At 36.8% G+C, this 144,179-nt stretch overlaps 1 protein-coding gene and 1 pseudogene across 1 annotated transcript; one reads left to right on the forward strand and one right to left on the reverse strand.

Moving 5' to 3' along the window:
* Positions 1 to 4,834: 4,834 nt before the first annotated feature.
* On the forward strand, positions 4,835 to 115,100 carry FRK (fyn related Src family tyrosine kinase). Its single transcript, XM_012460404.3, has 8 exons — positions 4,835 to 5,840; positions 61,066 to 61,187; positions 93,726 to 93,889; positions 94,794 to 94,962; positions 99,615 to 99,773; positions 109,539 to 109,720; positions 110,824 to 110,989; positions 111,378 to 115,100. Exons 1-8 carry the CDS (start codon positions 5,497 to 5,499, stop codon positions 111,587 to 111,589), a joined length of 1,518 nt encoding a protein of 505 aa, XP_012315827.1. The 5' UTR covers positions 4,835 to 5,496; the 3' UTR covers positions 111,590 to 115,100.
* Positions 25,617 to 26,404, reverse strand: LOC105722731 (triosephosphate isomerase-like; annotated as a pseudogene).
* Positions 115,101 to 144,179: the final 29,079 nt, after the last annotated feature.

Here is a 144,179-nt window from a genome sequence, read left to right on the forward strand (position 1 = left end):
ATAACAAAATTACATATAAACAGATATTAGACTACTTAAGATATTATAAACTATGTTCTAGATGAATGATAATCATTAATTTTCACTCAACATACATTTATTGAATGCCCATTATGTATGAGGCATTGTGTTAATACAGGAACAAAATAACACTACATTAAGTGCCTAAAGAGATTAGAATCAATTGATAAGACATGGAATAAATGATAAAAATGGGTATAGGGTATGTTGGGAGGACACACATGAGAGAGTGGTCAATTCTGTCCAATGAAGTAGTCAGGAAAGAATTAATAAAGACAGAAACATTTTCTCTGATTCTTGAAAGATAGACAAGAATCCATATTTATCTGGCAAGTAAGTTTGAAGGTGGTAAATGTAGGAAAAGAGAGAAGTTGGGGTTACCACATCAGGCAAAAGAAGGGGCTTGAGCAAAGGTCAACAGGTATGAAGAAGTGCATGTTTGTAGATTATACGGGTTCAGAGCAAGAGTTTGGAGGAAGACTGTGGTGGAGAGTTTTGTTTTTATTTTTTAATGGCTACCTAGAATATAATCCCCTTTTCTATGTGTGGGGGAATATGTCATTGAGTGAGTTGGGGAGACAGAGTCCAATTTTCCTTTATGATAGCCCTCTCCAAGCCCTAGTTCTGAGGCCTAGCAGGAGTTGGGCATCTTTAATTTGTCCTAGTATAAAACTGAATAGATGTGGGATTTTCTGTGGCAGTATTCAGCACTCCAGGTATGGTAGCATGGTTCAATTCATTTAATGTTGTGTATATTAGGAGTGGGGATTGTGGGAGGTAGAAAATTCAAGGAAGACAGAAGTGATTTTTGACTGGAATGGTTAAGGAAAGTCTAAGGAGGTGAGGGATTTTTATTCAGACCTTGAAATGCAGGCAGGAGTAAGTACACTTACTGGGAAGGAAAGTTAGCAGGGGAAGGAATACTGAGTAAAAGAATGGCAAAGAATGCAGGATCAGATGTGGGAACAGATGAGGCATATGGGAGATCTAATAAACCAGTTTATCTAACATAAAGCCATAATGGAGGGGGTGTTGAAAGGGTACATCTGATAATGTGGATAAAGTTCAAATTTCTTAGCCGTGAATTGCAAGTCATATCTTCCAGGCAATGAGGATCTGTTGAAGGTTATTGTGTAGGAGAGTGATTAAGATTAATGTGGTGGCAGTTTGCTATAAGGATGAGAAGAAAAGTGACTCCAGGCAGGAAAATTGGTTTAGGAGGTTGGCAAAGGAATCTAACATTCAGGAAACAGTAAGAGAGGAAAGGAAGGGACTGAGAAGCAATAGACAGAATGCATGCTCTTCTCTGTGCTCATGGCCCTTTTCACACCATGGAACTTTCACTCCCAATCATGAATATTCACTTAAAAATTTATCTTTCCCCAATGGCTTCTTCTCCCTCCCTCTCTCTATTCCCTTCCTGCTTTTATCTCTGTCTCTCCCACACTGTTTCTTTTTCTTTCTTTCTGTGTTAATTATTTAATTCATCATATACTTATTATTTACATAATGGATATTGTACAAGACACTAAAGGTTCAGAGAAGGGAATTCTATTCTCCTTGGAAAACAAATAGGGAACAAAGAAGGGCTCAACAACAAACCAAGTAGAAGTTTGTGCCAGAATTTAGGTGTGCACAGTGGCCTTTCATCTATTACGGCAGAGAACGTGATGCATGAACCCAACCTAGAAAAATGACGAGGAAGTCATCGGGAAGCAGGTAGAGGATGAGGATGCAGAGGTGCAGCAGGGAAGAGGGCCTCAGGAGCTGCTGGTCATTTGGCGAACTATATCATAGGACCTGTGTGCAGGAGTGATGAAGCATGATTGCAGAAGTTAGCAGGGCCTTATGTTTCATGCTGAAGAGGTAAGGTTTATTCCAAACATGTTGGAGGTTCTTTCAGAATTTTACATAGAAGAATAATATCAGATATTTTTAGAGTCAGCAAAACTGAGGCTTTACACTCTCGGGCTCTGGAGTCAGATTGAGAACAGAGTGTTACTCATGGTTAGCCACTTGGTGGCTGTGTGACCTTGGACAAATTATCTAATTGCTCAGCCTCAGTTTCTTCTCTAAAATACTTTTTTAAAAAATGCTACCTTTTTTGTAGGCATTGTTTATTATTTGGTGAGAATTAAATGATACATTATTTGTAACATTCTCATATTTTTACTGGATACTGACAAATTATTATTGTGTATTTTGTGGGGTATAAAGTAGTGCTGTGATACATGTATACAATGTAGAATGATTGAATCAAACTATTTAACATATCCATAGTCTTGAATTGAATACTTATCATTTATTCCTCCTGTCTAACTGAAACATTGTACCCCTTAATGAACATCTACCCATTCCTCCCATTCCCCAGCTGCTGGTAACCACCATTCTGCTCTCTGCTTCTATGTGTTTGATTTTTTTAGCTTCCACATGTAAGTCAGAACATGCAATATTTGCCTCTATGCCTGGTTTATTTCATTAGCATAAAGTTCTTTAGCTTCATTCATGTTGTCACAGATGACAAGATTTCCTTTTTCTTTGAGGCTGAATAGGACTCCAGTGTGTATATATGCCATATTTTCTTATCCATTCATTAGATGATGAACACTTAGATTGATTCCATAACTTGCCTATTGCGAATAGTGCTGCAATAAACATAGGCGTTCCATATCTCTCAGATAACCTGATTTCAAATCTTTTGGATATATACCCTGGAGTAGAATTCCTGGATCTTATTTCTAACATTCTTAGTACAGTGCCTGGCACATAGAAAGCTTTCCAAACAGATAGCTACTTTTACTAGTAATGATTAGGAATGACTTATCACCTCAGTCATTGTTACTATTATAAAACCTGCTCTATAAACTATTATAAATACCACTCATCGTGGTGTGCAAGATGTTCCAGAGATGGGAATAAGCTGGAGGAAGGGAGACCAGTTAGGAGGCCTCTGGTATAATCTAGGAAAGAATATTCTGTTTGTCTAGTGCCCAGCCGTCACTCAGAAAGAGTTTAAAAAAAAGTTTGTGGAATAAATGAAAAGGAAGACTGAGCAGAATTCAGTGATTGAGGAGCTCAAAGAAATCAGGGAGCAAATAAAAGATGACTGCAAGGCTTTGAGATTGGGTGACTGGAGAATTCTGGTAGTATCAACACAAAGAAACCCTCTCTCTTTCCACGCCTTGGCTCTGCGTTCTCAGGCCATTGCTCACCTGACATCTTTGGATGGTTGGCCGCTTTTTGAATTTCACTCACTTGCTCAATGACTGTGCTGTGCAGGTCTGCTGCTTTGTCTTTTTCCAGAATGCCTTGTCATAACTACAGTAAAGGCATATCTGAATTTAGAACCGCTACAATGTAAAATGTAAAACCCCACTTACAAATTAGGTTTGAATACATCTCTCTGGTTGCTTCCAAATCCTTTTTTTTTTCATTTTTATGTCATTAAGTCTCAGGAAAGACTTCAGCATCTGTGTGTCTGTTTAGGGGCATTAATAGAATCCTATGTTTTATATTCGTTAATGTATTTGGAACAAAATATCCTTTATGGACATTTGATATTATATATTTTCTGTTTTGTATATAATATGAAATTATATATACATTCTATTTTAGGTCTCATATCATTAAAAAAACAAAACAACAGGGACAACAAAAACGTAGCTCTGCTTTTGGCTTTTCTATTTCTGTCAAATTGTTATTTATACTCTGATTCCAAAGACAACTAGAGAAACCTGGGAGCATGACACAAGATTTTATTTTAACCAATTGCTCTATCCATTGCTATGGCCTGAATTTTGCACAAGGTAATAGCAGGTGGGGCTGATGCCATGGTTCTCTAATTTTCTTTCTTTATTTATTTTTCTTGAGTTTTACTATTCGCATTACTAAATGCCTTGCAATCTGACAAAGAACAGAAGTGATGAGATTCTACTAGGACTAGGTTAGTGAGGTTCAAGGATCTGACAACTTTTAGAAAGATTGTTTTTAAGAGAGAAATTTTAAAAAAGTCTTATAAAGTAATCAGTGACAATCATAATCAAGTTTGCAATGCTGTCTCCTAGTATAAATGACCATATATTGATCTACCCAAACTCATTGCCCAACTGTTTTTGTGATTCAGGGCAAATATTTGTGAGACAGCTGCCCTGAACTAGGGAAGGTCAAGCAAAACTCACTGCCTGTCTAGAGATGACTGTCCTGATGTCAGTCTCATTCGTTCCTGAGTTCTTGCCAAGGAAGTTAATAAGAATTAGTACAGATCTGGAGGTCAAAGTTTAACAGAAAGAGCCCCCACAGCAGCACGCAAAGAGCAGCTTTTCTACTCTACTCTTTTTTTCTCTACTGGATACCTAGTTGGGGTGTGTGTGTGTGTGTGTGTGTGTGTGTGTGTTTTCAAAACAGTACTTGAAGGATAGGAAATTAAATGTCTATGGGAAAAAGCAATATTCTTGTTTCTCAGCATTTTAGTCAGCTGCTTTCTTACTTTTCCAGACTGTGACTATTCTTTGAAGCTATTAAAATCTATTCCTGGTAATGAGAAAAGGGAGCAACTTGATGGTTCTTTTCCAATTCCTCTGTGTCTGACAAGAAATGCCTAAATATTTTAATTTGCCTTTTAAAATTTCCCTGGTGGTGGCAAAACAATTCTACTTATATTTATCGGGGGAAAAAGTCTCTGCTGTGAATTTCTGTGTCGGGAACATATTCAGACAAAAAGCTACCTGGGCTAGCCTGTTTCTCCATGATGAAACAAAAGGAATATAGATGTTGGTGCTGCTTTAACAGTTTATTAAAGGATCTGGTCTATCTTGGGTGTGGGAGAAGGGAGGGGTAAAGAGGTCAGAATCCCATTTAGATCACAGAAAGAAACCAGGAAGTAAGGGGAAATTATTACAGTCTGTTCATAGCTCAGAATGTTAAAGGCAACCACCTCTGCCGGTTGGTTATTCATTAGCAAAAAGGAGAGAGCCGTCCAGATCCAGACCAGTTGAAAGACAGGAGCAGACTTGAAACAGGGGGAGAGCTCCTGGTGAAAGCAAGGCGTGGAGGTTTTACCTGCGGTTAGTAGCTTCCTCTTGCTAACCTTTTATTGGAACAAAAGGCAAGATGGCACCAATCTGTTCTCAGATATTTGTCTAAATAAAGCCTTTTTAATTTAATTTAATTTTTGTTGTGGGATTCTTAAGCAGATGAGAAGAAAAAACATCTTCCTGCTGAGTAGCTGACCAGCTCCCGCTCAGTTTTTTTCCAGGTTAGCACCTCCGGCCACAGAAACAAACCGGTAAGTCTCTCCAGGTAGGACTTGCTGCAACCAAGCTGCTGGACTGATCTGAAATGGGACTTTGCATACTCTTCAAAGTGTGGTGAGTTGGTGCTGACTTCAAAGTTGCCTAGTAAAGAAAGAGAAGGTGGAGCTGCAGAGACTAAGGGGAGACGGAGAAGCCCTGCTCCTCTTCTCCCCACCAAGGCACAATGAGCAACATCTGTCAGAGGCTCTGGGAGTACTTAGAACCCTATCTCCCCTGCTTGTCCACGGAGGCAGACAAGCCAACGGTGATTGAAAACCCAGGGGCCCATTGCTCTCCACCGTCACAGAGGCATGGCCACTACTTTGTGGCTTTGTTTGATTACCAGGCTCGGACTGCTGAAGACCTGAGCTTCCGTGCAGGTGACAAACTTCAGGTTCTGGACACTTCGCATGAGGGCTGGTGGTTTGCCAGACACTTGGAGAAACGACAAGATGGCTCCAGCCAGCAACTACAGGGCTATATTCCTTCTAACTACGTGGCCGAGGACAGAAGCCTACAGGCTGAGCCGTGAGTAGTACAAACGTACCCTTCATTTCCAAACTCTCTGAGGGCTGGGTAACGAGTTTTTCTTTCTACTTCTCTACAACCCCCTCATGTCCAAAAAGCTGCCTAGAAAGTATGAGGAAGTACTGGTAAGAAACCACTAATTGAAACACACCTACCCCGCTAAGTGAGAATGAAACCTGTGGGTAATTGTTGTTGAGATGACTTCAATTACAGTGTGTACACCCACAGGCCCAGGGTGTATTTTCAATGTAAACAAATGATGTGTTTAATACTCTACCTTTTCTTTGGCTGTAAAATAACTCCTGCCTCACTTTAACAACAAGATTGCATTTTATTTGAAGGTAAATGATAGGACTTCCCTTAATGATATTTTCAAATCTAAACTTCAGATCCTTTTTTAAAAAAACTTTTGAAGCATTCCAGGGTAATACATCAACCCTAGCCCTAGCTCTAATCCTAATCCCCTTCATTCTGATGGGAATATACAGAGCTAACTAACATAGAAGATAGCATTTAGAAGATACTAATGTTCTCAGTGAAATCATGAGATATGCTACCCAAATTGTGATATATTTTGGTTTTTATTATGATTAGAAACTGGCCAGCTACAGACATTTAGTAAGTTTTGATAAGAAAAATAATGACATCTCTTTAGAAAAGGACATAAAGACTTTATCCTGGTATTTGAATGAAATATGAATTATAGTGGAACAAAAGAGGAAAGTTTTTATATGCTTATCCATCCATGCATCCACCTACCACCCCTCCAAGTGCCAGGCATAGACAGCAGTGGGCCTGGTGGTGAGTTGGGGAGGGTAAAGGAGGTTATTCTAGTGGTGGCTGAATACAAAGTGGATAAAGCATAGCCTTGACAATGAATACTTGGGGTCTGCTGGGTTGGGAAGCAAATGGAGACTCTTATTGGCCCTAATCTCATCCTGGATCCAGTGAAACCCAAGACTGGGACTGTCTCTCAGAAAATGGACTCATTTTATAGAATGGTTTCTTAATAGGGAAACCACTGGGGATTCTCTCATGTTCTCATGTGAGTGTTTCTTATCTTTATGTGAGCTGCACCATTCCTTACTGGTCCAGGGAATAAAATAATAAGAAATAGCCATGGAGCATTGTTGCTGCTTTCCAAACTGATATATCACATATGAAGGGAGGTTTGGTAATTTTGGGTTTTTGAGATTCTTTTCAACACCAAGAGCCTATAAATGTTTAAAAGAGTTTTAATTTATGCTTAAATAGAAATAATTGAAATGTACTTTTGATGAATAGAATTGATCATTTATCAAGCGGGTAAACCACATGTGTGAACATTTGCTTTCTGTGATAATCTACAGGAAGTATCTTTATACATTGAATAAACTTATGTGCATTTATATGTTTTCACTACTATATGATTTCCTTTTTTTTTTTGAGACGGAGTTTCACTCTTGTTACCCAGGCTGGAGTGCAATGGTGCAATCTCGGCTCACTGCAACCTCCACCTCCTGGGTTCAGGCAATTCTCCTGCCTCAGCCTCCTTACTATATGATTTCTATGTCCTGTATGGCATTATGCATATTTTACATTTGACATAACATGTATATAATTATAATAAATAATATATTAATGTTTCATGCCTTGAATTCATAATCTGTTAGTTTTAAATGCATTCAGCTATGTAACTACTTAGGACCTCAATTTCCTCATCTGCAAGGTCTCTGAGGTTGCCAATACCAATGGATTTCCTGACTATCTGTATGGGAACAGGAGCTCTTATGTTTCATATGTAGTAGTTCAGTTACATTCATGCTTGACTGTATTAGAAGCACTAAAGAAAACAAATTGACCGAAACAAGGCAAGCAATCCAAAGGTATCACATTTTGGGTAAAAGACTTGAGAACAGGGTTCTTATTAATTTAGATTTTCTTTGCCTACAAACACAAAATAAGGCAACTAAATTATTGTGGCTATTTTTTTATTCCCAGGGGCATTTGTAGGCAAGAATATTTTTTCCCTCTGCACATTACTAGTTCTTGATTTTTCTTCTTAGAATTGGTTCTCAGCAGCATTCCTACCTGTCACTACCATCCTAGATCTCTGTAGTTAGCTTTCTTTGGGATCTTCACATCCACTGGAATAAAAACATGATGCCCAGAAGATGCTGCTGCTCTGCCTCCTGGTTGGGACAAGCTGCTTGTTTTGTTTTAAGTATACACCATGGTCTTCACCTGTGAACCCAGCATACTTCTGAAGTTTCTTGTCACCATAAGGCAAAATTGCTTCAATATTCTTAGTACAAGTAGCTGTAGCTTCTAGAATTCCACTCCATCTCAAATAAAAGTGATTTTTTATCAAACAGCCTTCTGTGTGAGCTTGTCCAAGTGGCTCACACAGTACCTTAATACTTGAAGAATTATACAAAAACAACTTCTTTTAATATTTTTTCTTCAGTGAATTTTTTCAAAAGTATATTTTTTTCTCATAAATGCAGTGAAAATTAATGTAATTTTTTAAAGTATTGAGCTCAGTAAATAGATTTAAGGAAAGATTACTGTTTATATCCATATGTGTAGGATGAATAGGCAATAGGAAACCAATGAAAGCTGAGTCATCTAATTCCTAATTAGACCAGTTTAACGCAATGTGTGTTAGTATTTGTGTTTTTATGCCTTTATTCTTGACTTGCATCTATAAGAAAAAGGTGCAAATACTTCTGGAGTTATTAGTGCCAGAGAAAATTAGTTTAAGGTTTTAGTTTTCCATTTGTTTGTTTTATTTTATACTGGGAAGTAGAGATATTGAAAAACAAACTATTGTTTAAAAAACTCAATTTACTAATTCTTATTTCACTTGAAAATGCTTTTCACCTTTACTGAATATCTTACACTAAGTGATATAATAAACCAATTCTTGAAGATTTATTTTGTCTTTATGAAGAATCATTGGATATATTTTATCTTCGACTTGAATTTATTTCTAGCTCCTTTTAGAGATGAGTGATTTTCTTCAACATCTTCAATGTGAAATCCCTCGAAAACCTTACCCTTAGGGTCCTATTAATCAGAAGTTTTTAAAATATTTTATTCATGGTGTTTTTAAAGATATAAAGTTCACTCAGAAAATAATGATGTGGAAATTACATATAAATCTTAGAGCCAAAAATAATGGCTTTAAATTTTATTGCTTTAATTGTAAAAAATTCAAGTATTGCAAAATATTGATGAAAAGCAAAATGATCAGCAATAATAATATACTCAGTATCATTTATCTGCAAAGAGTTAAAAAAGTTTTTGCCTAGGGAGGATCGCCTGAGTCCAGGAGTTCAAGACCGGGCTAAGCAACATAGTGAGACAAGTCTCTACAAAAAATTAAAGAATTAACTAGTCTTGGTGGCACAAACCTGTAGTCCCAGCTACTGGAGAGTCTAAGGCTGAGGCAGGAGGATTGCTTGAACCCGGGAGGTTGAGGCTGCAGTGAGCTATAGTTGTGCCACTACACTCCAGCCTGAGTGACAGAGCAAGATCCTATCTCAAAAACACCCTTGCCCCCCAAAAAAAGAAAACCCAAATGAACAGTTGTTTGCTTAATTGTTTAAGTGTGCCTTAGGTGTCTAACATACTTTTGTGTTAAATTGAACTAGGATCAGAGATGAGGTCAGTTTAATTTCCCAGAAAGGGAATTGGTAGGAGAGGAATGGGGTAGAGATAACCACATAAGCCAGTAGCTGATGATTTCTGCTTCGCCAACTTGACCAAACAGGCTAAGGGCAGCAGTTGAGATAGCTGATTTCATTCCCTTTTTCATGTGTAAGTTTAAGTCATGATAACAACAATGAAATGTGGTGCTGAACTTCTGACTCCATAAGCTTCTCAAAGACATAAATGAAGTTTCTATTAAGAAAATTAGATTACTAGAATGATCTCTAAAGTTTGTTTTTTAATAAGCTCCACATTTTTCTAGGTCATATTCTTGTGTATATTCTTACTTGAGAATCAGTAATTTTGTCCTAAGTCCATTCCATAAGCCTGGTATGGTGCTAAGTGAATGACTCAGCAAAGTCAAAGGAATTAGTTTTGTTGCATATATAATTTAGTTATATGTTAGGAAATATTTCCACACTTATGTGTGAAACAATAAAGGCTATGAAGTTTCTTTCTGTATTCTAAATTAGAGGATAGCATAGCTTTGTGGGTAGAAGGGCTAGAGGAGCCACCCACACTGACCTACAGTGGTGTCTTTGTAACTCTTGTTAGCACCGCAGCAGGGGAAGAAGGAAAGTACTGGATTTTGTAGAAAGTTTTTCTTCTCCTCTTATTACCATGAAAGGTAGATAATTTCCAGTTCCTCATCTATTTATCATTTCAGGGGCTGCCTTGAAAAAGAAAGCAAGAATAAATATTTGTAACTTGTAGTTTTGTTGGTAGTTTATGATTATGGGATAAAAGTGTTAGAATGTTCTGAAGTATAAAAGTAATGAGATTTTTCTCCATGTATTTAGGCCATATTTTCTTACTTGTGTTCCTCTTTAGTGTGTCAGACTAGAGTTCTTTGAAGATTTTATCTAATCTAAGATGATTGCCATTTTAGGACTTGAAGAAAGCAGCATGGTGAAATAAAGTGTATATTCTTGGAAAGATTCTTATATCACCATTTTCAATAGAGTGAGGCTTTGCTATTTTGTGATTTGAATACTGTGGAATTTAATAATTATTGAATACAAATTGAACATAGTTTTCCTAATCATTTTCAACTTAATTGTTAGTAGACTGGGGTATGAAAAAAGCTTTTGAATCTTACCATAATTATAGGTACAGAAACAATATGGTTTAAAAATTAACATTACTCTCCATAAATTTTAAAGATCATCAGAATATTCATAATCCAATCTGACATAATAGATGTTATCTACTTTGAGAAGTTTGAATCATTAAAAATCACCTGTGTGCAATCAGTTTCACAATTGTTCTTTATCTAGATCATTTATTTTGTTCCCTTTGTGTAAGTTTTCAGGGAAGACTAAATGACCATGTGTAAAAATGAAAACAATGCCTGGTAATAAATGCCTGAAAATAATGCCTGGCATTTCTGGGTTCTTTCCTCTAAGACAAAGTATACTTACTATAATTTTAGAAACTAAATAGAGACGTATAGATATAAATAATAAGTAAAATACATTTTAAGTATACATATGATTGTGTATCAAATGTTTTGGATATATTCAAGATAAAAGTTTTAGCATGAATCATTGAAGTCAACTCAAAGTATATTTAGATGTCATGAGATTAATTAGGAAAGCGTATTATTAAATGACTGCATTACCTTTAGAATTATGATGTATTCTACTGTCCCCATCCTTTGAGTTATTTTTCATCATACATTATTTATGATGATGTAAAATAAGGATATGACAAATATGTTTTAAAATAATTTATCAAAAACTTTCATCTTAGGTATAATATATGACTTTTCATGTTAATATAATTGTACTGTTTATGTTAATATAACTCTAACTCAATTTGTTATATAATAAATTTTTACATAAATTGACACCATTTTTAAGAAAAATAATAATTAACTACTAAATTAGAATATATTTTATAAAACTAATAGCAAAATCATAAATGTGAGAAAAAAAGCAACCAATTCAACAATGTTGAAATCCCAGTTGAAGTTTAATTAACAGCAGTTTAAAGTAATTAATAGTAGTAAATATTGATTACATGTATCTCAAAATACTTTTGAGAACCAATGAAGTGACATAGTATGGCATCATTAAAATGAGCTAGGAGTCTTTTTTAGGAAAAGTAACATTGATAATACTTTGAAAGTTTCAACTGCAATAAAATATGTCATTCAGAATCACTCTCTCTTTAGTAAAAGTATTGACTTTCTTTTTGCTTTTCTGGTTTTCTACAAATTACTAACAATGGAAAAAATTTTACATGAGTGAAATAAATCATTAACTACTGAGCTACAGTCTTAAAGATTAGAACCTAAATTTTAACTTGATCAAATTTATTCTTTGAAAAGAAAATGTTCTATTGGATTCAAATTGGTTTACTTTTGTTCAAATGAATTAATTTAAATTCTTGGCTTATCTCTGCACATACATCCTAGTGTTGCTTTTTGATGAATAGAAGTCATGCATCTCACCAAACTGACATTGTCAAAGTAGACACAACTTTCTATACAGTAAAGTAGGACTGAATTCTTTTAGCAGCTACTATGTGCTGTGTACTTTCATTGCTCCTGAGGATACCAAGAGAGAAAAAACAAACAAAACTTTCCCTCAATTAACTCTTGTTGTCAGCTCAGAAAATTCCCTTCAGATTTTCTAACTACCAATGTGAGAGTGAGAATCTATATGGTCAGTGTAAATCAGAGCAGTCTTTGGATTCTTCTGGTGAATATTTCAACTAGGTCTGAACATTAGTGGTATAGAGTTTTATTGAAAGATAATGCTGGTTACCCTTTTTGACCTAGTCTATGGTATGTCTAAAAACATAAAACATGGGTTCAGATGATCTAGATTTGACTCTATAATGACTTAGCTGTGTGACCCTGAGCAAATTACTTGACCCCTCAGCCTCAGTTTCTCTTCTGTAAAATAGGAATCACAATGACATCTATCTTACAGGATTGTTATGTGACATAAATGAGACTGTGTAGAAAGGGGGCACTGTAGAGAACCTGACACATAGTAAGGGTTAATAAATACTATGTTTCATTTAGCTGGCAGCTTCTTCTTTACTTCTGCCTAAATGGACCATACTTTATATAGCCCCATTCTAGTCTGAGCTCACAATATTCTTCCCCTGTAACAGGTGCCTTGCACACTGAATCTCTTTCAGTCTTTGACAGTTCTTCACACTCCCTTACCTGCAGCCTTGGTCTTCAGATTCTCTATTCTCTCTGGCTGTAGACCTCTCCTTCCTCTTTTTTTCCTGACCAGCTTAACTTATCTATCAGGTCTCATCCTATTTGTTCCTCCCTCCCCAAGCCTTTCCTGACATTTTAGACTACATTAGGTGTTCCTGCCTAGAGTTGTTAGCACCCTTTGTCATTATTGCTAATTTATTTTCTGCAATACTATAAACCATAGATGTGGGTAGTGGAAAGGTAAGCTAGAGCTTAGTGTGATTCTTTGAATAATAAGCACTGATCGTGTAGATGAATAACTAAATGAATGATTACTTATCTACAAATCTCAGATCTTTTAAAGAGTAGCCCACAGAGCCACCGCTTCTTTAACTGTTCCTGTCTGAACTGCATTTTTACCTACCAGAAAAATCTACATTAAAGGAATAAGCTAGTTTTTATTTGTTTCTCAATGAAATTGTTCACGCCTTAATTTTGGGTTAGATCACAGTCATAAAAGCATAATTCCCAGGTTCTCAGAAATTAGTTGCTCTAATCCACCCCTGGTGAGAAAACACTTAAGGGTCATAGACTAATTCAAATATTCTTTGTAATGGAGACTGAATATCAAGTCAGGAGCAGGCTATAAATCTCATTGAAATGGCATCTAAAAATCACATATGCACATATTAAACCATGCTATGGTTAAAGTAGAGGATTTACTGGCCAGAGCTTTTAAATGGACAGCAAATCTAAATGTAATTTACAAAATTAATGTTGTGGGGCCAGACTTGTAATTTCAGTTTTTATGCTCAATATACATAATTTCTAATTATTATGTATATGAAATATTTTTTAGCTTACATAAGCTGAAAGTCTGACTCTTTACTGAATATTTATAGATTTTCACTGTATATTCTAATATTACCAAAAAACAATTTTGTCTTCTTTTTACTAGTTTTCTCACTAATTAACTACTAATTTCTTTGCAGCATTCTCTGACTTCCATTTTAAATATGGGTTCTTAGCTCTTCTTAGCCTTGAAAGGATTGGGCCAGTTTCCCTAGGGAAGGTAGTTATACAGATTAATAGCAGTTTTAATGATATTTCAGGACTCCTTACAGCTATTTTCCTAAAGCCTGCAACTTTAGTATTAGTTTATATGGCTGTTCCCTTGAAGATTAATGTAACAGAAGAAATTTGCTAAAATGCATAGATGCAAATGTAGATCATGTAATCTGGATCACCTACCTTATTGTTTATTTGGCTAAATTGAGACACTGTCATAGACTGTTCCTTGTGTAACATCTTTCCGTCATGGTGCCATTTTTTTCTACAGTTTTTTAGTTGGATGTTTTTCTGTTTACCAATTGAATTGATTGCATGTCAGATGCTTTAATGTTTTTAATGTCTTTTTAATTCAGATGGCACATTTTATGGTGCCTTTAAATTCAGACTACATTCTCAATGAAATATTTTTTCACGATTTTTATGCCTTTCTATGGGTAAAATAAAAATACAATTTAAGAAAGTAATAGGAACTTATGAACTTTATACTAGGTATTTTACTTGAAAGTCATTTAGAATACTATTTCACAATAAATATTCCCATTAATACAAATATTGCATAACACATTGGCAGTATGATTTGAATGATTCCGAAGAATCTCACTTTAAGGTTCTTCTGAAAGGTCAATATTATTGATAGATATGAGGTAACTATAATGAGATTTTGATCTTACATATATCTTTTTACCCTTTCTGAATAATAATTAATTACGACATACCAAAACACCGCCCTACAACTTCCAGCATTTCTCTGCCTGCAAAGTCACTGCTAGAGATTAATTTCTGGATACTGCCTGTTGCACTTCTGGGAAGCAGGATTCAGGACACTTTCTTCAATGTCTTTTCACCATTTCTGGTCATTGAAGAAAGTAGTTTCTATGAAATTCAGTGATTCATTCAACAAACTTTTCGTGTGTATTTACTCTATTAAAGACGCTGTCTTTGTATAGTAGGAGATAGGAAAATTAATAAGACAGTGCTCTTCTCCAGAGAATTTTACAATTTCAGGAGGTAAGATTAGTAAACTAAGAATGTTGTGACAATGTCCTTCATCAAAAATGCATTGGGAACACATCTGTAGTGTTTTATTATTCATTGCAGGGAAGGAGAATACACACCATGAAGAAGAGTAGAGCACCTCAGTAAGAGGGTGTTAGACAGGACCCACTACTAGATTGGGGATGTGACTTTGGGGAGAATTTAAGGAAGAAGGGCATTGCTCTGTATCAGATGCTGTTAAGAAATGGGGATAACTGTGTAATTAGGTATTTAATAAATCTTATTGAGAAAGATGGAAGACTAGTTTGGGAATAAAGCTAGAACTGGTCAAGAAACATCAGTGACTTAGGTTAGCCAAGATAAGTAGATGTTTAGTCATTTTTTAGGATGGACAATATCCATGTTTTTGTTGGTGTTGAGATGATTATGGAGTGATCTGATGTTGTTTTTGTCTAGATCCATCATGGTCACAGTGTGGCCTTGTCTGAAGTTGATGTTCTGTGAGATTTTATATGTTCAACAGAAGACAGCAAGGCCCAGTTGTAAGTGTCAGTCTGGGTCTGGGATGTCAAGAGCTAATTTTCGTTTCCTCAGTTAGCATAGACAGATGCTGATAAATGCTGTAAGAGTATAGCAAACTGTCTGGCATATGGTGTGCACATAAAAAAACAATGTTCAACTCATGAATGAAGACACAAATAGTTGGAAGAATGAGTGCAGAGATAGAAGAGATTAGTCCTGATTTGGGGAAAATCATACCTTCCTTTCAGGGTTCAGCTCATATGACCCTTTTCCTAAAAGTTTTTTAACCATCATAGAAAAAAATTCATAATTTGTTTTGTTTTCCCACTATTTTGTATTTATTGTTAGTAGAGCAATGGTCAGTGATAACTGACATTTATTGAGCGCTTACCATTGTGTTACCTACCATACAAATAACTTCACTTGCATTGTCTTATATCAGAATCCTATGAGACAGATGCTTTCATTACTCCCATTTGCAGATGAGGAGACTGAAGTTGAAAGAGTTTAAGTAAACTGCTAAAGTCTACACAACTAGTAAATGATGGAACTGAGGTTTATCTGTGTCCAGCTTGCTCTCAGAGCCTGTACTTTTATCATATGGCAGCTAGCTATAATACTTCTGTTTTATAAGGCTGTAAAGTCTTTGATTGCCTGGAAAACTATGCAAGAATGTTTCTGCCCCAGAGAATTTATAATCTTAGAAAGTGGAGACTATCTGTTTTCTCCTGAGACTGTAAATTTCCTGGAGCAGAAATACTGCCTTATTTAGTTTTACTCAATTCTTACTGAGCTGAACTTCTAAAAGCCTAGAGGGATGAACAATTCAGTACAACTCCTTGAATAATATACAGGATGGAAAGTAAAAGTGTATTCAGGGAATGGCAAGTTGTAGAGTTTAGTTGAAGCATTCATGGAGAAGAGCAATAGGAAGCAAATCTGGAAAGATAGCCAGGAACAAGTTCTGGAAAAGAACACGTATGATAATTTAAAGGGGGGTTTTATCTAATAGGAAATAGAAACAGAAAGTAGGGCTTTGAAAAGACTATGAGATAGCATGGGGAGAAATGCCACATATAGGTGAAGGGGAGGAAGGCAGCAAATCACACTGCTATATATGCACCTATGCAACAATCTTGCATGTTCTTCACATGTACCCAAAACCTAAAATGCAATTAAAAAAAAAGAAAAAGAAAAGACTATGAGGAGTAGGAATGGATTAGAGATGAGATAAGCTAAGTATAGAGAAGTACAGAGAAGTTGTTTCAAAGGTTCATGGCACGAGGTTATAAGGGCTTAATTTTAATTGGTAGTAGTGTTAAATAAAAAAGCAGTGTAGAGATGTGAACAATCCCATAAATGAAGAATTAAGAAGACTTAAGAGGAAGGAAAATAACATTTTTTAATACATTCAATGGGCTAAGCATACAAAACTCATTTAATCCTTCTAATACCTCTGCAAGGCAAGTTTTCTTATCACTATTTTTAGGGTAAGAAAATTAAAGCTGAAATTTAAATGAATTCATGTATTCATATTTGGTAAATAGTAGAAGTAAAACTACAAATTAGATGTAGAAGAGGAGAAAGAGACTGACATAAAAAATATGTAATTTGGGGGCTGAGCACAGTGGCTCATGTCTATCATCCCAGCACTTTTGGAGATTGAGGCGGGAAAATCACTTGAGCCCAGGAGTTTGAGACCAGTCTGGACAATGTGGTGAGACCCCATCTCTACAAAAAAATACAAAAATTACCTGGGCCTGGTGGTGCTCACCTGTAATCCCTGCTACTCAGGAGATTGAGGTGGGAGGATCACTTGAGCCAGGAGGTCAAAGCTACAGTGAGCTGGGATCACACCACTGTGCTCCAGCCTAGGTGACAGAGCAAGAACCCTGTTTCAAAACAACAATAACAACAACAAAAAATGTACCTTGGGACCAGGTGAAACATTGAGATAAATATATGTTTCATAGAGTAATTTTTATTGGCGCAGACAAGGAGGAGAATGGTTTCAACAGAGAGGAAGATAATACATTCAATTTTAGTTCATGTTGAATTTGAAGTTCTAGTAGAACATCTCAGTGAAAATGTCCAAAGGAAATTTATAAACATGTAAAAATGGATTTTGAAGTCATTCAGACAAAGGTATTATAGATGTCACAGTAACATAAGAACTATGGAATATTTTAGACTATACAAGGATTCTAAGAACCAAACAGTGAGAGTCTAACAGGAGCAATGAAGCAAAGATCAAATCTTTAGATTTACATAGCCATAGTGTTATAAGTAAAATTTCGACACCACAAAAGAAATAGCACTCAAAGATAAATCATCTCAGCAAGGCAATTTACTTCTATAGAAGGGTGTGGCTAATGGATGGATCAATGGTGGCTGCATGCTGGGACAAGGAGGGAAGGAGTACTTATGCCTGATGGGGGTTGTCCCTACTGCTGTGTCATTCTCCTATTGGCTACGATTAGACTGCACAAGCTAGACTAATCCTGATTAACTATTTTAAAGAGAGCAGGGGTCTGAGCTGTTATGGCAGGGTGTTTTGGCAAGAAGGATGGCTAAGGGTGGGTCAGAGCAGGTAGCCAGGGATGACCTCGGTTAAGGAAGGTGACTGGAGCAGGTGACTGGAGCAGGTGACCAGGATGAGTCAGGATGGAGCCAGGGGCTGGGGGAACAGATGTGAACTGCTGATTAGAACCAGTGGAGAAGGTTGTTTACTGGAATTACAAGGAAGTTAAACTTTAAAATAGAGAATTAAAGAATAAAAGAACTGAACCCATACTGACATAATGATTCTTTGAAGAGAAACATGTGGTTCACTATAACAATAGTTTAGGTGAATAATGTAAGGTTTCTTGCTGAGTTAAATGAGGAAACAGAGACCGGAGTAAGGAAATTAAAAGCCAATTTATGGTGGCTCAAGCCTGTAATCCCAGCACTTTGGGAGGCCAAGGCGGGTGGATCACGAGGTCAAGAGATCGAGACTATCCTGGTCAACATGGTGAAACCCCATCCCTACTAATACAAAAAATTAGTTGGGCATGGTGGCACGTGCCTGTAATCCCAGCTACTCAGGAGGCTGAGGCAGGAGAATTGCCTGAACCCAGGAGGCAGAGGTTGCGGTGAGCTGAGATCGCGCCATTGCACTCCAGCCTGGGTAACAAGCGAAACTCCATCTCAAAAAAAAAAAAAAAAGAAAAAAAAAGCCAATTTATTCAGCTCCTGGGTGAGGTTCTATGGTCCTGGAAAGGGGGCAAAGAAGTCACGCTTCTCTTCTTGGGGCATGGGGTTTTATAGGGAGTGGAGGTAGTTGATCAGCTGCAGGGGAAACAAAGCAGAGGTAGTCTCATTGGTTATGAAAGGACTGGGCACGGACGAGGTGAACAAAGCGGAGGTAGTCTCATTGGTTATGAAAGGACTGGGCGTGGACGAGGTGAGCCACCATTGGCAGCCAAGCTGGGCTACTGGCAAGTGGGCTGGTTGAGGACATATGGGGCAAGCTGCCATAGGGCAGGTCTTTGGCGGGATTTTTCAAAATTTCGGCGGGGCCGAGTGCATAGTTTGCTGATGAGTGCAGGACTGAGATTGGAATGCGGAAATGGGTGTGGGGAGCCCGCGTGGAGAGGCTAGATGCTGAGTAATGCGCTCAGAATGGTGACGTAGTTTTCAGGTGTGGAGAGAGAAGGGTGTGTCCATTTGGCTCCCAGTGAGGCAACTGGCCTTACAAATAAGTGGTGTATAAGTTGTAGTAATTGTCCCATCTTTGTGTGCTTCCTTGCATCTCCATTCTTGGGGTAGTCTCCTCCTGCACTCATTCTTGGTTTTGCCAAGTCACTTCCTTTAGCGAATGGGACAGTTGCAAATGTGACAAAAGTGGAGACTTAAAAAGCACTTGCACAGGTGAGCACAGTGGCTTACACCTGTAATCCCAGCACTTTGGGAGGCTGAGGCGGGTGGATCATGAGGTGAGGAGATCAAGACCATCCTGGCTAACATGGTGAAACCTTGTCTCTACTAAAAATACAAAAATATTAGCTGGGCATGGTGGCATGTGCCTGTAGTCCCAGCTACTTGGGAGGCTGAGGCAGGAGAATTGCTTGAACCCAGGAGGTGGTGGTTGCAGTTCATGCCATTGCACTTCAGCCTGGGCAACAGAGTGAGACTCTGTATATATAAAAAAAAAGCACTTGCACATTGGGTTTTCTTTCTTACTGCTCTTTGAGTCCTGTGACTACCATAAAAATCCCAAGCTAACCTCCAGGAGGATGAGGGACTGTGTGAAGAGATGCCCTACTGGTCCTAGCTGACTCACCAGCTGACTGACCAAGCCTAGCTAAGATAAGTAGAACCTATCCCAAAGTGCTAACCTTTAGACTGATGAGCTAATTAAATAGTTGTGATGGAGCAAAGCCTAACTAATACAGGGAAGAAAAAGGGCCACTGAAGGAAACAATGACGAAAAGTTCATGAAAGAAGCAAAACAAAGAGCATCTTTGTAGGAGAAAAGAATAAATAAAAGGTTCTTCTTCAAAGCTTTCCTCCTAGTTCATTATGAATAAACAACAGCTTCTTCAAAGGTTAATTTACTTTAAAGGTTTTGCTAATAATCTTAAAGTAGCTGTTAGTCATAATAAAGAAATAAGTGCATCTCGTGTTCTTAGTTCTTACACTTTAACCTAGATATTTGCCCTGACATGCCTGGACAAGCCCAGGCAAGTCTTAGGTCATAGCCTATTCCCCTTCCTTATTTGGAAATGTTATCTATCACTTCTCTAAACATTCCTCAAGTTACTTCCTCTTTTCCTTTGTTCTCCTCTGCCTTTACCTTTTTAGAAAATTTCCAAGTTTTTAGCCAATCGGGTCAGGCATCCTTGTGATGGATTATGTTTATAAACTTGCGTATGTTGAACTAGCCTTGCATCTGCAAGATGAAGCCTACTTGATCATGATGAATAAGCTTTTTGAATTGCTGTTGCATTCTGTTTGCCAGTATTTTATTGAAGATTTTTGCGTCAATGTTCATCATGGATATTTGCCTGAGGTTTTCTTTTTTTGTTGCACATCTGCCCAATTTTGGTATTAGGATGATGTTGGTCACATAAAATGAGTTGGAGAGGATTTCCTCTTTTTGTATTGTTTGGAATAGTTTCAGAAGGAATGGTACCAGCTCCTCTTTGTACGTCTGGTAGAATTCGGCTGTAAACTCTTCTGGACCTGGGCTTTTGTTAGTTGGTAGGCTATTAATTGCTGCCTCAACTTCAGCCTTTGTTATTGGTCTATTCAGGGTTTCAACTTCTTCCTGGTTTAGTCTTGGGAGTGTGCAAGTGTCCAGGAATTTATCCATTTCTTCCACATTTACTGGTTTTTCTGCATAGAGTTGTTTGTAGTACTCTCTGATGGTAGTTTGTATTTCTGTGGAATCGGTGGTGATGTCCCCTTTATCATTTTTTATTGCATCTATTCGATTCTTCTCTCTTTTCTTTTTTATTAGTCTGGCCAGTGGTCTATCTATTTTGTTGATCTTTTCAAAAAACCAGCTCCTGGATTTGTTGATTGTTTGAAGGCTTTTTGTGTCTCTATCTCCTTCAGTTCTGCTCTGATCTTAGTTATTTCTTGTCTTCTGCTTGCTTTTGAGTTTTTTTGATCTTGCTCCTCTAGCTCTTTCAATTTTGATGATAGGGTGTCGATTTTAGACATTTCCTTGCTCCTCATGTGGACATTTATTGCTATGAATTTCCCTCTAGACACTGCTTTAAATGTATCCCAGAGATTCTGGTGTGTTGTGTCTTCATTCTAATTGGTTTCGAAGAACATCTTTATTTCTGCCTTCGTTTCATTGTTTTTCCAGTCGACATTCAGGATGAACCACTTTTTGCCCAATCAGCCAGTGAGATTGGCCCTGCCTTCCCAATGGTGTCTCTCCTTCCCCAGCTGGATCTTCTTGGTTGGGGTCAAGCTGGTGTGTTTGCTGCCAAGCTCTCTAGCGAGGGCTTCAGTTTAAGTTCTATGGAGGTGGGGCCTTCCAGGCCTTATGGTCTGTTTCCCTGCTTTCAACTCTGCCTCCCTCTGTGGGAAGGTCCATCCTGCTGGCGTTTGTCCATCCATGTATCAACTTATTGCTCCTGGTGGGAACCACTGCTCAGATTTGCATCGACAACCCACGGCGTCTCGTGGACTGTGGGTTGTAGGAGGGATGAGGTAAGCGCGGGATCCTAATCAGAGCACCAAGGGGGTGAAGTCCCCCAACCTGCCAAGCCAGCTGTATGTTTCAGGTGGGGACGTGCCCCCCATCTTGATTTGCCCCCCCGGGTGGCTCTTGCCCTATGGCTTCTTCCCTGGGCTATTTTCAGTGCCCTATCAGTCCCACTGAAATGAACTCAGCACCTCGTTTGGAATCATGAAGTCCTCTAGCCCTCTATTCCTCTTATGGAAATCAAGGAATGAGGCCCTCTAGTCCTCTAGCCCTCTTATTCACTGGGAGCTGCCTTCCGGTGTTGCCTTCTCATGGCCATCTTGGCGCCCCCTACCATGCTTGTAATGTTTGCACATTGATTTTGTATCCTGAGATATTTTCTGATTTTGCTTATCAGCTTAAGGAGATTTCTGGCTAAGGCAATAAAGTTTTCTAACTATACAATCATGTCATCTGCAAACAAAGACGATTTGACTTCCTCTCTTCCTATTTGAATACCCCTTATTTCTTTCTCTTAACTGATTGCCCTGGCCAGAACTTCCAATACTATCTTGAATAGGAGTGGTGTGTAAGTTCATGAAGCTCTTGTGCTGTGTTTTTCAGCTCCATCAGGTCATTATGTTCTTCTGTAAACTGGTTATTCTAGTTAGCAATTCATCTAACCTATTTTCAAGGTTCTTAAATTCCTTGCATTGGGTTAGAACATGCTCCTTTAGCTCAAAGGAGTTTGTTATTACCCACCTTTTGAAGCTACTTCTGTCAATTCATCAAATTCATTCCAGTTGTGATCTTTTGGAGAAAAAGAGATGTTCTGGTTTTTGGAATTTGCAGCCTTTCTGCACTGTTTCTTTCTCATCTTCATGGATTTATCTACCTTTGGTCTTTGATGTTGGTGACCTTTGGATGGGGTTTCTGTGTGGACATCCTTTTGGTTGATGTTGACACTATTTCTTTCTGTTTGCTAGTTTTCCTTCTAACAGTCTGGCCCCTCTGCTGCAGATCTGCTGGAGTTTGCTGGAGGACGATTCTAGACCCTGTTTGCCTGGGTACCACCAGTGGAGGCTGTAGCTCAGCAAAGATTGCTGCCTGTTCCTTCCTTTGGAAGCTTTGTCCCAGGGGGGCACCCACCAGTTGCCAGCCAGAGCTCTCCTGTTTGAGGTGTTTGTCATCCCCTGCTGGGAGGTGTCTCCCAGTCAGGAGGCACAGGGTCAGGACTCACTTGAGGCAGTCTGTCCCTTAGCAGAGCTTGAGTGCTGTGTTGGGAGATCTACTGCTCTCTTCAGAGCCAGCAGGCAGGAAAGTTTAAGTCTGCTGAAGCTGTGCCCACAGCTTCACCTTCCCCCAGGTGTCCCAGGGAATGAAATTTTTGTTTATAAGTCCCTGACTGGAGTTGCTGCCTTTCTTTCAGAGATGCCCTGCCCAGAGAGAAGGAATCTAGAGAGGCAGTCTGGCTATGGTGGCTTTGCAGAGCTTTGGTAGGCTCCATGCAGTTTGAACTTCTCAGTGACTTTGTTTACACTGTGAGAGGAAAACTGCCTACTCAAGCTTCAGTAATGGTGAATGCCCCTCCCCTCAGCAAGCTCAAGTATCCCAGGTTGACTTCAGACTGCTGTGTTGGCAGCAAAAATTTCAAGCCAGTGGATCTTTGCTTGCTAGGCTCTGTGGGTGTGGGATCCACTTAGCTAGACCACTTGACTCCCTGGCTTCAGCCCCCTTTCCAGGGGAGTGAACATTTCTGTCTCACTGTCATTCCAGGTGCCACTGGGGTATGAAAAAAATTCCTGCAGCTAGCTGGGTGTCTGCCAAGATGGCCACCCAGTTTTGTGATTGAAACCCAGGGCCCTGGTGGTGTAGGCACTTGAGGGAATCTCCTGGTCTGCAGGTTTTGAAGACTGGGAAAAGCATAGTATTTGGGCTGGAGTGCACTGTCCCTCATGGGACAGTTTCTCTTGGTTTCCCTTGGCTGGCTAGGGGAGGGAGTTCCTCATCCCTTTGTACTTCCCAGGTGAGGCAATGCCTCATCCTGCTTCTGATCACCCTCTGTGGGCTGCACCCATTGTCTACCAGTCCCAGTGAGATGAGCCGGCTGGGTACCTCAGTTGGAAATACATCACCCACCTTCTGCGTTGATCTTGCTAGGAGCTGCAGACCAGAGCTGTTCATATATGGCCATCTTGCATGCTACTCAATCCAAGATGCTTCAAGGAATCTTTTATACACAAGGGCAACACATGATCCTCTTTGCACTTCTGTAGAAGACAGATGGGGAATGAATTAGGAAGCCCTGGTTTTCTTCTCTGGTATACAGTGGTTATAGAGTATTCCTCTGTTTAGCCTTAGGCTGTTATAATCCAGAGAATACAGTGACATTTCAGATAAAAACAATAAAAAAGCAACTCAATAACTTGTATTTGTGTTATGCAATAGTTTATAGCAAAACAAACAGGTACTGGTATTGAAGCTGGATATCTTTGAACTCTGTGCTATCTCTTATCAAAAGTAACTCAGGGAAGTGGTAGTTTAGGAAAATGGAAAGTCATGCTATTGATTTAGCAAGTCCTGGTAAATGATAGAAAACAAAATTGTTGCATTATAATTAGTGGAGACCGAAGACTCCCAGTAGATGATTTTTCGCTTTTGAAAATTTTGGTGTTTGAAGAAATTTCGGCTATTTTTTAAAGCATGAATCTCCATGATCCAATTTTTTTAGTATTATAAAATATTCTAGTTATCAATTTTAACTTAAAAACATATTTTATAAATAAAGCAAAATAATATATGTAACTTACAGATAGGTTCTAAAGCATAATAATTAAAGAACATCCATATAATCAGCTAGCCCAAGACTTAGACTATTACTAGTAATTGGCCTGTGAGCTCTTCCCCTGTTTCCATTGTCAGAGTAAAACCTTTTTCTCAGAAGATGTTGATAGCAACCTATATTTCTAATAGCAAAAGGGTAGAATATATTCAAATGTCTATTAATGGGTGAAGGATAATTTACAGCTTATTTATTGAATAAAATATTATACAAGATTAAAATAATGAATTGAGTGATCTGTAACAACATGGATGCAATTTGGAAGCATAATGTTGAGTGAAAAAAGTTTCAAGAGACTACATGTAACATGATTATATTTTTATAAAGTCCACAAATAAGGAAAACCACATAATATATTGTTTAGCAATGTATGTTAATAAACTATAAAATATACTAAGAAAATGATAAACAGATTGCTTTTAGATTTACTTGAGTATTACAGATTCTATACTTCTGTAGGACATTTAAAGAAATTATTAGAAGTCATTTATGCCATGAAAAGTAAAGGGTAGCTAGTATGCTGGCTGTAAGGTCAAATATAGACATTGTGACTGCACATATGTACTTCATGACTTTACCTTCCTTATACAATTATTTTTTACTAAATTATCCCTTAATATTATGCTCTTAACATAAATAAGAAAGATATGAAAACAGATTTTGCAGTTTCTGTTGTCATTATTCACTATGACTTTTAAGACATCCCCCATGTCCATTCTAATGACAAGAATCCTGAATATGTAGATCATGGACTCCTAGAGGTTCCAAGGATAGGCTTGAGACAGTTCATGAATCTCTGAAGATGTCTATAAAATTTCTGTGATTTTCTTTTCTTTCTTTCCTTCTTTTTTTTTTTTTTAGTGCCAAGTGTCTATTCCTTTACATGTGGGTGGTTCATATACACAGCACACACAGGCCTGAGGACCATGGGAGAGGGCAATATTCCTGGCTTCTCAGGGGAGGTGCTTGGCCTCATGGTGTAAGAAGGGACAGGATGGTTTCTCTCCTGCCCTCAATAGGGTCTAGGGGACCCAGGAACAGATTGCACCCCTTACACCTCTCAGCCAAGGAGAAGCCACCTTGGTAACGTTTAGTTTCAACCATTATAGTAAGTGGAGAAGGGATTGGCCAGGTCCCAACCATTACAGGGTGAAGATATAAACAGTAAAGGAAGGTTCAGTTTGGATGAGTCCACAAGAGGGGGTAGATGGCACCATCAGAAGCATGTGCAGGGGACGAGCAGTTACTGTGCTTCTGGGCTGCTTAGTCCCCTGGTTTGGCAGGAAGGGTAAGGAAGATGGATCGGGCTTATCGTTTGGCATTGATGATGTTCACGAATTTGGGCTTGAGGGAAGCACCACCTATGAGGAAGCCATCCACATCAGGCTGGCTGGCCAGCTCCTTGCAGATTGCCCCAGTCACACAGCTTCCATAAATGATACAGGTGCTCAGACTACTGCATCAGAGATGTCGGACTTAAGCCATCCTTGAGCTTCTCGTGTACTTCCTGGGCCTGTTGGGGTGTTGCAGTCTTGCTGGTACCAATGGCCCACACAGGCTCACAGGTCAGGATGACCTAGTTCCAGTCCTTCATGTTATCTGCAATGACCTTTGTCTGCTCGAAAGCAACCTTCTTAGTGATGCCAGCTTCCCTTTCATCTAGCTTCTCCGCAGTGCAGGCGATTACTCCAAGTCCCTCTGCCAGAGGATGGACCACTTTCTGCCCAATCAGCTCATCTGACTTCCCAAAGACATGCCTTCTCTCTGAGTGCCCCAGGACCACCCACGTGGCTCTGCAGTTTTTGATCATGCCAGGGCTGATCTCCCAGTAAAGGCCCCGTTAGTCACTTTGTAGCAGTTCCACACAGCCACAGCAATCTTGGGATGTAGCTTCTGCCGGGCAAAGTCGATATAGGCAATGGGGGGAACCCAAACCACTCGGTGTCAGCGGACACCTTGGCCGCGTTCAGAGGGCAGATGAGCTCTCCTAGACTCTTCTTCTGCCTGTTCATCTTCCAGTTCCCCACCCCGCTACCCCCGAAGAGCTTCCTGGAGGGTGCCATGGCATTGGAGCCGAGGTGCTGAAGGTCAGTGTCAGCCTTCTGTGATTTTCTAGGATGGGGATTATAGGTTTTATGATATTCTAAAAGGAATCATGTTAAAAAAATGTAAGAACCTGTGTTGTAAGATTAGTATGGGCAAAAGTTTAATGTTCATTTCTCTTGAAAAATGGATTTGCTTCCTCATAGCAGACACTAAAAATTTATTACACATCATGGTTTTCTTTGTTCTTAGCCACTAGAAAGCTCAGAGTCCAGCTAAGGCTTATTCATAATAACCATATTTGTCTTGAAGTCTGGCTTATTTTCTTCCTTCTCACAGTCTTTTTTTCATTCTTTTAAATTCTTATTCCATAGAACATATGTGGAGTTTTATAGGCATCTGCTATTTTAACTTCTAATACATGAATAATAATGATCAGTCTTGACTTGTTTTACATTTTAGAATCTTAAATTACAAAGATAAAAGAATTTTATATCTTAATCTATATAGTAATTAAAAAACATTTTCAAATTGTCTTTCTGAGCTTGGCTGAAGACTCACTGTAAAGCAAACATGACAGGCTATTTGATAGAATTATAATTAATGAATGTCAGCCAGAAACTTCCTCTAGCTACTTCCTCACCTGGCTCCCACTTTGCTTCCCTGGCTGTTACACTGGTTGGTACCTCTCCCCTGCCTCTCACCTTGTTCACTGCTTTTCAATTCTAACTGTGCACATACTCTTCTGCTGGAGAATTTGACACAAGCTCCCTGTGCTTTCCCTCATTCGTGGGTTTGTACACATGTGTAAACTTCATTCTGTTTTCCTCCAAATCCGCAAAGCAAGGCAGGAAAGTGCCTTCAGCCAGGCCTTTCTTCACTCAACCAGAATGAGACCCAAGTGCATGCAGTAGAGGAGAAATATGAGGTGTAGAGAAAACAATCAAGACAAAGAGAAGGAGGAGACAAGTTGGTTTAAAATGTGGGTAAAAAAGGCAGATGAATTTTTAATAAACATCAGAAAAGAAGATGTTTATTAAACAAATGACCCTATAAGCAAAAATAAAAGAAATAAGCTAATTGTTTAAGGAAAACAAGTAAAGTGAGAATGTGTGAGAAACTATAGAGAATAAGAAACGGGATTTACGAGTAGACAGGTAATACTATGCATTAGCTGAGGGAGGACTGTATATGGATATTATGCTCAGTATGGAAATAAGTCAGACAAATGTGGACATGCCAGAAAGTTAATGATTCTGTGCTTACATTATTTTAATTATATTTTTAAAATCGCTGGAGTTTTTGCATTCATATAAGATCACCAGATGCAACTTTTCAGCTTATACTTCACTATTGGGCCTGTAGTGAAGAAAATGAAATTCTAATCATGGTAATTGAAAGTGAATTTAGCCCATTTCGTCCCTCATTCGACTTTCTTTATACCAACAAAATTATCTCTTACACTTTGGTGTTGTTTATCTTTCTCAATGTAAAAAGAAAGAAACCCATAAAAATACAAATACCTATTATACAGACAGTGGAACCAAGTAAGAGACTTCAGGGATCTAAAATTGAATTTGATAAAGCAACTTAATAGTAATATTAAAAATCTTTTACATTTGCTAATGGGAAATTGGTTGTATAGGCATTTTATAGGTGGTAAAACCAAAGACTTCTGTAGGGAATCAGAGTAAGTTAATAGCTTTGCTTGACTGATTGATTAGAAAGTCTACAAAGAAAGCACTGATACATTTGGGGGTGCCTGACATTCTCTATTAGGACAAACCTGAAATATGTGTTATTTGCTGGTTTGATATTAAAAAAAAAATACTATGTCAACAATACTAAAAGCAACTTTTTTGCTGTTGGCATGCTCACATGTAGAATATGAAATTGCTTTTGGAGGAGTTAAAGGAACAAATAATTGGACTTGGATTAGAGAAAGTTTATATGTTTCTGAACAGAGAAGATTTATTTGTTTCTGAATAGAGAAGGTTTATGTGTTTCTGTGCTAATTTTCTCAAATGCAAGGGAAAACTATCTCCTGGGAATCTTTGCTCAACAGATGATATCCCAAAAGGGATTTTGTTTTACTATTTCTAATTGCATCCTTGTGCACTGACAGATCATTGAGCACACTTGGGTGATTCAATTTTGTACAGGGGATATTATGGGAAAAATGATCCCAAATTATTTTTCAAACTGATGTTTTTTGTTATCCACATGGTATTGTATTTTACCTTTCGTATGCTGTAATTTTCTACCACTGTACAAAAATAGGGGTATAAATAATGAATGTTTTAGTTTGATCCAGCAGTAAGTAAGTAGATTTGCTGAGGGCAACCCAAGTAATTGGCTCACTGCATTCCTGAAGCTTATCTTATCTAATAGATATCAGATACTGCTGAAAGAGTTGGGGAACTATCCCTGTTACTTGAGGATTTGTCATAGAAAGAGGCTTTGTCTAAGAAAAGAAGGAAATTCTGTAATTTCTTCTTAAGTTGTTGATCTAGTTTTAGAAACAAAGTATATTTGCTCAAACTTATTTTAAAAAAAGAGCAGACAGCTCTCCCACTGCTTATTCCTTTTCTGCTTGAACATTTTTCCTAGAATGGAAAACTGAAATCACTTTTAATGGAACTTAGAGGTAATGGTGGTTGAGAAAGAGATGAAGAAAAACAGATGAAGAGAAAGAAAATAGAGCATTATTGGATGGAGGAGAAGGATAAGAACAGGGAGAAGGCAATACTTAAATTTCTGTTATAAAAGGAAAGTAGGAAGTGTCAATCTCTGTGAAAGTTATTCTCTACTGTAAATAGAAATCATAGAAACAATCACCTGTTCACTATTTATTTGTGGGTAGTTGTTGCAACAACTGAGTACTTGTTAGCTTAGCCACTAATGTTGAAAAAAAATCAGTATAGTAGTGATTAAGGAAAATGTTTAATAATAGCTCTACTAATAAACCAATGAGTTGATAGTTTGATTTTAACGAATGGCTACAAAAAATGTATGACAATTTTCCTTTCTTCTTTTTTTGATTTGGTCTGAATTTACTAGCTATCATGCGCTAATACTTTGCTAGTGAATTATATTAGTAGATTATAACTTTGAAACAGAATTTTCATTCAATGTTATTATACATAGAATTTATGAATATATGTTTTTGATGGATATGTAGATGTGAGTAATGGTTGTAGTTATATTGGAAAAGAATAAGATTGTTAGAAAATTTATAATGTACATGATTCTTAAGCATCTGTGAGGTCAACCAAAATTGCATATTTGTGTATTGATTTCTTAGAATGATTAAGAAAAGTCACCACTATAACTTAAATTCTGATTAGTAAAGAATTAAATTATTTTTCAGAACTAAGTTCTTCTTGGAAGGCCAAGCAGCAGCAAACAAAATTATTATTCTTAACTCTTAAAAACAACTCTTGACTCTACTTCCCCTGTGATTACTGAACATGAATCTCCACTATACAGCAAAACTCTGAAAAAGTTCCCTGTACTCAGGGTCCTATTGTTTTCTTTTTTGCTCTCTGATCCCTCACACCTCAATTTTTAAATTTTTATTATAAAAATGTTCAAACTTTTAAAAAGGATAGAAAACAGTACCACCAGGTACCATCACTCAACTTCAACAATTCTCAACACACTGCAATCTTATCTCATCCTTATATTAATATTTCTCCTTCCCACCCAATCCCCACCCCACCATGGTATTATTTTGAAGCAAATCCTAGACATCGTATAATTCTATCTGTAAATCCTTTTGTAAGTATATCTAAAAGACATGAAATATTTTTAATCAGCAAACATAATTATAAAACAATCACTCCTAAAAAATAAAATAACCCTAATATTAACAGGTATCCAGTGTAAAAATTCCCACAGTTTTATAGTTTGTTTTTTATGGTTTGTTTATTTGAATCCAAAATTTTTGTGGGTATATCTTGTGGTTGCTTGTGAATCCACATAAAGTCTATTTGTTATAATTGGTTAATTTGTCTCTTTTAATTTCATTTAATATGGATCTTCTATCTGCTTTAGTTACCTTGCAATTTATTTCCTTTGCCTGTGGAGTTTCCCACAATCTGAATTTTGCTGACTCATTCTCTCTTGAACACACTGCAGTTAAGACTATTCTTACCACTCTGGGAAGCTGCTCTTATCAAAAGTCACCAAGGAAATTCCACATTGTAATACATGTTGGTCAGTTCTTAGTCCTCATTTTAGTTATCTTATCTACATTATTTTTTGATACACAATAATTATATATATTTATGGTGTGCATGTGATATTTTGATTCATGCACAAGTCAGGGTAATTGGGATATCCATCACCGCAAACATGGATCAATTCTCTGTGTTGGGAGTATTCTAAATTATCTCTTTTAGGTATTTTGAAATATATAGTTACTATTAAGTCATAGCACATCATACTGTGCTATTAAACCATAGAACTTATTCCTTCTTATAATCCCAGCACTTTGGGAGGCTGAGACGGGTGGATCACGAGGTCAAGAGATCAAGACCATCCTGGTCAACATGGTGAAACCCCGTCTCTACTAAAAATACAAAAATTAGCTGGGCATGGTGGTGCACGCCTGTAGTCCCAGCTACTCGGGAGGCTGAGGCAGGAGAATTGCTTGAACCCAGGAGACGGAGGTTGCGGTGAGCCGAGATCGTGCCATTGCACCCCAGCCTGGGTAACAAGAGCGAAACTCCATCTCAAAAAAAAAAAAAAAAGAACTTATTCCTTCTAACTGTATGTTTTTACCCAATAAGCAACCTCTCTTCATCCACTTCCCTGCTACTCTTCCCAGTCTCTGATAACCACTACCAACATTATTTAACACTTGATAACTCATCATCTTTAATAAACTTTCTTTAATTGATCTCCAGTACAGCTAATCTCTAGATTTCGTTCTATACCACTGGCTGAGATATTTTTTGCTGATTCTTTTTCTTACTCTTTTACTAAATGTCGGAGTACCCCAGAGCTCTTAACTCTGGTTCTTCTCGCTTTCTGCCTTCACTTTCTTGGTCATCTCATTCAATTTGAGACATGTATACTCAATGATCTACTTGACATTGCCATATACAAATGGAAGTTTCCAAATTCCAGACATTTCCAATAACTCAAACTGAGCTCCTGCATTCATCTCACGACCCTGTCCCACAGAGTTTTCCTCATCTCTGTCAACAGCAAGTATCCCTCCATTTGCTCAGGGCCAAATATCTTGGAATCATTCTGACTTTCATTTTCCTTTCATACCTCATTTCCAGGCACACTGCTTTGCCTCTTCCTTCAGCAGGTTCTGCAGATGAAGCATCTCTCACCAGCTCCTGTCCCTATCTGGTCCAACCCACCTTGAACTTTCAATCTGGCTTAGAGTGATAGTTTCTTAACTGGCCTCTGTTATGTAGCCCTTACCTTAAATACAGTCTGTGCTCAACCCAGTAGGCAGAGTGACCCTATTAAAATGCCAAAAAATTAAAATTTCTTCTCTGTTCAAAATCCTTCAGCAGTTTTCTATCTGACTTAGAGTTGACTTCTGAGTGTCCTTGCAGTGACACTTTCAAGGTCCTAATTATCTCTCATTTCCACCATTGCCTCTCTGACTTAATTCCTCATTTCTTTTTCCTTGGTTTCTTCCACTTCTGTCACAAGACTTTTATGGGGTAGAAAAGTAGACACCTAGTTGAAAAATCATTCTATAAAATTTATTTAGAGCCTAGACTTTGAACTTTATTATTCAATAAATTTGTATGAAATAAAGATAAAAATAACTGGCTCGATTAAAATTTAAAAGCTGAAGAACTGGTCTCATAGATGCAATAATACCTTGCTCTATCCTGAACCACGAATCTATGGGCTTAGGTCAAATTATCCCTAAGTAATTTATTTTTATATTAAAGGGAAAGTGTCTTTTTTGGTCCATGTATATGTACACTTATCCTGAAAATATTGGTGAACATAACCAGTTTCAGTCTATTGACACTGTGAGAATGACTATTATTCTCACTTAGATATTAAAATTGAAATGTGACCTTTTAATTAGTTTGTGCTGATGTTTCATCTCTATCTGGCAGTTCAAACTGATTCTTATTAATAAGTGGCTACCTGTGTTCCATCATACAGTCTGGAGAAATCAGTCTTTCTTGCTCAAGGATGCTGAGTGCAAGAAGGGACATTCTGAGAGGTGAAAATAGTGTCTAGTATTTCTAAAAATGGCAACAGAAGGCTATGTTATTAATAAACAGGTTTCTAGATTTCAGTGCTAGGCATTTCACAACCCTTGATTTCATTTGCTTTTCTCTTATTTACGTATTTTAAAAATTTTTATTTTTATTTTTTGCTTATCACAGGCATGAATTCCATTATGTCTGCAAATAAGATTTTTTTCAATAAATTTAACGCAATATATACACACCTAAAAAAAGTTGTAAACACAGAAAAACAATGTGAATCGATTCTGCAGTGCCATTACATAAAATTACTCTCTCCATCTCAAAGATGTTTCTCCTCCTTCAAGAAAGTAAACATAGCCATAAAATATAAATGAATATGTGTTTTCAGTAATGCTACTTGACATTTTAGTTGTAATTAACAGAACTTCCAATATTAGCCAACATTAATTAACAATGTAAAGTGTTTAAACATGGATCGTAATAACAATGCTGAGTGGATTATGCACATTCATCAGTACACCTCATGTTTATTAAAGATTTCTCTTCGAATTCTGTATTATTAAGCAAACTTGTTAAACCTACCATGTGAATCTTGATATTTCTTTTATACTTATTCTGTAATGACCACTCCTTCCTTAGGATATCCTGGTGTTGGAGATAGGCTGCATGTTTGCCCCTTTTTCTCTTAGATGTCAATCTTTTCTTATTTATATGTAAGAGGACATTGTAAAGAAAGCATCTCCTTTTTCTCGTGTTGCAGATAAAGGTTTTCAGTTTTAGCTTGCCTTTTAAGTTTTATTATGATATTTTTGCTACACAAACTTTTAAAAGTATTTTTATGATATTGTCTATTAGTCTTTTACTTTATGATTTTTACCTGTGTTGATTTTCCCAGAAAAAAATTATTGTTTTCCATGTGCTCCATATGTGGGTGAATCTGAGAAATGATACACAGGTCTTGACCCTGTAGACCTTAGAATTCAATGAGGGATTTTTTTTTTATTAGAAAGGCACCTTATTTTGGAAATTTTTCTGTAGCCTCCTCTTGTGTATATTTTGGATATGAATTCAGTTATAATTTCAGAATTATGGTGAAGATTTGTTAGAATGAAGTAATGATAAGTCACTGTAAGTCTGGGAAGAATGGAAAGATTGGCAAATTTGGGGAAGTTCAATTTACTACTTTGTTAGACTGACATCTTTTACTAGTGTGCCAGAAGCCACAGTGAAAATCTTTTAGGAATTTAAAAATATCTGAGAGTTTGGGACAGTTTTCATGTGAATGATCATGTTTCTTAAATCTTATTCCTAATCCATTATATAATATTTTGTAGATAAATTGGTTAAAGATAACCAAGTCATGGTGTATTTTTATAACATTTTTAACGAACAAATTGAAAGAAACTTAAACTGAATCTATTTGTAGCTGATCTTAATGTTATTTTGATGTCAGACTTGGAGGTCACATGGCTTTGTGGGAGTCCATGGACTCTAATTCTGATTGGCTTAGATGTACACAGATCCATTGAGTTGATTTTTTAATCACTCCAAATTGGGGTGATGTGGAGCTTGAAATATAAATTAAAAGTATTGTTCTGAATGTGTACTTGTTTCTCTGTCATCCAAATTGTTCAATGTCCAGTTTAAATCTAACTTCCTGAATTACATCTTTTCTCAAACATTAGACCTAGATGTGATTTTCTTCCTCTCTGAAATTCACGGAAGTATTTTTGGCACAAAGTAATATGTTGTGTTATAATGACATTTTTGAATGTTACTAAAAATTAGTTTTCAGGTGATATATATATATAAAACAAATTTATTATACAAAAGTAAAATATCTTAGTTTTCATGTTCACATGTCTTCTGCATGAAAGTAGTCAGTGTACATATTCTGCTTTTTCACTTCTATGCATTTTAAGGTGCTACCCAGTCTTCAGATTAATTTTTCTAATTTTCATATTTCTGTCAGTGAATGAATCACAATTTAACCCTCTTCTTAACAGTTAGCATTTAGATTTTCTTACACTTCTGATTTTTCTAATGTTTTGAATAACATAGCAACAAATTTCTTTCCACATAAAGATTTTTCCATGTTTTGCATGATTTTTTTTAAGGCTAGAGTTCAAGAATCTGAATTACTGAGCCAAAGGATGAATGATTTAAGGCTCTTACTGCTTATTGCCAAATATGTTTCTAAAGGATCTTACTGACCCCAGAAGTTAAGGGTTAAGTCCCACAAGACTGTCCTCTACTGCAGATACCAGCTGCAATTCCCAGGTTGTGACCTACGCATCTGACCAACTAGCTATAAATTGGGTGCTTCCCATGGCCCACTCTAGGGTTCGATTAGTTTGCTAGAGTGGCTCACAGAATTCAGGGAAACATGTTTACCAATGTATTACAAAGGATATTATAAAGGATACAGATGAACAGCCTGCTGAAAGAGATTCACAGGGTGAAGTATGGGGGAAGCAGTGGAGGGCTTCCATACCCTCTCCAAATACACTACCCACCAGACACATCCACATGTTCAGGGATTTTTTATAAAGGCTTTATCACATAGGTATGATCAATTATTAAATCTTCAGCTCTTCTTTCTTCATAGCTTGTTCTTTCTGGTGACCAGCCCCAATCTAGGAGCCCACCATGAGTCACCCCATTGGAACAAAAGATGCTCCTATTACCCAGGAAATGCCGAAGGATTAAGAGTTTTGTGTCAGGAGTTGGGTTCAAAGACCAAATATTAAAACAGAAGATGCTCCTAGCTTCCTATCACTCAGAAAATGATAAGAGTTTTAGGAGCTCTCTGCTAGGAACTGGGCCAGAGACCAACTATATATTTCTTATTACATCACAATATGACAGTTTCCAAGGCAGGGACTATGCAACATAAGATGAGAAGATTGTCTGCTAAGGCACAAAGACATTCAAGCCACAAGTTACTTGAATAAAAATTAATGGTACAGATATTGTGAGTGAACAGAATCCATGAACAGCACGACTTAGGAAATGATTTTGGCTGAGTTCTCGGATTCCCCAAAGTAAGTTGGCAATACCATGAGTGGTCAGGCACACTGGATCAAGGGAAATAGCATTTTATGGGACACCTGAGGAATCATTCTTTCCCCCTTACCCCGTCCTCCTCTAAGGATCAAAAAGAAATTATTTGAGAGGGACTGAACTGCGGAGTGGCTGGCTCATTATAATCTCAAACTCTGTTATACTATGAGGCCAGGAAAACACATGTTTCAGATACCAACTCTATACCACACAAATATGGATTATACCTTCTTTTGAGGGGTCTGTGATTCATAAATAAAAACTGATCATTGTAGGCCATGAAGAAATTCTATTTAAAAGAGTAAGATTTTATACAGTACTTTTTGAGATAGCTAGAAAATATTGTCTGGAATTAATAAAGTTAAACTAAAGCAAACAAAAATGCAAAATAATTCAAAAATAAAGTTTTCCTTAAAAATCAGGTTAAAAAAGGAATTAAGAAAACAATATCAGAATATTTTGATTTTTAGATAGATGGTGATGAAGGAAAGACTTTTTAGATAGCCAAAGGGGTGACTGATAGTTCTGGATTTGCATTCTAGCGCTGTGGCTTGCTACTTTGACCTCAGAAAAGGCTTAAAACATCTCAGTTTCCCTGTCTAGGAAGTGATTATAAGAGCGCTTCCCTTATAGCGTTGTTCTGTAGAATAGTTGAATAATTAATGTATATAATTTGCAAAGTGCCTGGCCGTTACCTTATGGAATAAAACAATACTGAATTAAATTGATGATTTAGGAACTTCTTATTCTGAAGAGCAAAGAGAATAAAAAATGAAAGTGAATTTGGTATGAATCACTACTACACAAGCAGTAACTAAATAGGTGCTCAATAAATGTGTATAAAATAAATAAGACAATATTGAACTTAAACCTTAACAGTGAAGTATCTCTCATAGCACTTAATCCATTGCATCATCATTATCTGAACGTGATTTTAGGCCCTGGGGATATAGCAGTGTACCAAACAGACAAAAATTGCTATCCTCAAGTTGTTTAATTCTAGTGGTGAGGCAGACAGTAAACAAAACAAAGTAAGTTATAGATTCTATTAGAAGATAAGAAGAATTTTTGAGAAAATTAGGAAGGAGAAATAGTATGAGATGAGTTGCATCACTATTTTAAATGGGATAGTTAGGCAAGACCTCATAGAGGTGGTGAATTAAAGGATCTAGTGAAGAGCATTCCAGGCAGAGGAAAGAAAAGGTGCAAAGTCCCTTTGGAGGAGGTTGCTGACTGAGCCCAGGAACATGAAGGAGCTTGGTGTGGCTGGAGCAGAGGGAGCAAAACAGAGTGGCAGGTCCCACATCTCAACTGTCTGCTTAGTGAGGGCAGAGACTGGACATTTCATCTCTCCTTCCAATGATTAGGATGAGGCTAAGCATTGTAGGAGTCATGACATAAGTATTCTCTGCCTAAATATATTGATAAGTGAATTACTGAATACTATGGGTTGAAGTATGTGCCCCTGAAGTCTTTTTATGTGGAAGTCCCCAACCACTTTTACCCCCAGTATGTGACCTAATTTAGAATAGAGACATTGCAGATCCTGTTAGGAGGAGACCATACGGGCATAGGATGAAGCCCTAATATGTACTTATAAAAAGAGAAAATTTGGAGACTCAGCCATACACCAGGAAGAACACCATGTGAATATGAGGCAGAGATTGTGTGATGCATCTACAAATTAAGGGATGCCAAAGACTGCCAACAAACCACCAGAAGCTAGGAGACAGCCAAGGAACAGATTCTTCCACACTGACCCCAGAAGGAGCCAACATGCTGACATGTTGACCTCAGACTTGTAACCTTGAGAGCTGTAGGAAGGTACCTTTCTGTTAAGCTAACCCATTTGTAATGCTTTGTTACAGCAGCACTAGCAAACTAATACACTGAATGAATGTTTTCTTTTGATGAAATCCACACCCTATGTTAAGAAAAAAAAAAAAAGTTCGGTTTTTAAATAATCAAAAGACTGAAATTTTATTAGATAAAAATGCAATTAGTCAAGGAACATATGTAGAAAATTTAAATTTGTTAGCATAGGCAATTTTAAAAAATAAATTGTGATTCCTGTCAGAAAAAAATAATGGCAGTGCTGAGTAGTGACAAGGGTTTTGTGACAATGTAATCAGTTAGCATCAGAACTGAGTTAAATTATAGAACACCCAGTTGATGTCTGCTGGTGAATTGCTTGGTGTGTGGGGAAAGCCTTCTATACATCCGGTATCAGAAGTGGTGTATGTTACTGAGTGTTGACTGTGCGGTAAAAGGAGTCAGTTTCTACCTACTATATAGGCACTTATTATGAGCATTTCAATGAATTTTAGTTTTCTTTTCCTGTAGATACTGGGCGGCTTTTCCTCTGAACCCTGACTTTGTCTCTGAACAGATCCTCACTTCCCTTTGGCCAGCATCTCTAACTGCCTGTCCACTTTTGTATATCGGCTTTTTTCCCTTAAACTCAAAGTTTGTGTTTCATTTTGCATTTTTCTTTTACTGTCTTTTATTATTATTATTATTATTATTATTATTATTATTGAGTTGGAGTCTTGCTTTTGTTGCCCAGGCTGGAGTGCAGTGGTGCGATCTCGGCTCACTATAACCTCTGCCTCCCAGGTTCAAGCGATTCTCCTGCCTTGGCCTCCTGAGTAGCTGGGATTACAGGTGCGTGCCACCACACTCGGCTATTTTTTTGTGCTTTTAGTAGAGATGGGGTTTCACACAGGTATGAGCCACCACGCCAGGCCTTTTATCTTAATCTTATGTTTAAATCTTTAATCCATCTGGAGTTAATTTTAGTGTAAGGTGTAAAGAAGGGGTCCAGTTTCAGCTTTCTGCACATGGCTAGCCAGTTTTCCGAGCACCATTTATTAAACAGGGAATCCTTTCCCCATTGCTTATTTTTGTCAGGTTTCTCAAAGATCAGATGGTTGTAGATGTGTGGCATTACTTCCGAGGCCTCTGTTCCATTCCATTGTTCTATATATTCATTTTGATACCAGTACCATGCTGTTGTGATTACTGTAGACTTCTAGTACAGTTTGAAGTCATGCCTCCAGCTTTGTTCTTTTTGCTTAGGATTGTCTTGGCTATGCAGGCTTTTTTTTGGTTCCATATGAAGTTTAAAATGTTTTTTTTCCAGTTCTGTGAAGAAGGTCAATGGTAGCTTGATGGGGATATTGTTGAATCTATAAAGTACTTTGGGCAGTATGGCCATTTTCACGATTTTGGTTTTTCCATCTCATTTGGTTCCATATGAAGTTTAAAGTGTTTTTTTTCCAGTTCTGTGAAGAAGGTCAATGGTAGCTTGATGGGGATATTGTTGAATCTATAAACTACTTTGGGCAGTATAGTCATTTTCATGATATTGATTTTTCCTAACCATGAACATGGAGTGTGTCCTCTCTTATTTCCTTGAGCAGTGATTTGTAGTTCTCCTTGAAGAGGTCCTTCAGATCTTTGTTAGTTGTATTCCTAGGTATTTTATTCTCTTTGTTGCAATTGTGAATGGGAGTTTGCTCATGATTTGGCTCTTTATTTGTCTGTTATTGGTGTATAGGAATGCTTGTGATTTCTGCACATTGACTTTGTATCCTGAGACTTTGCTGAAGTTGCTTATCTGCTTAAGGAGATTTTGGGCTGAGATGATGGGGTCTTCTAAATATACTGTCAAGTCCTCTGCAAATAGAGACAATTTGACTTCCTGTTTTCATAATTGAATACGCTTTATTTCTTTTTCTTGCCTAATTGCTCTGACTAGAACTTCCAATACTATATTGAATAGGAATGGTGAGAGAGGGCATCCTTGTCTAGTGCCATTTTTCAAAGGGAATGCTTCCAGTTTTTGCCTGTTCAGTATGATATTGGCTGTGGGTTTGTCATAAATAGCTTTCATTATTTTGAGATATGTTCCATCGATTCCTAGTTTATTGAGAGTTTTTAGCATAAAGGGTTGTTGAATTTTGTTAAAGGCCTTCTCTGAATCTATTGAGATAATCATGTGGTTTTTGTCTTTTGTTCTGTTTATGTGATGGATTACATTTATAGATTTGCATATGTTGAACCAGCCTTGCATCCCCAAGATGAAGCCTACTCGATCATGATGAATAAGCTTTTTGATTGCTGTTGCATTCTGTTTGCCAGTATTTTATTGAAGACTTTTGCATCAATGTTCATCATGGATATTGCCCTCTTTTTGTATTGTTCAGAATAGTTTCAGAAGGAATGATACCAGCTGCTCTTTGTACATCTGGTAGAATTCAGCTGTGAACCCATCTGGACCTGGACTTTTTGTGGTTAGTAGACTATTAATTGCTGCCTCAACTTCAGACCTTGCTATTGTTCTATTCAGGGATTCAACTTCTTCCTGGTTTAATCTTGGGAGTGTGTAAGTGTCCAGGAATTTATCCATTTCTTCTAGATTTACTGGTTTATGTGCATAGAATTGTTTGTTGTAATCTCTGATGGTAGTTTGTATTTCTGTGGAATTGGTGGTGATATCCCCTTTATCATTTTTTATTGCCTCTGTTTGATTCTTCTCTCTTTTCTTTTTTATTTGTCTGGATAACAGTGTGTCTATGTTGTTGATCTTTTCAAAAAACCAGCTCCTGGATTTATTGATTTTTTGAAGGGTCTTTTGTGTCTCTTATCTCCTTCAGGTTTGCTCTGGACTTAGTTATTTATTGTCTTCTGCTAGCTTTTAAATTTTTTTGATCTTGCTCCTCTAGCTCTTTTAATTTTGATGATAGGGTGTCGATTTTAGATCTTTCCTTGCTTCTCATGTGGGCATTTATTGCTGTAAGTTTCTCTCTAGACACTACTTTAAATGTGTTCCAGAGATTCTGATATGTTGTGTCTTCGAAGATCATCTTTATTTCTGCCTTCATTTCATTGTTTATCCAGTCATCATTCAGGAGCCAGTTGTTCAGTTTCCATATAGCAGTGTGGTTTTGAGTGAGTTTCTTAATCTTGAGCTCTAATTTGATTGTGCTGTGGTCTGAGAGACTGTTTGTTATGATTTCCATTCTTTTGCATTTGCTGAGGAGTGATTTACTTTCAATTATGTGGTCAATTTTAGAGTAGGTGAGATGCAGTGCTGAGAAGAATGTATATTCTGTGGATATGGGGTGGAGAGTTCTGTAGATGTCTATAAGGTCCGCTTGGTCCACATCTGAGTTCAAGTCCTGGATATTCTTGTTAATTTTCTGTCTTATCGATCTGTCTGATATTGACAGTGGAGTGTTGAAGTCTCCCACTATTATTTTGTAGGAGTCTAAGTCTCTTTGTAGGTCATTAAGAACTTGCTTTATATATCTGGGTGCTCCTGTATTGGGTGCATAATCCTTTTACCATTACATAATGCCCTTCTTTGTCTCTTTTGATCTTTGTTGGTTTAAAGTCCACTTTATCAGAGACTAGGATTGTAACTCCTGCTTTTTTTGCTTTCCATTAGCTTGGCAAATCTTCCTCCATCACTTTATTTTGAGTCTATGTGTGTCTTTGCACTTGAGATGGGTCTCCTGAATACAGCACACCAATGGGTCTTGACTTTTTATCCAGTTTGCCAGTCTGTGTCTTTCCACTGGGGCATTTAGGTCATTTACATTTAATGTTAATATTATTATGTGTGAATTTGATCCTGCCATTTTATTGCTGGCTGGTTGTTCTGCCCATTAGTTAACGCAGTTTCTTCATTGCGTCATTGGTCTTTACCATTTGGTACGTTTTTGCAGTGGCTGGTACTGGTTGTTCCTTTCCAGGATTAGTGCTTCCTTCGGGAGCTCTTTTAAGGCAAGTCTGGTGATGTTGACATCTCTCAGCAATTGCTTATCCATAAAGGATTTTATTCCTCCTTCACTTATGAAGCTTAGTTTGGCTGGATATGAAATTCTGGGTTGAGAGTTCTTTTCTTTAAGGATGTTGAATATTGGCCCCCACTCTCTTCTGGCTTTTAGGGTTTCTGCTGAGAGATCTGCTGTGAGTTTTATGGGCTTCCCTTTGTGGGTGATCTGATGTTTCTTTCTGGCTACGCTTAGCATTTTTTCCTTCATTTCAACCCTGGTGAATCTGATGATTATGTGCCTTGGGGTTGCTCTTCTTGAGGAATATCTCTTTGGTGTTCTCTATATTTCCTGGATTTGAATGTTGGACTGCCTCGCTAGGTTGGGGAAGTTCTCCTGGATAATCTCCTGAAGAGTGTTTTCCAGCTTGGATTCATTCTCTCCATCACATTCAGGTACACATACCAAGTGTAGATTAGGTTTTTTTTTTTTTTTTCCCACATAATCCCATATTTCTTGGAGGCTTTGTTCCTTTATTTTCACTCTTTTTTCTCTAATCTTGCCTTCTCATTTTATTTCATTGAGTTGATCTTCAATCTCTGATATCCTTTCTTCTGCTTGATTGATTCAGCTATTGAAACTTGTGTATGCTTTATGAAGTTCTCGTGCTGTGTTTTTCAGCTCCATCAAGTCATTTATATTCTTCTCCAAGCTGCTTATTTTAGTTAGCATTTCATCTAACCATTTTCCATGTTTTTAGTTTCTTTGCATTGGGTTAGAAAATGTTCCTTTAGCTCAGAGAAGTTTATTACCCACCTTCTGAAGCCTGCTTCTGTCAATTTGTCAAACTCATTCTCCATCTTGTTTTGTTCCCTTGCTGGTGAGGAGTTGTGATCCTTTGGAGGAGGAGAGGTGTTCTGGTCTTTGATGATTTTATCCTTTTTGCACTGGTTTCTTCCTACTTTTGTGGATTTATCTACCTGTGATCTTTGAAGTTGGTGATTTCAGATGGAATCTCTGAGTGGACATCCTTTTTGTTGATGTTGGAGCTATTTCTTTTTGTTCTTTAGTTTTCCTTCTGACAGTCAGGCCCCACTGCTGTCGGACTGCTGGAGGTCCACTCCAGACCTTGCTTGCCTGAAAATCACCTGCAGGGGCTGCAGAACAGCAAGGATTGCTGCCTGATCTCTGGTAGCTTCATCCCAGAAGGGTATCCCCCAGGTGTCAGCCAGAGCTCTCCTGTACGAAGTGTCTTTTTGGTTATACAGGGGTCAGGGAGCCGCTTAAGGAGCAATCTGTCCCTTGTCTGCCTGCAGAGGCACTGCTGGGCTGCCACGGGCTCAGTCCAGTTGCTGTGTAAGCTTCCTCTGGCTTTTGTTCACACAGGTAAGATTAGAACTGCCTCAGCAATGGCAGATGCCCTTCACCCCACAGAGCTCAGTCATCCTGGGTTGAAGTCTAACTGATTTGCTGGCTGCGAAATTCTACAGTGAGAGGTCTTCAGTTTGCTGGTCTTTGTGGGGGTGGGAACTGCCAAACCGTGTCACCTGTCTCCCTGCTTTCAGCTCCCCCTCTTTCTGGGGAGCGGGAAGCTCTGTCCCGAAGGTGATCTCTATGCTAGTCAAAACATCTGCTCAGATTTGTGCTGACAATCTGCAGCGCCAGCAAGAGCTGCCATTCTGATATGTTCTGGTAACTCGAGGTGCTTTTTAGTCTCGTGGGTATCTCCTGGTCGGTGGGTTGCAAAGGCCATGGGAGAAGCACAGTATCTGAACCGGAGTGCCGGAGGGGACAAGCCACCAATCCTCCAGCCAGTTGTACTTCCCAGGTGAGGCGGTGCCCCACCCTGCCTTGGTTGACACTCCTTGGGCTACACTCACTATCCAACCAGTCCCATTGAAATGAACCTGGTACCTCGGTTGGACATGCAGATATCCCTCACCTTCTGCATTGCTGTCGCTGGGAACTGCGCTCCAGAGCTGTTTCTATTTGGCCATCTTGGCCCAGCCCCCTGAACAGATTTCTTAAGCATCTTATTTTTATCAAGAGATTTAAAAATGACATGACCTTTGCTGTAAATTTAATATCAGATTACATACAATGGGCATGAAGACTGCAGGCAGCATAAAGAAATCATAAGGCAGAAAATCCTCGTTCTCTACTTTTCAAGCCAAACTCCTATTAATAGCACTGTAATTTGAAGGTGGAAGTATAGTTATGTATTCCAGGCAATTATACTGTATTGGTCTTTTTACTCATAACCTTTGCATGATCAGCCATTATATGTGAAATTTTGTCTGCACCATTGACATATTGATCATATATGTCAATTATGAAACATTTCCTCATGATATATTTCTGTTAAAATATATTTCTCCAATTATCTGACATCAAAATGATGTATGACATCGTTAGAAAGCTTATATTTTGTGACCCTTTTTTTCTTTTTATACTGCTCTATGTTTGTATTTTTCCAACTATAATGTAAACTTGTAAGCAAGCATGGTCTTTTTAAAAAATTCCTTCAGCTCATAGTAGGCCTCCATAAATATTTATTTATTTTCAATATATTTTTAAAATATTTCTCAGCATTTAAAATATTTATAATGTATCTTTTTAGTTTCTAAAGAACATTAAGAACTTGATTTAAAGAGTTAATGGATCATAAAAATGTTACATTTAAAAACTGACATGAAACCACTGAAATTTTATTAGTCCTTTTTTTTTTCGCTTTGATTTCCCAACTGAGGTTCAGAAACCAAAGCACAGTTTAGAAATCTGTATTCATGGCAAAAGTAAACCACAAGAAATAAGATTAGAAAAATGATAATTGTTGCAGCTGGATGTTGGGTAAAGTGATTATTCTGTCTTCTCCACTTTGGCATATATTTGAACAATTTTATAAGGCAAAGTAAAAAAATGCCTATTATGAGCACATGTATGGAAACTCAAGGAGTTGAAAAAATTGTGTCTTGTCACTGAGATTTCCTGTTTACAAAAATATTTCTGAACACAGTGAATCTAGAAGGCCTACAGAATATATAATTTGGAGAGGGAGCTCTCTTAAGGAAAAATATACAAAATGATATTTGAAAAATTTGTTAAGAAAAGGAATATTGGCCAGGTGCCATGGCTCATGTTCATAATCCCAATGCTTGGGGAGGCCAAGGTGGGTGGATCACCTGAGGTCAGAATTTCAAGACCAGCCTGGCCAAAATGGTGAAACCCTGTCTCTACTAAAAATACAAAATTAGCCAGATGTGGTGGTGTATGCCTGTAATCCCAGCTACTTGGGAGGCTGAGCCAGGAGGACCACTTTCACCTAGGAGGTGGAGGTTGCAGTGAGCCGAGATTGTACCACTGCACTTCAGCCTGGGCAACTGAGCAAAACTCCATCTAAAAAAAAGAAAAAAGGAATATTGATCTAGGATAAAAGAATAGATCACTCCAAATTATTTAGAGAATAATAAAATATTAGTGAACTGCCTTTTATAAATTTTTTTTCCTGTAGTCTTTGACTTCATTCTCTTTTGACTCTTCATGTTATAATGATCTTGTAATACTATTTTCTATAGATGGAATAAATAATAATTTGGTTTTACTTTGAAATGTTTGATCAGTTTTTTTGTTGTTGATAATTTAGAAAAGTTCATTTAAGCTCATAATTCATTATTGGTAATATCTGCAATTATAGAATTGCTTTACTTATTTAAATATGTATTTGAATCTCATTCTGCTTTCTATTTTCAAATTTTGATCCTTATGCAACATAGCCTGCCTCTAAATAACAAATAGGAATTAATGTTTAACTTCATAAACAGATATTTTGTTATTCTACAGGAACATTTTTAGAACCTAAAGTTTGGGTCTTAATAAGTCATAACTATTGGTTATTTCAGACCCACTCTGTAGAGTGGTATTATGATTTGAGGACAATTTCATACTTCCCACTTCATATTCTGAACAATATTAGAGAAGACGCATGTAACTACTTTGCATATCTGCTGGCACACTAGCTCTGCTTATTATCTCTGCAGGACAAATCATGCAATTTCTCTCATTTCTAGTTTCCTTCTCCACAAAGTGGGTATTTTGAAGCACTTGCTCTGACTATCCCCAGGAGTTGCCATGAGATTGAGTGCCATATTGTAGGTGATGACACTCAATTATAAAGTGGAGTCCAAATGTTATTCTTTTCGTGATTGTTGTAATTGTCATCTTTCTCATAGGATTGTGATAATCTGATTAGCTATGAGGTTATTCATCACTGGTAAAACTGGACTTGTTCTTTTACTCTCAGCACCAAACCTTCGGTATATTCTATGTTCTTGTCCTATGTGTTGAAATTATTTGGTCAGCTTTAACTTTCAAGTGTAAGAATCACATCCTCAAATAATCATCTGTTAATTCATTCAATAGGATGAATGCAAGTTTATTTAATACCAGGTGTTGTGCTAAGCTCTTGGAATTGCAGTGATAAGTAAAAGAAGGTTTCCACTCTCTTGAGCTTACATGTATAATGGCGAGTAGGAATGAATCAAATAACACCAAAAACAAAGTAAACTAAGGGAAGGTGTATGAAAGAAAGGAACAAGGTGCTCAGACTCATTTGATCTGGAGAGGAAGGCTTTCCTACCACAAGCCCCTTACCTTGCCTCCAAAGGATGCTTTGGAGCTAAGTTACAGGGGAGCTGGCTTATGTAATGAATCTATTATCATTCACCTTCACAGAAATATGCTCCTCAAGCTTCCTTGAGGTTCTAATTCTAAGGCTTTAGGATGTTCCTTTCCTGTGTCCTCTTTCCAACAGCAGGTCTTTTCAAATCTATAAGATTTTAAAATCCTTTCCTGGGTCACAATGAACAGGTGAGAGTTTATTATGCTGTGAGTATTTCAATGATTTAAAAAAATTACGCCAGGCAAAGAGCATGGTGGAAAAGTCTTTGTATCACTAAAATTCTGGAATGAAATCTTATTTAATTACAATATGTTTATTAGTAAGGCAGTGATTGAGGCAGGGAATATTTCGGTTTCACAAAATACATTTGTGTATAAATAGTTTACATGCTATTTACAAATAATATTTCCATCGTGTATTATTAGAGGATATCTTCTTATAAAAACACTTTGTAAGAGAGCAAACATTTTAGTCTAGTTCAAGACATTTACAATTTTAATAAACTGAATTATTTAAAACACAAGTATAACTGGAAGGACTCTGCCTTTCACCCTTGCCCCAGGGCATAGACTTGTTCTGGAAGCGAGAGGATGCATAATTCTGTTGCTACCCTCTGCTATGAATGGTGTGAGAGGCGCTTTGCCTAAGGATTTGATGTGCTAAAGAAAATTCTATTTTCAAAACTCTGGATATTTGTGCTGCTGAAAATAAAGACTTGGATTAGATGGGCCTTAATTGAGCAGAACAATTTAACAAGTGCTGGGGTACACAGAGGGAGACCCAGAGTCTGGTTTGGAGCAAGGGTTGGGTAGAAAACCAAACTGCTTTGCATATAGAAACATGGGGAATTTTGCTGTAAAATCCCTGGCACAGAGGAGTGAGGAAGAGGAGTGGATCCTCAGCAACCTGGCAGGGGGCCCTAGACATAAGGGAAAAAGTTTTGGGAAATTCCCTCTTCAGAGGAAAGGACATTGAATTTCAATGAACAGAAATCTCTGGTATCTGTTTGAACTTGTTTTCTACTCTGGATTGTACTTAAAGTTTTGCTTTTCACAAACTTTATACAACGTTTGGATTGAATTTGTAATGTTTTGGAAGGGTTGAAAATAAAGGAGTGTGTCCAGTGTGAGGCAGTGTGGGGCAGAGTGGACTGGAGAGAACAAAGTTGCAAGGTGGGCTATGGCAGGATGACTCAGGATTTAGGAGAAGTTGTTATGAGAAAATCCCCCTTTCCCAAAACAGCTGTGCTTTTCAAAATGCAGTACCTGGGTTACCTGCTTCTGAATTTCCTGAAGCACTTGGGAATCTACAGCATCCCGAGCTCTACCTCCGACCTTCTCAGAGAATTTGCCTTGTACACACTTCCTGGGACAATCTTCAGAAACTGGAGTTTGAGAACTGAGGCCCTAGAGAAAGTTAATCCTTAGATAGTGTTAAAAGAAAAACCTTAGACAAATTAAGCTTAGCAGAGTTTAACTGAGGAAAGAACTATTGGCGAATCAGGCAGTCTCCTGAGCCAGAGTGTGCTCAGAGAGAGTCCAGCTGGTGGAAAGGGAATTATGGGCAGAAAAAGGAAAATGATGTAGAAAAAATTAAAGAGAGGTACAGAAACAGCTGGATTACAGATCAGTGTTTGCCTTATTTTGAACAGGGTTTGAACAGTTGGCCACCTTTGAGTGCCCAAAACTTGGTAATTGGCACAAGAGCAGATTACAGTCTGTTTGCACATGCATTTAGTTTACAGTTCACTGTGTACAGAGAAACCTTTAGGCTGAACTTAAAATGTGTAAAAAGACAGCTTTCAGCTTGATTTAACAGTAACACTGGTGTGTGTTGGGAGGTAGGGAGGTGGGGGCTATTTCTTCTCTCAGTCTGCCTTTTTCCACAACAGTTCTGAGGAGTAAGCTTATAATATATTTGTGCCACTGCTTCTTCCTCTAATTCTAAGCAGGAGCAGCAGGAAACTAACTCAGATTTGAGAAAAGTCCACCACTGCAGGCAGAGCCTTCCTTTTGTTTCCTGACAAATGGTTTGTTGACACTGAAAACAAAAGGTGTGTTTTCTGGCACTGTTTCTGTCTCTTTTTGAGAACAAGCTGCTCTGTGGATGTGTTCAGTTTCTACTATTTCAAAGTCCAGTGGGTGGCATCTACATGGGTTTTAAACAACCTTCAGTTATTAACGTTGGTGTTATTATTGGTAATTATTCATGATAGTAATGCTTAGTGAGTAACTGGGTATACAGGACCAAAGTATTGAAAGAAAGAAAGAAAGAAAAGAAAGAAAGAAAGAAAGAAAGAAAGGAGAAAGGAAAGCAAAGAAAGAAAGAAAAGAGAAAGGAAAGCAAAGAAAGAAAGGAAAGAAAGAAAGAGGCAAAGAAAGAGACAAAGAAAAGAAAAGAAAAGAGAATGTGTGTGCCTGTTCTGATCTTTAGTAGATCAGACCTCACACCTTGACTCCCTGGGGGCACCTGCTTTATTTTAATCCCCCAAAAGCAGTGAAACTTGTATACATCTGTACATCCATGATGGTGTCTGCAGCTACACACACATACACACACACAAACACACACACACACATCCATCCACTCATTCACATATATGTATGTGTGTCTCTGTGTCATGTATGAATTAAGATTAGACATTACAGTTTTTAAAATTATTTTTTATTGGTACATAATAGATGTAAATATTCTCTGGGTATATGTGATAATTTGATATATTAATATAGTCTATAAGGATCAAATCAGTGGCATTAGAATATCCATTACCTTAAATATTTCTATTTTCTTTATGCTAGGAACATTCAAATTATTCTCTTCTAGCTATTTTGAAAGGAACAATAGATTAATGTTAACCATAGTCATCCTACTAGAAAGTAGAGATTGTACTTTGCATTATATGTTTGCCAAAAGTGAAAGATAATTTCATTTAAACATTTAGATTTTTATATGAATTTAAGAGATATCTATGAAAAATTCTACCTTAAACATTTCATAATTGAAAATATTATTTCTTTTTATATATAGCTATTTTTCATAAAACAGTACTCTATTAAAAAGATTCTTGCCATTACTTTGGCTAAAGAAACATAGCCCCACTGAGAAGATTCTTGGAGGATAGTTGTAGCTTCTGAGTGTTTTGTATTTTCATGAAATGAGTAAAGCTGATGGGCATTGCTCATTTCTTCATTAGAAATAATGCTAATTAGCAATAATTGCTACTAGATCTTGGGCAAACTGCAGCTGAGAAATCTACATGTTGGCTCCAATCCTAGAGTAGATTATGATCCTCACTCATCCAGTTTTTCTTTATAGCTCTATTCTGCTGTTTACTTTGACTTTAGAAACACATAGGAACACCCTCTGGAATTTCACCTGCTATATATTGCTGCCTACTAAGAGCAATTTGAATAATTCACTCTTTCTCCTCCTTACTTTGCTTTTTTTCCACATTGCACTTATTACCTTTAAACATACAGTTTATTCATTTATTTTGCCTGTCATCTGTCTTTCTTCATTAGTATGTGAACTCCACAAATAAAATACTATTTATTCATTCTATTTACTGTGCTGCTTTATTTCTAACAACTAGAACTGTGTCTGGCATATAGTAGGTGCTCAATCAGTGTCTGTTCTCACACTGCTATAAAGATACTGAGATTGGGTAATTCATATATGAGGTTTAATGGACTCACAGTTTTGCATGGCTAGGGAGGCCTCAGGAAACTTACAATCATGGCAGAAGGTGAAGGGGAGGCAAGGCACATCTTTCATGGCAGTAGGAGAGACAGAGAGGGTATAGGGGAAACCGCTGCTTTTAAACCCCCAGACCTCATGAGAACTCCCTCACTATCATGAGAACAACATGGGAGAAACTTCCCCCATGATGCAGTTATCTCCCATTAGGTCCCTCCCTTGACATGTGGGGATTATAATTTTAGATGAGATTTGGGTGGGATACAGAGCCAAACTTTATCGTTCTGCCATGGCACCTCCAAATTCTCATGTGCTTTTCACATTTCAAAACACAATCATGCCTTACCAACAGTCCCCCAAAGTCTTAACTCATTCCAACATTAACCCAAAAGTCCAAGTCGTAAATCTCATCTGATACAAGGCAAGTGCCTTCCACCTGTGAGCTTGTAAAATAAAAAATGAGTTAGTTACTTCCAAGATACAATGGAGATACAGGCACTGGATAAATGTTCCTGTTCTAAATGGGAGAAATTGGCCAAAACAAAGTGGCCACTGGCCCCATGCAAGTCCAATACTTGGCAGGGAAGTCATTAAACCTTAAAGCTCCAAAATCTCCTTTGACTCCACATCTCACAACTAGGGCACACTGATATAAGGGGGTATGTTTCCACATCCTGGGCAGCTCCACCCCTGTGGCTTTGCAGGGCACAGCCCCCATGGCTGGTTTCATGGGCTGGTGTTGAATGCTTGCAGCTTTTCTAGGCACATGGTACAAGCTGTCAGTAGAGCTACCATTCTGGGGTCTGGAGGATGGTGGCCCTCTTCTCACAGCTCCACTAAGCAGTGCCCCAGTGGGGACTCGGTGTCAAGCCTCCAGCCCCACATTTCCCTTCCACACTGACCTAACAGAGGTTCTCCATGAAGGCTTCACTCCTGCAGCACATTCCTTCCTGGACATCCATCCTCTGAAATCTAAGTGGAGGTTCCCAATTCTTGTCTTCTGTGCACCTGCAGGCCCAACACCATGTGGAAGCCACCAAGGCTTAGGGTTTTCACCCTCCGAGGCCATGGCCTGAGCTATACGTTGGCCCCTTTTAGCCATAGCTGGAGCTGAAGCAGCTGAGACATAAGCACCAAGTCCGGAAGCTGCACAGAGCAGCAGGACCCTGAGCCCAGGCCATGAGACCATTTTTCCCTTTTAGGCCTCTGGGCCTGTGATGGGTGGGGCTGCTGTGATGATCTCTGATGTGCCTTGGAGACATTTTCCCCATTGTCTTAGATATTAACATTTGGCCCCTGGTTACTTAAGTAAATTTCTGCAGCCAGTTTGAATTCCTCTCCAGAAAATGGGCTTTTCTTTTCTACCACATGATCAGCCTGTAAATTTTCCAAAGTGTTACGTTCTGTTTCCCTTTTAAATAAATGTTCCAGTTTCAGATAATCTCTTGGTGAATGCATATGACTGACTGCTTTCAGAATCAGCCAGGTCACATCTTGGATGCTTCACTGCTTAGGAATCTCTTCTGCTAGATACTCTAAATAATCTCTCTCAAGTACAGAGTTCCACAGATCATTAGAGCAGGGACAAAAATGCCACCAGTCTCTTTGCCAAAGCATAGCATGAGTGACATTTACTCTAGTTCCCAATAACTTCCTCATTTCCATCTGAGATCACCTCATTCTGGACTTCATTGTCCACATTACTATCAGCATTTTGATTGAAACTGTTCAAAAAGTGTCTAGGAAGTTCCAAGCTTTCCCACATATGCCTGTCTTTTTCTGAGCCCTCCAACTGTTCAAAATTTGCCTGTTACCTAGTTCCAAAGTTGCTTCCACATTTTCAGTTTTTCTTTATAGCAGTGCCCCACTCTAGTGTTATCAATTTTCTGAATTAGTCCATTGTCACACAGCTATAAATATATTACCTGAGACTGGATAGTTTATGAAGGAAAGATGTTTAGTTATCCCACAGATCTGGATGGCTGTGGAAGACTCAGGAAACCTACAATCATGGTGGAATGTGAAGGGGAGGCAAGGCACATCTTACATGGTGGCAGGAGAGAGAGAGGGTTCAAGGAAACTGCCACTTTTAAACCATCAGCTCTTGTGAGAACTCACTATCATGAGAAAACTACCCTCATGATCCAATCGTCTCCCACCAAGTCCCTTCCTCAACATATGGGGATTATAATTTGAGGTGAGATTTGGGTGGGGACACAGGGCCAAACCATATCAATAAGTAAATGTTGAATGAAAAATGAATGATAAATGATTTTTGTGGTTTATGGTTTTGGCCTTGGCACCAGCTCATGTAAATCCAGAAGAAACACTTAGCCTTATCGAAGTAGTTGGTTAGTTTCTTTCACAGAAATTTCTGAGAATTTGATAAAATAATGCATCATTTCCTCAGAAAAACACATGTACTCATTAAAATACTTTTGCCTATAGGTGCTTATGAAAAATTTTTTTCACCTCTAAAGTTTGGACCAAGTTTCTTTTTGGTTTCTGCTCATGGAAGAATTCCTCTTTGCTTTCACCCTTCACATCTCCATCTCATATTTGTTTGTGAAACAATTTTTAAAGAACAAGTTACATTTTTTCCCCTCACATTGCTGGTGAGCTCAGGGCTTAAAACTCCTTTTGTGTTAAATATTAAATGGAGTATCTTAAAACCCTCCTTTGTAGTTTGCAAATTCACCAAAGATCTACTTCTTCCATGGAGTTAGTTTCCACATGGAATTGTCTGTAAACATCAAAGACCTGTATTTCTTGTTCTTTCCTTTCCACTGCTGTTCATTAAACCAATCTGCTCACAAATACCTTTTTGGTTTCTTCACTTGTGCACATACCTTTGTCCTTCATTTTTTAAAAAATTCCTTTATCTCTTTCAAATCCTTCCAAAGTATAGTTTTTTAAAGAAGATTTCCATTCTTCTTACAGCCTACAGTTAATTTCCTACTACATAAAGTTGATGATTAAATAATTTTTAAATTTCTGTTTCATCACTTTCTTTTTTGATTTGTTACTTAAAGTGGTCTTTCATCTCTCCCTTAATACTCTAAGATTTTCAAAGGAAAAGTTACATACCCTTCTTTGGCTTTATCTTTTCTCCATATTGTTAGCATAAAATTAATGTTTCTAATGTATTTCAGCACATAAAAAATGATATAATTATACTACCTTGTAGGTAATGAGGTTAAGATAACCTCAAGATGTTTACAATATTTTATTTGCGATAAGAGGTTTAATGAAGCTCAGTGACGACATAGTGCATCACTAAGTGTTGATAAACATCAGGGCTGAAACTTAGGCATAAGCCTTTAGTTTTGCTGGTATCTTGTGTGTGGTATATTAGTCATAAAATAATTTGAATATCACTTCTAGAGTAGGAAAAGAGAAGACTCATGCTCCCTTTTTTTCACTTTTTGCAAGAGAAACCCGGATCCAGGAAAAACAGAGCAAGGTACATTTGACATTATTGACCCTTCTTGAATGGCTGTACACAATGACTACTAGCTGACTAAACTCCAATTTGGTCTTTGAATTGGGACTTGAGTGGAGTCTTTGGGACTGTCATTTCTGAAATTAGTGTCTCGTATAACCATATAGTGTCCCATATAAGAAGTATACTACCACCCCAAAGATTATTCATATAGAGAACAGCAATGAACATTTGTGATATTTTGTAAAATAAGGCATTTTTCAAGGTATCATAAGATCAATTGCATTTACTTTCTTTGGATGTGACATAGATAGAAATTAATGATTAATGCTTTCAACTCTAACCCATCCGTATTCTTCTAGTTTCTGGGACAAACATTATCACAAATGTTGTACAAAGTCAAAGCAGATGGGTTAAAATTTACATTTTTATTTCAGACTTGATGATTGGAAATGTCATTATATAGGCACACATTTTGTTTTTTATTTTAAAAGAGAAATCAATATTAGCTGTCATTTCCTTTTACCCAATTAGAGGATAGTTGTGAAACAAAAAAGTGCCCTGAGGTTGAATACTTATATGAACTTTGTTGTATTCTTTGTAAACTTCTTGTGAGGAATTACATACTTTTGATTACCAGACTCAGGGAAGTGGATTCAGACTATAACCAGATTCTTTTATAAATAGTTATGTCCCCCAGTGAGGAAAGCACAAATTAGTTCACCTTACTTCCTCTCTAAAGAACTTCCTTCAAAATTTCCCATTTATGATGACTACAAAGGTGAACAACAGCAACAATAAAGCTTTATCAAATGACCCAAGCAAAGGATTTCTATGTGACTGCAAGTCTTACCCCGATACTTAACTTGACATTGTCACTTTAGCACATATTTTTTTACATGTGTACAGTCTTGATATGCTTGTATTTTAAAGGACAGAAAAGTCAATTTCATTTTTGATCTTTATATTCATATGAATGTGTTCTCTTTGTGGGGAGAGAGAGGGGTCAGATTGGAATCTGTGATCTAAGGCCAATTAACATTAGAAATTGTGCTGTAACTGACCCACAGCAGATAAGCCTTCTCCCTTAAGCACTTTATACTGCAAGCTATATGGCAAGCTCAAATAAAAGGTTACGCAAAAACACAGGCATTATCTAAAGTTCAATGTTCAGTATAAACCAGAAGACTATATAAAATGCCCACATTGAAGTACAATGTATTAATGTTTCATCAACAAGTGTTTATTTAACAGCTCCACAGGGCATATGGCCAGTGATTCATGCCACAGATATGTGAAGTTATCATACTCTGTCCTTATGCTGGGGAGGTCTGTAGCCTCAAGTGTACACAAAGAATAATATAAAAAAGAATTTAAAATGCAGCACTAGCTCTTGTATGCGACATATCAAAACAGGAATAGTCGGTGTGAATTCATGAGTGCTGAATACTGTAGGAATTCTGAGCGGGCAAGTTTTAGTATTGCCAGTATAAGTAGTGATAGGAGTGTGAATTCAGCTAGAGCAGAGAGCTGATATAGGGAAGATAAAGTTGAAAAAGTGGCTTGTGTCCAGATGGTGGAAGGCCTGAATTTCCAGGTTAATAGGCATTTTATTCCATAAGCAAAATACCCTCATTTATGTGTATGTGATGAGACCATAAATCTAGTGGTGGTGGTGTAAGCAAGGGGGAGAGACTGAAATAAAGGCATGTAAAGCTTGTAGCAACAGTGCCTGCCTCCTTTTATGTGATCAGTAAATATACCTTAAGGTTAAAGAGAACAGGCAGTAAAATATTTCCATTATCCAAGAGGCGACATTGAATTAGATACGGGTTATGGTGAGGGAAATGGAAAGGAAGGAATGAATAACAAAATAATTGTGAACATTATTTTTTTCTCTGTTCTTATCGATTCCATGTGAGTGGAAAAGAGTGGCAGGGCTAACTTCCTGGGAGCCAAGGGGGATAATGAGTCAAAGGAGGTTTTGTGGAAAGGGAGGGAAATGATTACCTAGATAGGATGAACTCTCACAGAGATTTTCTTGGTAATGTTGTGGAAACACGGATAGATGCAGGTGAGTCATACAAAACCATAATAGTTCAAGAGGCCATGAATCAACCCTTTCATTTAGATACCATAAATGTGGTTATGAATGTTCCCTGCAAATTGAAGGTGTTTTGCAAATGTGGGTAACGCAGATGGCTGCCAAGTCATATTCGTGAGGGCAATAGGTGGATTTACCCATTATAATATGTGTAGCTCTGATGAAAACACTAAAGACATTGCTAACCCTGAGCTCCCACAGGGGAATCATCCTTGGTTACTTTCCCCATGACTGATTAGGCCAGGTTGGTCAACCCAGTTTCCTTTCTGCATTTTCTGGAAGGATGTATATTTTTATTCTGGAACTCATTTTAAGAGTTTATTTTTTTAGGATCTGTCTATAGTACTTGAAGTCTGACTGCCTTGGTTTTTAGGGAGACATTATAAAAAGAAGTCATATGTTAACTTTTGTAAACCCTAGCCAGCAGTTGCTGGGCATGAGTTTTCTCTTCAAAAAGTGAAAGAGAAAATTATCCTAATCTGATTAGAATAATGAGTTATCTAGTAACCTACTTTGTACATGTCACTGAGGCACAATAAGATTCTATTAGATGAAATGACAAAACATTAATGGAGGTACCACATCTATTTACATGTTAATTTCTCTAAATTTTGATTTATATTTAAGTTATTTATCTTATGTAAATGTTGATATTCACTTATACTGCAAAAATTCTTTTTTGTTTTTTGTTTTTTAAGACTCACTGCCTTTTTGATAAAATAAAGCCCATCCAGTTAATCACACCACAGCTGTCCTTTGCCTTTTTGGATTAAAAATGGCCTACTGCCACCTGGTGGCAGCACGTCCTAGTCAAGAACAACAGGCAGGACAGAAGAGTCGCTTCGGATAAAACTGTTAACACAAACAAAGGTCATGCTCACATATTCACTCGTGCCCCAGCATAACCTCAAATTCAACATGCCTAAAATTGATAATATCTGCCTTCAATTAATTGTCTTAAAATCTCTACTATTTATTGAGCATGAATGTGTTGAGATACCAAGCACTTTACGTGCATTATTCTTCTTAATCTCAAAATAAGGCTGTAAGAAAAGTATTATTATTCTCATTTACAAATGAGGAGAGTGAGGCATAGAGAGGTTAAATAACTTTCCTAATGAGATGCTGTCACTCTTAACTGTTATTATACTCTGCCTTCTGACATGTTGCAGGGCATATTGTCCTTTAGTCATTCAGATTTGAAATCCTGGTGTCACATCCTCTCTTCCATCTGTTTCACTGCTCATTCATAATCACTTGTTTCATATTCCTTTGGGATTTTTTCTGTATCTATCAATTCTAAGTGCCACAGTTTCTAGTTCAGACCTTTACAACATGTAAATTTTGTAGCATATTTCTGATTGACCTCTTTTAATTTTTTATATTTAAATATATTTTAAAGTAATCTACAAATACATCTTATTGTAAACATTCAAATTAGAGAGAAGAATGCAGAGTAAAAAGTGAAACTCCTCAGCTGGACGCGGTGGCTCTCGCCGGTAATCCCAGCACTTTGAGAGGCTGAGGTGGGTGGATCATGAGGTCAGGAGATCGAGACCATCCTGACCAGCATGGTGATACCCCGTCTTTACTAAAAATACAAAAATTAGCCGGGCATGGTGGCATGCACCTGTAATCCTAGCTACTCAGGAGGCTGAAGCAGGAGAATTGCTTGAACCCAGGAGGCAGAGGTTGCAGTGAGCTGAGATTGCGCCACTGCACTCCAGACTGGGGACAGAGTGAAACTCCATCTCAAAAAAAAAAAAAAAGTGAAACTCCTCTGTCACTACTTTCATCATCTCTCACTAATCTCCAGGAAAGTAAGCACATATAATTTTTAGTTTGTTGATTTTTAAAAATATAATAAACCTATAACACTCCTAGTACTTTGTAATCTATTCTATTTTATACAATAATGTCCTACAGATATTTCTGTATTAGTGTTACAGAATTTACATACAGTAGACACTTGGTAATATTTATATAATTAATTTTAGAATTGAATCACATACTCTTTTCATCTAAAACAGAAATTATATTTTTTTGGTTTGTTTTTATCTAATTGAAGCATTTATTTCTCCCAGAATTTCTTCTCACATCATGATTCTAATCTTCTTCTTGATTATTGTTAATAAACATATATTTCATGGCATGGTATGGTACAGCAATAAAGATTATTTTCTTTAAATATTGATAGACTGTGTGTGTATGGGTATGTGTGGTATTATTTTACTAGATACTTTTTCGCATGTAAGTGCGAAGATCAAACGTTCTCAGCTGCCTTGTACAAATTTCTAATTGGTTTATTATTTTTGTACATCAGTAGTTCTCAAACTTTAATGTGCATTAGATTTAGCTGGGGTGCTTAATAAATGCCAGATTGCTGGGACCCACCCCTAGAGTTTATGATTCAGTAGGTATGAAGTGAGACCCAAGATTTTCCATTTCTTTTCTTTTTTTTTTTTTTGAGGTGGAGTTTTGCTCTTGTTGCCCAGGTTGGAGTGCAATGGTGCGATCTCAGCTCACAGCAACCTCTGCCTCCCTGGTTCAAGCAATTCTCCTGCCTCAGCCTTCCAAGTAGCTGAGATTATAGATGCACGCCACCATGGCCGGCTAATTTTTGTATTATTAGTAGAGACGGGGTTTCTTCATGTTGGTCAGGCTAGTCTTGAATACTCTACCTCAGGTGATTCGTCCGCCTCAGCCTCCCAAAGTGCTGGGATTAGAGGTGTGAGCAACTGTGCCCGCCCAGAATTTCCATTTCTAACAAGTATTAGCCTAAAGCTGTCTCCTTGCATATTTTAAGTTCAGCTTAAAGGTTTCTCCATGCATAATAAACTGTAACCTTACTGGATGTATGAACAGACAGTAACCTATTCTTCTACCAATCATTGAGTTTTGGCCAATCAAAGGGGACCATCTCTTCAAACCTTGTTCAAAATAAGGCAAACACCAAGCTGTAACCAATCCAGCTGTTACTGTCCCTCACTTCTTTTTTTTGTTAGTCACTTTCCTTTTGCCATCCATAAATCTCCTTCCACCACGTGGCTGCACTGGACTCAGAGCATACTCTGGCTCGGGAGGCTGCTTAATTCGTGAATGATTCTTTGCTCAATTAAACTCTGTTACATTTAATTTGTCTAAGGTTTTTCTTTTAACACAAGTTTCTACGTGATGCGGATACTTCTGATCTAGGGACCACACTTGGAGGATCACTGATCCTTATAACTGTCTTGTGATGCTTTATACTCCTAGGATATCTTGATCCCTTCTCAGCACTCTCTGCTTACTGCACATAGAACTGTAACTTAAAGAGAGAGCTGAAAATGGCTATGGTGGACAACCAGGCCTGGGGTGTGTGTGCCCTTCCAGAACGGGGCCAGCAGAGGCTCTGAAAGGCAGACTTGACCAGAATGACAGTGCTGCCAACAATTCAGACATCAAATTAAGGAACAGTTTTCATATGTCTAAGGGGTGGAAGAAGCTATTGTTTGTCCATCAGTCTCCACAGCAGCACATGCTCTAGAGACTGCAGTCCACAGCAATTGCATCACCTTTGAGTATGAAGGATGATGTTATAAATGCCACTACATCTAGAAAACATTTTTTTATTTATATTCTTCACTTCTGATCAGAGCTCAGCTAAGTAAAATGCTAGGTATTACATGAATTGATGCATTCAGTCAAATATTATATTAATTTCATTGTTGCTATGGATTCAGTTCTAGTGTGATTTGTCCTGTAAAGTGATTGTACCACTCTATTATACAAAAGTCCAAAATTGTTGAAACAAAGAAGGATTAAAAAAATTTGCAGTAGGGTTTTTTCTACAAATGTGTTTAGTCCAATGTCTTCAGGAAGTTGTGAAGTTTGTCTTATACAGTAGGTCTTTATGTGAAATTATTGTGTATGTTATAGGTAGCATTAGTTTTTTCTCATGTGGATTATTAGTGTTATTTATTGAATAATTCACCCTTTCATCACTAATTTTTATTTAGGTCTGAGCTTTTTATTATGTTCACGAATTCTGTTGACTTATTTCTGCAATAGTCAAAAACATGCATTTCTGTTTTTCTTTGAATTCATTACATGGCCACTTTGGAATGTTTCCATGACTTCCATGGTTTCTATTGCATAAAAAATAGTCCATGGACATTGGTTTCGTTCTGATACTGACTCAATGCAGCAGTCATTAGTATGGTCTACCAAGTGTTTCCAGTTCTCTACCTTCTGGGAAATGGTGGGATTGGCTCTTTCTACTCTCTTTACATTTAGGTGTGACTATGAGACTTATTGCCAGTGGGTTCATTCCTGAGTAGAATCATTAAATAGAAGCTCTAGGAAGCAGCCTGTGATTCACCACATTTTCCAATCCTGACTCAGCAATCATGGAAGCATGGAGATAGAAACTCTCTAAGTGAGACAGACATCAAGCAGAGCTCCAGATGACCTTCAATACCTTAATAGACCCAGAGCTGAGTGAAACCAGTTGCCTTAAACCACTGAGATTTTTGGAGTTCTTCATTACTACAAGATAACCTGGCATATCCTGAAAGGTAGAGTTAATGTGCTGTAATTTACAATTTGATAATTGGTGAAATGATAAACGAATACCCTGCATTTGTTAGAAGGTAATATTTATATGTTAATGTCTCTCTTTTCAGTTACTTCCCCCAACTGCCTTTCAATTATTTCATTCTTAGGGCACTCATATTCTCTAATACCCATGACTCATCAATCAAATTCAAGTTAAATTTTGATAGCACACATTTTTTTTTCTCTCAGCCTGCATTTCTTCCCTTGGATTGTTTACATTTTTAAATAAGTTACCTGAAAAGATCAATGTTTTACTTAAAATCTCTAATGACAATGATCATCTTTATGGCCCTATGGTGAGGGATCATTTGTGAAAAGCAGGAATTCTCAGCTTCCTCTTATTAGATCACATTGGTTTCTACTAATGTGACATACATCTGACAGTGGCTCTGATATTAATGATTCATAATTCTTTGTTGATGATGATCGCATTCACAAACCCTTGTGTTCAGTATCTGACTCTTATATTTCTGGAGTGGTAAAGATAAGAGGGAAAAAGACAAGAAGTGGAAGTGGTACTAAAGGGATATTTATTTGGCAGAGGTACCTTTTTCAAATAATCTCTCCACTGCTTAAATGTTCCTTTTTATTAATAAATTCCTCCCATATGCAAAAGAATCTCATATTATGGCAGGGTTGGACAGTGGTAGAGGTGAAAAAAGAAAGAAACTAATGTCCAGAGAACTATATTTTTAATCTTTCATATTTTAACATAAAGTACATGAATCCTTTGATTGGCATATTTGCCTCCTAACAGCTAGGAGGTGTTAGGGGAGGCAGGGGATGGTTGAATGGGGATCATGAGTCATTTTAGAGTCTGGAACATGGCAGATATACATGGCAGGCAGACACTGGGGCTTTGGCTGTGATAGAGGGAAGGCTCAGGACCTCTCAGACAGAACACAGCTATGAAAAGGGATGTGGTCATGGGCATAATAAAATTCCTACTTTGTAATGAAAAAAAAATTTTGGTGTGGGTTACAGGCATTTTGAAAAATCATCTTAAGTATCAGAAGCTACCACTTATACCTGTAATAGTTTCACTAAAGAATACCAAACATTTTTTTATGCTAGAATACTATCTTGCCAGGCTTTTTCTTCCTTAAAAAATGAATGTTAATTGGTTAATTAACATTTATATATATCTCATTTTAGGTGGTTCTTTGGAGCAATCAAAAGAGCAGATGCAGAAAAACAACTACTATATTCAGAAAATCAGACGGGTGCCTTTCTAATCAGAGAAAGTGAAAGCCAAAAAGGAGAATTCTCTCTTTCAGGTATGGGCATTGTTTTGTGTGATTCATTCTGGACTTGAGAGTCTGTAGTCATGAGCTTTCTGTGTGGACACAATAATTTAAAATTTGCCTTATTTCTTATCTTTATAATAGCACCAAAATCACCACTAAACTAATCAAGAGTAATATAAAAATTAACCCAAGAGATACTAACTATGCCTAGAAGTGTCTATAAATAGTTTCAAATATATTTGCTCTAGATATGAAATGGAAAACATGGATCTGGTGACGTTTTCTAACTTTTCCATTACCTAGAATTCTTTTAGGGAAATGATAAGCAAGAGACAAAAACTACACTGTTGTCAAAATTGATCTTGTCACAATATAATATTTTTCTTCTTCTGGCATTTCAATTGTCTTTGCTTGGTAAACACAAAAGGAATTGAAATGATTAGTGCAAATAAATTTAATTAACCCCCTAATATGTAAAATTTGGTCAATGGTAGTTTTTCACCTAAGGATCAAGTACATGTTTACACTGCCCTACAAAAAAAGAAGCACAGGGGACCTGAAATTATACCCCGTAGTTACAGGTACCTAAATATATGTCTTTGCTTTGAAAAAGCCATGTTTTTAGTTATATTATCATGTTGCAGAATATCTTTTCTTTAAGACGCTACGCTAGGTCATCACTAAATGTGAGACTTTCTCTCTTCTTGCTCTGTTCTGTTCTCTGTATTGTCTAGGCCTTTCATTTGTGTAACCATCTCCTTTAAACATGTATTATTCTGTTTCTCTAATTAGATGTGAACCTTGTGGAGGGAGAGGATTTGCTTCCCCATATACCTGTTGCCCTGCAATAAATGCTGATTAAACATGATGCCCATTTGTCTCATTGTATCTGCCTCCTCACTGAGCTGAAAATCAGGGCAGCCGTCATGATGCCACATGAAAGCAGGCCATAATTCCACATGTACTGGGAACTTGGATCTGACCTGAACTCTGGCCAGTCTGTGTGTATTTGATACACATTATCCTTCTCCACACTTGGTGGTTCCAAATATCAGGGCAGATGGGTTGCAGCAGGAGAGAATCAAGGACAGTGGTTTTGAGGCAGGTGTTGCAGAGGGTCCATACTTCAGGTCCTGACTATGATGACACTGACTCAATATGGTACTCCAGAACCACATGGATTCAACTTTACTACTACCTAATTCCATGGATAAGAGGTTAGCAGATGCTGGTTCTGACACTTATTCTTGAAATGTGACTATGTGTGAAGTGTTACTTACCTTTTTTTTTTTTTTGAGATGAAGTCTCACTTTGTTGCCAGGCTTGAGTGCAGGGGCACAATCTTGGCTCACTGTAACCTCTGCCTCCCAGGTTCAAACGATTCTCCTGCCTCAGCCTCCTGAGTAGCTGGAACTACAGGCGTGTGCCACCACACCCAGCTAATTTTTGTATTTTTAGTAGAGACAAGATTTCACCATGTTGGCCAGGATGGTCTCAATTCCTTGACCTCGTGATCGGCCTGCCTCAGGGTCCCAAAGTGCTGGGATTACAGGTCTGAGCCACCACACCTGGCCTGTCACTTACCTTTTAAATGTTGTTTATACCCAAGGTGATAATCAGAATATCTAATGACTGATATGGGATGGGCACTAGTCACTCAGAACAGATGCTCCACCAGGCTGGGAATTCACACCAGTCCACATCTGTATATCCAAGTGATACAAGTGAATATTTCATATAACAATATTTTTTTCTAATCATGAAAGAAACATAAAAAACTTTTATGTAGGCAAACAGCTTAAAGAAGAAGAATCTAGAATATGATTTTCTAAAGATGCATTTTAAATATTAAAATACTTTTCCTGTCAAGATTCTAAAAAATTCTTGACCTATAAAGTATATTTTTTATGCACATATACATACATACTCATACCCCCATACACAGAAAACATAATTTTTGTTTTAAAAAACTGCTCTGAAAATAAGTTTTCAGAAGAGATTCTGCATCAAACATTAGCTTGTAAATAATGAAGTACGTGTGTGTGTGTGTGTGTGTGTGTGAGTTTTGTAAACAAAATGCAGCCTTCTGTGTAAAACAAATGTGCATTCAGAGAACAAAGGGAGGATTATGGTTTCATAGAAAAGTTACCACCCAGTTTCCCAGTCAGATTCTTTTATGCAAATGAGGGCCTCAAACTTGCTTAGTTCTGAGTTGAACCTTGACTGGTTGTTAAAGTTGAGTCCTGATTGATTGATACAGCTGAGTCCTGATTGGCCAAAGCCGGTAAGTTCTGAAAGTCCCAAAGTTAAAGAGGTGTGGATTTTCAGGAAACTCAGAGTATGTGTGTGACCTTTATCAGCAAATGACCCCTTAGTTCTATTTTAAATTCAGGACCAGTTTGCTACTTGGGATCCATCTTGAAGAACTGGCTCTTTTAGATTAACTTTTGTTAAAATAGTGTATAGCTCTATAAATCTGTGTACATAGATAAATATATATACACACATACACATGTATATACGTGTGTGTGTGCATGTATGTGCATAACATGGATTCAAGCTCCATTTTTCTCTTATTTCTGTCTTGCAGTACTTGTGAACATTTTTGCATGCCCTTTAACATTCTTCTACTCTATTACTTTTAGAAGTTGCATGAGTATATCATGATTTATTTGACTTATTTTATATTTTGTACATTTTAATTATTTTGCTGCTATAAAATATGATACAGTGGACATCCTTGCAGAAAAATATTTGAATATTTCCATAATAATATTATATTTGGAGGAAGAAAAATCTTTTTGAAATCTCTATGCTTAATAAGAAGAGTTATATGAAAATTCCTTGTTTAAATACATCCCTGTTTATTTGTCTTTGTCACTATTTACATATCAAATTAGGTGGCAGTTATTTAGTTGAAAGCTAGATCAAATGTTTTTAGATTAGCATTAAAAATATAGAAGAATGAGGCTTGGTGTGGTGACTCATACCTGTAATCCCAGCACTTTGGGAGGATGAGGTGGGTGGATCACTTGAGGCCAGGAGTTTGACACTATCCTGGCCAACATGGCAAAACCCTGTCTCTGCTAAAAATACAAAAATTAACAGGGTATTGTGGTACACACCTGTAATCACAGCTGCTAGGGAGGCTGAGGCATGAGAATCGTTTGAACCTGGGATGCGGAGATTGCAGTGAGCAGAGATCATGCCGTCGTACTCCAGCCTGGAGTGCAATGGAGGACAGAGTCCTTTGAGACTGTCTCAAAAAAAAAAAAAAGATATTTTCATGAGAAAAACAAACTAGAAGTAGAATTACCTGAATTATGTCTTTGAACAATGCCCAGGCAACAGTGACTGTTCAGAGTACTCTCTAAGTAAAATATTATGGAACAAAACAGCTTTACAGGCTTAAAACAAAATTACAAGGATATTGGCTGTTATGTACTGTGAATACTCTAGAGCCTGCTTATGGATTTAGGAAGCTCTGCAGACCTTGCTTAGAGACCAGCATATCATTATAGATTTCTTTTCAATGAAGTCAAACAATTTAGTCTTTTAAACAAATTATCTGATTGCTATGTATTCACTGGGGTACAAAGTAAATGCATACCATTATGTTCTACTGAAAGAAAATTTTTCTTATTAGCCGAAGGGAAGGCTATACAGGAGAAAAATGGAAAGAAAAAGGGCTCACATTAAAACAAACAACCCAATTGCTGGCTGTTGATTATCACTAAGGATCTTCAGATATACCACTCATAGATTTATTTCTTAGTGCAGTTGTCTTCTTAATCAGTCTGAATTGATGGTCTTCAATTTTGCTGACTGCTGTGCTAAAGGAAGCAAATAATATCCCTTTTCCATCTTTTTCTTTCCCACATGAGTTTTCCTTAGAAGTATTGTCTTTATTCCTTGAGCAACAATGGTTTGAAGCTGTCAGAGAAGAGCTTCATGAGGGAGCATGATTTATTGATGCTGAGTGTGCTGAGAAGTAGCAGCCCAAGGTTGGGTGGGTACTAATTGGGTTGTTGTGATCCCTGCATGGCTGTCTGCTCTTGTGAGGTCTGAGTAGATCTGAAAAGAGAGTTAGGGCCATGACACCTCTCATAACGGCAAGACACTAATTAGCTGTGAATCACAGCAGCGCTTTTGGATATTACATATTATATGTGGTAACCAGAGAATCTGTCTTCATTAGATGCATGACAGGTAGTTTTAGTGGCCCTACCCTTATTTGTCATTGGCAGTGAATTGTTTTTCTGATGAAAAATATCAAATTCTAACTGCATGTCAACTGGTTTGGCTATTTCTTGACTTCAATCAGTTACTTTAAAGGAAACTATTATTGTTATTACCATTAATATTAATTTGCTCGTTGGTGTCCTATAAGCATTAGTATTATTTATTGTTTAAAGTAAACTTTAAAGGAAATGTACTTTGGGGTCTAAAATTGAGCTCCAGCTGAGTTTTTCAGAAGAGACTCTGCATTGAATACTGTGATTTTACTTGAGGCAACTCTGCATGTAAAAGCCTACAGAGTAGTGGAGCTTTCAGATTTTTCCTCAGTGAAACCCATTCAGCATCAAATAATAATATATTGAAGATAGTTGAAAAATGACTAAATTGAGGACATAAGGCAAAAGAGCTCATCAATAATATTCAGGGTGATGCATCTAGGAGTTGACATTTACTTATACCTTTGTTTATTTCTTCAGCAGCATTCAGTATGCTCACTGTGTGCCAGACCTTCTAGTAAGTGAAAGGCAGCTAAGACCTGCAAGGCACAGTCCCTGAACTCAGTCTAGAGAAGAATTACAATACAGTTCTTTTGTTGTGAGACAAGAGAGGGCAGGGGCCGAGTCTCTGGGGGGAGTCAGGGAAGGTATCAATTTATGTTACAAGGTGTGTGTGTGTAAATAATCATTTCTGGCAAAGACAAATGCACAGAGTTGTGAGTTTATCTGGTGTTTTGTGGACTAGTAGGAAGGGTGGAGGATAGTGTAGGTGTGTGGGTGCATGTGGGGAGAGGATGAAGGAGAGGAAGAATGGTAGAAAATAAGTGTGGAAAGGAAAGTTGGAGGTAGACTGTTCCCGACCTTGTATATCATGCTGAGGAATTTGGACCTTGTTATACAGACTAAAGTTTTAGGCAGAAATAATTGGTGTAATCTGTCTGTTAGATGTTACCTTTGATGTCGAGAATGGATGAGAGATTTATAGGTAATAGCCTGGGGGGAAATGAGAGAAACACACACGGTGGCATCACTAGCTGTTGTTTGAAATTATAGGTGCAAGATGAGCAGAGTCCGTCAGCATTCTGCAGAGAGAAGCAACCGGCCCCAAGCTCAGCAGGCTGCACTGCCTCTGCTCTAGCACAGGACATCCCCAGAAGCATAGGGCCCCTCTGTTGCTGTTTCTTTTTTATGGGCTAGTATGGGAGTGGCCCAAGGACTGGGGATAAAGATTGCTTTGGTGCTAGATTGTCTGACTTTAGTTATCAGTTATTTGCAAGGTTGTTTGGAAAGCCCAGCACCTATGAGCTTCAGGTGCTGTGGGAAATGGCAGCTCCTGTTGCTGAGAAGAGGAAATCATTTGGCCTGTGGGAAGCTGAGTTCAGGTGCAGCCCCGCCTCTGGGGGTGACCGTGGGATAGGTCTAGTGTACCCTTTGCATTGAAATCCAGAAAGAGTTCCCAGGGTTCGTTTCTACATAGTCTCCTTTCTCTATAGATGAGAGCCTGAACCAGGACAGAGTTATGAGGAATGAAGAGAAAAGAATAGAGGTGAGAAATATCTAGAAGATAAAACTGACAAGAATTGGTGACTAATCAGAAATGGGACAAAATAAGGGAGAATGAGATTCTAGGTTGGATGTCAGATTTCTGACATGAGGGATTGGGGGATGGTGGTGGCTTTGGCCAAATGAGGTATTTAGGGGGAGATGATTTACAGAGAGAGGGGAGGGAACCAAGGGAAATAATCTCAGAGGTGCTTGAGGCACATATGAGTGAACATACAAGTAGCCTTTATCTTTTTTTTTTTGGTCAGGGAGACTTGTTTGTACTGATTTTGAACAGAATACTTTCTATGATAAAATTTCATTACAGTGGACTTGGAGTTTCTATGAAGTATGCAGGACTTTTATAATAGTAGTTTTTGATCACTGTGAAGTCACTTCTTGAGAATATAATAGGCCTCTCCAGTGACACAATTTAATTGAAAAATAAGCATATTCAAATTTTTAGAACCAAATAAATTGTTTTATCTTCAAAATAATTGACTACCATTGTTCAAAGTATTGAACAAATGGTAGAATTGCCTTTATAGAAAGAATATCACTTCATGTGATAATTATTTGATATGCTTTAGCTGGGGTAACTATTTGTTCATTAAGGGCAGCTTTGATACTTAGAAGTAGGTAGAATTATCCAAAGCAAATTTCTGAATAATATGGATGATTAACTTGAATGATACTTTGGACTTATAACTTTGTAAATATTTCTGCATGCCTTGTAATTAATTCTAAAGGCAATTCAAAAAGTAATGAGAATAATAGCAGCTTCTTAGGAAAGGTGTGTCTCCTCTCATGTTGACCTTGTGTGTATCCTTCATGTTAAACTTAAAAATTGAAAGACTCATTTAAATTTGAGTGGCTTTGTCAGTGTAGGTAAAAATGTGCATCTCAAACTAGATTTTAAACTCCTTGAGTAGAAGGGCATGTTTTTATTGCTTCTATTTCATGTTTCTTCTCTATCTTCATAGTTTATAGTTGAGTTTTGTAAAATCAGTAGCCACACAAATACCTCTTTGCATTGTAGGCTACAAGCCACAGACATAATCAAGGGCATTGTCACTGCCTTGAACCTCAGAAGCCTGGGCCATGTAAGATCACAAATAATCCTCCTATCTGCTGTGCTTCAGACTTAGTTTAGAAAGACAATTTCACACCTTGACAGGTCAGTTTTTTTCCAGGTAGTAAGACTTTTGTAGAGGAAGCACAATTGGAAAGACGTATCACTTGTTAGTGTGACCCTCTATGTCACTGCCAGGCACTGAGTTCAGTCCCAAACTCACTTTATACAGACCCTTCAGCTACCATGATTACACACAAACTTTTGAGATCTGCAGAATCATTCTAATGTGACTCAGTCCAATCACAAGATGTTCTAAGTTTCATCATCAGGCCTTTGAGCCATTCATTTATTCTTCATTTATAATTAATGCAAACATTGTGGCCACTAGTGTTTGTCAGTAATTCTATTACCATTAACTACAGATATAAATACAATTGCATGTCCCAGGTAGGGACAAAGGTAGGGACAAATATTAAATGATTGGAAAAAGGAAAAATAATGCTGCTTGAATTTATTATGTAATGAAACTTCTATGGATTCTGGGAGCATTTTGAAATTGATTAAAGATGTTTTGCTTTTTAAAAAGTGCACATGCTGCAGAAAGAGAATGTTATGTTAATAACTCCAGTATCTCATATAAAATGTATTAAATTTTAACATGTTGGTGCCATCTTAGAAAATGCCTTTTAATTAAAGTCATAATTTAGTTGTGTTCAGCTTAATTGCAAATATCATTGCCTATAATTACAAGTGACTTTTTTTGTGAGTTATAGTATGTACTGCCTTTTCTTAACATTACTAGTGATAAGTTATATTTCAAATGTTTTAAATGCTCTATAAAGTTAAATTAACATTTTATTATGTGCACATATATCTGCATTTGCATCTGTATACACACATATACATGCATATGCACAGGCAAAGAGCCTTTTTCTCTAGGGCACTGGTTCATGAAGAAATCTTACATCTTACTGAAAATTTATAACTAACATTTCTAGAAGTATTCTTTATGAGGCTTGTTTTCTTTATTTTTCCTTCTTTTGCTTGTCTGTGAACCCCTCATATTGGCTTGTCTTAGTTTTCTTTTCTTGTTTTTCTTACCTTGGTTTGCTGAAAAGATTTTTTGTACTGATATTTTGAGCAATTTGGAGGAAAACATAACAAAGAAATAATGCCTATTATTATTACCCTTTGGATGCTGCTTTGATAATAATCAATTTCAGGTATTAAATAAATAAGTAGGAAGTTAGTAAGTCATGTAAAGGTTGGTAAAATTGCTATCTTTTTGTAATTCATAATATATTTCACCCCCTTGATTTTTTTCATTTTATTAACAGCTAAAGTAAATTGATCCTTTATTTATTTTATTCAGATTAAGACAGTGCCTGTAGTTAGCATCCTCCTACTTCCTATTCAACTATTCAAAACATACCTAAGAGATGCAGAATCATAGTAGCTCTATAAATTAAGTCTATCAACCAATGAGTTATTAGAATCTGGGTAGATATTCTTACATTTCTTGCCTAATGGTAGTATTACTTTAAGTCAAACTATGCTATGCTATGACATCAGCTATTGCATGATTAAGACTTGCATTACCATCTTCTAAACCTTTGATTTTACTTTCTTTGAGCAAGGTACTCAAGACATAGCATGGTGTTTTGAATGTTGAAGTGCTTTTTTGATAACAGTTTTCTTATAAACGTTGAATTGTTTTAATAAGAATGCTACTTTTTTTTTTCTTGCTTTAGCTTGTCTTTATATAAAAAAGGACTTTTCAAAAACATTTGGAGAAACACTTTGAAGTATTTTTAACCATTCAATTACACATTGATTCATACATTTACTCATTCATCTTAGAACTTTCATTTGTGTTTACTATGTGACATAATTATGTTAGCAACTAAATAGCTCGCACAATGACAAGCATAATAATGAAGTTATATGCAAAGTGATTTGGGAACCCAGAAAAGAGAACAATTCCTTTTTTTGAAGGGATAAATAAGGGAGGGCAATACAGGAGATGAGACAACAAATACCACTATACTTAGAGTAAAAGCAAATGGAAAATAGTGGCGCAGAATTTGTTTTTCTAAGATAATGTTTATTCTGAAAATAAACAGAATAATGTTTATTCTGAAAAAGCAAAGGACGAATGAAATGAAACAGTTATTTCTTTGAAAGGATAAACAAAATAGATAGACTATTAGCTGGATTAACCAAAAAAAAAAAAAAAAGAAAAAAAAGAAAATTCAAAGAAGCACAGTCAGAAATGATAAAATGACCTTATGACTGCTACCACAGAAATACAAAAGATCATAAGAAACTACTATGAACACATCTATACACACAAACTAGAAAATCTAAAGGAAATAGATAAATTCCTGGATACAAACACTCCCGAAGTCAAACCATGAAGAAATAAAATTCCCAAACAGACCAATAATGAGTACTAAAACTGAATCAGTAATAAAAAATTCTACCACCGCCAACAAAAAAAGCCCAGAACCAGATAGATTCACAGCCAAGTTTTACCAGACATACAAATAAGAGCTAATATCAATCTTACTGAAACTATTCCAAAAAAAATTGAGAAGGAAGGATTCCCCTCTAATTCATTCTACAAAATCATTATCATCCTGATACCAAAATCTGGCAAGGATAACAAAAAAAAAGAAAATTGTAGGGTAATATCCCTGATGAAGATAGATACAACAATCTTCAACAAAATACTAGCAAACTGAATTCAACAGTATATAAAATAGGTAATTCATCATGATCAAGTGGGTTTTATTTTAGGGATGCATGGATGATTCAATGTATGCAAATTGATCAATGTAACTCACCACATAAACAGAATTAAAAATCAAAATTATATGACCATTTCAATAGATGCAGAAAAAAGCATTCAATAAAATCCAACATCCCTTCATAAAAAAATTCTGAACAAACTATGCAACATAACTCAAAATAATAAGGGCCTTAGATGATAAACTCACAGCCAACATCATATTGAACGGGAAAAACTTGAAAGCATTCTTTCTAAGAACTGGAACAAAACAAGGATGTCCACTCTAACCACCCCTATTTAACATAGTGATGGAAGTCACAGAGCAATCAGACAAGAAAATAAATAAATGTCATTTAAATTGGAAAAATAAAAGTCAAACTGTCTCTCTTCACTGATGACATGATCTTACACCTAGAAAACCTGAAAGATTTCTCCAAAAGACTCCTAAACTTGATAAACAACTTCAGTAAAATTTCTCAATGCATTTTTATACGCAAACAGCACTCAACCTGAGAACCAATCAAGAATTCAATCTTATTTGCAATAGCCACAACAAATGTAAAATATTTAGGAATACATTTAACCAAGAAGGTGGAAAACCTCTACAAGGAGAACAAAACACTAATGAAAGAAACTATAGATGACACAAACAAATGGAAAAACAGCTCATGCTCATGGATAGGAAGAATAATATCATTAAATTGACTATACTGCCCAAAGCAATCTACAAATTCAATGTAGTTTCTATTAAATTACCATATTTCACAGAATTAGAAAAAAATTATAAAATTCACAGGGAACCAAAAAAGAGCACAAATAACCAAAGCAATCCTAAGCAAAAAGAACAAAGTTGGAGGCATCACCGTACCCAACTTCACACTATATTACAAGGCTATAATAAGTACAACAGAATGGTAGTGGTACAAAAGTAGACATAAGGATCAATGGAACAGAAGAGAGAACCCAGGAATAAAGACACATGTCTACAACCAACTGATCTGCAACCAAAGTTGACAAATTCAACAATAAGAAAAGGACACCCTATGCATTAAATAGTGGTGGCAAAATCGTGTAGCCATATGCAGATGGACCCCTATCTCTACATACAAAAATTAACCTAAGATGGATTAAAGACTTAAATGTGAGACTTGGGCCTATAAAAATCCTAGAAGAAAACCTAGGAAAAACTCTTTCAGATATTGACCTAGGCAAATAATTTATAATTAAGATTTCAGAAGCAAATGAAACACAAACAAAAATAGACAAATGGGACTTAATTAAACTAAAGAGCTTCTGCACAGCAAAAGAAGCAATCAATAGAGTAAACAGGCAACCTTCAGAATGGGAGAAAATATTTGCAAATTATGCATCTAACAAAGGACTAATATCCAGAATCTATAAGAAGCTCAAACCAATCAACAAGAAAATACAACTCCATTAAAAAGTAAGCAGAGGACAGAAACAGATATTCCTCAAAAGACACAGAAGCAACCAACAAATATATGAAAAATTACTCAATGTTACTAATCCTCAGAGAAATGAAAATTAAAATTATAATGAGATACCATCCCACACCAGTCAGAATGGCTACTATTAAAATGTCAAGAAATAACAGATGTTGGTGAGGATGCGGAGAAAAGGGAACGCTTGTGTACTGCTAGTGGGAATGTAAATTAGTACAAGTCCTATGGAAAACAGCGTGGACATTTCTCAAAGAACTAAAAATAGACCTACACTTTGACTGAGCAATCCTACTACTGGGTATTTACACAAAGTGAAAGAAATGGTTATACCAAAAAGACACTTGCACCTGTGTGTTTATTTGCAGCAGTATTCACAATAGCAAGGTAATGTGGCATCAACACAAGTGTCAATCAATGGTTGATTGAATAAAGAAAATGTGGTATGTATACACCATGGAATACTATGCAGCCGTAAGAAAGAATGAAATCATGTTCTCTGCAGCAACATGGATGGAACTGGAAGCCATTATTCTTAGTGAAATAACTCAGACAGAAAAGCAATTATCACAGGTTCTCACTTACAAGTGAAAGTTAAACAATGGGTACATGTTTAAGATGTTAAAGATGGAAATAATAGACACTGGGGACTCAAGAAAGGGATAGGATGGGAAGGGGGTGAGGGTTTAAAAATGTATCTATTAAGTACAAAGCTTACTATTTGGGTGAGGTGTTCACTAGGAGCCCAAACTTCACCATTATGCAATATATCAATGTAATAAACTTGCATATGTACCCCCTGAATCTAAAACAAAATAGATAAATAAAAGAATTGGGAACTGCTTTCTGTGATGCACTTTTGAACCATTTAGGAAATAAAATGGAGATCTGTAAATTGTTAGCCTGTTACCACCAGTATGCTTGAATAACTAACAAAGATACTGGATTGTATATATTATCAATGTGGTCATGATGAATCTGATACGGATAATATTTTTGGGTAGCTAGAAAGTGCTAGAACTGAGATTGACTGGTCTCTCTGCTTCTCAAGCCTAGATATCACGTAAACATAATGATCTCAAACTGAAAAAAAAGAGAAAGAATTTTAAAACTTGAACAGTAGAAGACAGAGGGAGGTGAAGAGATTCTTTGCCTCTTCTGTCTGAAGAACATTTGAGAAGACCTGGTGCCAGGTTTTGGATTAAACAGGAAATTAAAGTTCTTTGGCTCTGGAGATGAAAGTCAGTCAGAAAGAGTACATCCAGTTTTTCTTTCTTTCCACTGGGCTTCAGAAATACAGTCCAGTTTTTAATCTCAGGTAAATAACAACTAAATAAATGTTTGCATCTTAAGGCTGCCTGATTCTTAAATCAAATAAGGTATATACAATTTGTTATTCCAAGTGGCAAAAATATATTATTGAAAAAATAATGTGGAATTAAGCCCAACTCTTGTATTGCATATATGGTTCCTACAAACAGGGACATTGTAATGTTGAATGCTACTTTTCTCTCCCTACTCTTAATTTACCTCTGTGGGCCACTGGAGGGCTTTCACTCAAACATGTGCTCCCTCTTGTGGCATGTCAGAAATAACATGCCATCATGTAGACATAACACAGAATGTTTTTGTTAACTTTGTTTTTAGTTTTTATGACCCATTAATTCGTAAAAAGAAGAATATCTGATTTTAGTTGCAAATATGTTTACATTTTAAAAGTATTCCTAGTATTTATGCTATAAATGAAAAGACTTCCATATGGTAGCAGTTTTGCTTTATTAATGTCAAAAAATTAACCAAGGCTTAATTTTTCTTAATGGTTTAGGCATCTAGTTTTTATATGGTAATAGTTACACAAAATGTGTTGATGATATAAAAATGAATGAAATAAACACAATCCAATTTAATAAGTTATTATTTCTAATTTTAAACCATGTATCTAAAATGATATATGCACATTAGCTGCTTTATAACTCTTTATCAGTATCCTGTCAATCATGAAGTCATTTCTAATGCATTCAGAAATGTGCCTTGCATTATATTATTAGGAAATTCGGCACAGGAACTGCAATCTGAGAAACGATTTTGTTGTCTTAAAAGCTTATGCATTGCAGGAATTTTATTTTCCTATTTGTTTCAGCAGAGCAGGGACTTTCTTTCAATCCCCTCTCTCTGCAGAGCTATCTCCTTACCACCTGCAGATGTTTGTAAAAAAGGTTTTGTGAAAAGTAAAGTAAGTAGGAGGCACAAGCATAAAAGAAGGAAAAATAAGCAAAAATTATACTTTCATTTTTATGTAATTATAGTGAACAGCATTTTCTGTTTATCTGTTGTATGTATAGTCCCAAACAAAGAGATGATCCAGGCCTTAAAAAACTTGTGATTCACTCACCAACCCATCCATTCATTCATCAAATATTTATTTAATGCCTACTAAGTATCACTAAGTACTCAGAGGGCTAAATGGCAAGTGAGACAGTTCCTGCCTTGTGAAGCATATGCTCTAATTGGCAGTGGAGGAGAAATGCCAACTAAATGAAGAGACACTCATATAGGAAAGATATTATTTGTTGTGTTTTTATAAGATAAGCAAATGGTCAAAATCAAGGAAAATTTTATATATATAATAATAATGGGATAGAGTAGAAATGAGGATTGCTTTCTTATGTCTTCAATTTGTAAGAAATATGAAAGCAGAATTTTATGCTAAGATTATCTTGGTTGGAAGGATAAGGTTATCAGTGCTCCAAATGGATTCTCCCATGAAGAGTATTGCAGTTTATGATAATGAACTCTGCAGCCAGGGTGCTTGGGTTTGAGTTCTTTCTGTTACTAGAATTGTGGCTTTAGGTAAGTCACTCAGCCTCTCCATGCCTCAGATTCCTTTTCAGTAAAATGGAGATAAAAAATGGTACCTACCTGTTGGTGGTGTTTGGATTAAATGAGTTAACGCATGAAAAGTGCTTAGAACACAGCCTGCCACATAGCGAGCAAAATCAATATTTGCTATTGTCATTAGCACTCAAGCCTGAGCAACAACGAGCCTTTACAGAGCTTGTCCCATGATCGTAGCTTAGAATGCACAGCATAGGAAGAGATTGAGATGATATGATGATTACCTGTGGGAAGGAAGGAAGAAGATACTGGGTTTGTTCTTTTCTCTCTGAAATTTGTGATGTAGCTTCAGCATTTTGTTTTGTTTGTTTTGATAATTTAGTTTGCAAGTAAATGAGAATTAGGCAAATGAATGGAGCTGCTATCAGGGGTAGAAGTGATGCCCACAGAGCAGAATCCTAGTGTCAACACACATTACTCATGTATAACCCACCATATTTCCCTGGATGTGCCTTGTCACAATGATGGGTCTCTAGAATTTTCAGATTTCATCTAAATGTTTGTGGTTCAGTTTTCTCTTTCAGAAAGTAGAGATCATAATTTTTCTCCACCATGTTTGAATGTTATGATAACTTTATTTCTGTAAATCTTCTTGCTAGAATCTTAGAAGTAGAGAACTTGAACTGGAGAGATCACCTCATTAAAACATTGTTTTCATAGCTGAAGGAATTAAAGGCTAGAGTGTTACTCATCTGTGCTAATGTGACTTCATGTAAGCAGTTAGCTCTAACAGGATCTATTGACATATTTAAACATTATTCAGCCGTCACACTGCTTTCTTTAAAATGTCTTATATTAATCACTTTCATCTGTAAATCTCAGTGGTTTACTCAAGCTACATGATGGCTGTTGGTTTGGTCGTGGTTTGACTGGGCTCTGTCTAAGGTAGACAGGCCTAGGGTAACCTCCGTGAATCTTTCATTCTGGAACTCAGGCTAAAAGAGATGCTGCTATGTGAGTCATGGCTTTCTCATGGTGGAGATGAGATGACTAAGAAGAACGACATCAAATTATTTAAAGCTTCTGCTAAGACATGCCATTTGTCATGGTTGCCCCTACTCAGTTCACCAAAGCAAGTCATTTGGTCACATCCTAAGTCAGTGGTATTGGGAAGAATGTTCCATCTAATTGAGAGTCATGGCAAAGGCTAGGAGACAATGAATAATTGACCCCATGTTTCACATGAATAGTCCCAGACATAAATATATACACATATTAATGGTATAAAAGTAGCCTCAAATAACTGTTATCCCCCACCAAAAGACAACAGCACTTCATTGAAAACTTGTCTACTATAAAATGTATGTGTAATATGATAAGCATTTGGCATTCTAATCATAATGATTTTGCTGCTTGTTGGGAGCAAAGTATTGATACTTTCCTCTTTATCTTTTTTCTTTATCTCAAAATCACTCCAGATTAGAAATCAGAAGCTCTGGGCTTTCACTGTGTGAGCCTCAGTTTCATCATCTATAAAATGGTTGTAGCATCAGTCCTGTATACATTATTAGTTGATGAGAATAATATCTGCAGAGTGTTTGCTTTGTGATAGACACTGTTCTGAACTTTTCTACATGTGATAGCATATTTATGTGAAGTAGGTACTATTATTACCACCAATTTACAGTGGAAGAAACTGTGTCATGGAGTAGCTTGTTCAAGTTCACACAGCTAGAAAGTAAAGAATCTGAGGTTTATAGCTAGGCTGTCTGGCTCAGAACTTATATAGACATCTACCCCATAGTACGATAAAAAAGAGTATGTGAAAATTCTTTGCAGACTCTAATGAAGAAATATAAGATTGAGATCTCATTCATCATCCTTTTAAAAAATAGACATTGTAGGATTTAAATATTTAAACACATTGCTAAAAATTGTAGTTACAGTGTTTTGCCCTCACCGTGTCACTATCTTTACCTTATATCCCAGTCCCTGAAAGGAAAAGTAGCCACCCAAAGAGAGCCCATGAAAGGGCTGGGCTTAGTGAAATCGTTTGTGTGGAGTTTTGGAAGCAAGTAACAGTAGTTACTATGCATGAAACGCTCATCCTGATTTAGGCATATTTATTATAATCTTCACCATGATCCTGCAGGGAGTATTCTTTTTGACTTTACAGATGAGAAAACTGAGTCTTAGAGAAGTTGAGTAAGTTGATTTGCATGTAAGTAGCTGATCTCATTTCCAACCCAGATCTCTCTGAGACCACACTCAGGATCTTCCCCTCCATCCTTTAAGTACAAGGCTCAAGGATGATATCATTATAACTATCAGATGGCATTCCACCCACGAGGATGTGCTTATTGAAGCTTTCTTGAATTGTGATAGAAAAATGCTCTGTGAGATTCCAATGAAGATCTCTAAATTATCACCGAATTGGCACAGCAAAACAATTTGTTTCAAAAAGTAAATCAAATTCATTCATTGTGCTTTAGCAAATTCACAACAGAAGTGAATACTGGCCATGTGAATCGAAGTCTAATTCAACAACTATTGGAGATTTTTTTTTCCCCACCTTAGACTTTGTGTGAGTGGGAGCAGGGAAACAGGTATAGGATATTTCAACTGAGATTTTAGGAAAAGAAAAAAGGAGGAATAAACATTAAAACTCATGGAACAGGCCATGTTCTTCTTGGGACTTACTTCTGTAGATTCATTGTTAGTGCATCCATTTGTTTATCTACCTATCCATCAAACCTGTGCTGAGAACTCTTAATGAGCCAATAGGTTGCAGAGGATAGACATCAAACATTGGAGTTTCAGTCTCAGCTCCATCACTTAATAGTTGAGTGGTCTTGCATAAACTATTTAAACCCTCTCAGCTTCACTTTCCCATTTCAGGATTGATGTGAGAATTCACTGAGATAATGTATGTGAAGGTCTTAGGACCATGTTTGACATACAATAAGAGCTCAATAAACATTAGTCATGATGATGATGATAATGATAACGCTGATTTGACAATTTCGTGTTAAGTACTAGGATAATAAAGAAGACATGGTCTCTACAATCAAAGGGCTTAACGCCCAGTAGGAGAAGTGCAAGGTAAATATATAAGCAATGATGTGGAATGAAATCAATAACAGAGGTAGATACATAATTGATACTTAGGATGAGGTGAGCTGCTCTGCTTGCTTATGCCAGGAGTCTTAATAAAGGAGGAGATGCTTAATAAAGGAGGAGATGCTGGGACTTGAGAAACAAATCACTCTGTAATATGTAAATAGAATGATATTCTAGTTTAACAGTTTGTGAAAATGCACAGAGATAGAAAACACCATCGTACATTCAGGGAGCAATAAATAAGCATTTAAACCTTGAGGATAAGATGCAGTGGAGAACTCTGTTACGGGGCCTGAACTTTAGGCAGTGGGGAAACACTTGAAGAGTTTTAAGTAGGACAGTAACAAGTTCAGATTTGCATTTTAGAAAGATGATGTTGGTGACTGTGGAAGATGGACAGTGAGGCTAGAGACATGGAAAACAAATTATGAGTTACTGAAACCCTCTAGGACAGATGACAGCAAGGTGGTGGTAGTGCAGAGGACAGATGGATAGAGTATAATGCCCTGTCAGAGGTAAGAAGGCAGGAAAAGAGGAATACAGCTTTAATGTCTGGTTTTCAGAATGGCAGTCCCATTCATTGAGAGAGAGGAGTAAAGATGAGGAGGAAACTTGGGGAATAAGATAATGTAAATTGAAATTTTGCTTGTATCTGTAAGACTAAGGAAAATGGAGTCATGGTATTAGATGGAGAAAAATACTATAAGAAGGTAATGCGCAACCTAGTATTTCCCTTTAAGAGGTGTCAGTTTCCGACCTGGGCCGGTTCACCCCTCCTTAGGCAACCTGGTGGTCCCCCGCTCCCGGGAGGTCACCATATTGATGCCGAACTTAGTGCGGACACACGATCGGCATAGCGCACTACAGCCCAGAACTCCTGGACTCAAGAGATCCTCCAGCCTCAGCCTCCCGAATAGCTGGGACACGCCTGTAATCCCAGCACTTTGGGAGGCGGAGGCGGGTGAATCACGAGGTCAAGAGATCGAGACCATCCTGGTCAACATGGTGAAACCCTGTCTCTACTAAAAATACAAAAAATTAGCTGGGCATGGTGGTGCGTGCCTGTAATCCCAGCTACTCAGGAGGCTGAGGCAGAAGAATTGCCCTGAACCCAGGAGGCGGAGGTTGCGGTGAGCCGAGATCGCGCCATTGCACTCCAGCCTGGGTAACAAGAGCGAAACTCCGTCTCAAAAAAAAAAAAAAAAAAAAAGAAAAAAGAAAAAAAGAGGTGTCAGTTGCGGAATAGACCTTAACCAAAGCAGTATCATCATCTTGTTAAATAGTAGCTCCAAGGTTACTTGCTTTTGGAGCTGTGAGCAGTGCCTTGTGATAGCTGCCTAAAAGTACTTGCTGGTTGACAATAGATGATGTGTAGGGATTAAGAGTATGGGCTTCAGAGTTTAACTACGTGGTTTTGAACCATAGCACTCATAGTTATCTGTTCTGTATCCTCGGACAAATTACTTGATCTCTTCATAAACTAGTTTTATCCACTGTAAAGTGGTGAAAATAATATTTATACCCCATAGGGTTGTTATGAGGATTAGATGAAATATTACATTAAAAAGCACTTAGCACAGTGCTTGCTTAGGTCAGGTGTTCAATACAAATTCAATAGGGTATTTTTTTTTTTTTTTTTTTTTTTTTTTTTTTGAGATAGAGTCTCAGTCTGTTGCCCAGGCTGGAGTGCAGTGGTGCAATCTCAACTCAGTGCAACCTCCTCTTCCCATGTTCAAGCAATTCTTGTGCCTCAGTCTCTCTAGTAGCTGGGATTAGAGGTGCATGCCACCATGTCTGGCTTATTTTTGTATTTTTAGTAGAGATGGAGTTTCACTATATTGGCTAGGCTGGTCTCAAACTCCTGACCTCAAGTGATCTGCCTGCTTCGGCCTCTCAAAGTGCTGGGATTACAGGGATGAACCACCCACCTGACCTCAATAGCTTTTGGTATTACTCGTAAAGAATGCTATGTTTTGCACTGAAAGATGGAGCTGTTGGCCCATCTTTCACTGGAATGTGTACTTTGAGCTGTTTTCCTAGGAGTAGTGATGGCCAGGACTGAGTAATTCACAGTTGTTCACCTGGTGTCACCCCTGAATGAGTAAAGGTCATTATGAAGATTATTGACCAGCCTTCAAAGTTCAGGCAGCAACTAAGGGATGGTTTGTCTTTATGTGAAGTGTTTACTTGTACGTGGCCTAACCTACATTTGCACCAAACAATGACAAATAAAACTAAATCTAAACAGAGTCTACCCTCTTTAATTGTATTAGACAGGGTTCTCTAGAGAAACAGACCCAATAAGTATATATATATCGAAATTTATTATGGGAATTTTCTCACAAAATTGTGGAGGCTGAGAAGTCCCATGATCTGCCATCTACAAGGTGAAGACCCTGGAAGGGTAGCAATAGTGTAATTATTCAGTCAGAGGCTTCTGAAGGCCTGAGAACTTGCTGAGCCAGTGGCGTGAGTCTTAGAATCCAAAGGCTTGAGAACCCAGAGCTCTGATGTCCAAGTGCAGGAAAAGATGGATGTCCAGGAAAGAGAATGAAGTTGTCCATCCAACCTTTTTTGTTATAATTCAGGCCCTCAGTGGATTGTAGGATGCTGACCCACATTGGTGAGGGAAGATCTTCTTTACTAATTCAAATGTTAATCTCTTGTGGAGACATCTTCACAGATACACCCAGAAATAATGCTTTACCAGTTATCAAGGCATTTCTTAGCTCAGTCAAGTTGACACATAAAATTAACCATTACAGTAACCTTGATCTAATGCTTGTCTGAAATAAACAGCAGGAATATCTTATATCATGGATCCTCATTAAATCTGATGAAATTTCCAAGAAAAAGAGCTGTTTGTAGAAATGAGAATTAATAATTATAAAATTACCAGTAGTTGTTCTGCATATGTAGAAACAAGTTGAAAATGAAAGAGACAATAATCTGCTATGAAAATAAGTTAGCTAATACAAAACACTCCTTTGTATTTCAAAAGGAGATAAAAATTGATTTCAAGGTATTTTAATTACCATTTATTACTTTTCTGTATGACTTTCATGTTTATTCTGTTCAACATGTCTACTAATTACTGAAATTGGGTGGGAAAAAAAAGAAGAGGAATTCAGTCCCGAGATTTTCCCTTATTATGGGGAAGGCTTTTTGAGAGTTTTAGGAGAGTTTTGAGAGAGAAGGGGAAGTTCACTCATAAAGCTTTGGAACATGTGATATCCTACTGAGAAAATAATAAGTTATTACCTTTATTTCTTTGATGAACAAATAGAAAATTAGTGGTTAAGGGTTTCTGTTGTTTTTACTGTCACTCATATGGCCAGACTTAGATTTTCCAGCCCTGAAAACAACTAACAGTACACTTCATACCTCTAGACTTTGTTTTTCTCATCAGTAAAAGGAAAAAAAGCAAATCATCTTTAAAATTTCTGATAGTTCATATTCTCTTTTCTCCATTTCTTTTCATTAATAGAATAAGAGAATTTGTGAAGAATGTATAGTCTGTTACTGTATTGTCTTTGCTGAGGAATCTCTCATAATTTGAAGCTCCAAACCTCCCATAAACAAAAATTCCAGAAAATCAGCCTGCTTTATTGTTGAGCAGTTCAGTTCATTAGAAGTTCTTTCTTATGTTTAGTAAGTGTGCCATTACATTTGATTATCTTTTCATTTGTGCATGTATTTCCATATATCTCCAAAAGGTTTTAAGTCAGCTTATAATGCTGAAACATAATATAAAATATAGCTAAACATAAAAAAGACAAAATCAATGACAAAGAACAGAGAAATAGATCATGCTGAGCCTCTAATAGAAGATAATTATCACAGTTTAGAAATCAGTTTAGCCAGCGGTTCTTGGGCAAATAAGGCAAAAAGGGAAACACGTCGTGCTTCTCACTGGCTTATATATAAGAGGAGACACATTATAATTTTAAGGATTAATTTCAAAGAAAAATGAGTTAATGAGGTCTTTATGTAAAGAATACCAGGTATCATACCAGACAGTGTCTTCAACAAAATGTGCAGACATTGTCTTTAGGTTGTTAATTCTCATACTGCTTTTCTAAAAAAGCTGAAAGTATTATGTGTATGTTTTTATTTAAAGGCAATATATCTTTATTACAGTTGGTTTGGAAAGCAGAAAGAGTAAAACACCCACAAATCTGCCAGTCTAACACAATTATTTTCATGTTGGCAAATTTAATCATCTTTGCCCATATGCAATTATGGCTTCCACAAGGAACCTCAGTTGGATTCCTTTAGCAGAAAAGGGCTCTAGAACATGTGAGCTGCCAGATGTATCCTCAAGTTTCTGTATGATATTCTCTTAATTTTGTATCCCACCACTTCACTTAATACATTTTCTTGCTGCCAGATAATTTTTACAATTATATAATTTATAAAAACCTACTCTCAATATTCAGATTCACTATAATGTAACAGTCATTTAATCATAGAAAATGCTGCAGTGCAATTTCTTGTGCAAATTGCTTTTTGTTTTCTCGGTGGTGAACTGTGTTGTAGTTTCCCATATAAATGCCTTTACTGAATTCCCTGTTGGAAACTGGTCCATATTAATGGACATTATAAGAGTCAGTTATTTGCAATGTATTGGTGTATTTACTATTAAGAATGTTAATGATGATATTGCTCATTGTATTTTCTGTGTTTTCTTTATGAGGACATGTGAGAAATTTCTCTCTCATTTTAATATCAGAAATACAGTCACACATCACTTAACAACTAGAATATGTTCTAAGAAATGTGTCATTAGGTGAGTCCATTGTTGTGTGAACATCAGGAAGTGTACTTACAGAAACCTAGATGCTATAGCCTACTACACACCTAGACTCTATGGTATAGCCTACTGCCTCTAGGCTACAAACCTGTACAGCATGTCGCTGTACTGAATATTGCAGGCAACTGTAACACAATAGTATTTGTGTATTTATATCTAAACATATAAAAGAAACAGTAACAATATGGTTTAAAATACTAGAAATGGTACACCTGTATAGGCTACTTACCACAAATGTAACTTGCAGGACTCAAGTTGCAGGACTCTGGGTGAGTCAGTGAGTAAGCGGTAAGTGAATGTGAAGGCCTGTGATGTGATTGTACTTTATGATAAACATTGTACATTTAGACTACATTAAATTTATAAAATTATTTTTCTTTTTGCAATAGTAAATGAACTTTAGCTTACTGTAACTTTTTGCATTATAAATTTTTTAATTAAAAAATATTTTGACATGATAACACTTAGCTTAAAACATGAAAACATTTTACAGCTCTACAAAAATATTCTCTTTCTTTGTGTTGTTATGTTTTTTCTGTGTTAAAGTTATTCTATTTTTTACTTTTTAAACTTTTTTTGTTAAAAACAAAGGCACAAACTTACACACGGCCCTTGGACAAGACAGGGTCGGGATCATCAATATCACTGTCTTCCACGTCCACACCTTGTCCTACTGGAAGGTCTTTAGGGGCAATAACACCCATGAAGCTGCCATCTCCTATGATAACAATGCCTTCTTCTGGAATGTCTTCTGAAGGATCTGCCTGAGGCTGTTTTACAGTTAAATATTTTTTATAAGTAGTGTATACTGTCTGTTTTTTTGTTTGTTTTACGTGTATGGTTTTTTTTTTGTTTGTTTTTTGTTTTTTTGAGACAGAGTCTTACTCTATTGCCCAGGCTAGAGTACAATGGCATGATCATGGCTCACTGCAGCCTCAACCTCCTTGGACTCAGATGATTCTTCCACTTCAGCTTCCTGAGTAGCTGGGACTACAGGCATGTACCAGCACACCCAGCTAATTTTGTTCATTTTTTGTAAAGATAAGGTCTCACTGTGTTGCCCAGGCTGGTAGAGTACACTCTCAAACAAAAAGTATAGTATAGAAAATATATAGATAAACCAGTAACAGAGTGGTTAATTACCATTATCATATATTGTGTACTATACACAATTATATGTGTTATACTTTTATATGGCAGGCAGCAAAGTAGGATAATTTACACCAGCAACACCACAAACACGTAATAATGCATTGTGAGCACTAGAAAGGCACAGTGCCAAATCTGGCCCACATTGCTTGAACATGGATTGGCATCTGAAGATATCTATGTAAAGCATACTAGCCAAGTTCCTGGAGTCATCACTCTTTTCTTTGCCTTTTATCTTATTTCCTTCATCTACTTATTTTAAATTTTATTATATTTTGAGGTATTTTATAATTTATGCAAGCCTTCAAACATTTTTAGAACAAAGGATAGAACTCAATAAATGTAGTGTAAATATTTAGATTATTTCCTTAGAGTAAGTTTTAAAAAGTATATACTGAGTCTTATGTCTCATTATGTCTTTAGTCAGTAAAAGATTTTCTGTAGGAAATTGAGATAATATAATCCAAATATGTTAATTCCTGGTGATTTATTGCAGATATAATACCAAGTGAGGAGTTAGAGTCCTGAGAGGAATAAAGAGTCAAGTTATTTCTTTGAGCATTTCTCTGCAATATCAGATGCTGCAAATGCTGTTTTCATGGGAAATTGTACTTTTCATGGGAAATTGTAATTTTCAATTAAATTAGTTGACAAAATATTGAATGTTACAATTATATATTGTTAATTAAAGAGGTACTCATCTGCTTTATATACCAGATATATAAGCAATAAAATTGACATTCTGTACTGAATACTTAATTGCCAACTTTGATAAGGAGTTGGTTTATTTCCATAAGGGGCTGGACTATTAGGGTCTTTAGAATAGGATTAATTTCTCTCAAAAATGTGATCAGTATTTGAACCAATATATGGTTCAGGCTCACAATTTCTATGCTATGCCATATGGACGAGGTAGTTAATTTTTGCCTACAAGAGTTGTTGATTGTTGCCTTTAACTATAAAGTAACCTCAGCTGGGCTTCTTGACCAGTAATAACCCTGAAAGACCGTAGGACCTGGGAGCTATCAGATGTATCCTCAAACAGCTTTTTTGGTGAGCTTTCTTGAGTTAACTAATATAGACACTTTCTTAATGGATCATCATCTAATTCAATCCATGGTTTAACGATAAAACTTACTGACCAATGTCCACAGCACACTGAATTTTTCTGGTTGGGAGCCAAGTGTCCTTTGAGACCCACAGGGTGAGCTGTATGAATAAAATGAATCAGCTCTGTTCTCTTTAGTCATAGTGGATACTTTTCCCCAGGAAAGGAGAGAACAGCTCTTCTACATGATGCCACCTTAATAATTTAGACAGATGTACTTTCTTCTCTCAAAACAAGTCATGCTGGAATCCCACTCTTTGCTGTAGAATAGAATTCAGTGTAAAATGAGCATGTGTCTTGAATTGTGTTTTAATAGGAGATACAACATAACGACTCAATTAATGTTATTCACTTTTTGGTGTAGAGCTATCTTAGCATGATATCTGAGGCAGTGATATAGGAAGAATCATCATGGTTGTCTTTGTAATGGTTTTGAAAAGTATAAACAAACCTTCTAAAAACAAACCAAATAAACAGGAGTTTACAAATTCAGGAGTTCTTGCACACAGAATTAATAGCAATTTCTTAGTTTAATATGCTTTTTGGCCACGATGTTAAGCTGCCATTGCTGTGTAAGCAGTAGAAAATTTACTTTGGAACTGCTTCTCTTTTGTTGACAATGCTATTTGACAATACTGATATTGTAATGCAGTATTCACACATTGTACATTAGAAATATCTATCATCCTTTGTGAACAATGACACTCAAAGTATCCCTGTGGGAGTATATAGATAAGATCATTATTCTCATTTTCTAGATAAGGAAACTGAAATGAAATTCCTTGCCTAAGGTCAAAGAACAAATCACTGGAAAAATAAGATTAGGACAGTGAGTTCATGATTTTCATTCCTTTGCTCAATCAACAAAGTCATATTGTTTTGCTCAGTATTGGAAGAGATTATTATCAGTCAGTAGGAATAAGGGTATGCCCAGATGATGCCAGAAGACCAGCTGAAAAATGAAAATCTCCACAATCAACCATTTGTTTATCTATAAAACACCAAACTACTTGTTATACCGCTATTGTTCACTGAGCTGACTTGATGTCTTTGTGTCTTGCAGACACAGCCTCTGACTTTATGTTATATTCCAAAGTTAGTTTCTGGAATTTCTGCCTTTTAAAAATCTAAATTTGGAATATTTTGGATTTCATAATTGTTTAATATGTTATGAATAATGTGTTACCAGTGTGGTAGAGTTGGGGCAGAGTTCTTTGAAAGTGCTTTATGAAAAAATCTCACAGCATTCCTTTATATAGTGGCAGAGAAACTCTTTCTACCTCAAAAACTCCAAGGTGAGAATTACTTAAGATTTGTGAAAGGACTGCAAAATAAGACCTTACCATTAGAAGAACACTGGGCTTCTATATCTGTCACCAACTATATATTATATAAATGCATTTGGGTTTGGCAAATAAGACAGAAATCATCAGATCTCACCTAGAGCACATATATCCTGTCCCAAATCAATTATTCTGGATGTGAAGTTTGCCAAATAATCAGATGACCTGTGGTACAGTCCATATAGAAGCTAATGTGCAGAATAGCTGATTTCTTTCAACATGCAACCAATATTTATTGTACTCCTCATACACACTTACCTGCATCTCCTCAATATATCCCAATTCTTCTGCATGTTCTGCCGGATTAATCAGTTGACAGGTGAAACATTTCTCCCTAGGTCAAATAGCATAAATGAGAGTAAAGATGTAAACTCAAGATATTTGATCTTTTAGCTAAGTTCAATGATAATGCCAGCAACTTTACTGATGGATGACTCCAGTTTATTTTAGTTAACCTTATATATTTTTTGCAACTAAACTGCTAAAATGCTTAACTAGTATGAACTCATAGTGTTCCACAAAAAGAGCAGCACAGCATTCACTTATTGTCTATAGGAATTGGAATAAGTTTGGTTCAATAATAAAGGTCACAAGCCAGAAAATGAATAGAAAATTTATTTCTCTCTCGTTCTGAGACACCTGAATTCAACTTTCATTAAGAATGACAATTTGCAAGTGTATGAACTCACCACTAACAAATGAAAATACTTTTAAAAAAGTGTGCATTTTGTATTTGATTATTTATGAATATATGCAATATTAAAAGTGCCTTCATCCTGACTACAATGTATTGAATTTCCCTGATGTAGCTTTTGCAGTCTTATTTTTAAATAATACATATATTTCAGTTTTGTTCAGATTGAAAACTTGAATGAACCACATATAAATACTCATGATGACAGAGATGAAAAAAATATTTCTGCATTATATTTTAAAAATCAAGAAATTAGATATTGACTTAAGTGACTATTCTCTAGTGGTGTTTATATCCTGAGGTTGGTTTTTTGCCATTTTAAAATAAGATTCCAGGGAAGTCTTGTCAGTCCCAAACATATTTCTGTAATTAACTATTTAAATTGCAGCAGACATCTCAGAAATTTATATTTCACTTTAAAGCAAAGAGTTAGTGAAATCATTCATTCATTCATTCATTCATTTAGTAGATGTTTCTGTTAGTGGTCACTCCATGCCAAGCTCTATTTATTGGATGAAGACAACAGAGCCCTTGTCCTCACAGAAATAATTCTACTGTGATAAATACCATCACAATTAACAGGTTTATGTGATAGAAAGGAGGAGCTCAGGTGGATAGAGAAGGCTGACTCTGAGGATTTAAATTGAGAGGAAAGGAAGGGGCCAGCTTCCAGAAGATTCATAGGAAAAGCATTCAAGGGGGGGTTCATAAGCTCCAAACTAAGAATTACTAAAGTTTTATGAAAGGACTACACAAAGAGATCAGAATTCAGGGAGAGAAAGCAATCGTCATTGGAAATCTTTGAACGCTAAGGTGGAAATATTTGGAAATTTTGAGATTTTTAAAAAGCCTACTTTTTTATTTTAATAATAAAGAAATCAAGGCCCATGAGACTGACATGTTTTTGTTTATAGACTAATTAAATTGTAACCTGGGTCTCCCATTTCCAGTCTGTTGCTTTTTTTCTGTTAAACAAAATACCTCTCATTGTGCTTGAAAATTCTAGGTGCTACTGCCAAGTATTGGGTTTTACAGTTGAGAATTTAAATCTGCATCATAAAGATCTGGCAAACATTTATTTAGGCTTTCTTTATATAATCAATAGCAATCGCCAAAGTCATTTTTATCACTGTGATTTGTATCCCTTATTAAGAAAATCACAAAGCGCACTTTAACTCCTCTGCCGTCTATTGACATTAGTCTCTAGCTTGGAGACTATTAGATCTTTTGTGGTGCACTGTGAAGGAATTTGTAAGTTTGTGTCTAATTTTCAGGTAGTCCATTTCAATTTGGAACTAGTAGATGGTTCATCTTGTTTATAAAAGGGGAATTCTTTTTATTGCTTCCCATCATTTCCAATTACAGACCTATTGGCTTGCTAGACATCTCAGCTTTAATTTATGGACTTCTGTTTTTGACAGATGTCAAGGCTTGCACATTTAGGCCAAGAATTTATATAAATAGCAAGTATATTATATATTTACATATCCTTCTACTTATATTTTTATAACTTTTTGGAGAAATGAATTGGGACTAACATGATATTGTTTATAGCTGTCTTTGACTTTTTGTTGGCTTTTTTTTTTTTGAGACAGAGTCTTACTCTGTTGCCTAGGCTGGGGTGCAGTGGCGTGGTCTCGGTTCACTGAAACCTCTGCTTCCCTCAGCGTTCCAAGTAGCTCAGATTATAGGCGTGTGCCACCATACCTGGCTAATTTTTTGTATTTGTAGTAGAGACGAGGTTTCGCCATGTTGGCCAGGCTGGTCTTAAACTCCTGTCCTCAAGTGATCTACCCGCCTCAGCTTCCCAAATCTTTTGTTGGGATTACAGGCATGAGCCACCCTGCCTAGCCCTTTGTTAGCTTTTTAATCCATATACAGGAATTTATTATGAGATAAGCTCCATAACCTAATAAAAGTCCTCTATTTGATAGTAATTATATAGGGCAGTTAACAGTGGTCCAAGAGTTAGCAGACCAGTGGGAATGCTAACTTGACAAATCAGAGTACAAGGATATATTCCAGAAACACAAAAAAGTTTAAGAAAATGATATTGCTCTTGAAGGAGCTAAACGTACTCTTGCCTTTTGTATTTTAATGTAAAGGAAAACATTAACATGATTGAATAATATCATTGCTGAAAGTAAAACATTTTCCTGAACACAGATGACATAACATTGTTGTCATAAACTGGAGGTGTGTCTTATTAGACATTTGGATCTGCTATGTGAAATCTGCTGGTTATAGAGCATCTTAGAGTCACAAGGCTCCAAGCTGAATCCTGGCAGTGCCACCTACTCACTTTTATGAGTAATAAAATGGACCTAATAAAATACATTATATAACTGTTATAAGATTACAACAAAATAATGTAAAATAATACTTAGCATAGTGTTTGGGTCAATAAATGTGAATATAACAATGTTAAAATTGAGTTTTTGATTGAGTTTATTAAGACACAATAGAAGTAAAATTTCAAAGTCAGATCTCCACACTCAGAGTTGTCAAAGGAATTGGTCAAAGATAGGTATGGCTGCTCTTGGATCTCTCAGCTTGTTAATGATTTAGAAAGAATACAAGGAGTGCAATGGAGGAAGAATTTGCTGATGGCATTTTGCTTTTGAAGAAAGCTGTTGGCACACTATGGGACCCCCTTTATTCTTGGGTTAATGAAGGGGACCCCAAACCTCGTGAAAGGGTGCTTCAGGAAGGCCACTCTGAGAGCTAACTCTCCACCCTCTACAGTTGGGAAGATAGAACACAGGTACCTGACTCAGGTTGAGAAGGCTAAAGCATCCTGTGGAAGTAGGAAAGAGGTGCCTTACGGCACCAGCCTCTCTCTCCTCCAGGTAATTAACTGCCAGGGAAAGGGATGTGTAAATATTATCTCGGGACCATAAGTGGGTCTCCTAATGAGCAAGAGTGCCATGGCACTGTAGATGGACAGTCTGGAGGAGTTTTGGGTTTTGCCCAAGAAAGCTTCTGCTGGAGGGTAAGAGGAGACCCATACGGGAGAAAGTGGTGGGTGAATTGCTCAGGAAACAGAAGCTGAGAGGTGATTGGGTGCAGGCATCCTAGAAATGCCTGCATCTTAGCAACTGCAGTGAGAGTTCCTTTAGAGATGGGGAAGCCCCAAAAGGCCTGCATGAGTGTCCCAGAGAGAAGTCAGCTTGAGTTTCTGCCAGCAGGCTTGGAATGGGAAGTCAACTGAGTGTGGCCTTCTCATCCTTTACTTCCTCTTCTCTCTGCTCTTACCCTGGATGCTTAGAACCCAGCTGGCAAGGGAAAGTAGAGGATCAGCTATAGCAGAGAAACAGAGAGGAAGCCACCCATATTATGTTTCCATTGCTGCCTTTTGGCCTGATGTGGACCTGAGCTAGGGAAGGGAGAAGATTTGACATCTGATCACATAGCAGTAGAGTGTTTTGGTTAATGTCTGGGACTGGGCATTCTAGGCTTGAATTGAGACGGTGTTAGTGATTTAAAGTGGAAGTATGACTGTCTAATACCTAAAAATGGGCAGAAAAACTTTGCTGGAGCTTTCATCTAGGGACAGGGAGTATTATTCTCACAGACTCTAAATTAAAGACCATCGGGAAGAACATGAACGGTGTATGCTTTAATTATTAGTTGTGCTTGTCTGCTGTATTGGTTGCATTATTGTGGTTGCTGCTGTGTTAGAAAGGTTACCTTCAAATTCAGGGTTGTACACCTAAGGTCTTGATTTTTGTTTGATATTTCCCTGCATTTTTCTGGCTTACAGCAAATACTCCTATTCTGCAAGTCAACTCAGTTACTTAGAAGGGCATTTTGTAGACAGGTTTCTCACAGTGCTTACTAGAAAACTTATTTGCTTGAAGTTAATATTCTACATGCATGTTACTGAGAATTTTTATATCCAAGGTGAAAATTAGGTAACATTTACTTTAATAACATTCTATACTGAAATAATACAGCATTAACCTTAATGTAGCAGCTTGGAGACTCGATGTCCCATTTGTTCATAAACAGAAGCAAATAACCAATTTTTAAAAAGTATTCTTTTAAATTAAAGTGTGATACATACAATAAAAGTATACAATTCGTAAGAGTTTAGTTTGGTGAATACAAAGTGTATAAACTCAGGTAACCAGCACCAAGTTAAGAAGCAGAATAAGGCTAACACCCCAGTCACTGACTCCTCATATCAATAGTTTTGCTTGTTTTTAAGATTTTTGTTTGTTTGTTTGTTTGTTTTTTGAGACAGTGTCTCATTCTGTTGCCCAGGCTGGACTGGAGTGCAGTGGCACAATCAATCATAACTCGCTGCAGCCTTGACCTTCTGGGCTGAAGTGATCCTCTTGCCTCAGCCCTCCAAGTAGCTGTGACTACAGGCATGTGCCACCAACCCTGGCTAATTTTTAAAAATTAACATTATTATCGTTATTTTTTGTTGAGACAGGGTCTGCTGCTGTTGCCTAGACTGGCCTCAAGTAATTTTCCCATCTCAACCTCCCAAAATGCTGTGACTAAAGGCATGAGCCACCACACCCAACCTTGTTTTTTAATAATGAGACTATATATTGAGTTTGTGAGATTCATTCACACCATTGTGTTTAGCTGCAGTTTTTGTTTATTTACAAATCTGCATTCCACTGGATGACAACTTTTTAGTTAATTCCGTTGTTTATTATTTGATAGACATTTGGATAGTTCTATTTATTGGTTGATGAACATTTGGATTGTTTCGAGGTTTAGACCCTTAAAATCAGGCAACTAAAAACATTCTTAAACACATATTTTGGTGAATATATTGATTTTATGCTTAGGAGTAGAATTACTGTATTACATGTATGACTATGTTCAACTCTAGTAGATAAGGAAAAACAGTTTTCCAGAGTGGTGGTAAAAATTACCCTTCCATCAACTATGTGTGGGAAGTCACTCCACTTCCTTGTTAATACTTGTTAATACTGCCTTTTTTCATTTTAGCTCTTGTGCCAATTCCTTTTTTTGAAAAAAAAAAAAATTGTCCTAGCTATTGGCATGTCCTCAGTAAACCTCCATATGGGGATTGGGATGTCTTCTTTCCTTTCATAAGAGCATTGCACCAGCCTGACTAATCGTTGAAGCATAAAATTATATATTTAGCAAGGAATGCAGAATAGCATTATAGTGGTAAATGCTGCCCAATACTTATCAATAACTTTGTTAAGTGAAAGCATAGGTATAAAGTGCATTAATCAATATTTTGAATGTAAGTACAGAAATCCCTATGCAAAATAGTTTAACCAAAAAGGTAATTAATTGACTCTTGTAGCTGAAAAGCCAGGCTTGGCTGGCTCTTGGGATTAAGCTTCACTTTCCAAATCAAGACTGCTTCCCACTGGGCTGCTTCTTTTCTCAGGAAGCTTGCTTCCTGCCTAGAGGCCAGAATTCTGCCAATAGCTCCAAACTCCCATCAGTAAACCAAAACCAAAACAACAGTCACAGTAACAAAACTCTTCCTGTCTTCCTGGAACTTCTAACTCAGGTCCTGGAATTGGGGGTCCTTGGCTCTTATTGCACTGATTCTGTCTTCTTCAGCTCCAGGTGGCTACCAGGTCCCTCTGGACCACATGCTTTTAGAGAAGCAAAAATTCCTGAGGAAAATTGGGAGTGCTGTTAACAGAAGAAGGGCCAATGGGAGGTGGGTGGCAAGAGTAACAAAATATCCACTGCAAGCCAAACTAGGTGAAAATGATGCAGTTTAGTTATTCCTGTAGATACTACAGGACTTACTCTTGGAGTGAGCAATACTGCTGGAATGTTGCATATGTGGACTGAATCAGTTTAGGCTCTGTGGAATTGCTTCTATTGAACTGTGTTAGGACATTCTGTTACCAACCTGCATTGAGGTACAGTATAAGGAACAGGCCTGTGGAATTCCATGCATTATTATAAGGTGGTATTGAGCATACTGTTTATTTCCATCACCACATTATAGGATTTCATGGGAGAAATTTCTCCCTGGTCTCTGCACCAGGAAGAGTTGAACTGTTTCTAAAAGACTTTCATGATTTTATCTTATGGACACTGTGAATCCCCAAAATGGTAAGATTTTCTTCTTTGCATTGCTAGAGTGATAGAGTCAATTTTATGGCTTGTTTTAATCACATATACTAGACTTTGAAGCATGGATTCTTTTAGTGCTAGCCTCACTCCTTTATTTTTACATTTCCTTCAGTATTATTTCCCAATTCTCACACCCTCTCTTTTGTTCTGTATTGTTTGTAAACTTTCTTAAGTCTTCTGAGACGAAGTTGAGAAATACATAGAATTTTATATAGATTTCATTTTGTGCATTGAAAATGTCACCACAAAGTAAATAAATCTGCTTGGCTTTAGCAAGAAGTTTATTAACAGGAATTATTTTGGGTCCCAGTTTTAGATGGAGGAGTTGTAAAACACTACAGAATCAGAAGACTGGATGAAGGGGGCTTTTTTCTCACCCAGAGAAGAACCTTTTCAACACTGAACGAGTTTGTGAGCCACTACACCAAGACAAGTGACGGCCTGTGTGTCAAGCTGGGGAAACCATGCCTAAAGGTGAAAATGCTTTCAAGCTGTGTTCGTTTATTGAAGTTAACTTTTTTTCTCCAGATTTCTGAGTATTTGTCAGATATCTGGAGGAAAAAAAGGAAGCAACCCCACCGGGCTGCTTCTCTTCATGGGATGGCTAATAAAATGACAGTTTCATTACGTGAGGCAGGTATAGGCAAACCATGGCCCATGATCCCACACTGACCTATGCTTGTTTTTAGAAATAAATTTTATTTGCACAGATGCTCATTCATAGATGAGTTTTCTTTGGATTCTTTTGTGCCATACAGCAGAGTTTAGAAGCTGCAACAGAGACCATAGGGCAGGTGGTGAACTAGACTCTGAGTTCTAGGAGGGCAGGGGTCTTGCTTGTTTTGTTTATAGAAAAGTACCTAGTCAATGCTTAAAACAATTTTACTTACTAAATGAATGAGTAAATAAATTAATGAACAAAACAAGACATGATAAAATGAATTTGAAATATATAAAACATTTAATTATGCAAAAATAGATGATACATATAATATATACTATAGCCAAAGAGTTTGGGAAGGATTTGTGGGTGAGATGGAACTTCAACTGGGCCTTGAAACTGAGAGGATTTAGCTAGGCAAAGGGGTGGAGAGAAGTCATTCCAGACTTGAGTGAGGATGGCATTGGGTATGGAATCACACAGATAGACAACGAGGTGCCTGACTTCCGAAGACGTGGAAGATCGATTTGAAGAGTTAACAATGCAGATTCTCCCACCATTGTTTTTTGGTTTTGAAGTAATTAGAATTACTTGTTTACAATGTTTTGTTTTAAAAAATGTTTTATTTAAAAGTACCTATACCTTTATGTTCAACAAAATAATATTAAATCTACATTTTTAAAAATTAACAATTGCTCTTATTATTCTATGAAACAGATCCAGGTCCCAGCTCCATTTGATTTGTCATACAAAACTGTAGACCAGTGGGAGATAGACCGCAACTCCATACAGCTTCTGAAGCGACTGGGATCTGGTCAGTTTGGCGAAGTATGGGAAGGTCTGTGGAACAATACCACTCCAGTAGCAGTGAAAACATTAAAACCAGGTGAGAGAATAATAAAGGTTAAATGGAGTATGCTGATTTTTATGAGCTCAGTTTAACACTGTAAATACCTAAGAGGTCATGGGGTGGCTAATACTAGCAGCAAGCAGGTGTTGTGCTCGTTCTCTCTAACCCGGGTGACCCCAACCTATGGCTAAGGCTTTAAAATATAAAAACAAGAGCACACTTCCTCAACATCAGTTGAGTCTTAAAGTATTGCTGATTGAAGAGCCTGACAACCCTTCAGAATTCAGTCTTCTAATGTCCTTATTCCCATTTTGTTCCTAGTCTTAGTTAACAAATACTGACTTAACTGAAAATATTTTAAAAAAATCAGAAGGAATCTTGATACTTTTCAGGGAACAACTATTTTTAAAAGTATAGATTTTGTACGGTTAAAAGGCAAAATGGTCCATCTAAAGAACCTTGTATTTGAAAATGTAGGAACTTTTTTTCCCTTCCATCTTCCTTTTTCCTGTGATGGCAAGTAAAAGTATACTGAAATCAGTATTTATTCAGCCAGGTTTTATTCCCTCTATTTTAAAGAGAGATTAAGTAACTTTCCAAATACTTTCTAGTCATTGGATCTTTAGCAAATGTTCGAACTCTATGCTTCAGTTTTGTCATTTGTAAAATAGAGATAATAATAAGGTCAATCAAGAAGATAAATTAAGTGATTAGTGCAAATGTTTTGTATAGTACCTGGTTCACAGTAAGTGACTGATAAAAACTACTATTATTATAATGAAAAAGTCAGCAAATGGCATAGCTGGGATTTGTACCCACATCTATTATTATTGTTGTCACACCCCATGGAAGTGACAGTCTATAAAAGTGCAACATTACTGTAGTAGCCTTATATGCACCTTTAATAACAGAGGTAAAAATAATAAACATAGGTTATATTGTAGTTTTCTGGGGGACCTGCATTATTTACCTAACCCAGAATTCTTAGAGGTTTGGAAAACCTCCTGGTGGCAGAACTTGAGTACTTGGGATTTGTTGGCCAGCAGCATAGAGTAACATGACGGTTCCCATACTGTGTGCCAAGGCTAATGGAGGCACCATGGTGAATTCACAGCAGTGCTGTGGAATATTTAAGAGTTTTGAAGTCAACATTCTGAATACTGTACTAGCTGCTACCTTGAACTAGTTCATGGTTTCAACCTTATATCAACATTCCTTTGGTTGATCATATCTTTGTGAAGCTGGGTTTTTGATAGTTGCTATGGTCAATGCAAAATCCACTCAAAAATCAATAGGGACCAGAACATGGGGGTAGCAGTGCTCAATCTGATTCTAAGATTGGAGAAGTTATGCAGTGCCCCAGGGGTGCATATATCATTTTAGAAGCATTTGTGGTTAAGAATTAAATGAAAAATTATCTTTTCCTTTCAATTTACCTGAGTTACCTTTTCAAATGGCCATCAAATTGTTAGGATAAATACTTCTTGACATGTTTAAATTTAACCCAGTAATCAAAAGAACTGTTAGTTTTTTATTTTCACTTGGGGACATCATGAAAAAAGTGATGGAGACACTAAGGGTTCCGTGACCTGAAAACGTTGGGCTCCTCTGGTTTAACAAGTTAATAGTGTCAAATTTGATATAAGATAAACCTGTATTTCAACCTGGCTTTGCCCCCTGTGACTTTGGACAATTTCTTAACCTTTCTGAATCTTCTCATTTGGAAGTGGTAATTATAATAGTTCCTACTTTCTAGGGTTTTATGAGGACAAATGGAGTCAATGTACGTAAAGTATATGCAGCAAGTTCTTAATAAATGTTAGTCTCCATGGGGCTGCTGACAGATGTGTGCACTGAAGTACAAATTTGCTAGTGCCGGAGCTCAGTTTGAGCACTTTCATCTGCCAGTTGAAACAAGAGAGAGGTACTTTTAAGTGGCCAGATGCTATATGAGTATTCCAGGTGAGGACATTCTATTCCTGCACCTTAGATTTTCACAATCACTGTGTGTATATACTTTTAAATCCCAATCTTGTTAATAATTGTGGCTAAACTTTGTTGTCCAATCTAATAATTCTTTTCTAAGAAGAGGCAGCCAGCTAGCCTCCCTAACACTGTTCTCTAAGGAAGCCCTTTGGGAAGTCAAAAGACAACAAAAAAAGTCAGAGTTCTCATATTTAAAAAACCCATGATAGTTTTCTCTCCAACAGGAATAATTGTTATTGATTTACAGTGTAATGGCCACAAACAGTTTAGTGATTGGTTAAATGTCCTCACTTCACTGAGGCCATTAATCAATCTTAGCAGCTATTTATTGCTGAGCAGGCTACTATGCAATAAAGATGAGCTTGAAATGAACTCCCACAGTAGCTTTGACAGGCAAAAATTAATATTTAATGTTACATTACTAGCTGAATTGAGGTTGGGTTTCCTTTACTCTGCAGCTGGTCAGCCATAACCAGTATGGCCATGAAGGAGTGCTCTGAAACAGACTTCACCTGCAGAGGCTTCTGACCTACTGTGATTTCAGTTCTTGTGCATAGTCTGATTTGGGAATGAGTTTGACTGTCCTGCATTGCATGAGTCTGATGGCCACACACATAGAAATTTCATTAACATAAAAATATATTGTATATATAATTTTCTTTTTCTTTTTTTTTGAAACAGAGACTTGCTCTTTCTCAGGCTAAAGTGCAATGGCACAATCTTGGCTCACTGCAACCTTCACCTCCTGGGTTCAAGTGATTCTCTTGCCTCAGCCTCCCAAGTAGCTGGGATTACAGGCATCCACCACCATGCCCGGCAAATTTTTGTATTTTTAGTAGAGACGAGGTTTCGCTATGTTGGCCAGGCTGGTCTCTAAGCCCTGACCTCAGGTGATTCCCCCTGCCTTGACCTCCCAAAGTGCTGAGATCACAGGCACGAGCCACCGCACCCAGCTTAATTTTTTGTATGGTGATCATTATTGCTGCTATTACTGGAAGCTTCTTTTTTTTTTGGGTGGTAGTGGTGGGGGTCCCCACCATATTGATATTTGATCATAGGCCAAACTAGGTGAAATAATCAAGAGCAAAGTCCTTTATTATGGTTTAGGTGTCCCATATTCCCAGCTCCGTTTTGCAACTATGATTCCAGATTTTCATCCTATTTGGTTGTGTGGAGTAAACCAATGGTAGAGATCAAATTGATGGAGCTCAGAAACATGTAACTGAAAAGAGCAATCGGCCATTTTCTCCTATTATCTCTCTTTAAGTCCTTGTCCCTTTTTGTTCCTTAGCCTATGAAATATACTTAGAGCTGGTCTGTTTGGTTTTTCCAAGACTATGCGTACCAATGATAATATAAGCAATGGTCAAAAGTCACCGAATACATACATGCCAGACATTGATATTATCTTGGTAATGATCTTACGGTGTCAGTAAAAATATTAGCCACATTTTATAGATGAAGAAACTGAAGTTTGGAGTGGTTTGATACAACTTGCTCAAGATCACACAGGAAGCTAGTGGCAGAGCTGAGATTTGTCCAGAATGCAGTCTGATCGGTCCAGTTCTGAACTTCTGGGTTCTCAAAAGGTAGACTGCTTAAATGTTTTATGTGAAATGATGTGCAGGTCACATGTAACTAACTCATCTTAACTTCACATTAATAAACAAGTCACAGCGTTAACTTAGAATGTCAAAGCTTATCCATGGCTGGGTTTATATATCAGTTGTAAAGTCTTCAATATGGAGAGGATGAGGAAATAGTAGTCTCTTTGAGCATCAATGGAAACTGAATGTGCATTATTCATAGTGAATATTAAGATGTGAAATAACAGTATTCCTTTAATTACAGCAATGCTCTGAAACATCATATTCTAAAAGAAAAGATTTTAAAGTTACTGATGAAATGTAAACTCCAGATAACTTTCCTCCTCTTAGATTTTATTTGATGGTAACTGCTTGACACCTTGCATGGTGAGTCAGAGTGGAGCCATTAAAATACAATTTAATTGTAGAAAACTCTTCTAAATAGGGCTTAATACTGTCTCTCCTCCATTTGGCCACACTATTAAGGCTCTTATTGTGGAAGCAGATAGTACAGGAGAAAATATTAAATATCAGTTTCAAGTTGAACATGTAAAACAGGTGAAAAAAACTCCATTAACTTTTGGGGATGGTCTTGGATGTTTTCCACTTGGCCTACACACTATGTTCTTACAGAATTAAAGACAAAAATATGGCAGAATCTCACTGTTTTAGGATTTTTTTCCAGCTGTTCCCACAGTGGGCACTAAGGACAGGGCAGCTATCAGTCTTCTCTGGATACAAAAAGCTCTGGCTGCAGTACTTAAATATTCAGTGCCCTCCAGTGCTCGTGTTAATAGAATGTGTTAAGATGGCTTGTTTTATCAATTAGATTGTCAGTCTCTCCTTTTTCCTTCGTTTTTCATATAGACCTGAATCAACCTCTCTTCACCTACAGGTCATAACATATAAACCATATTCTCCTGATGCACCAACACATCCAGTTATTAGGTTGCACTGGCTGAACTGATTCTCTTCTTGATAACTCTGAAGATTTGTGATACTGCTGCTCTTACTCTACTGAGAAGCAGGAGGCAATCTTGATGATTCCCACCAGGCTGCTGTGAGGATAGGAATGCCTCAGTAACATAAAGTGATTTCCCCCTCTTCTTGTTTCAGGTTCAATGGATCCAAATGACTTCCTGAGGGAGGCACAGATAATGAAGAACCTAAGACATCCAAAGCTTATCCAGCTTTACGCTGTTTGCACTTTAGAAGATCCAATTTATATTATCACAGAGTTGATGAGACATGGAAGTCTGCAAGAATATCTCCAAAGTAAGCTAAGGACTTAATAAAAGGAAAGGAAAAAAGAGGAATTTACTTCAGCTAGTCCTATACATGTCAATTTAGCAAGCCTTCTGAAACCCAAAGGATATTTACTATGTGTGTGTCTGTGAGAATGAATGTCTTAACATTGAATGGCTCACCTACTATTTAACAGGTTAAATATTGTATACTCAAAGGTAGGAAAGTATTTGTGCAGTGGAAGAGGAAATTATTCACAACAGATAGAGTACTTGAATGTAATGTGGGAAATTAAAGAATGGATGTTTTCCATGATACTTTATTTCCTACACTAACTAATTGAACATTATCAGTTATGGACCAATATTTTCTTTTTTTAAAATATGTTAACAATTTTTATTTTAAAGCTTGGTATAAATATGATTAAATTCTTATAGCCTTATAAAAACCTACCTGAGTGCGTGCCTGTAATCCCAGCTACTCGGGAGACTGAGGCAGGAGAATTGCCTGAACCCAGGAGGTGGAGGTTGCGGTGAGCCGAGATCACGCCATTGCACTCCAGCCTGGATAACAAGAGCAAAACTCCGTCTCAAAAAAAAAAAAAAAAAAAAAAAAGCCTACCTGACTGAAATCTAATAGTACCTAATCAGACTTTGTCAATGTTTCTCTTTTCCCTTCATTAGATCCTATTTCAAAAAGTCTCCTCAGAACAGCAAAAGAGCAAAAAAATATTAATATTCTGTAATTGGTGAAAGACCATCTACTCACTTTCCCAAGCTCCCTTACAGCTAAAGTCTACGCCTGTGACCTGGGCTTGGCTACTCAGATGCATCCACCTTAAATTAAGTAGGGGATTAGGGTACAAAGAACCAAGAACAGGCCAGCTATGATGGCTCATGCCTGTAACCCAGCACTTTGGGAGGCCGCTTGAGATCAGGATTGCTTGGGACCAGGAGTTTGAGACCAGCCTGGGTAATGTAGCAAGGCCCTGTCTCTACAAAATACATATATATATATATAAATATATATATATATATATATAAAAATATATATATATATAAAAATATATATGAATATGTATTTATATATATATAAAATATGTATTTATATATATATATAAACATATATATATGTGCAATTTAAAAAAGTGCAATTAAAAAATATATAAGTATATATATATTTTTTAAATTGCACTTTAGATTCTGGGGTACACGAGCAGAACAATATTTCCTATGGCACAGAATTCGGACCAGTATTTTCTATGGCACAGAATTTGGGGACATGGAATATATTTGGGAAAAAAGGGAGCGAAGTATCCTATGTTTATTTTCTTTGCCAGTATTTGACAACAAAGCTTCTGACCAGAAGTAACAGAGGTACTTCTGTTTCCTTTCCTTTTGGACAAATCAAGTCAAAGAGGGTAGGGAAGTACAATTCTCTAAGGTGCTTGAAAGGATAAAAAAAAAATTGTTTCTGAACAGCTCTAATTTCTACTATATATGTCTATTAAACGTCTCAGGATGACATGCCCCAAACTGATCTCCCTGTATTCTCCCCAGTAATCTGCTACTCTTGCAGTCTTTCCTTCTTTGACCATATCAATACTCAGGCCTAATACCTTGGTGACATCTCTACTTTTCATGTTCTATCTCTAGCTTGCTAGCAAAATCCCATTGCCTGGCCTTCAAAATATATAGAGAATTTTACCTCTCCTCAATGCTCCTACCCTGATCCAGGCTGCCCTCGCCTCTCTCCTGAATTCTGCAGTAGCTCCCGACTAGTCTTCCTCTTCTGGTTCTTGTCTCCTTCAGTCTTTTCTCAACACAACAGCTAGAGAGCTACAGTTAAAATGTAAATCAGAGCATGTCTTTTCCTCAGCTCAAAAGCTGCAATGACTCCCATTGGTTCTTATTTCTGTGTAACTTATGAAGTCCTTCATGGCCTGGCTGTCTATTCCCTCTCTGACCTCGTCTCCTACAACCTTCCTCTTGCTCAGTCTGTGTCAGCTACACTAGCCCTCTTTGCTATTTTTTCCAACCCTCTGGGCATGCTTTTGCCTCACTCGTTATTTCCTCTGCCTGAATTTTTGTTGTTGTTGTTCTGACATTTATTCACATGCTCATTTCTCATTTCCTGAACATTTCTACTTAGATGTTTCCATCTTGGTGATTCCTTCACTAGTCACTCTCTGAATTTTACAATTTAATTTCTTTCTACTGGCTGTTAAAGTATTCCTCTTCCCCTGCTTTTAATTTTCTCTTCTTGGCTGTTAAGCATCTTATAATACTGTATAACTTATTTATTTAGCTTATTTTTAGTATCCTCTGAATATAACTCCACCAAGGCAGATATTTTTTGTTTGTTTGTTTCAGAGTTAGAACAGTGTCTGGCACATAAGAAAGTGTGTACTAATTAGGTAGTGAATAAATAGATTAAGTTGGGACCATCTTGAACCTAACAAGATTAGGACTTGGAATCAAACTTGTTTTTAGACTCTTATATCAGCTTGAAAAGATCCACTTGGTACATGGCCAACTCCTTTGGCATTGAGGATTTTTGTGGCTTGGTAATGTGGTATACTCAGGGCTAAGTATGAACCCTATCAGCTTCAAGGTTAGGTCATTATGGTCAAGTTTACCAGTACTTTCATTTGTAAGGATGATGCTTAGCAGCCAGGAGGAGTGCTCACTGCAGACAGCCCCTTCCCCAATCAAGAGGGTGCACATTCAGGAAGGTGATCTTAAAATGAATGTGCCACTCTTAAGCAGCCCATCATGATGAATGTTATTAAGCTGAAAGATTATTGAGTAATAGAATATAATTGAAAATATTTTCTTGCTGCAAATGTAAATGGTCATAGGTTTGTGAACCTTTACATCAGTTCTGACATTTGCTGGTTGTATTAAAAGTATGCATTGAGGTTTACTTAGACAGTATGAGGCTACTGCACCCTTCAGAGTAGGAAATACGTATTATGCAATTTTCTCCAGTATGTCTGTCAGTGCAAACCTTTTTCTATCCGCTGTAATAGGATTAGATGTCATAAGTGATAGTTGAAATAACATACATATTTTTTCTATATAACTATTTTTATAGTCTCTAAGCTTGGCTGGATAATTTTTGTAATAAATTTCTCCGAAATAAGAGACACCTGTCAAAAAACCTTAGTATTGATGGTAATTAATGACAGATACATCTTATTACAATTTAAAGAAGATACACATTTCCATCTTAAAAACATTTAGTTTGGCTTGTTTTTTCCCCAGTAAATGCTTATAGAACATCTAATATGTATTAAGCAGCTTGTCACCTACTCCTTTGAGTAATAGAAATTCCTATGAAATGGGGGAGAATAATTGCAATATTTACTTCACATTGTTGTTCAGAGTATTAAATTAGATGATTGACTGAAAATGAACTATACGAGATCGTGACAGGAGAGGATCATATATATACCTTTTCTCTTTAAAAAACACTTTAGCAGTTACTCTGTGACAGGCAATTTCTAAGTCTTTTATAAATATTATCTTCATTCAGTTTTCTTTTTTTTTCCAATTTTTTAAAAAATTATACTTTAAGTTCTGGGATACATGTACGGAATGTGCAGGGTTGTTACATAGGTATACATGTGCCAAGGTGGTTTGCTGCTCCCATCAACCCATCATCTATATTAGATATTTCTCCTAATGCTATCCCTCCTCTTGTCTCCCACCACCCAACAGGCCCCAGTGTGTGATGTTCCCCTCTCTGTGCCCATGTTCTTATTGTTCAACTCCCACTTATGAGTAAGAACATGCGGTGTTTGGTTTTCTGTTCCTGTGTTAGTTTGCTGAGAATGATGGTTTCTAGCTTCATCCATGTCCATGCAAAGGACATGAACTGATCCTTTTTATGGCTGCATAGTATTCCATGGTGTATATGTGCCACATTTTCTTTATCCGGTCTAACATTGATGGGCATTTGGGTTAGTTCCAAATCTTTGCTATCCTGAATAGTGCTGCAGTAAATATATATTTGTATGTGTCTTTATAGTAGAATGATTTATAATCCTTTGGGTATATACCCAGTAATGAGATTGCTGGATCAAATGGTATTTCTAGTTCTAGATCCTTGAGGAATCACCACACCACTCTTCCACAACAGTTGAACTAATTTACACTCCCAACAACAGTGTAAGAACGTTCCTATTTCTCCACAATCTCTCAGCATCTGTTGTTTCCTGACTTTTTAATGATTGCCCTTCTAAATGGCATGAGATGGTATCTCTTTGTGGTTTTGATTTGCATTTCTCTAATGACCAGTGATGATGAGCTATTTTTCATATGTTTGTTGGCTACATAAATTTCTTCTTTTGAAAAGTGTCTGTTCATATCTTTTGCCTACTTTTTGATGAGGTTGTTTTTATGTGTGTGTAAATTTGTTTAAGTTCCTTTTAGATTCTGGATATTAACCCTTTGTCAGATGGATAGATTATAAAATTTTTCTCACATTCTGTAGGTTGCATGTTCACTCTGATGATACTTTCTTTTGCTGTGCAGAAGCTCTTTAGTGCAGTTAGATCCCATTTGTCAATTTTGGCATTTGTTGCCATTGCTTTTGGTGTTTTTTAGTCATGAAATCTTTGCCCATGCCTATGTCCTGATGGTATTGCATAGGTTTTCTTCTAGGGTTTTTATGGTTTTAGGTCTTACCTTTAAGTCTTTAATCCATATTGAGTTAATTCTTTTATAAGGTGTAAGGAAGGGGTCCAGTTTCAGTTTTCTGCATATGGCTAGCCAGTTTTCCCAGTATCATTTGTTACATAGGGAATACTTTCCCCATTGCTTGTTTTTATCACGTTTCTCAAACATCAGATGGTTGTAGATGTGTGGTGTTATTTCTGAGGCCTCTGCTCTGTTCCATTTGTCTATATATTCATTTTGGTACCAGTACCATGCTGTTTTGTTTACTGTGGCCTGGTAGTATAGTTTGAAGTCAGGTAGTGTGATGCCTCTACCTTTGTTCTTTTTGCTTAAGATTATCTTGTCTATATGGGCTATTTTTTTGTTCCACATGAAATTTAAAGTAGTTTTTTTCTAATTCTGTGTAGAAAGTGAATTGTAGCTTGATGGGGATAGCATTGAATCTATAAATTACTTTGGGCAGTATTGCCATTTTCATAATATTGAATCTTCCTATCCATGAGCATGGAATGTTTTTCCAATTGTGTCCTCTTTTATTTCCTTGAGCAGTGGTTTGTAGTTCTCCTTGAAGAAGTCTTTAACACTCAATCAAGTAAGTATTGATGGAACATATCTCAAGATAATAAGAGCTGTTTATGACAAACCTACAACCAATATCATACTGAATAGGCAAAAGCTGGAAACATTCCAATTGAAAACTGGCACAAGACAAGGATGCCCTCCCTCACCACTCCTATTCATCATAGAATTGGAAGTTCTAGCCAAGGCATTAAAGCAAGAGAAACAAATAAAAGTATTCAAATAGGAATTGAGGAAGTCAAATTATCTCTCTTTGTAGATGACAAGAATGTATATTTAGAAAACTCCGTCATCTCGGCCCAAAAACTTCTTAAACTGATAAGCAACTTTAACAAAGTCTCAGGATACAAAATCAATGTGCAAAAATCACAAACATCCCTATACACCAATAATATACAAACAGAGTCCCACTTCACAGTTGAAGAAACAGGTCTGGAGAGATTAAGTAACTCATCCAAGGCAGAAGTTTGGCTTCATAGTTCATGCTTTTAACTATATTCATAGCACTGATGTTATCTTTGTAACATCAATCTGTATTAGTTGTCTATTGCTGCACAAAACATTGCCACAAAACTTAGTGGCTTAAAGCAGCAAATGTTTATTATCTCACAGCGTCTGTGGTTAGAATCCAAGTGTAGCTTAGCTAGGTCTCCTAATTCAGGGCCTCTTAGAAGGCTGCAGTGGGGTATTGGCAAGTACCCAGTCATCAGAAGGCTCTAATGGTGAATGGTGGTGGATCCAGTTCCAAACTCAGTGATGTAACTCTTGGCAGGAGTCGTTTCCTCACAGGCTGTTAGATTGAGGAAATCAGTTCCTTTCTGGTTGTTGGTTGCAAGATACCCTTTGCTCCTTGCTACAGAGACCTTTCCATTGGGCAGCTTGCAACATAGCATCTTGCTTTATTACAGTGAGCCAAGCGAGAGAACAACAGGGTGGAGATTATCTGTAAGGCAAAGTCATAGCCTCTTATACTATAATCTTTGAAGCAATACCCCACTACTTCTGCCATATTCTGTTGTTGAATGAGTGACTAGGTCCAGGCCACACTCAGTAGAAGAGGTTATCACAAGGACTTGAATATAAGGAGGTACAAATAACTGGGAGTCAATTTAGAAGATACCACATAACTTACTGTTAGTAACCAGCTTGTCTTAATTTCCATACATTTCTTTTCTTATAGAGTGAATTTGATATCAAAAGGCCTAGCTATTTTGGTCATCACAGCAGCAATGTTTTGCTATTTTGCTGCATACTAAGTTATAATTTATTTTCATGCTCACATCTTGTTTTAGAGTGAATAATATCAGCTGCTATTACATAGAATTCAAAACTCTCTATGACTTAATAACAATAGACATTTTTTTGATGTGGGCCAGACTGCTCTGCTAGGTGGCTTTCTCTAAAAGGTAACACAGGGATTTAGACTCATGTGACTCTACTATTTTGAAATACATCCCTGTAGCCATAAGACTGTGGGAGATTTTAAGAGCCAGGCTTATAAGTGATGTACATCATTTCTTCACACAGTGCATTGCCCAGAACTAGTGACAGGGCTCAACTTAACTATAAGGGAAGATGGGAAATGTAGTTTTCTGTGTGTGCCCAGGGAAAAAAGAAAGGACAAAAGAATTGGTAAGCAGTTAGTTTCACTTCACGTCTTACTGAGATATGCTACTTGCCTTAAAAAAATAAATATATGTACAAACACACACACACACACACACACACACACATTGCTTAAGTCTTTCCTCTGAAAAATTGTTTTGACCCTGTTTATTTCATTTTTATTAAAAAATAGTATATATGTAGAAAACATATAATCATACACTATATGTATTTAACATGTAATTATAAAGCAAACAAATAAGCAACCAGTCAGTCACTGACCAGAGCAAGCATTAGAATGCGGCCAGCACCCCAGAAACCCCCCGAATAGTTTATCAATTAAAATCCCTAACTGTCCCAAATTTTATGATAATTGCGTTCTTGTTACTTTATGTTTACCTCTACCAGAACCTTCTCATCTTCCCTCTTAATTAGGGTTTTGGAATTTGCCACCTCCTCATTCTGTCTCCATGTCCTTGACTCCCATTTAGCCCTCAAAGCCTTACAGCTGATCTCCAGTCAAATTCGTCTTCCTATCTCCAAGATCACCAGAGACTCCCTTATTATATTTGACAAATGTCTTAGTCCTTTTCTTCATGGACTTACTTGTAGAATTTGACTATAACAGCATTTTCTCTTTATCAAAACCTTTGATTTGTTACAAGTTTCTCTAGTAGTTTTCTTCTCTTATTCTTCTGGCTGATTCTTCACAATTTTCTTGTAGGTTTATCTTCCTCTGCCCACCCTCAATATTGGTGTTTCTCTGTCACTTCCTAGCAATCTCACCCATTTTTACTGTTTTAACACCCAGTTATAACTTGTGACTGTTAAATCTGTATCTCTTGCTGCATATTCTCCCCCGAGTTTCAGACCCATAGCATGTCTTCCTTCGGTCATTTCCACATAGGTAATTCATATGTATCTCTAGCTTTATTGCATTTTAATTCTCATTTTAACAACAAATACCATAAAGTAGTTACTATTATCTCTGTACAGATGAGGAAACTAAGTCATAGGAATAAGTTGAGCTGCTTGCCTAAGGTCACAAGGAAATATCAGGCATAGCCTTGATTTAAAGTCTAGCCCTCTAACTTCAAACTAGGTCTCCAGACCCCTCTGCTGTATATAGCTGCCTTTCAAGTCAGGGTTTGTGTCTAAACTTTCGACCATGAGTCTAATGGACTTTATGTAATATTCAGCTTATTCAGACAGGGATATCTAAAAACAATATTAGTTTAAGTTGATGTGAAATTCTTTTAAGTCTCCAGGCATATGAAAACATCTGTCAACAGTATGGCAGCTAAATCCTACGCGGGGATGACTTACCCCATTTCAAAGTAGAAGGAGTCAGTATTATTTTATGCACAAATATAAAATAGGTAACTCAAATACAAATACAAATGAGTCATCACCACAAAATAGTACTGACCTCCCTCTACTAATAATCTAATTAATTGTACTATATAAATTTCTTATACTTAATTATAAAGAATGAGTAGTAGGAGAAACTTTGCCTATTGAAGGTATACTTATTCCTAGAGAGATGAGCAATGTATTCTAAGAATAACAGACTAAGGCATACATAAAATAATGTATCAAGCTTGGTGGTACAAATGTAATATACATACTTAATAACTATGGATAGTCCTTTCATTTGTGTTAGTGAGCTAGTTTATAAAAACAATATGATGGAAGAATGAGAAATTTTAATTGGCTCAGTCATAAAAGTTAATATTGTTTTATAGGGTCAATGACTAAAACAAAGTATGCAATGCTTGAAAGAAATTCAGTATGAGTTAAGCAAAATTTCCATGAAGAAATAAGTGAGTGACATGTGGTGTTGGAATCATGTGAAGAAAAGCTCAACAGCACTGATCATTAGACAAATGCAAATCAAAACCGCAATGAAATACTATCTTACACCAGCCAGAATGGCCTTTATTAAAAAGTCAAAAAATAACAGATGCTGGCAAGGTTGTGGAGAGAAAGGCATGATTATGTACTGTTGGTAGGAGTGTACATTAGTTCAACCATTGTGGAAGACAGTGCAGTGATTCCTTAAATATCTAAAAATAGAACTACTGTTTGACCCAGGAATCCCATTACTGGATATATGCCCAAAGGAATATAAATTGTTTTATCATAAAGACACATGCACATTATGTTAATTGCAGCAAAGACAATAGCAAAGACATGGAATTAACCTAAATGCCCATCAGTGGTAGCCTGGATAAAGAAAATGTGGTATGTATACACCATGGAATAGTATGCAGCCATAAAAAATGAGATCATGTCCTTTGCAGCAACATGGATGGAGGGGGAGGTCATTATCCTTTGCAAACTAATGCAGGAACAGAAAACCAAATCCCCTATGTTCTCACTTTTAAGTGGGAGCTATGTTCATTCACATAAGGGGAAACAGCACATACTTGCTCTTATGAGAGGATGAAGGTGGGGAGGTGGGAGAGGATCAGGAAAAATAACTAATAGGTACTAGACTTTATACCTGGATGACGAAATAATCTGTGCAATAAACCCCCATGACACCAGTTTACCTATATAACAAACCTTGAAATGTATCCCTGAACTTAAAATAAAAGATAAATAAATTGTTTAAAAAAGAAAAAAGGCAAAACAGCCAGACTCTCAGATAATTGTAGCCATGTTTGGATCATATGATAACTTGTTACTTGTAATACTCATTCAAGGAAGGGAGGGCCTTGGAATATGTTTGGACTCTGAAAAACTGTTGCCTTATTAACCTTTCACAGCAAATTAAGTGTGTTAATATATATATATTTTTGCTCAACAGATCAGTGCGATTGTACTTAATCTCCCTGATAGCTCATTGATTTGAAATTCTCAAAATTCACTTTAATAGTTTAAATGTTCTCTAAAGTAAATCTCTTACTTTTCTCCTATTGCTCAGATGATGCTGGGTCAAAAATCCAACTGACTCAACAGGTAGACATAGCGGCACAGGTTGCCTCTGGAATGGCCTATCTGGAGTCTCAGAACTACATTCACAGAGATCTGGCTGCCAGAAATGTCCTCGTTGGTGAACATAATATCTACAAAGTAGCAGATTTTGGACTTGCCAGAGTTTTTAAGGTGGATTTAGTTTTGTTTTATTTACTTTTTGTAGTAGGCCCAAAGGCTAACAGTTAGTAGATCAATAGACACACTGCTATTCCTTAAAACAATGTTTCTCCAAGTTCTGTAGTCCATAGACCACTTCAATAGTCCAAGATCTTAAAGAACTACCTACACATTCCTATTTCTTTACCAAGGAGAAGAAAACAATAGAGAAAACAATGACCAACCAGATTGGAAAGTATGTAATTAAGTTCATAGTTGAATTAATGATCTGTTTTTCAGTTAGTACCATTCACCTCTGTTTGCCTCTATTTCCTTTATGAAAGCAATACACTTTGTACAGTGTTATCCTAACCACTGTTACTTACTGTGAGCTAGACCAATTTGGATGCTGTCAGAATTCTTCAGCAATCACTGGCTTTAAAATTCCTTCATTTTTACCTCAGTCATAAAGATACTATATAGGAGACATTATATTAGGTGTTTTTCTCTTAAATTAGTTTTAAATTTCCATATTGTACCCTAAAAATATGGGTGTAGGGCATGAAGCAACAAATAAATGATTCCCTTTTAATCTTCATGAATTCGTCATTTTTTTTCTTTTTGTAAATTAATTAGTACCCCAGTGAGTTGATAGATTAATTGTAATCACTTGGATCCTACTTTTCATTATTTGCAAGTCGTTACATAGTAATTATCAAAGTCAGTGACAATAGACTTTGCTTCCTTTTTTTGTTTGTTTGTTTTTTGCTCAAGACCAGATGTGAAGCCAGAATCATCATTTATTAATTATCCAAATGTAGTAGAATATTTCTTTCAGTGCTATTTGTGGCACATAGTAGGCTCTCAAACAATATTTTATTAATAACTTCCCACATATTTTACAGTCTTGTATGCCAGATTCAGAATTTGCTACTGTAATTGTCAATCGATCTAGCTGATTTTTGAATCTTTTCTCTCTAAATTTTAATGTGAAGCAGGTTATAGATTAATGAGGGTAAAAAAATTGCTTTAACTTGGCTTGGCTTGATTCCTTTTTAAAAAAATTTTTTTTTTTTCCTTTTTTTTCCTGCCTGCCCGCCCTCCTGCCTTGGCTTGATTCCTTAATGCATTAACAGGTAGACAATGAAGACATCTATGAATCTAAACACGAAATAAAGCTGCCGGTGAAGTGGACTGCACCCGAAGCCATTCGTACTAATAAATTCAGCATTAAGTCTGATGTGTGGTCATTTGGAATCCTTCTTTATGAAATCATTACTTATGGCAAAATGCCTTATAGTGGTGAGTAATTAATTCTGAAGTGGGCCTTTCTGCTGCAGGTCACTTGCTTAGGTGTGACTTTAACTGCTTTGCCCAGACTTAGAGGGCAGACTTATGAGGCTGACCACACCATGAAGCTGAGGGAGCTTGATAGATAAAATTTGATGATGATAATTTGCATTAATGAGGTGGTTTATTGCTTCCCTCTCCTTTGCTATTGAATTGCAGTCTTATAGGCATCACTTGCTGCAGGATTTAGTTTAATCTGTTTAACCTGGGAAGGGGATGGTAGACCTCAAAGCTTTGCCAAGGAAATTGACTTGCTTAGTAATCTAGAATATAAGTGGCTGTAAGTTTAAGACTCTGATCTTTAGCTTGTTTTTTGTTGGTACCATTCTGTATTTTCTAGGTATGACAGGTGCCCAGGTAATTCAGGTGCTGGCTCAAAACTATAGACTTCCGCAACCATCCAACTGTCCACCGAAGTTTTACAACATCATGTTGGAGTGCTGGAATGCAGAGCCTAAGGAACGACCTACGTTTGAGACACTACATTGGAAACTAGAGGACTATTTTGAGACGGAATCTTCATATTCAGATGCAAATAACTTTATAAGATGAACACTGGAGAAGAATATCAAATAATGAAGTAGCAAAACAAATTCAAATAATTTGTACAATATTATCAACCAACTGCAAAATCAGTTTATCTTGACAAATCGAAGTGATGGGATAAAGTTGGCCATGTATTATATAAAAGATTATTTGTGCATTTTATTGACTGGGTAACACTGCAGGACAGTCAAGATGATATATAATTTTCTCACTGCCTGGTAAAATTAAGCATGCTAAACAAAGTTATTTTTCTTTTTAAGAGATACTTACATTTCTATTTATTGTTTGAAATGCCGATCAAGAGAATCAACAGATGATAGTCAGTTTTTACTCAGTGACTGTTGTTGCATTTTCCTGTTTACTGATTAGAGTGGTTATTCATTATTCCTCAGATTGCTGAATCCCATCAGGCTGTTATTATGAAGGAATTTGATTGCTTTGCTGCACAGCAGGACCTGTGCTTTGAGATTTTTTTTTTTTCTCTTTTAAAATATCCTGTAACTACAATGATGGTAAAGCCATGTTAAATGACTTGATTGTACTTGGAGTAATTGCACGTTTTTTTTTTTTTTCTATGCATAAAAAAAGACGCAGCTGTTGAGAAAATGAATTAAAATCTTTTTCATTTTGCAGAAGGAAATGATGGAATTTTTCTATACCTCAGTATGTGTCATCTGAGACTCATATATGTTAGTTTTAATCTCTTAATGTTGAGAATCAGGTTGCAAAGCTGATGAGTTATTATCTATGGAAATGTGAGAAACATCTAATAGCCGGCAAAGTCTGAGAAATGAGAGAACAGTAGGATTGCTGTGGCCTAGACTTCTGAGCAATTAATAAAGAAAAAGAAGTACCCTTTGGCATACAGACAAGAATTTTAAATGGACTACAAAATAGGACAAACTCTATTTCAGAACTAGAGGCTAGGAATAATATCTGAACTTGGTTATGAAATTTTTTTTTTGGTCTGGTAGGATAAGAGAGTTTTTACTTATCTTAAATTTGCATTAACCTTTGTAGCAAAATTATTGCTTTTTTTAAGCAATGGATGTATTAAATTCTCTCTATCATTAGATGACTAGGTAGACTTTTTCCAAGTGGTTTAAAAATCAAATATATATTCAAAGATCTTCCAGGGTAAAGCAATAGGAATGAAACAAGCCATGAGAAAGCAGGATATTTTGAGTATATTCTCTTACCTTTCTTTAAGGAGAGGTGCCTATCTAAACAGTCACAGAAACTCAAATTCAAAGTAGATTAAACAAGAACTAAATTTGTAAACTCTTTTAACTGGGAGATAGGAAGTAGGGAGGGCTCCAGGCTCATTATCATTAGCAGTTCAATGATGTCAACAAAGACCCATGTCTTTTCCAAGCCTCCCTCTGCCATCAGTATTGCCCTTCTTCCCAGGGTAACAGTTGGCTATCAATGGCAAAACTGAGGCTCCTCATTTTCTTCTCATCTAGCAGGAGAAAATGGGAAATCTCCATCCCCAGCTTGGATTAAAAATTATTTTCATTTTTGTGTTCAGGCAAACTTGGGTCCTATGCCCAGGCATGGACCAGTAATAGACTTAATGTGAATGCTATGTGCTGATTGGATTAGAATAAGTTCTGACACTGAAGCTGGGAATGTGGTCACCTTCCTCAGAAACAAGTTGGGAGGTTGGTTTATCTGAATAAAAGTAGAGAATATGAGATGCTGGAGAGGTGTTCCTTCAGGAGAAAATTTCCTGAGATGAATTAACTGTTAGAATTATCTATCTATCCACCCATCTATCATCATTACCTCATCTCCCTCTTTGCTCTCTCTCTAAATATATACGTGTGTGTGTGTGTGTGTGTGTGTGTGTGTGTGTGTGTGTATGTATTCCAGGCAGATGTGTGCATATACACCCAAACTTCTTTGATGACCTTGGAATAAAATGGGTCATGTGAAGCTTAAGATTATATAACCCCTTGATTCCTTTATGAACAGAAACTATTTCTAAGAGCAAAACTAATCTTTTAAATTAGTTGAATGTGTATATAACAATTTCACTTATTTATTTAAAGTCATCTAGCCTAATACAATCAAGGAGTAAATTATGAAAAACCAGTTAGCAAAAATGAAAAGAAAATAGTTCTTGTTTTTGGATTCATTTCTTCATGTTTAATTTTTCTTGGGAACATATAGAAGTGAATAGAAATATTCCCATTTCAGTGTGCAAATTCAGCTGCTATATGGTTTGTTTCCTTTTAGTAGCTAATAATAATACATTTTTTAGTAACTTTTGATTTTGAAATATGAAAAGAAGGTTATCCTTTCCTGTTTTAATACCACCTGAAACCCATTTAACTTACTGTGTTTGATTCTTGGGGACATTTATGTTCAAGGTTCTGTCAAAGCAATCTATTATTCTTGTTTTTACCTGATGGATCATGGAGAAAAATAATGGATTCAGTTATGAGAAACAGTAATAGATTTTTTTAAGCTGCCATAAATTTCTCTCTCTGTATTAAATAAAAGGATCGGGAAAAGATAAGTTGAATTTTCCTACAATGAGCCAGCTCTTCTTAAATTTACTTCCCATAAATTGTAGCAAAGCACTCTTCATATAATGTTTTATTTATGTAATTCAGTTATTTGGAGATGGTGGGGAGGGATGTGAGTACATCATTTCATGTTGTATTTCAAATCTCTTCAGACAGAAACCCTAAGAATTTGCAACAGAGAAAATTCAATGTTCCATTAAGTTTTTCTTTTTCTTTTAAAGAGGGTAAGGAAGGAAATAAGGAAATAGATTTAAGTTCCCTAAGATCAAAAGAGACACAAGATGGACTCTGAATAGTTATGGAACCGAATATTTTGTCATCAAAAACGAAGTTAAAGTCAGAGTGACCAGGAATCTGCAAACTGACTGTGGGAATGGGTAGACTTAAAAGACAACAAAGAACTAGCCTGTGGGGTAACATCAGGCTATGCCCACCCTCAACTTCTACTCACAATATGTGTCTGCATGATGACTGTGTGGATCTAATGAACCAGGAGGGGCCCAAATTTTCGGACTCTGTGGTGGCCTAAAGGAAACTGTTGCCATTGGAAGGATGCCATACCACCACCCAGCTGGAGTTTCCTGGAGGAAGCAGAGCCCAGCTGGTATTCCATGGCTTGTCAAGCATATGCCATACCTACAATCTTTTTCTTCATGCTCTGCTTGAGCATATGATTTCTGGACCAAATAACCTTCCTGGCATTGTGTTATTGTTGACTCATTTTGATCCTTTACAAAGACATATTATGTGAACTAGAATGGTGATGATTTGGGTACCTTATTCAAATTGCATCATCATTTAATTCAAGAGAAAGGTAAAAGTAAATGAGGTTTGTATATCTAGGTATTGGAATTGCCAGTGGGCTGATCTGACAATGTTTGATTCTTGTTTTTTCTGGAATTATTATGTAGAAGATTCAGTCTATAATCTTCAACATGATGCAAACTTTCAGTGTCCTAGGATCAAATAAACATGCTGGAAAATATCTAAAAATCTTTTGTATTTATATCTTAATTTTCAGTGTTATCCCTTTACTGCCTACATTGCCTCACTAAACTCTTTTAGATTTTTCTCTGCTTTTGTTAGGAAAGTGATGTTAGTAGGCCTCTTAAGTTATTCATGAAATTTAGAAATATACTGGAGAACAAAATTGTACATAAACTCTGAATTTCAGAACCTTTAACAAGTTTAGCTTCAATCTGCATTCAGATGTCACTATCTATAGAGATGTTATAAGTTGAAATTAGAAGAAAAGAGATGCCCAATTATTTTCATTTACTCTTCTTGCCTGGGTAGTTAATTTATCTACTAGTCATTTGAAGCAAGAGACATCAACATAACATCTTTTTCATTTTCAAAGAGAATAGTCAGCTCATCCAGTAAAGGGTACTATATCTCAAGCACACCTCAAATGTCCAGTTAGAAGTATTACCATGCAAAGGATCCAAGTCATATAACCAAATAACCAAAAAATTGTATGTGGGGAAAAAATAGTTAGAAGCACCTAAAACTTCCCCATTTGAAAGAAACTAAATATTGCTTTTTAATGATTTTCTGATATTTTAGAACAGAGGCTTCACTTATACTATGTGTGAAAAAGAATACTCTTTGGTATTAACCAAGTTACATTTAATTTTTATGGTCCACAAAATTTCAGAGTAAAAAGATATCATAGCTTTTAATCAATTTTCAAAATCTTCATTTAATTATTGATTTAAAAAATAAGAAATAAAATCAATTAGCCAGATTTGTATAGTTTAAAGCTACCACAGTGAGATTTTTGCCTTTAAAAGCATGCATATTTTTATTATATTGTATTATTTAATATTTATATTACATAATTACATGTGAATACATATTACACATGACTAATTTATATGTGTAGCAAAAGGTATTAAAGAAGAACTCTTTTAATTGTACCACTTGTGACAATGCTATTATTCACCCTGATTCAAATGTAACTACTTACGATTAAAAAAATTTTATTTCTAGATTCTTTAAAATATTAAGGCAATGGATTTTCTTGAAATTAAATTATATTTTGCCCTAAGTATTTTATTTTTATTCACACTGGATTTGTTTATTATGATAGTTATATCAAACTGATTATTTTTACCTTGACTTTTAAAATTTGGCTGTTTCAGAAGTCAAATTGATTATGGATCTAAAACTTAAATTTAATGTGCTCACAGCAAGTGAAATGTCTCCTCAGTCGACTACGTTAAGAGTTTGCATTTGTATGATAAGGAAAGTAAGTCTGTGAATCCAGGGGATATGATCTTGCCAATGCCATTTACTGCAGGTCATCTGCTTCATGTCACCTTTCTCAGAGTCCCGGGCTAATGGAGAAACCTCTAGCTTAGACATTGTTGGTTGGTGTGGCAGTAGGAATGAAAGCTCCATCAGATCTTCTGTTGGTGGTCTATCCCTCTTTTGATGCCCAAAAGATACACATGTCACTTTTGCTCCTGCTCATTGGCCACAATCATGTGGCTTCACCCAGACACAAGAAATGATGGATATACAATCTTACCATGTTCCCAGACATAGAGCTCCAGAAATACTAAGTAGCAATGAAGCCTGTTGTACTGTGTTAAAACATCAAGTAAACTCTAAGTGATGCTGAGTGGTGGAAGGTCACAAGCACTCAGTTATCCATTCTTTCTTCATTAGTTATTTTATTTATTCATTCAGCATATGTTGATTGCTTACTAAGTAGAAGACATTGAACTAAATGTTTGGATATAACTGTAACAGAGAAATACACCCTGTTTTTCTCTAAGCTTACTATCAGGGGAGACAGACTTTGGTATGTGAATCTTAGCTCACAAAGCCACATGCACACTTTTACCTTGTTGTTTTCTTCCTAAGAATTAAATTATTCTCCGTATATTGCTATGCAGGATCCATTCTCACTTTCCTCCTTAGTATCAGAACCAGATGAAAGATAACACTGTCCTGCCTCTTTTGCAGCTAGTGGTTGCCAAAGATATGTAAGAGAAAGCTGGTTTGCAGAACTTCTAGAAAGACTTTTTATGGTAAACAGAGAGCTGGCATGGGCCATTCTTTGTTTATTTCTCCTTTATTAAGTTTCAAGCCTTAACCTCAGCAGCTATCTTAGTTCATGAGGAACACTTAGAGATGGAAGCCACTTCTCAGTAGGGTCTGGGTCACTGAAGAAAGGGAAGTTGCCATGCCATGCTTGGATTGCTGACCTTAGGAATTCTAGTGTAGGAGGGCTGAAATGCTATACTGTTTAAGCAACTGTGATGCCCAGTCTCTATTTCTAGAGACTGAAACACCCAATTTCTGAATAACACATTGTTTACTTAAAACCTTAATTCTGCCAGGTATTGGAAAATAAATGTTATTTCTAGGATTTTTTCCCTAAGTGCTATGTGCCTTTAGCATGTTAAGGCTTTGGGGCAGGAGGGATTGTCTGGTGCTAGTATCGGGTCATTACCTGTCCATGTGGCTATCTGCTGAGACGGCTTCTCTCCCATTTGAAGTGAATGTGGTCTCAACTCTTTCTAATCTATTTCTATATCCTTCTCTGATCCAAAGGAAGAATTCAACTCCTCTGCCTAAATGCTCCTACAACCAGGAGCAATTCTCCATTGTACCATGGCATATGGGAGAAAGTATTTGGGAGCTTTCCTCCTCTTAGTCTGTACTTGGGAATAAAGATTAGGTACTCCTTGCTCTCAGATTCCCCCAGCTCACCTGGAAGTCCTCCCATTCTTCCTCTTCACATTGTAGAACAGGGCCTACCAAACTGTGAGTGTTCCTTTGACTCCATTCTTCCCTGTGCACTTGAAATATTTAGTCTTTTATGATGCTAAGCTTAGGTGGACTGGACCAGAAAACTGATAAATGCATTTCAAAAGCCCTGGATTTTAAAACTCTAATGACAAGAATTTGACTTGTGTTTTTCTATTTTTCAATTGTAATAATCCTCCCTTTAGATAATAGAGCCTCAAAGTCTAGTAGCCCAAGGCGGGAGGACTAAAGCACAACAGAAAACACCTGGGAAAGACATTAACTAATATTCCAAAATAGTATCCTGCAACATATGGGAGTCAAACAAAAATCACAGAAAAAGTACTTTAGTAGGTTGTGCTGAGTATTGAGGAGGAGAAATGTGGGATGCTGTGGAAGTGAGTAAACAAATACTCGTAACTGGACCTGGGGGTTGGGAAAAAATGAAGAAAGTGATGTTTACCTGTGGTCTTAAGGATGAGAAGGTTGTAAGTAGCTCTAGTCTGAAGGTAGGCATGGTAAAGACACAGACCCAGTTTGATGGGAGTGTGGGAGTGAGGGGTAAAGGACACACATTGAGACTGGCCAGGCATGTCCAGTCCTAGTCATAGAGGTTCGTATAGTTGAGGTTAATAATCAGAATCTTAATCCCACTGGGCAGTCACTGAAAACCTTGAAATTGTTAACATGACCTAAGTTGGACCTTAAAATTATTTTCTTTAAAGTATGGCTTCAATGAGGATAAGAATGGATATGGAGAAATAATTTAGGAGGATGGATTGTATGGGTGAGAGGTAATAGTGGGTCAGCTTAGTGGAAGGCAGGAGAGATTGAAAACAATGATGCACGTGAGTCATTTGGAGGTGGAACCAGCAGAACTTGCTAACTGGCTATGTGGGCCAGGAAGAATTATGTAGCAAGGATGTCCTCCAGGAGCAATTAAAATATGGGACTACAGAAAGGAAGCCAGTGGGTAGTGGTGATTATAGGAGCTTGTTAGTTAATCAGTTTAAGGTGTCATGAAACGTTTAGCTTGAGATGTTAACTAAAGAATTCCATTAGCTTTTGGCAATGTGGAAGGCTTTAGGAAGAGCGTTTTTACCTGAGAAGCGGGATCAACACTAGACTGCAGTGGGTTGAGGCACAAATGTGAGATATGAGGCTGGGGGCAACATTTATTGGACTGACAGGTTTTTTCCAACATGGACTGTGAAGGTGAGAGGAGACATAGCAACTAACTGTGAATGTGAAATTCAGTGTGCGTGCAGGTGTGTGTGTGTGCGTGCGTGCGTGCGTGTGTGTGTGTGCTTCTAAAAATGGGAGCGACTGGGTCTCATTTGAATGCTCTATAAATGATTGCCAGAGGTTATTTCAGCCAGAATAGAGTACATAGAATAGTGTAAGAACATTTGGTAAGGTTAAAGCTGAGTCTTGCTTATTGAATTTGTATGGATTGCATAATATAGGCCTTCTTTGTTACACAAAATTTCTTTGCCTTAGGGAAACTTAAACCTGGAATATAGTAAAAACATATTTTGAACGGATACATCTCTTCTTCCAGGACTAACCATTTACTGTTTTAATAAAAGGTTCCTGGTCACATTTTCTTACCTGTTTTCCCAAGATTGATCTACTTTGTTAATATTCTGAGAGTAAGCAGTTTGATTTTCTTTAGAAATATGTTTTACCTAGATTAGAGAAGCAGGTAAAAAAAATTTCAACTAAATCTAAGTAAATGTCTTTTCATTTTTCTTGAATATGGATGTTAGGTCTAATTGAAACAATATGGCTTATTGCAGATGAAGTATGAAATCCATTTAAGAGTATGTTAAAACAGTGTCAAAGGAGTAACAAGAGGCTGAAGTTTTAATGTGTCAGGAAGAAGATATTTGAATCATCCCAAATAATATAATTATAAGAAAAAATAAAAGGGAAAAGAAAGGAAAACGAAGGCAAGGCTATTTTAAGAACACATATCATCAATGTCTTTGGAGAAATGTTTCTTCCTTTATCTAGTTAATTGGCTTATGAATAATGCAGAAGTGTTCTTATTTGGCTTTAAAATATCCTTAGTTCAAACCCTCAGTTTTAGGGCCTAAGTCAGACAGAAGTGATTTTGCAATAAAATCTTCCTTGGGCATATTCTTCATCAATCTATTTTCATAGAACTGCAGAATTTTAGAACTGATAGGAACCTTGGAGATCATGTAGTCAGGCTATCAGAAACTATTTCCTCTTATAGAATGAAACTTAGAAACAAAAATAATAACAAGTAAGAGATATTTAGTAATTCAAGAGACATTTTTCTTCAAACGAGTCTGCTTCATAGACTCTCTAAATCCTAAAGAAATGGCATAAATGAGGTTGTCTCAAGTTAATTGTTTTTTCCCCTGTATTTTAGAGAAAATTATGGTGCCTAATTTAGATAATTGCAAAGATAAAATTCAAGGTTTGATTTTGTGGGGGCACATTACAAATATTATTGTAAAGCATATAAAATGTGCAATGTTGTGCAAGTGGGAATGGGTACCAACATTAAGTAAGAGCAGAGAATAAAGACACAGATAAATTAACTTCAGGAGTTCTCAAGCTGACCAGTAGATGGGGGCCCAGATTACTGCCAAACACTTTATATCAGAAGAAAAAAGAAAAGGATCTTGAAAATAATCTAAAATTCTGATATAACATTCAGTGTGCAAAAAAAAAAAAAAAAAAAAAAAAAAAAATACTGAAAGTATGCTCCCTTAATTTTAAGTACCTATGCTCAGATCTGCAATGAAGGCATTGATTATACATTAAAACACAGTGCTCTACATTTTAGAAAAATGCAAAATTACATAGTTCATGTCTCACCAAACTCTAATTATCAAAATAACTGAGTATTTCTCACCAAAACAGAGTTAATAGCAGATAGCCCTCATGGATTTTCCTTTTTTACTATATAGATGCTAATATTTCAGCTCTTATTTTTATATGTGTTTTTATCATGCACATTGAATATCTTCCCACATGCCCAATTATATTTCAAATGCACTGAAATGCTCTTTATATATCTTTATACTCTTTCTTTGCTTATTCACCCTTTTTAAAAAGAAATATGAATAGACCTCTGTGAAATTAATTTTTTTAAATTACAGGCATTTGAATTATTATTAACACAAAAAATAAAACACTTTTAATACTAACTCAAAACTGACGACTAATCATAGTTTTTTTTTAATCATAGGAGACTTAAATTATTATATCAGTGAAAAGCTACACAATTTTTTCCCCACTGTGCTTTAGAACTTTTACAACAGGAAATAATGAAAATGATATGTTGTTTGTGGTATTAACTCTACTTAATTTGGAACCTTAGAATAATTTTATTTTCTTCCATTAAACCCTTAATGCATTTCAGCATAAAATTTAAGTATATTAGTATGTCAAATATTGATTTTGTGTTAACACTTTAAGGTTGTCTAAATTACATTGATACTTTTTTGGTGGATCTGAAAACTAGTTGATCTGTACTTTATTATCTGCTCAATATTAGGATTATAAATCAATCTGTCCAATAAAGAAAGATTATGTCCTTCAGGTTCACTATCCTGATAAACAGATTTCTAGTGACATGAAGATGTAGAAAGATTTCTGTACTTTTTCTGCACAAATGATACAATTATATTGTCTCATATTTTTGACATTGCTTAGTTAAATTCTGGCAGTCTCATGTCCATGTGTCCTCATGGCAAGAAGATTTTAAAAAAGAAAAGTACTACTTGATTAATGCTGGAAAAAATGTCAGTGGAAGGTTGACTTCTTATCTTGTTGGTCTTATTGTTTCTGGGGATAAAATAGATGCAAATATATGGAATGTTAAAATCCCAGTATGGTTCTGACAGGCTGCTGGGCAAAGAAAATTTTGGTTTTGAGCCCATTTAGGATGACATTTGATTTACCTACAGAGTAAGCTTTCAGTAACACTTTTATAACTACTAGGTAGTTGCAGGGGAAAATGAAGGTAACAGAAAAGGAAAGAGTGAATGTTTTCTGAGGAATTTAGGAATTTTCTGCTTTCTGGCTTCTGTGGGTATTGTTCCATTTTCTCTATTTCATTCTTTCCTATTGTTGGCAGAGGGTAGAAATGGGATCACATGAAAAAAGAGAAGAAAGGGAACCTGGAAGAAGAAAAAACAAAGGTAAGCAGAGAGATGGTGAGAGAGAGGGAGAAAACTCATTCTTTCCTCTTGAGACTACATAGTTAGATTTACAGAATCTATTTAATCTTAGCCAGAGATTTACTGACAGGCCTTTGTTAAATCATATCACTTAATTTTATCAGTATTTTTTTCTCTTGGTAAAATATTATTGTTAGTATTTATGAATTGCAATCAGGATTTCATGAACATAAAGCTGTGAATATTTCATGAAGGTCTTGAGATATTTGGATCTAAGTATGTGTTATCAAATATAGCCAACTTTCAAATACCACTTAGTGGGTTATGTGTGAGGAACTTAGTTCTGCACTAATATTCTCTTGCCACACAGCATATTTCTGAGCTGTCTCCTTTCACAAGTTCGTCAGTGGGTAGTTAAGAAAAGCGATCTAATTTAATTTTAGTCTGGGCAGTAAATCTCCTGCTGTGAAGGTTGAGATATAAGGAGGCAGGTGAGTGCTAGTGGTGGAAATGCTTTGGGCTTTCATTCACTCTTCAATCCAACACTTATTGAGTGTCTGCTCTGTGCTAAGGACTGGGTTAGCATTGGAATAAAAATATGAATAACAGAGGAAAACCGTGTGGTTAAGTGTTAGGCTTTGGAGCTAGATTTATTGGATTTAAATTCTAGATTTGAATTACTAGTTGTTAGTTTTGGTCACGTTACCTAATCTTGTTTACTTTTTTTTTTTTCTTAATCTGTAAAATGGGGATATTACCTAGACCACAGACCTGTTTTGAGAATTAAGAAAAGCACTTTGAGCAATGTCTGGCACAGGGCTACGTACTCAATACATGTTAACTTTAAAGATTCTTTTTCTGTCTTCTAAGACTATCATCTATGGGAACATGGATGAAAAACCAATGACTATAATATAGTGTAAGTGCTATCACCCAGACATGCATGGACCATTATGAGGGCTCAGGAGACACAATGAAATCAGATTGGAGGGTTGGTCCAAGTTGGAAGAAGAAGTCACCACCAGGTTTTGGAGGGAATTGAATTTTAAGCCAAGGACCTGTATTCTATGTAGCCTGAAAAATTATTGGCACACACGTACAGGCTTCCAGTCTGAGTTTCAAGTTTATGGGACTTGTCCAAGAAATTTTAATTAGGGTTTTCAACTGGACCCATCTTTTAGGACATGAAAGAACTTGACCAAGAGATTGTATTTAGTTTGTAGGCATCTGTTTATCTTATCAAAATTAAAAAAGTTAGTTTTTGATTTAATCTATTTTTAATCTACCTTAATTTGCCATATTTCTAAAAATATTATGCTTATTATTTGCATTTTATTCCTATTTTAAAACTTTAGTCTCTAGGGAATTTAAAAATTTCTTGGTTCTCATAAAATACATTTATTTGCCTCACATTTTTCTTCAAATTTGGCATATATAATGGAAGAGAAAACACCAATGTAGTGGAGCCGACTCCAGGGTAGTAAATGTGGCATATAATGGTGAGTTTTGGTAGAGAGAACTCACTGTGTGAAGGAAGCTTACTCCATGACTCTGTGATCTGGAGGTGACTAATTAATCACATTGTCTCATTTTTAAAAATTTATAAAATATGGATATTGCATGGAATAATTGATATAGGAATATCCAGCACACAGAAGCCTTCTGAACAATCTGAGTTGAATTCCAGTTCATGTTCATACACAGAACCCACTTGTAGTTTAAAATGATTTCTTTCTCCTAGAGGTAGTTGGCCTCACATCACACATGATCCAACTCTTAGCAGAGTGCCTGGCATGTTGTAGGCAACCAATACATATTATTTTCTCAAATAAATAAAAAAGAGGACAGTCCAAACCTTCACAACTTAAAACACAGTTTCTGGCTTCTTGGCAGATGGCAAGAGGAACATTTTCTTAAAGGGATACTGGAGGTGGTACGGTTTGCCTATATCCAGATCAACTAGTGGCTGAGTAGTGAAACTTTCTGCCTCTGGGCAAGACATCCATACAGCTGGTGCCATGAATGAATGTGAAGAAAACAACCTGAGCGCCAAGTCAAAAGACTTTCCTCATTAGTTGTCTATTCACAACACTGGTTCCATAGATAATCAACTGGTGCTGAACCTTTTCTTGAAAACTTTCTGCAGAGAAGCACAGCAGAGAGCTCCCAACATGCTAATTAGCCTGTTTCCAGAATAAATAAAAACAAGTGGATTAAATTCATTTTCCTTTAGGGCTAAAGTTTATAATAATTCTTTCTCTCTCTTCCTTTCTCTCAAAATGAAATCAAAGAAAAAATTATCTAGGGTCGGGATCATAAGAGACTGAATTTAGGATGAAGATGGGAACATCTCACTTATCTAACTAGACAGAATAAGAACTTTGTTGTCTCAATTTCCAACCATGCAAAGAATAAAAATTCATAAATATTCCTAAAATACACATGAAGCCTGCCATAGTTAATATCCATTTTTAAGGCTTTAAAAATGTGAGGAGACTTGGATGTCAGGATAGAATTGCTCTGTTAAATCTTAAACTGAGCAGGTTCCATGATATAGGAAGGTTCTATAAGCAGGGCTTCTTGAACCATAAAGGAAAATTTCAGGTCAAACAAATTTATTATTATAGTTGAATCCAGCTTCCCTCAAGCTAAGTCTTCACTCAAGGTTCCAGGATGATTCGCTGTTTACTAATTTTCTCCATTCTAGAGATGAGTGTTTCAGATCAAGTTAAAGTAATGATTCATTCACTGATTCATTTTTATTCAGCAGCTATTTATTGAGTGCATATTATGTGCCAGATATTATCTAGGCCTTGAGGATAATGGGACTAGAAAAATAGACTAAGTCTCTGCCCCACATTCTAAGGATGATTCACTCTGACCAAGTATTTCTGCTTGAATACTGCAGATTTTGTAACCAAAAGAGCAATATTACGGGGATATAAAGGTAAAATGGGGCCAAAGTTCTTCTAATTATGTCATTAATCTTCAGAGGTCTAAAATATTCTCTAATTGTCTGCTAACACTGCTGTAAGGTTGAAGTTTGTCTTAAACCAAATTCCTAGGGCTTGATGATGACTTGAAATCAGTCTCAATTTCCCTGGACCTGGAAAATAGAGAACTGGCAATTCTATTTCCTTGTTAAATAAAAATTATCAGATTTATTTTCATCCTAGAAAATTTCTCTAGATGTTTCAAATAGAACTCATATGAAATAATCTGAGTGCCTATGTTTAAATAGTTTTACAAAAAATGAAATGTTTTGGGCTTTAGTTATCACAGTTTATATTAGGAGAGTTATGATGGTGCACTGTTGCAATTTTAGGTCTTGTAAAAGAGAAACTGTGAAAATATAAATCCTAGTAATGCCTGGACAAGCATTTCACTTGTGGGGGTTCACCTGAGTTTTGTCAATCGTAGTGTTTCTGTATGTGCATCACCACGACTACCAATAAAAACAACAACAACAACAACAAACCCACAATATTTGTCCTCTTGAAACATCTCATCAATAGACCATAGTTTCAAAGACTTTAATGAGAACCGTTGTTACTAAGAAATTTAGATTTTTTTCTTGGGTTGTGGAGCTCCAAAGATTTGCAAACATTCTGAGTAACTCTATATAGATATTATACTTTCTGTAGGGAATATACTCTATAAGCAAAATTTGTTTAGAGTGGCTCAGTGTGTAGCTTACTCCATCTCCAAACAGGAAAGTGTTTCCTTAAAATCTGCAAGTTTGCAACTGACCTCTCTTTTTCATCTATTATATTTTTGATACTTCTGCTTTTCTGACTTCTCTGAGAAGGCAGGACATTTTTATATTTTCTTAGTTTACCTTTTCTAAGTCTTATCTACTTAATCTTTTCTAAATTTGTCTTAAAGTTACTGAGAGTAATTTGCTTAAAGACACGGCGACTGTAATCAATTGACTAATTTTATTTTTTTAATAACAGTAGTGGAAACCAATTGACTTTTTCCTCTTTTTTTATTATATTGATCTTTTTTTTCCTCTACTAACAGACTCTCCAAGGTAGGGCTCTACATTTTAATAAGGTCAAATGAACACCATAAGCTCAAAAGGAATGGAGAATTTGTCTCAATCAAAATGTGAGAAATGAAAATTGCTTATTAAAATATTCTCTATTAAAATTTTAGCCCATGGAAAATAGTGATGGAAAAGTACAGTGACCTTCAGCAAATGTCATATTTTTTCTCTTCTCTTAATCTTCCCTTTTTTCTAATTCTCTAGATAAGGGCATTTTAAAAATAGTTGCTTCTTGGGTTCTTGTTCATATCTAATGACACTGTGGTTAGAGTTCTCGTCTATTCTTTAGGTGTTAACTATCACGTACACATAGATTTGACAACCACAAGTATTTATTGAGTGCTGTGCTGGTCATTCTCTGCTTACTGCAAATCTTTTCCCTGTTTTGTGCCATGGGAAGACGACTTTCACAACTGCGTCACTCAGCTCCTTTGTTCTCTGGTATTGGGTTGGACATGGACAATGGAAGGATGGGAAGAAAGTGAGTTGGGGTAATTATTTTTCCTCTCATCTCCTCACTGTTGAACTGAGATTCTGGCTTCAGTTCTTGTCGTTGGCCCCTTTTCCCCCACTCTAGAGCTCAGGTAACATCACTTCCCCTTCCTGCTATTTTTACCTACAATCAATGGCACCTTCCATCTGTTGCTTGTGTGTCTGGCTTTCTATCCCTTTTAAGTCCCTTAATCCTACCCACCCTTTTGATTTTAACAGAAGCAACTTCTCATTGGGCATCAGGGACCATGTTAAGTGCTAGAGATTCAGTAGTGAACAAAACAGATAATGTATTTGTCTTTTTGGTGCTCACATCCTAGTATGGTATACTAGCTTGTGAGAAGAGCAAACAAAGAAGTTAAAAACAACAATTACTGTTGGGGTAAGATTTCTGATAACAATAGGGTGGTATAAAGACAAACTGTGGGGATTTTGAATCCAAGCTAATTTAGACATGGAAATATTTCTGTAGGTGTCCCCATCATAATCTCATCTTGAATTCCCATGTGTTGTGGGCGTGACCTGGTGGGAGGTAATTGAACCATGGGGGCAAGTATTTCCTCTACTTTTCTCGTGATAGTGAATAAGTCTCACGAGATTTGATGGTTTTAAGAAGAGGAATTCTCCTGCAAAAGCGCTCTCATTTCCTGCCTGCCGCCATCCACATAAGATGTGACTTGCTCCTCCTTGCTTTCTGCCATGATTGTGAGGCTTCCCCAGTCACATGGAACTGTAAGTCCAATTAAATGTCTTTCTGCTGTAAATTGCTCAGTCTTGGCTTTGTCTTTATCAGCAGCAAGAAAATGGACTAATATAATTACATAAGGTAGCACCCTCCCATCCTCTCTCTTGCTTCAGAAGGGAGTCTGAAGAAGCTGCCAAATAACTTTTGTTTAGAAAACCAATTCACCACGTTATTTCTCTTTGCAAAAACCACCAAAGTCTCACAATTCCAACAAAAAGGAAGCATGATAAGAATGCTTTATAATTTAACTTTGGTTCTCTTTGTACTTCATCTGTTGTTTTTTCAGTATGAGTCTTCTGTTCCTGATTTCTGATTACTCTACAATTTTCTGCACATGGATGAATTAGAAATTCTGTGTGTACAATTGCCTTCAAGTATGAATTAGATGAACATGGTTGTGGGGGAAAACATGTTAACTTAGGAGTCTATTAATACTTGGAAGACTTAATTAATATGCATTGCAAAGTAATTATGCACCTGGGACTGAGAACACATTTATAAGTTTGAGAATTGACTCCTTCTTCCCACCTTTGCCATGCTGATTAAATAACATCAAAGTAGGGTGGTGTTTTAACTGGTGTGTGTATGTGTGTGTGTAATTATCTATCAAAATTTTATTTCTTTACTCAATGGCCCCTCAGCTAACATGACTGTTGAATTTAGCTATGAGAAATATATTTAAGGAAATTAAATTCATTCATTTAGTGTATGTTTATTGAACCATTATTTTATTTATTTATTTTTTCTCCCTTTAGTCTTCGAAGTTGGTGATTTCAGGAGGTAACCATTATTATATGAAAATCCTACTTAAGAGACATGCAGAGTAGAAGAATATGATGTGATTTTTTTCCCTAAAGAAACTTTAGAACTTTGTTTTCCACCAGAGTATAAAATGAAGCTTATATAAGTTTACCTGGGAGGTTACTGGTGAGTAGTGGAAGGAAGTATTAGAGGAACCCAGGCATCTAGTTGGGTAGAAACCACTTGTTAATTTATTCAGTACTTGGATTTCACTACTTTTGTAATGGAATTTGAATTTCTTTTCCTTTAGCCCAGAGTTGCTCTCTGGCTCAGTGCTTAATCTTCACTTATGCCTCTTGGCATTAAGGAACAGCCAATATTTGTCTGAAATTAAGGATTGAGAAATCAGTGTTTTTAAAAGTGCATAGTAACCAATCTCCTTGGATATTTACTCACTTTCAGAATCACTTCTATTCCAATCAATGCAAAAGCTCTAGGATTTATTGTTCTGCCTCAAGATCCAGCCCCTTTTCCCTAACACTACAGGTTCCTGTGTCTGCATAATTCAGTCTAGAATAAAGCCCCAGGAGTTCCAGTAAGACAGTCTGTGATGTCCTTTTGCCACTTTCTTCATCTCAGGTAGTCCGGGGATAGACAGAAGGGATCTTGGTATTTCAGATCTTTTAGAACTTATTAAGGTGGCTATGTGCACTTCAATTTCAATTCTCCTTGAAGGCCTCCCCATTACATAAGTTGCATATATGTCTCTTAGTTTGTCTCATTGTCTCAAAGATAATAACTATAGGAACATACACGCATTTACACACATGAACCTCTCAAAAACCAACATCAACTCTAATTGACAATACAGCTTCAATTGGGAGTTCCAGATTCAGATGTGTGCAGAAGCCAGTCAAGAAAATCAAGTGAGTGGCACAGTATCATAGAACGGGGCGAGGACTGTGGCAACCTCTACCTTCCCAACTTTTTTGTTACTACATAGGAATGAGTCTCCAGTGCTTTAATATTTGAATTAGATCAAGAGGAACCAGAAATCCATATTTTTACAATGAAAATAAATGAATCTTAAAAGCCTTAATGGTTAATTTCATGTGTCAACTTGACTGGGCCATGGAGTACCCAGACATATGGTCAAATATTATTCTGGGTGTGTCTTTGAGGGTGTTTTGGGTGAAATTAGCATTTAAGTCAATAGATTGAGAAAAGCAGATCATTCACCTAATGTGGGTGGGCCTTGTCCAATCAATTGAAGACTTGAACAAATAGGCTGAGAAAAAGGGAACTTCTCTTGCCTGACTACTTGAGCTGCAACATTAATCTTTTTTTTTTAATAATATATATAGTTTTAATTTTGTTCTTTGTTTTGGAACATTAATCTTTTTCTGCCTTTGAATTCAAAGGAAAAATCTTCTTTTGGGTCTTGAGCCTACTGATTTTCAGACTGGAACTTATACCATCAGCTATTTTGGCTTTCAGGCATTAAGAATGATACTGAAACTATACCGTTGGCTTTCCTGGGTCTCCTGCTTGCTGACTGCAGATCTTGGGACCTTTTAGCCTTCATAATTGAGTAAGGAAAGTCCTTATAATAAGTATATGGTCCATTGTTAGATCATATGCTTGTCAGTGACTGCTTTCCTCACAACGTGAAGAACACATAAAGGCTTACTGGGGCTAGTAAATTCTTAGACCAGGGGTCCCTTTCTCCCTGTCCCCCATTGAAGGTGGTGTTGAAGCTGGGAATAGTGGGAATGGTGGTCTCATTCTTCCAGTTAGGTAAGTAAAGAGATTCTATTTTAAAACAAACCAAACCATATACATTCAAAGGGATGTTGACTTTATGGTAGTCTCCTTAAAAAATAAAACTGTATTTATTTTAATAAAGATGCTGATATTATTCAGATAATATTTTTAATTTCTTTTTACAGAATTGCCTTAAAACAGTTTCACAGGAAAATTAATCTACACTGTAAATTGCTCTCTGTTTTTTACTAAAAACATGATTAGTCAAATTAAACATTCACCTTTTCAAATAACTTTTGGCTAAAATGTGAGTTTAAATATACTCTTTATTGAAAAAATATTTTCTACCATTAAGATTACATAAAAGGATGCATTATAGACAGATTGTTAAAATATTTTGAGCAATGGCCATGCTCTGGAATAAATGCATATTATGCAAAGACAATTGCTTTGAAGGGGTCATGTGGAGGTGGTTTTGGAGCATTTGTTTAGAACTCAGTCTCGTTTACCTTAAAGCAGGGGTCACAAAAGCAAAAGCCTTCATTGAGTGTATTGGTTATAGAGGAAGGCAACAGGAAGTATGGTAAGTTTAAGGAGTCTCTGTCAAGATCAGGAATCCACTACTCAGCAACAATCAGAGGTTGTCTGTGAGGCATCTGGGCCTTGTGTTGCAAAACTGTTGATGTTTCAACGTCCATGGAGGAGCAGGGGTGACTTGTGCATTGAAGGTGATTGGTACCATTGGTGGTCATGTGTTATCCAGAACAGGAGGGAAGGAAGTAGAAACCTTGAGCACAATTGAGAAATTTTCCTGTGAAAGAAAGAAAATAAATTAAGAAGTTAGCAGAGTCCAGTGGAATTTCTTAGAGGTGAATGTAAAAGGAAAGGGAAGTATTCTGAGGATAGCATATGAGCAATATGAATAGAGAGGACAAGTGGAGGTATTGTGGAAAGCAGGACTAACTGAGGGAATGTGCAATCAGCGAACTTTGAAGGGATGAAATGAAGGGTGTATGAAGAAGGAACTTCTCCTCTGGGAAAGAGATTTATTTTGGCAGAAAAAGAAGATCAATTCTTTAAAATGGAAACCACACATCAAATTTGTGTATGCCACCAATCTGTGAGGAGCAGCTAATATGATTGATAATAGAGTCAAGATTCAAGAAGTCATGTTAGAATGTGACGATGAATTGAAACAGACAAAAATGAAGTTTAGTGGTGATACATATAAAATTTCTCCTTTATATGAAAATCAACCATTTAAAGAATGAAGAAAGAATGAAGGAGAAAAAACTTCATACTATTTCATGTGGAAAACAGTAGCATTTTCTTATAAAAGCTTGCATATTAATGATGCCAGAAGGGTAACATGATCGCTTTAAAGCTAATGCAACTCTAGGTCTAATTGGGAGACTATAGGGCTGCAGCAATAGTTGAAAATTGGGATGCCAATTTAATAAACTATGATACAGCGTCATAATGAAATAACCTGCGGTTATTAAAAAATGAGTGTGGAAGCTCTCTATGTACTAATTGGGGAAGATTTTCAAGCTATATTGTTAAGCACACAAAAAATGAAGGAGCCCAATAGTATATAAAGGAAGTTACCTTTCATTTATTTAAATTGGGGAAATAAAGTATATGCATTTGTTAATTCTTTATTTGCATAAAGAAATCTCAAAATAATAAAAATGAGTTTAAAATATCAGGTTACCCATAGCAGGCAGAGTCGAAATAATGTAGACAGGGATAAGTATACCAATAAGGTTTCTCAGTGCATCCTGTTTGATTTTATATTGATTTTATATTGATGATTTGAATGTATTATCAAATTTAGTAAATATTTGTTTAAATGGGATTGATGAGATGAAGGGTTGAAATTTATAAGGGAGAAGGGAAAAGCCAGGAAAACTATCCAAAATTATAATATTTTCAATAACAATGTTTATACTTTATTATTTTCCATGGTATTTACAATTATACTTTTCATGTAGGAGACTATTAATCAAATATTTGCTGATCAAATGAACAAGTGAATGAATATTTGAATTACCACATGAGATGATATTTGTCCTCAAATGTATGAATGACTTGTCAAAGAGAAAGAGCCTTGTTTTTAATTCTATGTGATCAAAGTTGTACTAATGAATGATAGTTACAGGAGGAAAAAAATGAGTTTGTTCCTTCAGCAAGCATTTTTGATGGACTATTTTGTAGCAGGCACTGAGAATACCAAGTGGAGTAAGACGTGGCTTATGCTTTCAAGAAGGTTACAGTTTAGAATCAGGTGTCAGGTGCATAGATGATCACATCATACTGAAATGGGACAGTAAAACACTGGGGCTAGACACAGAAAGTTTTTGGAGTGCTGAGCAAAGCTTAGATAAGGGTGTAGGAGTGAGTTTGGGGTGGTGGGTTTGCTGGCTAATCTTTGGTTAAACTTCTTATTAGCTTACTTGTGGACTTCCTTGCTTACTTGGGGACTTCCTTGTAAAATCCAGTTTTGGCAAAGAACTCTGCTAAAGGAGTTTAGCAAGAACTCCCAACCCTGATATCTGATCACTATCAATATCTGATTGAGTTCCTCATCGTCTATTATCCCCCAGGTGATTTCTTACCACCCTGTCTTATTTTCAGAATGTCGTTAGGTTGGTTTACCCAGAATCCCCCTTATCCTTGGTGTTTCCTCTTAGTAATTTTGTTACTGACTCGTATCCTGTTCCTTGGCTATAAATTCCCACTTGCCAACACTGTATTTGAAGTTGAGTTCAATTGCTTCCTTACTGCAAGACCCCTTTGCAGTGGTCTCTATACCGACAGCTGTGGTCTTGAGTAAAATCTTCCTTACCATACTTTAACAAGTACCATTGAACAATTTGTTTTCTTTAACAGGAGTGGTCATGGTTGGCTTCCTGGAGAGTCCTATGCCTGAGATCAATCTTAAAATAAGCAAGGAAAAAAAGGAGAGAAAGGAGGGATAAGGCAGAGAGAGGGACAGCAAGAGCAGAGTCTTGGGGAGAAAAGAGGAGAATGTGTTGTAAGGGGCATCAGGCAATTTGCCTTGGGGGAGCATTAGCAAGATATGTGACGAGAAAGACACAAAAATAACCTTCAGCTCAGTATAAGGAAGATGTTTCTAGCAGTCTGCCTGAGCTAAAGAGGGAATGGTGCTTAGTGGAAGTTTGCACGTTCAAGCCCAGGCAGGCTACATGACCACATGTTAGTATTGTGGAAAAAGAGAGCGTGCACTCAGAATTTCAAACAGAAATTTCGTTTTATAAGAACCATATTGCAGGAAGAAAGGAAGATGAGACCCTTACGCCAGAGTTGCCTGACAAATGGGAATTGCAGGTTCTCTCTCCTCCAAGTGCTACTTAAGATTACCTCCCCCATTGACTAGTGGCTGGCAGGGGAGGAGAGGCATTGTGATATGCAGGGAAATGAGAGGAGACCTCATGGTACTGAGCAGTGAGGGGAAGCACTGAAATGAATAAACTTGAAACAGACTATTTGAAAAGGTGCTGATGACATGTATTTGAAAAGCGCCTTGTAACCAGTAATGCATTAAGCAGTAATCATTTTGTGGAAGCTTGAAGTTTCTCTAAGGATTGTCATTTTGAGCTATCTTACTATAGAGAGGGTTGATTTTTTTTTTCCTTTGGTAAGGACAGCAAAGAGAAGGAGCCTAAACAGTATAAAGAATTGGACCAGGTGGTCATTTATGATACTTTATAGCCCTACACTTAGTAATTGTGAAAGATTGCTGTCAAAACCTGCCTTAGGACTATATGGTTTCATATCATCACTAGAGAAAGAATTTCTTTGAGAGGAAGGAAGGTTTTTTGTTTGCCTCTTCTCCCTAGGAATTAATACAGAGGCTTATTATCTAGTAGGCACATTAAATAAGTTCTTTTTATGAATGAATGTGGTAAAGGAGCACTAAGAGTTCTCTGGTGTCTGATCTTTACACTAAGATTTCTATGTGTCAAGTACCTTCTATGAATCTTAAAATACACCCCCCCCCCACACACTTTTACAGATGCAAAAGCAGAGGAACAGCGAAGTTAGGTAACTTGCCTGAGATCACAGAGCTGATCAGTGATGAAACACATAAGTCTTTCTAACTCACAAGTTCATGGCTTTAGACTACTACATTGAGAGATTTTTATGGCTTGTTTTATTATTTGTTCTCTTTCTATATAAAATATAAAGGCATACATATATATGAATTTAATAATTATCTATCTATCTATCTATCTATTTCTCTATCATCTATCTCTATCTATATATGAATTTAAAAATTTCCAAAAGCTACCCAGAGAAAATAAGGTGGCATTTGTTTCTCCCTTTAAATTTAGCTGCAAGGTCCTGGTGCTTGTTAAGAAGAAATTTCAGGGTAGCATCCCACATTTCCCATGGGAAGCCCATGTCTGCTTTAGAGATTTGTTCTATAATTTGGAGAATGTGTAGAGGCTGACAGTGTAGCGAGAAGGGTACAATCAGCTTCCTGACATGGGAAGAGCGCCCATGAAGAGGTCAACTCTCTGGAGACCCTGGGAGCCAACTATGACACAGAGCTAACAACTTCCAGAGGGAGTTGAGCCAGCCTTTCTTCTCCAGATGGCTCATTGCAGGATGGAAGGCCCCACGGTGGGAGACTGTGGAAGGGTCTGTCCTGGAGGCAGGAACAAGCGATAACAATGAGGAAGCCTTCTGATAGCAACTGGGGCACGCTATCCCTGAAAAAGAAAGATCCAAACTACTGTCGCCTCACTGCGGGGAGCTGCCTCTCACACTGCTCAGCTGGGCACTCCCTTTGATGTGAATAATTATAAACACACTACATACGATCTTGCATATGTTCCATTCTTTGGCAAAAACCATTATACTAATTACCAGCATTTTGAGGGTATGTCAAACACTTGAAATGAATGGTTTCTTTTTTTAATCTCATAAGAGAAGCTGCAACACTGTACATATGGTTCTGTATTAATTTTTGGCCATTTTCCTCTTATGTATGCTATTTCCTTCCTACTTACCTGAGCATTTATGCTTGCAAATTGTACAGTAAATGTAACCTTGTACTCATGATTTCTTGAACTTCTCTCGCAAACAAGAAGCAAAAGCAAAGAATCACTAAATTGATTTCCCATCGTGTAGTATAATTTTCTTTTAAAATAATTAATTTTATTCATTTATTTCAAATCAGTGTACTTGGGATATCCATCACCTTATATATTTGTCTTTATGCTAGAAACATTTGAATTATTCTCTTCTAGTTATTTTGAGATACACAATAAATTATTGTAAACTATAGTCACCCTATTGGTCTTCAAACACTAGGTCTTATTTTTTCTATCAAACTGTATATTTTACCCATTAATCAACTTTTCTTCACAATTTTCTGTTTTTCTCTTATCTATCTTTTTTATGCCAACAAAATGTAAGAGAACATTACTTTTCAAGAATATTTATTGTAGTTTTTCTAAAATTGTGATCATGACAGCATTCAGGTGTGTGTGTGTGTGCCACTAACCTCAAAGGCCTTATGCAATTGCTAAGGCATTAAAGTTAACCATATTTGGAAACCACTATTTGACTAATCATTTCATTATTGCTAATTTACTAAATTTCTATAACATTGCATACTTTTAAAACAGCTTTGTAACACAGAAGTTATCTGTTCATTAAAGTAATTAGTCCCCTTTTATAGATAAAATTTTACTCAGGAAGGTTAAGTGACTTGTAGGTGGGCAGGTGATGGGTTAAGGATTACCAGCTAGCCTCTGATTTTTAGTCTAGGGCTTTGATTATTGTGTTAATTTGCCTCTATAAAGGAAAAAATTATCTTGGTTACTAGGAATCCCAACACAGGCCACCTTCCTTTCTCTTTACAGTTGCTTCATGTTTTGCTGTTTAAAATAGCTGAAGAAGAGCAAAAAGTACACCCAGTGGGGAGGAGGGGTGCATGCGTATCTGGAGGGATCAGTCCTTGACTGATATCTTTGACCTCCCAGGAATATTTTTTTGGTCACTGCTGTTCAGCTGGAAACATCATTTCCTTCAAATGCTGTTCATTTGGTTATTCTAGAAGAAGTTACAAGGATAAAGGAAAGCTGAAAGTTCAAACAACCTACCTCTTAGATGAATTGGGTTGTGCCAAGAGAAGTTTACTCAACTTTCCAGAATTTTCTGGGCCTCTTATACCATCTTCTACACTCTCTGCTCCCTCCCCACACTCTCTTCTTTCTCTTTTCCTTTAGTGCTATATACCTTTCTCTCTTTCACCTGTTCAGTGAGTCTCTCACTCTTTCACTTTCTTTTCGGTCTTTCTGTGGTACTCAGGGTATATATCATTTGTTCTTGGTAGAACAAAGAATCTGGGTCCTTGTTTAAAATGTAGTGAAGTAGCCAATAGCTTAGTGGTCACAATATGTCATGTCATATTTGTCTGTGTCAAGTCATGAAGGCCATTAGTACCTCTTCCTTTTACCAACAGCCAGTTTAACTAGAGTGGGCAATGTAGTCAACACTTATCTCTGTATCTCCGTCTGCACTGGCCTCTCCACTTCTATTTCTATATCTTCATCTATGTGCCCAAATACCCACGTTTCTCTCTTTTTCTCTCCTTCAAAATGGAAAAGAGAAAATAATCAGTTATATTTTGGTTGCACACATCCAAATAAAAATTATTTTCTGAATTCTCCTAAGAGCTTGTAAAATAAGAGTCACATATAATGACACCAATAAGCAATATGTAGAAATTTAAGACATAATATTTAATAAGGAAATCTGAAACTGTTACAGCCATGCTGGGGATGCTGAGAGATGTCTGATTTCCATTAAACAAAATTCATCCCAGAAGATCTTAATTGCAAATGTCCAGATACCTGGTAGTCACTGAACTAGAAACTTTGCCCTCTTTTAACAAATATCCTGTTCAAGTTTATAGAAAATTTTCATAACATATAAGTGCTACTTGTTATTAAAAATCAGTTATAAATTCTATAGATAGTAATATGACAGTACACTGCCCTACTTTTTCTTTTTTCCTATAGCACTGCTATGAAGTAAATGTTTGTGTACCCCCAAATTCATATGTAGAAGTTTAATCCCCAGTGTGATGGTCCCACCCTCCTGTTAAGAAGTAATTAGGTCATGATGATGGAGCATAAGTGGATTGAATAAGGACTTCAGAAGTGCAGCTAAAGTGTCAGAGAACTGGATGAGAAGGAGAATCTTGAAAAATTAGAGTTGCTTTTTTTTTTTTTTATTGTACTTTAGGTTCTGGGGTACATGTGCAGATCATGCAGGATTGTTGCATAGGTACATACATGGCAATGTGGTTTGCTGCCTTCATCTCCCCATCACTTATATCTGGTATTTCTCCCCTCATTATCCCTCCCCACCCTCCCCACTCCCTGCAGTTTGTCAGCCAAACTGGAGGAGAAATAGCTAAAGTAGACTTAAAGGAAAGAAATAAGTGTCATTCATGAAATTCCAATCCCAAGTATAAGGGACTGTCCATTTTAACCTGTTAGAGGTAAGTTTCATGTAAACCTAAGGATGTAATATAAAGATGTCCGTGATATCTATTTAGAATCCATTCCCCCAACAAGCACATGGGTGCTAACACCGAATCTGAGAAGTCCAGGACTGACAATCCTCTCAGCACGGAATTAGGGTGGTGTTCAGCAGGAGATACAAGGTGAAATTTTATTGTAGGCGAATGAGTCTCGCATTACTTCAAGGAGCTACCGGCAGAGAGGATACAGAAAGAATTACAAGAACTAAGGTTGAGAAATAAGACTGCAGAGCCAAGACAGACCTGGAAAGGAGTGAAGGGGAAAATGGAAAGAAAGGAAGGCAAGGAAAGGATGCGAGAAGTTCTATCTCAAGACCTTGGGCCTAAGGCAATTACTTACCTACTGTTAGAATATACACCATGGAATACTATGCAGCTGTAAAAAGGATTAATTCATGTCCTTCACAGGACATGGATGAAGCTGGAAACCAACATTCTCAGCAAAGTAACACAAGAACAGAAAACCAAACACCACGTGATCTCATTCATAAGTGGGAGCTGAACAATGAGAACACATGGACATAGGGAGGGGAACATCACACACTGGGGCCTATTGGGAGGTGGGGGGCTAGGGGAGGGATAGCATTAGGAGAAATATCTCATGTTGATGACAGGTTGATGGGGTGCAGCAAACCACCATGGCACATGTATACCTGCGTAATAAACCTGCACCTTCTGCACATGTGCCCTAGAACTCAAAGTATAGTAATAAAAAAAGAATGTGATGTAAGAGTAAAAGAGAGGATTAGCTGTGGATTCAAATGTTGGTTTAATAGATGACCATATTATACCTACACTGGAGTCAAATTATTCTTAAAGCTTGGATAAGGCTGGACATACAGGTATGCAGTATATGGCCCCAACTCTAGTTCTTGGCGTGCCATTGTAACAGGAAACCAAATCCTGGAAATGACATAGAAAACATACTTCAGCATGAAACACATAGCCTATCTGCATCCATAATTTGTGAACACTTCTGGTTACTTATGCTTACTAAAGTAGTGAGAAGATATGAAATATAAATAACTATACAGAAAATCTAAATAAGGTAAGTCATGCTTTGATCCATAATAAGTAATTTAAGGAGGCTTGGGTTACTTGAAATATACGAATTACATTTTTTGAGTTGATTTTATGGACAATCACATCTCCCATCAACCTATCTTGATGTCACTCTCAGAAAAAGGTACTAAAATGGAGGAACTGTGAATCTAATCTAGCTTATCAATTTTAGTTTTTAGTTACACGAGTTTGTAAAAAATTGCAAGAAGGAAAAAAATTCACTGTAGGGTGTTAGGATTTAGAATCATCATAATTTCTAATCCACTTATTTGTAATTAGATTTTCTCCTTTGGCTTACATTTTATATCAGGAGAATTTAAAGAATCTCATTGCACTGCTGCCCATTTTTAAACCAATGTGGCAAAACATTTGTCTACAAAATTATCTCACCACATCTTGATGTTTATTTCTATGAATGCCTTGATTTTGCAATTTTTCTAGGCAATATTCTAAAAAAAGATATTTTGACATCAATAAAACTTTTCTTTGAGAAAGTATAACATGGTTGAGCTATATTTTTAAAAATCCCAAATGCTGTGTATATCTGTATAGATTTTTTTGTATAGAAATGGGCCTAGGAACCAATGGATTCATACTCGGAGAACTATGGTTTGTTTACTGTAAGAAATGTGTTCTCATTAAAGTTAGGAGCTTGTTGGAACCTCAGTGTGTACATCCAAAAAATGACTCTGGTTTTTAGGGGTGATTATTTGGTGGAGGACACATTCTGTGGCAGGTGGTCTTTTGTCAATATCCTTCATGACGGTCTACGTGAAATTAAGGCTGGCCCTGCCTATAAACCACTACTGAGAAGTTGCTTTTTTCTAGCTAAGGAAACTATCACGTTTTATCCAGTATCCTCTCTAGTCACAATGAATAAACACATTAATTCACTGTGTATAAAGGACATGCAGCTCAATTATTTACTAGGAGCATAAATTAAATGCTGAACATAGTTCAAGTGGCAGGGCATCTTTCTTGAAAGAGTAAAGGAGAGAAAAGCCGTGGATGCTTCTAATCCTGTCTGTTCATCGTATAGTGAACAAATCAAGTTTAATCCATTTCAGTGTTGGGCTTTAAATTTTCATGTTTTCTTCCCGTTTTTCACTGGAACCTGGCATGCAGACCAGCCATAGTGCTTGTTTGTTTTTATCTGAACAAATGTCTCCATTCCCACCAAAGGGCTTGTGTATTTTTTACCCTTTCTTTTCCAAACGACCTGTCAAAACTCAGAAATGTCACGTTAATGTTTTATAGACAGATTATCCCAGCTGCTTCAGGAAACGGCAGCACCATTTCAATAATTTACATTGCATTTCTGCTCCACTTTTTCTGGTGTCTGTAAAGTTTCAGCAGTGAAAAAGCACACAGCAAGAGGGTTTCGAGGCAGCGTATGTGTCTCTAGAGCTTTGTCCACTGCTAATCCTGTTCCGTGTCCTCATCCTTAAATCAAAGAGTCAAACAATTTCCATCTTCCTGTGCTAGTGAGAGCCATCAATCTATTCTCACACAGGAGCTGTGCTTCAAGTTCATTTTGTGGTTGAACTTTCACATTTGTTTTTACCTATTATATTATTGACTGTACTCCATAATTAGCAATCTATCCTATATTTACATGTTCACTAAGAATTCTATTTATAAATGTCTTGGCTTTTTACCTCAATGAAAATATCCTGGCTAAGAATTGAATGCATACTTCTTTTGTGCCAACTTGATATAATCATATGAAATTTGACATAGACTTCATAAAATTTGACTAGACTCTTAAGTTCTTGTCAAGTTTCAAAAATGTGATAATGAACAAAATTTGCCTTTTGTTTAATACATGGTATGGTGGAAAGAGGCTTGGCAGTCAGAAGGCCTAGAAGCGAGGCCCAGTTTTCCCTTGGCCTTTTCTTTGGAATTATAGTTAAAGAGTTCTTTTTTCTCATCTTGAGGCAGGAATTCTAGTACTTGCCTACTACTTTATCTCACAGGGCCATTGTGAGGATAAAATGAGATGTTTTATGTAGATGGTTCATCAATAGACAACCTGTAACCTGATCCTCTGTCTGTAAATGACTTTAACACATTTTGTTTGAGTTTTAACACATTTCGCCTCTACATCAACCTTTTGAGGCTTTTGTGCTCTGAATCAGCAAAGATTCAAGTGGCAGTGCCTACTAAAAGCAACACAACCTCTTGTCTTCTGAATGTGTTAAAACACCTCCCAAACGAAGATGTTCAGGCAGGAAAAAATGCAGTTTGGTGCAATCCTATGTCAGAGAATGTGAAAGGGATTTGTGTAACAGAAAGTGATTTCTGGGCTGGGTGCTGTAGCTCACCCCTGCAATCCTAGTACGTTGGGAGGCTGAGGCGGGTGGATTGCCTGAGCTCAAGAGTTCGAGACAAGCTTGGGCAACTTGGTGAAACCCTGTCTCTACTAAAATATAAAAAATTAGCTGGGTGTGGTGGTGCATGCCTGTAGTCCCAGCTACTCTGAGCCGAGATGGTGCCACTGCACTCCAGCCTGGGCGACAGAGTGAGACTCTGTCTCAAAACAAAAAATGATTTCTGTTGGTTTTCATCTAATAAAAATATGCCCTAACAAAAGGCCTGGTCTTTTTCTAAACTCTCATTGTGAGAATGTAAAAGACACATAATTTCTTAAAGAAGCTTAGGCTTACAGATATTTTTGTAAAAATGTTTCAAATCAAACAGCATGTACTTTCCTTAGGGATTAATTTTTGTTTTATAAATTCCAAGGTGCTAGATTATGAGTGAAGTCCACTTAGCTCATAATATAGCACCTTGGAATTTATAAAACTAAAATCCAGCACCCATCAAGAGGGGCATATTTTCCATTTTGAAAGTGAATATTTATAATTTATATGTAATTTACTTTTAGATATTGCACTAAGTAGCTGTAATGAAAATTGTTGAAGAATTTGAACACAATATAATATCTTCAGGCATGTTTAATTGACCTGAATCTAAAGAGCTCATATATAATAAATTTCAGAGATTTCCCAACTTTATATCCCATATTCTATTTCCCTTATCAGATGGGTTATTGCCTTGATGTAAGAATGCTAAGTAGTGAGTTTTAACTTATATACATCTTGGGTTTATTATCTGCCTTATATTATGGTTGTATCCAGGCTTACTTTATCTCTCTTTTGATTCAGGGAACTCAATCATGTTTTCATAAGCCACTTAATTACTTGAACATATTAGTTGCTCAAGATATGCTAATAGGGAGTGAATAAAGTATATTATATACTGCCTTGAGAGAACAATTTTTCCCAAATGATTTCATGAAGTTTTAATTTCAGCTATTGATTATGACATAACTTAACAATCCAAACTCTGCGGCCTGTTCAGTGTGACTTCATGAAGCAAGTGATGTTATGTCTGTGGGTATCAGTTTATCACCTGTGGAAAGTGAAGATGCCGAAATGAACAACTCCCAAATTATTATAAGCTGATCTTTGTGTCTTTCTCATCACTCAACTCAATCCAAGCTCTCTGATTCTATATGCTTTTACTCCCACCTGGACTCTCTCAAGTGCATTAACACACACAGGCAATCATATGAAATTAATGACATTCTCATTTTGTGTCTAATTTCCCTAGAATTTCCTCTCTTTTTCGAAGCAGAAATTAGGTGGAAGCCAGTGTGTGTGTGCGTGTGCGTGTGCATGTGTGTGTGTATGTGTGTAAGTAGGAATGGAAAAACATTTGTAAAAATAGATTATTTATCTGTATGTGGACTGATTTCTTCTTATTTAATTGAAGAAAAGGAAATTTCACTTATAGAGCCAGCAATGGATGATTTGCAGAGCTCAGGAGAACTCTCCTACTGTTTGCAGATTGGGATATTAGAAGAGGGAGACTCAAAGCATCGTGGAGAAGAGAATAGAAGGGAAGCTATACACAATTTGGGGGAGGATATTTTAAATATTGCATTCTTTATTCCAAGAAAATGACTTTTATCAGCTTAACCTAAATAATGTTAGTAAGTAGAAGCAAGTGCCATGACTTGACTTAATATGTTTGTGCAGAAACTCTAATTACATATGGAGTTTATTATTTTTCACTGGTAGTTATTCTTTACCCATATAGTCCATGGTGATGTTTATAGCACCACCCTCCCTCCCATGTTATGGTGGCGAGGGATGCAGCCCTGGCAGGCAACACAAGGATGTTTATCCTGCAGTGTGTGGGTGCCAAGGCTCTTGTGCTGCAGGATTCCAACTGTTCACTCTCAATTTTGATCTTGGCTTAAGGAAGGACCACCCTCCATCTGCTCCTTGCAGACAAAAATGAACCACTTACCACTGCTGCACGTCATCAGCCAGCAGATGTTAACACTATCTTTAACAGGATAACAGGGATGCATCATAAAAATAATTCAATGTACTAACTAGCTTTGGAAAATAGCCTATTATTTGATTTTCCATATTGTGATTTATTAAAGAAGCAAGCAAACAAGACATTATCCTTTCCAGAGGACAGTTACCACACTGAGTATCTGTTATATTTAAAAAAATCAAACCTGAAATAATATATTAGTGGTCACAATTACACACGGCTGGACATAACTCTTAGGTATTGAGGGCTTCTTGAATGCCAAAGCATGTGGTGTGACATCTCTCTTTTGAAGGAAGCTGGGCACTAAGAAATGTGCTATGTTTTTGGCAGGAAGTCACTGGCTCCATCACTGAGTGGTTCTTCAGTCCCAGCTGCAGATTGATTGATGGCATCACATTGAAGAACACTCTGGGGGGAGCTGTTTATCCCCATCTTCCATCTGGAGCTACTGGGATATAGTTCAGTGTGATGATGACTACTGAATGAGCTTCACTGGCAGGACCTCTGTGACAAGGAAGGATTGTGGCTAGGGAGCCAGGCCCGAATCAAAGGATGTCAAGGAAATGAATGGAGCTAAGCAGAAAACAGCCAACTCTTCTCAAACATGATGGGGCAGCAATTCAAAAAGAAAGATGGTGCACAGCTTTTAAAACTACAAAATGGGAGAATATTATGTTCCTTTGTTCTTTCACTTACAGAAGTTACTTTATAGATATATGTTTCAGATCAAGAAAACATGCTACTTACAAGGGAAATATAATGACCTTGTTGACTGCTGTGTACTGTTTAAAATACATTTAACCACATTAGATTACAAGCCTCTTTTAGGGAAGGCATCCAGTATTTATCTGGGCACATCAATAACCAGTACAAGAGATGCATTCTTGATCCATGGGTCCTCTAGGAATCTGCAGTGATTATGTATTTACAAAATGACAGAACATAGAAGACACACACACACACGCACACACACACACACTCCCATTTAATAGGGGATCATACAAAAAAGTCCACAAAGATAGCACAGAAAAGCACCTGCAAACAATGGACAAATGTAAGCACACATCCCGCCAACCACAGACATAGCTGGAATAAGTGCTAAGTACTGCAGGGGTGGGAGTCTTCACCAGAAGTGAGGGCATGTCTGGGAACACAGCCAATGAGTGTCTAGAAAACCTCCGTGGAAGAGAGTTGTAAGCAAAACTTCAAGGGAGACATGTAATTTCTGTGATCTTTTTTTTTTGGTTTTTACTCTGCCGCTTATGGTTATGAATTATCACTTTGGCAGTCTAGTTTTGTGCAATGGTACTGTAATGCTTTTATTCTTTCTAATAAAATCAATTTGATAAAGTA

Source organism: Aotus nancymaae, unplaced genomic scaffold (genome assembly GCF_030222135.1).
Source record: "Aotus nancymaae isolate 86718 unplaced genomic scaffold, 86718_ANA_hifiasm-v0.15.2.pri h1tg000040l, whole genome shotgun sequence".
Lineage (NCBI taxonomy): Eukaryota > Metazoa > Chordata > Mammalia > Primates > Aotidae > Aotus > Aotus nancymaae.

Coding starts and splice junctions, on each gene's coding strand:
- FRK (XM_012460404.3), top strand. CDS start 5,497: ATGAGCAACATCTGTCAGAGGCTCTGGGAGTACTTAGAACCCTATCTC. Junction 99,774..109,538: donor TCTGCAAGAATATCTCCAAA/GTAAGCTAAGGA, acceptor CCTATTGCTCAG/ATGATGCTGGGTCAAAAATC. Junction 110,990..111,377: donor TGGCAAAATGCCTTATAGTG/GTGAGTAATTAA, acceptor TGTATTTTCTAG/GTATGACAGGTGCCCAGGTA.